The 129,767-nt window shown below is 34.1% G+C and overlaps 11 protein-coding genes and 2 non-coding genes across 17 annotated transcripts; 6 read left to right on the forward strand and 7 right to left on the reverse strand.

Moving 5' to 3' along the window:
* Positions 1-1,168: 1,168 nt before the first annotated feature.
* Positions 1,169-3,304, reverse strand: LOC116107474 (probable WRKY transcription factor 4). 2 transcript variants are annotated; one of them, XM_031393748.1, is made up of 3 exons: positions 2,849-3,304; positions 2,139-2,258; positions 1,169-1,856 (listed from the first exon to the last, which is right to left on the reverse strand). In XM_031393748.1, exons 1-3 carry the CDS (start codon positions 2,881-2,883, stop codon positions 1,619-1,621), a joined length of 393 nt encoding a protein of 130 aa, XP_031249608.1. In that variant the 5' UTR covers positions 2,884-3,304; the 3' UTR covers positions 1,169-1,618. The 2 variants fall into 2 exon arrangements, with proteins under 2 accessions (XP_031249608.1, XP_031249600.1); XM_031393740.1 differs by having other exon boundaries at positions 1,169-1,859.
* Positions 3,305-21,841: 18,537 nt separating this feature from the next.
* On the reverse strand, positions 21,842-24,534 carry LOC116105986 (probable serine/threonine-protein kinase PBL16). Its single transcript, XM_031392359.1, is given in 7 exon segments — positions 21,842-22,032; positions 22,034-22,362; positions 22,449-22,572; positions 22,709-22,845; positions 23,003-23,138; positions 23,221-23,510; positions 24,090-24,534. Coding segments are annotated over 7 exon segments (1,137 nt in total). The 5' UTR covers positions 24,175-24,534; the 3' UTR covers positions 21,842-21,996.
* A 7,426-nt stretch (positions 24,535-31,960) lies between these two features.
* On the forward strand, positions 31,961-34,301 carry LOC116106418 (subtilisin-like protease SBT3.18). The gene is made up of 7 exons (XM_031392789.1): positions 31,961-32,036; positions 32,125-32,289; positions 32,371-33,041; positions 33,402-33,469; positions 33,553-33,798; positions 34,003-34,117; positions 34,275-34,301. Exons 1-7 carry the CDS (start codon positions 31,961-31,963, stop codon positions 34,299-34,301), a joined length of 1,368 nt encoding a protein of 455 aa, XP_031248649.1.
* Positions 34,302-44,181: 9,880 nt separating this feature from the next.
* On the forward strand, positions 44,182-45,257 carry LOC116106426 (subtilisin-like protease SBT3.18). Its single transcript, XM_031392794.1, has 2 exons — positions 44,182-44,410; positions 44,510-45,257. The coding sequence occupies exons 1-2, from the start codon at positions 44,182-44,184 to the stop codon at positions 45,112-45,114; spliced, it is 834 nt and encodes a 277-aa protein (XP_031248654.1). The 3' UTR covers positions 45,115-45,257.
* A 10,212-nt stretch (positions 45,258-55,469) lies between these two features.
* Positions 55,470-59,974, forward strand: LOC116106896 (YTH domain-containing protein ECT2-like). The gene is made up of 9 exons (XM_031393207.1): positions 55,470-55,706; positions 56,294-56,370; positions 56,487-56,640; positions 56,768-56,838; positions 56,946-57,542; positions 57,879-58,463; positions 58,548-58,760; positions 58,878-59,024; positions 59,160-59,974. Exons 1-9 carry the CDS (start codon positions 55,676-55,678, stop codon positions 59,400-59,402), a joined length of 2,118 nt encoding a protein of 705 aa, XP_031249067.1. The 5' UTR covers positions 55,470-55,675; the 3' UTR covers positions 59,403-59,974.
* Positions 59,975-61,546: 1,572 nt separating this feature from the next.
* On the forward strand, positions 61,547-66,193 carry LOC116107125 (2-oxoisovalerate dehydrogenase subunit beta 1, mitochondrial). Its single transcript, XM_031393434.1, has 13 exons — positions 61,547-61,918; positions 63,004-63,115; positions 63,394-63,429; positions 63,565-63,624; positions 63,698-63,755; positions 63,873-63,970; positions 64,417-64,506; positions 64,602-64,670; positions 64,742-64,828; positions 64,940-65,035; positions 65,121-65,198; positions 65,469-65,555; positions 65,643-66,193. The coding sequence occupies exons 1-13, from the start codon at positions 61,722-61,724 to the stop codon at positions 65,676-65,678; spliced, it is 1,104 nt and encodes a 367-aa protein (XP_031249294.1). The 5' UTR covers positions 61,547-61,721; the 3' UTR covers positions 65,679-66,193.
* A 666-nt stretch (positions 66,194-66,859) lies between these two features.
* Positions 66,860-66,956, reverse strand: LOC116107828. The gene has a single exon (XR_004124540.1). It is a non-coding gene; the product is annotated as a small nucleolar RNA SNORD24 (small nucleolar RNA).
* A 55-nt stretch (positions 66,957-67,011) lies between these two features.
* Positions 67,012-67,088, reverse strand: LOC116107843. Its single transcript, XR_004124547.1, has one exon. It is a non-coding gene; the product is annotated as a small nucleolar RNA R12 (small nucleolar RNA).
* Positions 67,089-68,406: 1,318 nt separating this feature from the next.
* Positions 68,407-71,889, reverse strand: LOC116107221. Its single transcript, XM_031393532.1, has 8 exons — positions 71,542-71,889; positions 70,850-70,926; positions 70,559-70,693; positions 70,140-70,194; positions 69,883-69,970; positions 69,311-69,409; positions 69,151-69,229; positions 68,407-68,836 (listed from the first exon to the last, which is right to left on the reverse strand). Exons 1-8 carry the CDS (start codon positions 71,820-71,822, stop codon positions 68,772-68,774), a joined length of 879 nt encoding a protein of 292 aa, XP_031249392.1. The 5' UTR covers positions 71,823-71,889; the 3' UTR covers positions 68,407-68,771.
* Positions 71,890-72,744: 855 nt separating this feature from the next.
* LOC116107198 (glucosidase 2 subunit beta) lies at positions 72,745-79,952 on the forward strand. Its single transcript, XM_031393507.1, has 16 exons — positions 72,745-73,057; positions 73,142-73,261; positions 73,680-73,775; positions 73,906-74,145; positions 75,581-75,813; positions 76,243-76,341; positions 76,445-76,564; positions 77,526-77,865; positions 77,980-78,075; positions 78,165-78,266; positions 78,362-78,419; positions 78,530-78,598; positions 79,094-79,181; positions 79,520-79,581; positions 79,648-79,699; positions 79,796-79,952. The coding sequence occupies exons 1-16, from the start codon at positions 72,934-72,936 to the stop codon at positions 79,856-79,858; spliced, it is 1,962 nt and encodes a 653-aa protein (XP_031249367.1). The 5' UTR covers positions 72,745-72,933; the 3' UTR covers positions 79,859-79,952.
* Positions 79,953-81,732: 1,780 nt separating this feature from the next.
* Positions 81,733-85,448, forward strand: LOC116107206 (pyruvate kinase, cytosolic isozyme). 2 transcript variants are annotated; one of them, XM_031393519.1, is made up of 3 exons: positions 81,733-82,085; positions 83,461-83,922; positions 84,403-85,448. In XM_031393519.1, exons 1-3 carry the CDS (start codon positions 81,849-81,851, stop codon positions 85,213-85,215), a joined length of 1,512 nt encoding a protein of 503 aa, XP_031249379.1. In that variant the 5' UTR covers positions 81,733-81,848; the 3' UTR covers positions 85,216-85,448. The 2 variants fall into 2 exon arrangements, with proteins under 2 accessions (XP_031249379.1, XP_031249385.1); XM_031393525.1 differs by having other exon boundaries at positions 81,860-82,053.
* Positions 85,449-86,455: 1,007 nt separating this feature from the next.
* LOC116107361 (E3 ubiquitin-protein ligase SIRP1) lies at positions 86,456-88,410 on the reverse strand. 2 transcript variants are annotated; one of them, XM_031393649.1, is made up of 2 exons: positions 88,044-88,410; positions 86,456-87,838 (listed from the first exon to the last, which is right to left on the reverse strand). In XM_031393649.1, exon 2 carries the CDS (start codon positions 87,819-87,821, stop codon positions 86,682-86,684), a length of 1,140 nt encoding a protein of 379 aa, XP_031249509.1. In that variant the 5' UTR covers positions 87,822-87,838; positions 88,044-88,410; the 3' UTR covers positions 86,456-86,681. The 2 variants fall into 2 exon arrangements, with proteins under 2 accessions (XP_031249509.1, XP_031249507.1); XM_031393647.1 differs by having other exon boundaries at positions 86,456-87,841; positions 88,044-88,409.
* Positions 88,411-100,144: 11,734 nt separating this feature from the next.
* Positions 100,145-104,807, reverse strand: LOC116107753. 2 transcript variants are annotated; one of them, XM_031394056.1, is made up of 4 exons: positions 104,575-104,807; positions 103,954-104,487; positions 102,778-102,873; positions 100,145-100,816 (listed from the first exon to the last, which is right to left on the reverse strand). In XM_031394056.1, the coding sequence occupies exons 1-4, from the start codon at positions 104,710-104,712 to the stop codon at positions 100,811-100,813; spliced, it is 774 nt and encodes a 257-aa protein (XP_031249916.1). In that variant the 5' UTR covers positions 104,713-104,807; the 3' UTR covers positions 100,145-100,810. The 2 variants fall into 2 exon arrangements, with proteins under 2 accessions (XP_031249916.1, XP_031249908.1); XM_031394048.1 differs by having other exon boundaries at positions 100,752-100,800.
* Positions 104,808-129,767: the final 24,960 nt, after the last annotated feature.

The raw sequence follows: 129,767 nt of genomic DNA on the forward strand, positions 1-129,767 counted from the left end.
AAAATTTAATACAACTTGCACACTTAATGCATTTTAAAAATCATAATTCAAATTTAGTCTCAGCCATTCAAATGTTTTAATCAAATGGTTCAAAAATTGTGTCAGAACTTGTGTAAGATAAATTGGACTCCTGATTCTAACCCTAAAATAAAAAAATTATATATATATATATATATGATTTCTTATAGTAAATGGCATATTGACTTTGTAAACAAAATCCATGGATATTTTCAATGTTACTTTTTATACTTTCATACACACAAAGAGATACACAATTTTAGCCATAATAATGTAGGTTAACTAGAGCTTTTGCTTTGTGATGATATTTATATAAAATTAATCATCATATATATTATGGATAGGCAAAACTTATATGGATAACTCACTAGAAGTACACAACTTATCACAAATGGAATTGCATATCTATAATTAAATATTCACATGCGTATTCCTTGAAAGATTTACATAAAAGATTCTACATTCGAAGGTAGTGACTCTTGTTCTTGCAGAAACCTTATAACATAAGGGAGGGATGGTGAACTTTAAATATTAACTAAGAATGAGATAATTATTGGTAATGTGGTGATACTTAGCAGGGGAATCACACAAAGATATGACATTCATGACCTACCCACAACTTCATTATTGATTAATTATAAACTCACACTTACCCAACTTTTTTTTTTTTTTTTTTAGGTAACTAGGGTGTTCGGGTTAGTTTGCGAGTATCTCAACTAATCTTCGAGGTCCATTGAATATCCTACAATCCCATATGACCAGGTAGCCACAATATTATTGTGGTAAGTGGTTCTAAGGTTTAAACCTGGAAACTCAAAGAATTAAGCAAACCTCCTTGATCGCCAAGTTAACCCTGTGGGGTTTTTCTTTAGCAAGTCTCTTTTCGAACAAAAGAAATGGTAATGGATATAAATAAAGTTCTGGAAAGAAAGAGGCAATATGCCATGCTAATAGTGAATAAATAATTCGAACATGCAATCTTACTTAATACTCATGCCTCCTAAAGCGAATAAACAATTCTCTATTTAGAGATTCACACAACTTTTTGAAACTTCAATAATGCATATTTACATAAAACCATGCATATATGTTATAAAGTTGCACCAAAAGAAAGTCCTTTATATATATGCATGGTTATATATATACTCTCTTGTAAATTAATTTTTAAAACTTCACACCTCACTCTCAAAAGCACAAGTTAACACATAAAACAAAAGTCGATTTAAAAGTAATTAGCTTTTTATGCTTTGGAATATTAAGGTATTAAAAATCCACACCTCACTCTCAAAAGCACAAGTTAACACATAAAACAAAAGTCGATTTGAAAGTAATTAACTTTTTATGCTTTGGAAAGGTGTGCATTGTTAGCTTACATTTTATTGATGCATACATATACATTAGATAACATACAATGCCAAGAAGAGAGATGAAGTGATTTACTAGTCGGTTAGTGGAATGGCTCTTGGAAAAAGGAATTACTAACAGTTGAAAATTATTGGAACTTCAATTGATCATCCCATAAAAGCCTCTTAAAGAAAGAAAGAATAAGAGGTGCGGTGAGATGGGAATTGGAGTTCATTAGAACTACTTAAAATTCTGATCATGATCCTGAGCCTGATGACCTTTGAGAAGTAAAAGATTGATCTCCCAAAACTTGAGTTAACAAGTTATATTGATTGGCATTATTTGAAGATTGTGGAGAGCCAGCAGCCCCGCTTGAGTTATTTGAGCCATGAGAGTGAGGATTCTCATACACAATTCTTACTTTACCTGGCTCAGAGGGGCACCATTCAGCTTTCTTCTTGGCCATACAATTAGCTTTCTGACACTTGAAATAGCTCCTCCATAATAATAATTAATTAAACACACCAAAATGCACAGAGATCAGTCATTTGTCAAACCATTAAATTTGATTGAGAAATATTCAATTTCGTATCACTTCAATGGGTCACTCTTTGTCGCTCATAATATATGAATATATATGACCTAACATATGCAAATTAACTTTATATAATGAGAATGACACATGCAAATTGACACAACACACAAACACTTGTTGAGAATACTTGACATGAAATGCAAATCAAAAGCTTGATTAACTAATACATAGAGAGATGTACCTGAATTTTCCAATGCCTCTAATGAACTTTTGCCCATATTTTTTCCATTCATACCCATCTTCTGGTAAATTCAATCTAATATTGCCTCTTTGCTCCATTTCTTGCTCCTCATTTTGATCACTAACACAAAAAATATTTATTAAAAGTACAAATATATAAATGAATTAGTTGGTAGCTAGCTTCATATTATATTATATGTGTATAAATCAATGCATGAAGTGACTATTCCTTTTTCTTGTTTGCTTTATAGAGAGAGGAAGAGAGAGACCTTTCTTAATTCAAGGTAGTTGTGTTATACAAAATGAAGGAAACCCCAAAAGTTTACACATGAGAATCTCATGGATGTGGTTAGAAATAAGGGAATATATATATATAGAATTAAAGTATTTCTTTTGTTTTCTAATTTTAATTTACTTGATCATCAACCCCCATGTATAAACCCCAAACTCTTCTAACTCTCCTGTGACTAAATTAATTATTAACAAAGTAAAAACAGTAGAGACGAACAGATCCAGATCTATGCACTAAAACTACCAAAATCTTGCATGTATGGATAGTATATGATTGATCAACGAAATCTAAACGATCAAATGTTCAACAAGAGATCAGATCTATTTGATATATACAAAACCTATTGCTAGAGATCATTAAATTATACAGAAGAATGGAAGTATATATATTTATATATAAAGAAAGAAAATAAAGCATACTCTGTGGTGGGGGAGTTAGCTTCACTGTTACTCATGGCTAGAGCTAGCTGGCTGCGGGCTTCTAAAAAACTAAACGATATTATGAGTTTGAACCCCAAAAACAAAAAGGTTAAAATCTATTGAGCCCTCTTTTGTGGAAAAGGTAGACACCTAGAAAGGAAGAAAACGAGAAAGAGAGAAAGTGTTTCCAAAACTAACATGGAAAAATAAGCACAACACAAAAAGAGACCTTGAAAGAATGAGATAGAAGTGAAGGTAGGAAGGTGGTACGTGGCTTAGTTTTTTCCCAGAAGATTGGGGGGGCCAAGGGTTAAAGAGAAGAAGGCAACACGTGGTGGAAGAAGATTGGGGAAGCCATAGAAATGAAATCGAAAACCTAATAAGAGAAATGAAAAGAAGAAGAATATAAAAATGGGTAAATGAGAGAGACAGAAAAGAGAAAAATGGTCCACAGGCACAGGGGGAGAAGGGTACAGGCACAAGGGGAGAAGGGTAAAGGCTTTTGTAAGTTAGCTAGAAGTGAAAGCGATAAAGACTAGATCTTGACTCCACTAGACAGCTGGTACTCTGACGTCCCGTTCATGACATCACACCTCTCTCTCTCTCTCTCTCTCTATCAATTTGCCCCACCTAGGGTTCTCTTTCAGTTTTGCTCTTTCCATTTTCTGTAAATTTTTTTTTTTTTTTTTAAATCTGGGTGTTTAAATCCGATTTGTTTACATTTTAACTAATCATTGGGATTTATCAAACAGCCTACAATGAACAAGGTAAGGCACATTAATATGATAGATAACTTTAAAGTGATTTAAATTCAATAAATTAATGAAGTGAACAAATCTCCTTGACCACTAACCAACTCTTAGGGTTATTTTTTATAAATACATTACACATTTTCTGCATCAATCTTTTAAGCATTTTGTTTACAAATCTTTGGTATCTTATAAGACTACACTCGGATCAGCTTATTCCATTATGTAAAGTTTATTTAAATATAATTTATGAAAATATAGATTTACGAAAAAAAAATGTTAATTATTTAGTTAAGAAAATGTAAAATAGTTTCCTAATTTAATTTACTAAAAGTACTTTAATTTATAAAAATAGATTAAGTCAAATTTATAAAATATAATAAGGATGTTTTTAAAATTTACACTTTTAAATAAGCATAAGTAGTAAAATAGCTTATTCAAAATTTTGAAAAGTATTTGTAACTTTAAATTAGCTCTTTTAACTAGTATATAAATTCAACCAAATAAACTTTAAGAGCCAATTTAATAAAATTGCTTCGAATGAAACTTATTAGAGTAGATCTTTTGATTGGGTAGAAAAAATTAAAACAATTTTCTAATATTAAATTATCAAAAGAGTCTTTAACATATTAGAGTAGATCAAATTTTGAGCTTCTCCTAGTAAAGCTAAACTAGTTTATTTTAAATCCTATAAGTATTTTTGAAATGCAATTAAATAATATTAAAAAAATTCAAAAGTATTTATAGTTTTAAATAAACTCTTTGTATACAGTAGATAAATCAACTAAACAAGTTCTAATCGTACATTCTTTGGTCGAAAATTGTATATATATTTTAACAATGAATTATATTATTCCAAATGTGTATTTTATTTTTAGAATGAAAGTAATATCATCTACATGATAAATTGAATTTATTATAATGTTGTTAGAGAATAAATAAAGGTATAATTAACATGCATTTGAATGGTTTTGCTAATATTGAATATATTCTTAGGTAATAAAAGAAAATGATTGGTGAAATACTAGTACATGGAAAAATAACTAAATATTCATTAAAGTCAACAATATAAGTTAAAAGTATGGCTGCTATATATGGCATTTTTATTGATGTGATATAAATATGGACAAACATCAAAAGGGAAACTCCAATGAGAAAACTTTATTGCCTAAAATCGTAAAATGAAATACAACAAAGTTTCTATTTGTCAAACCCTTACTAAATTATCTTTATTAATACATAAATAACTATTTCTTTCAAATTCTTAGTGAATTTTTATATGGAAAAAATAATCAAAGACAGTTCATTCATTTTAATTTAATATGCTCAATGTATTACATTATTTTTAAATTGTTAGAGTGCTTCTGGGATACCTAAAGAGTTAATCACTTCATTCTAAAGTTATAACAATAAAAGTGTTTAGTGAACTAATTAACTTTCAAGCTGATTATAATATAATCAGATTATTTTTAAATTTTATTTTAGGACATATGTACCCCTTTATTAGGAGTGGACAAATATAGTACAGTAAAAAAATTTTGATCGAATTGAACCAAGTTGTACAAGAAAAATTCGTTAAAAAACCATACAATAACATAAGGTCTTAGTCTAAAAATCGAACCCAAAAAATTTGATTTGGTACTGTTAAGTTTCTTCGGTTTTCTAGTTGGGGATTTTCACTATTTTTAAGTGGCTTTTGATATTTCCAGGTTTTTTTCTTAATTTTCACTTAAAAGAAAAACCATTCGGTTTTTTGGTTTGGTAAAGTTCTACCAACCCTACCCTTTATGATATATTAAAGTACAAAATACTCATTATGAAAAAACTAATATTTTTTGTACTGCCCAAAACAGATCATTGAATTTGGACGGCAGTCCATCCTGGTGGACCAGCAATTCTGAACCGCCTGGAATACAAATTGAAATTAAACAATGAGAAGCTGGAGTATAGCAGGATGGCTTTAATGGACTATGGAAATGTGAGTAACAACACTATTTTTTATGTTATGGATTATATGAGGGAGGAGTTAAAGAATATACAAGTGGAAGTGGAAAAATAGGGACGCTTGTCCATCTAGTGTTCAAATTATTTGGATGGTTGTCCATATAATTTGGACAACCGTTCATATTAAAGGGACATCCGTCCTTAGTATTTGGATAGTCGTCCATTGATTTTTAGTTTATTTTTATATATGTTTTATGGACCGTCGTCCATTCTTGAATGAATGGCCGTCCAGAAAGTATAGACGGCCATCCGAAAATATTGGACGGTCGTCCATTTACGAAAGTCTTCTATCGATTCCTATGTGGCGATGTCCGAGTCAGGTGTCACGTATTTCAGTGTAAATTTTCGATACCAATTTTCGATGTCTATAGCATTGCTGATTACTGATTGGATTATATCAACTGCTTCATTAGTATGACAACTTTTAATTAAGAACAGAGTCAAAATACATACCCCCTGAGGAATTTTAGAATAACAAAAATCCTCAATTGATTTTTGAAATAACAAAAATTTCTCTATTGTTAATAAACCATTAATGACCCATTAAAATCTAAACTATTGTGAGTTGGTAAATATTATCAAATTACTCTTATACCGTTTATTTTAACACTTAAAACTTAGTGACAAATGTATTTTTATTATTTCTAAATCCTCAAAGGATTTTTGTTATTTTATCATACCTTAAAAATTAATGTAACTCTTTAAATTATTTACTTTAGGGGTTTTCTCAACCCACCTAAGATTTAATCAAATTAAAATATTTAAATAATAAAAATTCTCTTGACGTTGTTGACCGTTTAGAATTCATAACACGGTGGATTAATAAATATTTATCATATTGCTCCTCTACCATTTATCTAACACCAAAGACTTAATGATAGGATGATTTTTGTTATTACTATAGCTTAGGGATTTCAGTTATTTAATTATAGCTTAGGGGGATTTCAGTACATACACGTATGCGGATGCATCCTCACAACGAAAAGATATGTATATTTTTGGGGTTTGTTTATTTTATTTTTTAAAATTTGTTTTTATTAAACATAACAATATTATGTACTTATAACCATTAAACTTTGATAAATTAATATTTTTGAAAATGATAAAAATTTATTAATTAATTGATATATTATTTAATCATATAAATTAATAAATTATTTATTTATTGAGACATTTTTTTTTTTAAATAATATTGAACTTAATGTATATATATATTGTTTATAGTTAATATAGTATAACAAATAGCGGTTGAAAATAACATTATCAGTCTAACTTATAGCTAATGAGTTAATGTGTTATAGTGAATAGCTCAAATGCCTCCTAATAGTCATGTATATATATAATTTTGATGTATGAAGAGATTATTAATTTATATACCAAGTGGTACCTATATTTTTTTAATGTATTTTCTTATAAATTTAATGAATTATTAATTTATCACATTGGTCCCAAGTCAGGGCCAGCTAAAAATATTATTTAATTGATATTATTAATTATCAAGTATTAATTTATTAAGGTTTTACCGTATATGGTTCGTATTTGAATTTTGTTTCTATGCAGAGAATAAATAAAAATGAAAACCTAAATTATGTAGCCCACCTTAGTGCATTTTGGCCAGACTTTTTTTGTTTTCCCTCTTTTGGAGTTTATTAGATAATTAATTATGTAGATCAATTCTAGAGACACGCACGCAAAAGAGCAGTTGAAACTTGAAAGTGCTTTGAGAAAAGCGCTTTATAAGCAGGTTTTGGTTGTCATAAATATTTATATTTATTTATAAAATATGACTTTTTCTATCCGTACAAGTGTTTAATTACAAGGAATTAAAATGCAGTTGCTTGGAAAAAAGCTTTTGACAGATTTAGAGTAGATCTTTGTTGGTTCGGGTAGAAAAATTTAAAACAATTTTCTAATGTTAAATTATCAAAAGAGTCTTTTAACATAAAAAAATTAAAATAAAAAATAATAATATAGGGAATTTCTTTTTTATATCTTAACACTTTAAGTAAGCTAAAAAAGAATTTATATATCTCTTTCTCTTGTGGTTGGATGATAAACCATTTAGTCACTGATCTTATGTTTAAGTCACAGCAGATGTACTTACCACATTTGAGTAATTATTTTGGTCAATTGAGTTTGTAAGGTGTTCTATGGTCATGAGGATATGAGTCTGGATACCTCAGATACTTAAAAAAAAAGAGCTTATGAAAAAGAATTCAAATTTTGAGCTTCTTCTAGTAAACCTAAACTAGTTTATTTTAAATCCTATAAGTATTTTTGAAATGCAATTAAACAATATTAAAAAATTTCAAAACTATTATAATTCTAAATAAACTCTTTGTATACAGCAGATAGATTCAACCAAATAGGTTTTAATTGTACATTCTTTGGTCGAAAATTGTAGTTATAAAAAAAATATTTTTAATATTAATGAATTATATTATTCCAAATGTATATTTTATTTTTAGAATGTAGAAAAATGAAAATAATATCCATATGATATATTGAATTATTATAATGTTGTTAGATAACATGCAATTGAATGGTTTTGCTAATATTGAATATATTCTTAGGTAATAATAGATAAAAAAGAAAATGATTGATGAAATATCTACTTTTATTACAAGTACATGGCAAAATAAATAACTAAATATTCATTAAAGTCAACAATATAACATATGTTAAAAGTATGCCGGCAATATATGGCATTTTGCGGTCACTTATTGATGTGATATAAATATGGACAAATATCAAAAGGACCGAATTCTTGGCCCAATGAGAAAACTTTAACGAGAAAGTATTATTACCTAAAATCGTAAAATGAAATAATGTCATGACATGACATGTACAACAAAGTTTCTATTTATCAAACTGTTATTAAATTATTTTTATTAATACATAAAGTAAGGTGATGAAACCATCTTACGTAAGTATTTCTTTCAAATTGATAGTAAAATTTTATATGAAAAAAATAATCGAAGGCAGTTCATTCATTTTAATTTTATATGCTCAATGGCCAATGTTGCCCATTAATTTTAAACTGTTGCCCATGTTAAAGAACTAATCACTTCATTTTAAAGTTATAACAAAATACAAAATACTCTTATGAAAAGCCTAATATTTTTTTTTTTAGTTGGAGTAACTCCTTATAAAAACATAATTAAACAAATACAATAGCTTAATGACTGTCGTCGTCAATGACCACCAGGGTGACATGCAGGGCTGACCCAAGAGGTAGGCAGGTGAGGCCCCCAAAAAATATGGCCCAAATTTTATATATATATTTTTTAATATATTACAAAAATAAAAATATTGTATAATTTCTTATCCAGGTCGGCTCCAGGGGCCCAAAAAGAAAGCCAAAAAGGCTTAAATTTATTATAAACTTTTTACATATATTTCCACCGAAAGGTTGATGAAATAGCAAGTTTGTACCTCTTGTTTCATATATTCCAATTTACACCCCTAAACTAACACATTGAATTTCTTTTAACAATGAAAGGCTAAAATGATCATTTACATGTCTCAAATTACTCACCCCAATTCAATCCCAAAATTCGACATTCACATAAATCATCTCCACCCCTCTTCTGCCGCCGACCATTTGGAGCTGATTCCGGTCAATTTTCTTACCAAAATCGATCGAAATCATCACTTTATCATATCCCAAGTGTTTTCCCAACTTTGATAGCCCTCGATTTGACCCATTTTTGATGAATCTTGCAACCCAGCTCCACCGCGTGCGACAACCATTTCAAGCCTTTTCGGCATGTACCCGACGTCGTTGGCCTTCCTCTACACCACTATTTTCTTCCCCTTAGCCCTCTCACCAAAACCCCTATCATACCTCATATGTTTACTCTACCAATCGTTGGCCACCGATACCTTTTGAGCTATGACTTCACAAGGCTTTTTCAATCAATCCTGGCATTGGAAATCACCCATTTCACGACATGGTTCATATTTGAATTTTGTTTTTATCCAGAGAATAAATAAAAATGAAAACCTAAATTATGTAGCCCACCTTAGTGCATTTTCGCTAGGCTTTTTTTTCCTTTGCTTTTCCTCTTTTGGAGTTTATTAGATAATTAATTATGAAGATCAATTCTAGAGACACACAAAAGAGTAGTTGAAACTTGAAAGTGCTTTGAGAAAAGATTAGTAGGTTTTGGTTGGGGGCATTTTATTAGAAGGCCAAATCAAGTTCAAATTTAATTAAAATGCCATGTAATTTGAAAGTGTTAAGTAAATAGCCTTATTATTAATTAAGGTTAATTAAACATGATTAGTGGTTAATTAAGATTATTGAAGTATTGTGTAATCTTTTAAAAATTACAATATGTCCCTAAAGAGCCGAAATTCTTGCAAACAAACTCAAACACCTTCTTCTTCTTCCACTCGCCATTAACGCATCCCTCCCTTGGTTGTTGTTCCTTCTAAGCTTCGCCTACATCTTCTTCTTCTTCTTCCTCATTCCTGTACATCTTCGTCTTCCTCATTCCTGTACATCTTCTTCTTCTCGCCATTAACACTATCTTCTTTCTCTACCATTAACATCTTCTCCGCCACAAATCCTCCTCCTCCTTCTCTTGACATTTCCCCTAGGTATGTGTATCTCCCCTTTCCATTTTATATTTCGATTTACAAAGATTTAATGATGGATTAGGTTTGGGTTATGATTTTGATTTAGTTGTTTAGGTTGTTGGGTTGTATTTGATGTAATGCAAGTTGAAAGGAGTGAAATTTGTTGAATATTTTCTTGCATTGTGGGTAGTTGGGCGTGGTAGCATCGATTGTAGGTAGAGATAACTGAAAATGTGTTATGGATATGATGGATCGCTTAAGCGATCTGGTATGTTTGATATAATGCAGTAGATTATAGATCGCTTAAGTGATCAGATATATGGCAGAAGATAGCTTAAACGATTTGCTATAAGTCTAGTATATGGTAGCAGATTGCTTCAGCGATCAGGTAAATGGTAGAAAATCGCTTAAGCGATCTACTATAAGTCTGGTGTATGGCAGCATATTGCTTAAGCGATTAGGTAAATGGCAGAAGATTGCTTAAGCGATCCAGTAAGCGATATACCAGATCGCTCAAGCGATACACCAGATCGCTCAAGCGATACACCAGATCTTTCAAGCGACTTTGCAGGTGTTTTTTAAAATCTTTCAACCCTTAATACATCAGTTAATAATATATTTTTTTTCTTACATTATAGGTACTTGGCCATTATTAGACATAGGACAAGTTGTTTTAGATGTTGAATATTTTGGTGAGTGGGTGGAGGAAGAAAGTTGCTGGAAGTGGATTGGGAAAAGCAAAGAAGTTATACCAATTGTTGTGAGCACAAAGGTTAGTTTTGATGAGTTGATTGATGAAATAATTAGAAGAGGCGATTTGAGTTGCTCACGTAGTGATATAGTTGTGAAGTATGTTTTAAATAGAGTTCCTGAACATTATAAGGTACCTCCTGTTATATTAAAGTCGGATGAAGGTATGAAATTATATATGATTAATGTGGGTGATAATGGTTCGAGGCCGATTCTAATGGTTTCTTTTGTAGATAAACCATTGGAAGTTGGTTCAAAGGAAGGGGATAACAAGGAAGTTGGCGAAGAGAATAGTGGTTTTAATTTGAACTATGAGGGCATTGATTTCTTAGTTGAAAAATCAAGAGTAGACAGTAATTTGGGTGGTGAGGAGGACACTGTAGAAGAGGTTGGTCATGTGTGGCAGAATGAAAATGTTGAAGAGGAAGACCCCGCACATGTTCCTGTAGATGTAGAGATTCCTTTAAATACAAATTATGCAGAAGGTGTAGTTTGTGAGGAAGAGAACACTATGGTCATTTATACAGGTTCTGAGGGGGTAATCGCAGGTAGTAATGAATTAGATCATGTTTTTACGGATGGATCGAGGTTGCGCATAGGGTATTTATTTGACAACAAAGAGGAAGTGGTGAGGAAGCTAAAATTTGTTGCCGTGAGAGGTAATTTTGAGTTTATTACCAAAAAGTCTAATTCATCGGTTGTGACAGTGCATGTCGTGACCGAAAGTGCAAGTGGCGGGTTTATTGTGGAAGGTTGGCAGAGTCCGAAAAATTTATTATTAACACATATACCCATCAGCACACATGTGGTTTGAGACATACTTCAGGTTAGCATCGACAAGCCTCCGCTGATATTATTGGACAATTTGTCAAAAATTAGTTCGTTGAAGGAAAATGTTCATCTCCTATAGACATTCAGAGACTTGTGTGTACATAGTTGGGATGTGTTGTTAGTTACTAGAAATGCTGGAAAGGGAGACAACCTGCACAAGATTTTGTGAGGGGTATGCCAAAGCACAGGTACGCAGTATTAGAAGCATATTGTTATATGCTTGAGTTGACAAATCAAGGTAGCAAGATGACTTTGAAGTGGGATAAGAATATGAGGTTTAAATATTTTTTTTTTTTCTTACGGTTCTGCTATAAGGGGTTTTGTAAACATGAGAAAGGTGTTGGCTGTTGATGGTTGCTTTTTGACGGGAAAGTATGGAGATACATTGTTGGTGGCTACTGCACAGGACATCGAGAATCACACACATCTCATTGCATGGTGTGTTGTTGACTCTGAGAACGACAAGTCGTGGACTTGATTTTTTTAGCAATTATGTACAATAGTGCCTGATAATGAGAAGTTGTGCATAATATCCTATAGACACAACTTTACAAAGAAGAGGATTTCCACTATTTACCCTCAAGCACATCACAGATTCTATCTGAGGCACCTTGGTTAGAACATACTACATGGCAACAAAAGCTTATCGAGTTGATGAGTTCGAGGAGCACTTCCGACAAATCCGAATCAAGGATGATAGAATTGCTAAGTATCTTAAGCATGATGTTGGTTTCAAGCGATGGAGTAGAGCTTACTTTCCTAAGAGAAGGTTTGATGTCATGACCACGAACATAGCTAAGTCCATAAATTCAAAGTTGTTAATAGAAAGAGAGTTTCCAATAGTTGCCATTTTTGATGCATTCCAGAGGACATTATCACGGTGGTTCCATGAGTGTCATAGGAGTTAGATAATTTTCCCACAACCTTTGTTCCGTTAGTTGAAAAATTATTGCGAGACCTTATGGAATTGTCAAATGCACTGTTTGCCTATCCTCTTAATGCTCAAGAATTCACCGTGCACAACTATGGTTCGGATGCTCTAGTTAACCTTCTTAGTAAAACTTGCAGCTGTAAAGTGCTTGACATTCAAGGTTTACCTTGTCCTCATACACTAGTAGCACTAAAACACCAACGGAAGCCAGATTTCGGTTCCAGAATTTACATGGAACTTTACTCCCCTCTCTATATGGCAAATCACTACATGTTGACTTATTCAAAAATGATATATCTGGTTCCTTTAGAAGAGCAGTTGGTGGTGCCGCCATAGTTGGTTCACATTATCATCCATCCGCCATTCAAGAAGACAGAAAAGGGGAGAAAAAGAGTTAAGCGTATTCCATCAGCCTTTGAGGTTCCCTGGAGGATGAATAAGTGCTCAATTTGCAAGCAAGCTGGCCACAAAAGAAGTAGTTGCTAGAATCAGTCACATATAGATCCAAAAAATTAGGTTTGAATTGATTAGTAGCAAGAAAGCAAGTAATCTACAGATAAGATAGGATTGCTTAAGCGACATAAGATCACTATCTGCAGATCTAAACAACAAATTGTTTAAGTGATCTGCTGCTCAGATCAGATCTGGTGGCCACTAGATTGCTTCAGCAACGTAAGGTCGCTTAAACGATCTTTTTTTATATGCAGATCGTTTAAGCGATCTGATGAAGTTATTATGTTTCTCTTTTGTGGTGCGTTAAACTGATTTTATGTCCCTGTATTACTAGCTATGTCATCAAGAAGAATGATGAAATCGAGAGAGTTGCCAAGGCCAAACGTTGAAGAGTTGTTGTTTTCAATTTTTTATGTTTTAAATTTTATTGTTACCTTGAATAAATCATCCTTTATAATGTATTAAATCAAATTAATTATTTTTCATTTTCATCAATTTCAAAAAGGTTTAAGTTAGTAAAATTTCGCATATTACCTCTAAACAGTACTGATAGATGCCCAAATAAGTAAGACAAGCAAAATAAATATTATCAACATCATTGTCGTATCAAAACAATTAATCAATCAATCAATTTACTGAATTAGTCACGAGTGTGGAACGTTAGTAGAAACGTACCTCATTTCACAAATATGGATGGTTATGATTGAATATAAAGCTCAGCCACAATACGAAATATAATTTATCATTCAAACATGCACAATTTCAAAAGATCGGCGAGATAAGAAGAAAAATGACCTTGGTCGCTTAAGCGATCAAGGGTAAAGCAAAGAATCGCTTAAGCGAGACCTTAAATCACTTAAGCAATTGTGCATCTGGGCTGATCTTGATTCTGCCCTGGACTTGATCGTTTAAGCGACCAAGGGTAAAAGCGAAGAATCGCTTAAGCGAGACCATAAATCGCTTCAGCGATCGTGCATCTGGCAGATCTGATTATGCCTCGGACTTGATCGCTTAAGCGATCCCAAATCACTTAAACGACCAAGGGTAAAAGCAAACAATCGCTTAAGCGAGAAAGTAAATCGCTTAAGTGATTGTGCATTTGGGCAGGTATTGATTCTATCTTGTACATGATCGCTTAAGCGACCAAGGGTAAAAGTCAAGCATCGCTTAAGTGATCCTGATCCTCGCTTGTACATGATCGCTTAAGCAACTAAGTCTAAACATACTGGATCGCTTAAGAGAGACCTTTTAAGCGATCCACTGTAGTCAGATAACCTTTATTCTGCCTTTGACAAGATTGCGTAAGCAATTTATTATCGCTTAAGCGACCAAGGCTAAATAGATAGGATCTCTTAAACGAAATCATATATCGCTTAAACGACCAAGACTAAATAGACGAGATCACTTAAGTGACACCATGTATCATATTTAATTACAGACGTAAAAGAACTAATTTAATTAAAATATAATGTTGAAAAAAATCGATTAAATGATATAAATAATCAAGTCAATTGACACAAGACAGATCATGGTCCATTGAACTAATCGTACAATCAAAATTGAAGCTTATTTCAATCTAATCATTCTTAAATATATCATCCATATTTATGAAATCAGGTACTTTTCTACTAACGTGTCATGCTAGTTTGCTTTGACATTCATCTATATATCATATGGTTGTAACCTTAATATGTGTTGATGGAATTAGCTTGCAAATAATCCTTCTTAATTGGCTTTAATAAGTGTTACTAACTGATGTCGCTTAACATTAACGTTAATAATCATGTGATGTTGTGAACGTCCGAAGTTCACATTAACGTCACTTAATATGGGACAACCTATTCCAAAAAAAAAAAATAATAATAATAAATAAAAAAAATAAAAGGAATCACTTAAGCAATCCTGTCATTGCTTAAGCTATCCAGTGTTAATAAGCTTTCATCGCTTAAGCGATAGTGTTAATCGCTTAAGTGATCTTGTGAAAGGCAATAAAAATGATCTGAATACACTGGATCGCTTAAGAGATTTCATTTATTGCTTAAGCGATCCAGTGTATTTAGCCATAGTCATCACTTAAGTGATCACGTACAAATAAGAATCAAGATCACTTAAGCGATGCTTCACTTTTACCCCTTGGTTGTTGAGGTGATCATGTACAAGGCAGAATCAATAACTGCCCAGATGCACGATTGCTTAAGCGATTTACTTTCTTGCATAAGCGATCAAATCCGAGGCAGAATCAAGATTTGCCCAGATGCACGATAGCTTAAGCAATTTACGGTCTCGCTTAAGCAATTGTTCGCTTTTAACCTTGGTCGCTTAAGTAATTTTGGGATCGCTTAAGCGATCAAGTCCGAGACAGAATCAAGATCTGCCTAGATGCATGATCGCTTAAGTGATTTATGGTCTCGCTTAAGCGATTCTTCACTTTTACCCTTGGTCGCTTAAGCAATTTGGTATCGCTTAAGCGACCAAGTCCGAGGCAGAATCAAGATTTGCCCAGATGCAAGATCGCTTAAGCAATTTATGGTCTCACTTAAGCGATTCTTTGCTTTTACCCTTGGTCGCTTAAGCGATCAAGTCCATGACAGTATAAACATCTGCCCAGATGCACGATCACTTAAGTGATTTATTGTCTAGCTTAAGCGATCCTTTATAGAAAACCCTTTGTTGCTTAAGCGATATATGTAATCGCTTACATATCGCTTAAGCGATCATGGGCAATACATATTTTTTCTAGCTTTAATTCTGAATTTTGACAAACTAAAATCACTAACACATATTAATTCCATATTTTCTCCTAAATTTGACAACCTAATTGCTTCAACACATCAATGCCATGTAACAAGAATACTAAATAAACTCAAACTCAAAAGAGGGAGAGAAATACTGAATTACGTTTGCGTTAATCTGAAATGTGTCAGTTGCATTAAATTACAACATTATATACAACAAATAAATCTCCTATATACACCCAAAATAAAAGCAGGGCTGACAGCCTCCATCCCCCCTCTTCATCATTCTCTTCAGCCACTTCCCCGTCCTCCAAAATTATCTAATACACCTTTAGCAGCAGCATCACAACCCAAGTGTCAACAGCCTGACACCTAACAACACCAGCTAATCCAATTCAAGACAACCTAAAAAGACAACATCACATAAACTACAAAATTCTAAGTCCAACTTCTATGCTTTTTAATGACAACATCAACAATGACTTTGATTGGGTTCTGGTTAGTCAAAAGGGATCCATATGCCTATGGAAGCACTCAACAGTCTAGCGCTCTACAGTCTAGCACTCCTGACAGTTGCTCATTATTTCATCATTCAAGTTGTCCATCGGGGTGTTGGTCATGTTGAACTCAATAAATTTCAGTGCATATCCCCCGCAATCAGCACTACAATAGGAGAAAAACATTAGCATTAGAGCTGACTTATAGAGTAATTGTATTATGTAAGTTTTATACAAAATTTTACTTGAGTCATTTGTTGGGACAGGAAGGCGCTTAAGTGGCCACTTTCCCGTCAGTAGTTCATCACCCAAGTGGTGAAACATCCAATTGTCGCACAACAGCTGCAAGAACAATACACACAATGGCTGCAACTCCGTCTCCAACTGTCTCTCTCGACAAATATTGAGGTTGCAGTCAAGGATCTGCAGCAAGCCCTCCTCTAGTAGCGCGACAACGATTATCCAATGCATATCCTTGAGGATCATGATGTAGTATACTTTTTTAACATTTGCCTAACTATTGCCATGTTTAGGCCTTTCCCCTCGTACAGATTGCATCACTCTGTCATCAAACTGAAAATCATCAGGGATACCATCGAAGTCATCTGTGGCCAATCTTTTCCGCTTGCCTCCCGTTGTTGCACCTCTACCAATGGCTTTTTTCATTAAAATGTCATATGAAGTTACTAGCATTTGGCCAAAGGCCACATCAGTGATGACACAGTGCAGATATAAAATGTCACCATTACTGCTCTATCGTAGCCTCATAAGTGCCAATACCTCATCAATGTGCTGCATCAAATAAAAACAACATGATAAGTATACAATAACTCATGGAAAACATAAACACAAATAAGGGAAAATAACTCACCGAGTCGTTGAGCCACCTGCCCATCGTCAACATCTTTTCAAACCACTCCCACGGATAATCCCCGGACTTGCACTTCACATGCTCATCACTTCTATAATCATTGTAATAGGCATAGAAGAGTTTTTTCTTTTCCCAATCTATTGGCTTATACAAATCGACATTTCCTCTGTTTTCACTTGCCGCCTTCCTCCGCCTTCCTCCTCCATTTTCACTTCCCCACTTCCTCCGCCTTCCTTTTTACCGTCCTCCTCCATTTTTGCTTCTCCCTTTTCACAGACTTCCTCATTTTTTTCTTCGTTTTCCACTTCTTTCCATACATTACTGCCATGTAAGGAGAAATTGCATGCTTACTCTTTCGACTCTTTCTTTTATGCTCATGTTGCACTTCAACCACTTTCAATACCCCCACCAACTTCCTCTTCCACCCTGCCAACTTTTTCCACCACCCTATCAACTTCCATTTTCATCCGCTCTTCCATCTTTTCAAACCTCTTAGAAACGGCTGTTGTAAAACTCTCAAACATACCGTTTATGAGGTCAACCACCTCATTCTCCCAACCTCGACGCCTCGATAAAGCGGTACTTGTTGTACCGGTTTGCCAATTTGGTGGAGGCGTACAAACCTCTTCATCTTCCTCCTTCTCCTCCCTCCAGCTGATTGGAGCTTCATCATTCTCGACGTCAACAACATTCTCAAGTAGTGGCCCTACAACTACACTCATATGCATAACCCCTTATAAGTCCTGCATTAGGTGGTCTATCCCTTCATCTGCTTCATCCTCCAATGCTTTGAACAATGTAACATACTCCTCTCCTGCTTCACCCCTAGTAGCGGTGAGGAAGGGACGGACGACTCCGTGCAATAAGAAAAAAAATCAATCAAATTTAAGCCACATTTAAAAGCAAGTGCATATTCAAAAGATTAATCCTTTAATCTTACCCGAGCCGCTTGAATTTCGATTTCTATTTTGTCGTAATCCCAATGGATACACTTCTCTATGTGACAGTGGATCATGGAAGAATGTATAAAATTAAACTTTATAAGGATTTAATTATAAGTTTTTAAATATTTAAGTTGATTGATGATGTTGAAGTGCCTAGGCTTCCTTGGATTGTAATATTGGGATACGAGTTGGGAATAGTAGTATGTATTATTGATTGGATTATATCAACTGCTTCATTAGTATGACAACTTTTAATTAAGAACAGAGTCAAAATACAGACCCCCTGAGGAATGTTAGAATAACAAGAGTCCTCAATTGATTTTTGAAATAACAAAAATTTATCTATTGTTAATAAACTGTTAGTGACCCATTAAAATTTAAACTATTGTGAGTTAGTAAATATTATCAAATTACTCTTATACCATTTATTTTAACACTTAAAACTTAGTGACAAATGTATTTTTATTATTTCTAAATCCTCAAAGGATTTTTGTTATTTTATCGTACCTTAAAAATTAATGTAACTCTTTAAAATGTTTACTTTATGGGTTTTCTCAACCCCCCTGAGATTTAATCAAATTAGAATATTTCCTCTAAGATTTACGAAATAATAAAAATTCTCTTGTCGTTTGTTGACCGTTTAGAATTCATCATAACATGGTGGATTAATAACTATTTATCATATTGCTCCTCTACCGTTTATCTAACACCAAAAACTTAATGATAGGAGGATTTTTGTTATTGCTCTAAGGGGGCGTTTGGTTGGGGATTATGTAGGATTACTAGGGTTAAGTCATCTTATATTACTTGATTACCATGTTTGGTTTGTCAAGTAATATAAGATTCCAATAATCTTCAAATACCAATAGTGGCTACTGTTGGTAATATTGGAGGTAATATTGGAGGTAATCTGATTACCTCCGTTTTCTTAGGTATTGTAAGATTACTTAGGTAATTTTTTTTTTTTTTTTTACAATTCTATCCCTTATTAATAAAATTTTAGGACAATAATGCCCTTATTTTTAAATTTATTTACATGAATCTTGCTTTTACCATTTCACCGCATTTAATTAACTTTTTGGACAAAATTACCCTTGAAATCAAAACAAATTTTAGCTTACACAAGCCACCAACCCCACCCACCTGCTGCCTCCTGTCGCTAGCCAAACAACCGCCGGAAGTTGCCGGAAGTCACCTAAAGCCACCGTGAGCAACCCACTGTGACCAGGAGGCCTCGATATGGTCGTTTCTGGCCATATTGATAGCCGAAAAGGCCATATCGAGAGCATATCTGGCCGGAAATAGTCATATCTATTCTGGCCAGATTGATGGGTCTAGCTGTATCTGGCCTGATATGGTCATTTTCGACCATCAATATGGGCAAAAACGGCCATATCAGTGCCTCGTGATCACGGTGAGCTACTCACGGCGACTTTCAGAGACTTCTGGTGGTGGTTTACGGTGCGGCAGGGGTGGGGGTGATTTTGTCATAAATTAAAGTTTTATATAAGCGGTGGTATTTTAGCTAAATCTGAAATATTGGGAAATTATTCAAAAATAATATTATATTAATATTTAAAAAGAGGGCAATTTAGTAATTAAATAACATACCCACCAATTTATTCCCCCTAACCAAACATATTAGTATAACATCTCCATCAACTAACCAAATACATTTTCCTAAAGATTCCTAGTAATCTTCAAGGTAATATAAGATTCCAGTAATCCAACATTCTCTGAACCAAATGCCCCCTAAGGGATTTCAGTTATTTAATTATAGCTTAGGGGGATTTCAGTACATACATGTATGCGTATGCATCCTCACAACGAAAAGATATGTATATTTTTGGGGTTTGATCCTGGTGAGAATTAAGGGTTTGTTTATTTTATTTTTTAAAATTCGTTTTTATTAAACATAACAATATTATCTACTTATAACTAATCAACTATATATGATTAAGCCTCGATAAATTAATATTTTTTAAAATCATGAAAATTTATTAATTAATTGATATATTATTTAATCATATAAATTAATAAATTATTTATTTATCGAGGTATTATTTATTTTCTTTTTCTAAAATATTGAACTTAATGTATATACATATTGTGTATAGTTAATATGGCATAAGAAATAGCGGTTGGAAATAACATCATCAGCCTAACTTATAGCTAAGGAGTTAATGTAGTATAGTGAATAGCTCAAATGCCTCCTAATTGAGTCATATATATATATATAATTTTAATGTATAAGGATATTATTAATTTATATATCAAGGGGTACATATATTTTTTTTTAAATGTATTTTCTTATAAATTTAGCGAATTATTAATTTACCATATTATTCCCAAGTTAGGACTAGCTAAAAGTATTATTTAATTGAGGTTATTAATTATCAAGTATTAATTTATTAAGGTTTAAGTTCGTATTTGAATTTTGTTTCTATCTGGAGAATAAATAAAAATGAAAACCTAAATTATGTAGCCCACCTTAGTGCATTTTGGCCCGGCCTTTTTTTTTTTTTTTTTAATTTGTTTTCCCTCTTTTGGAGTTTATTAGATAATTAATTATGTAGATCAATTCTAGAGACAAGCAAAAGAGCAGTTGAAACTTGAAAGTGCTTTGAGAAAAGCACTTTATTAGCAGGTTTTGGTTGTCATATTTAATATATATTTATAAAATATGACTTTTTCTATGTGTACAAGTGTTTAATTACAAGGAATCCCAACCTTAATTCCTCCAATGGTTTCCATGTAGGATTGACATAAGCTACGACCAAGCTGAATTAATGGATTCTACCAACAACTTTTTATTTTATTTTTTTATTTATACATATATAATTATATATGATAGTAATTTAATTAATTAGTGGTGTGGCCATTAACTTGTTCAAATTAAGATGAGTAATCTTTGCTTATACCAGTACTACTATATTTTATGAATCTTGGATAAGAATAAGCAGCCAGAAATTTACTAATTGAAAGGGGCAAAATAGCTGAAATTGTAAGTCAAAAAGTGATTTAGATATAGAAAAGCTAGTTACTTATTTGACCAAACCAGTTAAATTCTAATCTTTACTTGATGCAGTCCTTAAATAAAGACTTTGTCTTCCATCTTTGAATGTTCTATGAAAATTTCTGCACCTCAGTCAAGTCAATTTTGGGGTGCTAAGTGCTAACTAATCCATAGCCAAAACCAACCAAAAAACTCGTAACGATTTCTTTAAAACTTGCTTTAGATATAAAACTTTGAGTATTTCATTACCAAAAAAATGGTCTATCTGGACCATGTCATCATCAAGCATTTAAAAATAAATAAATAAATAAATAAAATTATATATATATATATATATAAGAAAGTGTTGGCAATGAAAATCATTCTCAAATTGTTGATTGGGGTCGGAGAACTGTTTTCCTAACTGGTTTTCCCTAGCTCAGAAACGACGTCATGACGGCATCAAAAAGTTATATTTTTAATGCTTATTTGTCTTTTTTGATGTCGATTCTATATCCTTGAAGATAAATTATTTCAAAGAGTGCGTCGTTTGTTCTTAAGATATGCTAATATTATTCCGAGCTAAAAATGCTAACAATATAATATACAAAACACATAAAAATACATTGATATTATGTATTTATTATAGTTTAAGCATAATAATCAATTTGATACAAAAATTCTCCATCTAATCTCTAGAGAAGAAGCACATATATATAGTATATATAAACCGAAAAACAAAAGATATGACCCCCCCATATGTTAATTATTAATTACATTGTGAACTAATGATCTTCTTTTCTTTTAAACTGGTTCCTCACTAATCACAGTTAGAATTGTCGATTTTTTGAGCGGGAACTTCATCAGGAATTTGCAGAGGCTCCAAGGAATCTACAATATCCCTCATTAGAGGCCTTGCTTTTGGATTGTGGTTCAAGCAATGATATGCTAGCATTGCTGCCTTGTGAACTCCTTTGATTGGATAATCTCCTTCTAATCTTGGATCTACAATGTTGAGCAATTTTTTCTTTTCTTTCAGCAATGGTAGAGCCCAATCCGCTAGGTTTTGCTCTCTCGCTGGCCTCGACTTGTCTAGAGATTTTCTTCCCGTCAAAAGCTCGAGAAGAACAACTCCAAAACTATATACATCACTTCTCGGTGTCAAATGACCTGCACATAAAGATTACGTATGTCATTTCAAAAGTCGAAATACTCATTCGCTAGTGACTTGAGATGTGACATGTCCAGAATGTAACCTGTCATTATATACTCGGGTGCGGCATATCCATATGTTCCCATTATGCGAGTCGAAACATGAGATTTGTCTCCCTCTGGTCCATCTTTTGCAAGGCCAAAATCAGAAAGCTTGGCATTGTAGTCCTGCATTCCGTATACATTGAATTACAACTTGATTTCAATTGTCTAATAAACAAGATCAACTTTCGGTATAAAGAAACAATGCTTAAGCATTCGATTTTATTGCTGACAAACTGTTGAAGGATTAGAATGTACTAACTGTGTCTAACAGAATGTTAGATGTCTTGAAGTCGCGATAAATGACAGGTTTTGCTGCTCCATGAAGAAAGGCTAGTCCTTTTGCAGCGCCGAAGGCAATCTTCATTCTGATAGACCATGAAAGAGGAAGCAATACTTCTGCAAAAATGAAATGATGCATATACATCACATTGACAAAACAATTATAGGCTCCTAGATTTCTAGCAGTAGCTTTAAAAGTCTTGGCGCGGAAAAAGTTGTGTCGTTTAAGCTTTCATCTCAATATCAAAATCGAGAAATGAAAGTATATACTTACTGGAAAATAGGTTGTTCTCAACACTACCGCGAGCCATGTACTCGTATATTAGTACTCGCTGTTCATCTTCGCAACAGTAACCAATCAATTTAACCAAATTTGGATGAGAAAGTTGCCCCAAAAATATGACTTCTGCCTAGAAACACACAACACACTTCATGAAATCAAAGGAAAATAAATTTCATTTAATGGTAACACAAGACTTGAAGATTAATTACCAGCCATTCTCTATGGCCTTGATAACTGTTATCACCATCATGAACCTTAACAGCAACCGGAATGGACGGCAGCCCTTCCCTCAAGTCCTCAGAAATGAACCCTTTATAAACGCTTCCGAAGCCTCCTCCACCCAGAACGCGATCTTGCCTGAAGTTTCCGGTGATTATTCTCAGCTCATCGTATGTGAAAGCAATCAATGGATTTGCAGCAGAATCGCGGCGCAAGTCTTCTACTTCTTTGGGGTTTGATGGCAACTTACTGTCATCCTTCCTTGGTTTTGGGCTCTCGTCTTTTGAAGATTTTCAATGAAAAAACACAACATAGCATAGCAAATTCATTAATATTCTTCTTGTATGCTAAAATCGACACCTTCTTTGTCTTAGGTAGAATATTTTTAGCTTTAGGAATCAAATGAAGCATTCAGAAATAGCAAAAACTAAACATAACACGGGAATATACTTTTACTTCTCTATTTTGACTGCAATGTGAAAAGGCTTAAGAAGATTCATGTGACACAGCAAAAGATAACAAAAGTAAGAGATAAAGTAACATGGGATCAAAAATTAAATTCCAAACATTAATATATATATATATTAAAAGGATAATCAAACTAAAAATTCAAAGAGTATGCTAAGTTAGGATACTAGAAATCAAAAGGAAAAAGAAAAAAAATTAGACAAATATTAAGTATATAGAAACTCAAAAACAGAGTGAATGCTTACTTTACTTGATTTAAATTTTACCAACAAATTAAACTGAATTCAGCAAGTAAAAGGCATAATAAGACGAACCATATTTCAAAATTTACAAGATAATAAAATTTTAATTAAATATAATTAATAAAATTAGAGAGAAAATGAAAACAAACCTGATTTTGCATTGGATGAAACTATGTACACAGAAGGCTCCCATCTACAACAACAATTTCCCATTATCTTTAAACCAAAAACCATACAAAACCCGGTAACCCACCAAAAAAAAAATCAATTTACTCAACAAAAACTCATCACCAAAACCAAAATTTCCTCAATTTAGCAACAAAGAAAACACTTTTACAAAGCAAAAAAACACTCTGTTTCCAGAAACTGGTTTATGTTAGAAAGAAAGAAAGAATTGTTTTGTGATGGAAATGGTAATGAGAAAGAGAGAGGAAAAGTGAGAGAGAGAATGGTTGAAAAAATAATGGGATGAGTGTTGAGGTGGGGGCTAATGCTTGGCTACGGTGATAATGGGTCCACAAAGAGGCAGAGATTTTGTTTAAATTGTTTTTGATTTTTGATTCCCAAAAAAAAGAAACTGTTGTAGCTTTTGCTTTCATATGTTTTTTAGTGCGCATGTTAATGCTCTCCAATCTTTTTCTTTCACCAGCTTTCCTTTAGCCTGCAGCCTATTCTTTCTCTTTTCTTTGTTCACACACCAATACATTCCATTACTCTTATATTATATTCACTACTACTCAACCCATTTGCAGGAAGCTTGCAACCACCTTACCTAACTTTTCATTTCTTATAGGTTTAGTGCTATTCTTCATCAATTTACATTGTATTTAACATGTACTCTCCCTAATTTCATTCTAGTTAGGCACATTTTGAATCTAACTTTACATAGTATAATGCAGCAGCCTTCCTTTCCGAATAAAAAACGACCCCATTATCCAAAATCGATCTTATCTAGGGTTGTAATTCCTAAATTTGTTTATAAAGAGTAAATCAAATTGTATTAGTGTCTACAACGGAATTATTATGTGTGCCAGTGCTACTTTATTGAGAGTGTTACAATCCCCTAATATATGAGAGGAAAAAGGTTTTCTTTGCACCATATGGATTGTAAAATTAGTTAATAAAAACGTGTCACTTCAATGTGTGTGGCATATATGCACATCCTCATTGGTTCTTTAAATGTACATTAAAGTGCTTTTAATTAACCATTCTAATGCAAAATTGCATTGATGAATTGAATCTTAAACATTCTATTTTAGATTTTTATAAAAGGAGAAAATCTTCTATGCATAAGATACATGTAAAATTAGTCAATGAAAACATGTTACGTCAACGCACGTGACATACATACACATCATTATTGGCTTTTTGAATGTAAAAATGTTTTACAGAAAGTGTTTTTAAGCATTTTAATGAGTTTAATCTTAAACATTATGTTTTAGATTTGTACGAGAGGAGAAAGTTTTTTGTGCAATAGATATACATGAACACACATGGTATACACGCATACTCTAATTGACTGGTTGAATAGAAACCTATTGTAAAAGGTATTTTTCTATATACTAAAAGAGTGAAAAATTGCTTTTTAACTAGTCCAATGCAAAATTGCCTGGATTAATTGAATCCTAAACATTCTCTTTTAGATTTGCTTGTGTAATTGTTATTGGCAACATGTTTTGTAAAGAGTACAAAAAAAAAATGACGCAAAAGTATTGATAAGAAATAAAAATTTGTGTTTGTGGGATACAAAGCATGATGGGCAAATAGCACGTCAAGTTGGGGAAGTGGTGAATGTAGGTGGTGGTGCGACCTACAGGGATCGATAATGATGATGATAGAGCTTATGCAATTTCAATGGCTAAGGGAACGTATTAGTTACTTCTTCATTAGTCAAAATTCAAGAAGATATATGTAGACTCCTTGTCTTCTATAACTTGATGTCTTTGTTAGCTTATCTCCATGATTATCCCTTTGAATATATGTGCACATAGATATGGTCTTTTCCCCTGCCCATGAAGTCATTTTTTTCTTTCTAACTTCTTTCAATTTGTATCTCAATTTTCAAAGGTATTCTAGTGATAGAAGTAAAATTATTAAAAATTATCTCAACACCGTTATTATCGACGGTGTTGGAAACAACATTGAAGTATGGATACCTGCTTGAATATATATATATATTAAAAATTATCTCAACACCGTTATTATTGACTGTGTTGGAAATAACCTTGAAGTATAGATACCTGTTTGAATATATATATAATCTTTTTCTTGTGAGAGTGTTAATATTTCTTCTTTCCTTTTACTTTATATCTCAATTTTCAAAGGTTGAGTTGGTTGAAATAAATTGACTAAAATAGATAAATTTTACGGGTTGTATCAACTCTTTTAAAAATGTAGTTAAAGCTTTGATAACACCATTCTAGTCAAATCGTTATGATATTAATTTTGTCAAAGTTATACTTAACACGATTCTTTTTTTTTTTTGTGTATATGCTGACATTTTTTTTTCAATTCATACCTCAGTTTCAAGAGGCATCCCTCGATAGGAGTGAATGGACCAAAAAGACAAAATATTACTAACTATTATCCTATTACACAGATAACGTTGAAATGTAGATACCCATTTGAATATATATACACAAGTATAATTGTTTTCTTGTGTCGATGTTGGCTTTTTTTCTTTTCTTTTAATTCAAATCTAAATTTTCAAAGGTATTAAATTGATAGGAGTGAATTGACCATGAGAGGAAATATTTTACGAACTATTATCAACTCATTAAGAGACAATTGAAGTGTGGATGCACTCATTTGAGAATATATAAAGAGTTGACACATACATAATATTTAGTATATATAGCTAAGTTGGAAATTAAAGGATAGAGGTGGGAGCACAAAGAGTTTGACTTCATTTGCTAGCCTGATGCACTAAACAATTAAAGGGCAGAAGTGTGAATTAGAACAGAAATTAAAGAAAAGAAAAAACAATACACGTGCATGCACATTATTATTTTAAGAAGAACATTTATATCGTGGGGAAGAAATTAAAGTTTTAGCTAATGTTGTTGACTCAAATGGGAAGTTGAATCCATTATATATTTATATATAAAGCTAACATATTTGCAGATTGCCAATCATCTCTACAGTTGATCATGTAAAAGGATATTTAAGTTTTACCCATTAAATATAAACCTAGCTAAGCTACTTAAACATTGGTTATATATATATATATATATAGATATTCCTCCAGCATGCAATATTAGAGCACATCTCTTTCACTCTCTAAAAGTTTTTATATATAATATATAAGTGAAAATTTTTTACCCCCCTAGTAAAGGTCATGGGGTTAATTAATTACTAGGCGTGTTTGAACAAAACCCTAGCTTGAAAATGAATCAAAACATGTCAAAAGATGATGCAAAAAGTGCGAGTATGGTCAAAGAGAGAGCGATGATATATAGATTGATTAGTCTACACTCAATCCTGAAAAGATAAGAATAATCAACCTATTTATTAATTAAATTCATGCTCTTTAAAAGTCGGCAGGTAATTTAATACATAGTAAAGCATGGTGTGACTAGACTTAATATATAGTAAAAACATTAATTAATCTTAAGATATATTAATCTTAATTAATTAGAGGGCTGGGATCAAAGTTATAGACTTTACAAGACATTTGGAATTGCTGGGAAAGTTCTGATGAATGTCCCACCTTATGACCAAATTAAATTAAGCTTGATTTAGATTAATTTGTGAAAAAGAAAGTTTAATGAGCTTCTCATCATTTTCCTTGGAAGAACTTTAAGCAAAATGAAAGGGATGTTAATTAGTGAAAAGTGGGTCCATTATTTCTCATGTATACTCTTCTTCTTTGTTTCATTTCTCGACTTAGAAAACTAAAACTCAGAGTGCAAAATAGAAAATAATAATACACATATAAACTTTTCTTACAAACTAACTTATATATAAAACTCTAAAAATTTTCATATTCAAACATCATAAACGTTATAAGATACTACAAGAAAATTGGGTTTTTATATATATATATATATAGAGAAAAAACCATAAAACGTCGTAATCCACCTACCATGTTACTACCAGCGGTGTCCTAAACTTGTCATATAACATTTGTCGTTTAAACCCTATTATGGCACTCATTCGAATACAAATTTAGTTAAACTAATGATTAATTGCTATAATTTAGTTAGGATTGAGAGAGAAACTATGATATCATGTCAGAATTAAGAAGGTAGGAAAAAAAATTAAAGAGTGTTAGAGTATGCCTGAGAGATATTATTAAGAGGGCAAGAGAAACAATTAAAAGGGTCAGAGTCTGCTCGAAAGATATATAAGAGTAATTCAATTTAATTGTATCAAAAAAATAGAATAATATCTAAAATGCAATAGGAATATTATTCTCATTCCATATTCACATGACAACAATTTGATTCGTGTATTAAAATTTAGGATTTCCATTCCTAAAAACTCACTGTACATAAATAAAAAGAAAAAAGTGAAAATGTAAAGAATACAATGAATTTATATAATATTGGATGGAAAGTTGGATGTATGGATAGCAAGCTGACTACCACTTTCGATCCTTTCTCTCTCCCACGCACAAATGTAAAGTCAAATTATTTGTGATGTGTACATAATAATGGCTCTTGTATAATGACATTTTATTATTGTGCATTGTAGATGGAGGGTATATTATTAACCATAATCATAATGTATAAAATATCTCCATAACTAAAGTTCTAATTAATCTTAATTTAATCATTTATCAACACTACCAATAGTACAATAAAGCTTATAAACATACATAGATTACCCTTGATTATATATATCGATTAAACACTTTTCACATTGTGTATAATGACAACTTCTATAATATAATTGAAGAGTAATGTAGAAGAATTAATCAACGCTAATCATAATCTAGTATATTCATAACAACTGTTAATTTTCCCTTAATGATAAACCAATACATTTTACCATAATCATATATATAATTAATTAATTATAAGTAGTAATTGATATATATATATATATATATATATATATATGGATCCGTAGCTAATACTAATCTTACACTAGATGATTAACATGCATGCAAACAATATTAATAATACACTAAATATTACACATAATTAATACAAAGATTGATTGCAATTACATTAATTGGCAAATTATAAGATGAATTAATTATGACTTTCATGAGCATACACATATACAAGTATATATGTCTAATCATATATTATATCATAACTTAATTTATGTCTAACAAATCTTAGATGATTAATTTCGACACTCCCTATAATACATATTATAATTGTACTTAAAAATATTACAGATTGCAATTATAAAGCACTTTTTAGGCAAATTAAATACTACTATAGGAGAGTATTGTAGAAGCTCGCTAGTTTTACTACTGATACAATAATTAATTAATAAAATTACAAATCAATAATTAATTAACCAATTAATGGGTACCTTACATTACCTAATCAAATGCTCCAATACGATCCTGGTCCTACTCCCATAATCATCAATAGGAAATAGATGGGGCCTCAGATTTTTGGTATTCTTCATGAGAGTTTATCGATCCATCACCAAAATTTATTAAAAGCCATGCAACTGAGAGAGATAACATTAATTTGAATGCCAATATATTTGTGATAATTAAGACCTCAACAATCAACATATGCTTAGAGTTTTACACCAAACTAGCCAGTGGCTTCAAAGGGCACATTCGGTTGCTTCTATATATATATATATTAATCAACAAAGCAGTCGACTAATTAAAGATCAAAATATATTTGATACGCTGCTTCTATAGAATCTTCACAAATCTACCCTTGTATATGTACATGCATGCACACGCTTAGTGTCTTTTTTTACTTCGATCAAATTAGTAACACAGATTATTACACTTAACCCTAGCTAGCTTTAGCTGGATATGCATGCATTATACATATTTTATCATCTCTGGCTCATATAAGTTCATAGTACCATACCATAAATTAACTAATTCTTTTATACCTTTAAATGCAAAATTCATGAATAAGTAACATTCATATGTATTTGAAACTATACAAAAATCATAAAACCTTACTTGTTTAATTGATGAGTTTCTTTTTTCTTTTTTTTCTTTTTTGTATAAGGTAATAAGGTCAATTTAACCACATACATATATAACTATTACAATACCTCATGAAAGATAAATTTTATGTACTTAAAATTCCTGCTTATCAAAGCAAACAAGATGCTTTACTTCATTCAAATTATGACAAATGCATTAAGATGCAATTATGGATTGGTATGAAAGAGATCATTTGCCTATCAACAAAATAAATTATTCTTATTTTTCATATGGAATAAGTAGGTTCAATGATGTGAAGTATATATATAAATTGGAAGGTAAAACGTGTTTCGTATAATCTAAGTCCTTTGATTATGAACTTGTGGTTACGCGAAGTAATCGATCAATTCAAGCAATGTTTTAGAGAAAATTAAGCTAGTAATGATGATTTGATTGCTAGGGTAAACATATCCATCCTTCAATTTGTATTTTTTTCATTTGTAGAATCAGTATTTGCCTTTTTGAAGTAGATACTTCTACTAGCTGCTACTTTGAGCCTTGTAAAGCTTATGGCTAAGGTGGGTTTTTGATTCATTGATCTCTAAAGTTGTTTTTTGTGAATAACATGGTGTTATACACACATATATATAGTTGAGAATTAGTTTATATAATAGCGTGATCAGCTTAATTATAATTAATGCCACACACATAATGATTCCAATGTGAAAAAATTGAGATATAACTTTTGCAGCTTGGAGTAATTAACAGTATAGCCGGCCTATAAATTCCTAGCTAGACTCCACATGATCACATGAGACTAAGTTAATTACATTGTTAATATACAATTACCAGCTCATTAGTTAAAAATAGGGACCAAAGCTTGCATGCGTTGTTTCAATTGGGAAAAGAAAAAGTAATATAGTGTATATTTATATCATTATGATGTAATAGTTTAATACACATTAATTACTTAGAAACGAGCTTAAACTTAATTACTTTTCAGAAGTTCTTATAACAACTACTGAATTTTTCAAATGAAGTAGAGAAGTTATATGAAGACGTTCTGATTGATCTTCCTTACTTTCTTTCTCAAGTATTTTTAGAAACATCAAATATACGAGTTTAGAAGACAATGAAGTGAGTGAAGATTAAAGAATTCAAAAGAATGATGATGAAGGTCACATGGATTTCTCTTGATTGAATTCATGGTATATGATTAAGCTTTATGAAGGTAGTCTTAGGCTATAATTCTACCTAAATGTACATATGAATACAAACACTATACAAGAGAGAAACAATACCCTAAAGATAAGGAGTGTGTATAGGAGGTATTCCTAATTTTTCACCCTGTCAACTAGCTTGGAAGAGAAATTATCATCATGAAAATGAGAAGATATCTAACTGTTGTTGCAGCCTTAGAGCTAGCCTTCATATACAAGCATTATAACCATCCAGCTAAATCATAAGAATTGCCTTAACCTACAGTATTTAAACTCCCCCCACATCCGTTTGGTTCTTCCAAGGGAGACACACAAATTAATAATTTTATACAATATGCCTTCTCATGTTTATTATTTTTGGGGCCTATTCCTCTCATCACTTCCTCTTCATTTTGTTCACTCTACATTTGCATCCCATGTATGTCTAACTTTACTTCCCAAATGTGCCAATAATAATGAGATATCCTTTGTCATTTCAATTTTGATCTTCTTTTTTATGTATATATTGCATGTGTTTTTGTGCAGGTTTACATTGTCTATTTAGGGCTCACCCAATATAATGATCCCTATCTCACTTCAAACTCTCATATTCAACTCCTCTCTAGTGTCTTTTCAAGGTTTAGTTTATTTTTTACTTAATTTTCCTTCACATATATACGAGAATGCAACACTTATTTATTCTTCTAATCATTATTTTAGTGAACAAGATGCTAAACGCTCCATGCTTTATAGCTACAAGCATGCCTTCTCTGGATTTTCAGCAAGGCTCAGTTCAACTCAAGCTGCCTCCTTAGCCAGTAATGAACCAAACCCTTAAATTTCTTTCTCAATCCAGTAGTTATCATATGTATACATTCATTTAAAGGTTCCCATTGTTGCCTGCAGAGATCGAAGGAGTGATTTCGGTACTCGAGAGTCGGTCACTGGAGTTGCACACAACAAGAAGCTGGGATTTTTTAGGGCTCCCTTTAGAAAACATTAACAAAAATGAAGGGACTCCATTGCAGCTTGCCTATGGCAGTGACACAATCATTGCGGTGTTAGATTCAGGTCTCATAATCAATATCTTTTCTTATTGCGCTCCATTGTCATTGTAGTTTAATTTAACATACTTTGTTTATGGTGAGAAAGGGGTGTGGCCAGAATCTGAAAGCTTCAAGGAAGAGCCATTCATGGGGCCTATTCCTCCATGCTGGAAAGGAAAATGTGTCAAGGGAGAAAACTTTGATCCGGCAAAGGCCTGCAACCGGAAATTGATTGGAGCAAGATACTACGTTAAGGGTTTTGAAGAAGCATATGGCCCATTGAACATGAGTAGCAACAAAGAGTATCGTTCTGCGCGCGACTTCATAGGCCATGGCACACACACAGCTTCAACAGCAGTTGGATCCAGGGTCAGAAATGCAAATTATATTGGTATAGGGCAAGGCACAGCAAGAGGAGGAGCACCTAGGGCTAGATTAGCTGTGTATAAAGTTTGTTGGAGCAAGGATCTTGATGGGAAGTGCAATGAGGCTGATATTCTTGCAGCTTTTGATGATGCTTTGTGCGACGGAGTTCATGTTATCTCAGCCTCGTTCGGTGAATCACCACCTTTGCGTCCATTCTTTGCATCAAATGCTGGTATTGGATCTTTCCATGCAATGCAACTTGGTGTCACTGTGGTGTTTTCAGCTGGCAACGATGGGCCGCAGCCTTCTTTAGTTGGAAATGTTGCTCCATGGAGTATTTCTGTGGCTGCTTCCTCCATTGATAGAGCTTTTCCTACTGAAATAATAGTCAATGGTGACTTCTCTATCATGGTAATTTTAACAACTCTTCGCTTTCTTTATTAATTTATAACGATAAACGAGAGAGAAAAAAATACAAACGTGTCATATAATTTATGTTTGTGTTACTTATGTTTTTCTTTGAATCCTTTCAAGATTGTTGTTATTTTCCTAATTAGCCATAAAGTGAAATGAAGATCTAGATAATTAGCGACTTTTTTTGCTTTGTAAAGATTGTGAAGTGACTAACTCTTAGAGTTGGTTTGATCTTAATTGTGAGCTGTGAATTTTAAGGGCCACCATTATAATCATTTTGTTCAAATGAACTTTTATTTCTTAACATATATGTATGCGAAATTCCTTGAAGCTAATTCTCTAATCCTCTTTCTACAGGGAGAAGGATTAATCAGCACAGAGATTAATGCAAAATTGGCTGATGCAACCAATTACTTTGATGATGGGTCTCTCATTCTTCCTCACTCTTAATTGCATTAGAGAAAGCAAAAGTTTTGTTCAATATTATACATTTTCATTCCATGTGCAGGGTTTGCAGCAGGGAGAATTGGAATAAAATAGTAGCCAAAAGGCCAAGGGTAGTGTTATGCTTCTCCACAGTAGGACCAGTGGATATTGGAGAGGCAGAACAAGCAGTAATGAAGGCCAATGCATCTGGGTTGATCTTTGCTGAGCCTGGGGCAAGCCAAATGGCTGATGTGGATATCATCCCTACTGTTCGTTTAGATATGGTTCAAGCCACTAAACTCAAGGATTACTTTGCTCAGTTCGAAAAGTAAGTTAAAAGGAAAAAAACTTCTTACAATGGATGCACATACAATCAGTAAATGAAAGAGCGTGTGAATGCTAAGTTATCTTTGTTGTATGTGGATCCATTTCATAGAAGACTTTCTTTTAGTTAAATAGCTGGATATTTGATATTTATATTGGTTATGAGGTTAGTTAATTTCTGACATGAATATATAATGTGGCAATGAAGCCTTCCTCCAGTGCAGATAAAACCAAGTCAAACAAGTATAGGAAAAGTGGCAGCACCAACAGTTGCATATTTCTCTTCTAGAGGACCAAGTTCCATTTCACCTGATATACTAAAGGTACTTTGGTTTTACTGTAGGAAACAATATGCAAAAAAAAAAAACCATTGAAAACACTTTGTTTCAAACTTTTCATACATAATAATCTCACTTGTCATCTCATAGCTATAAAACTCAACTTTTTTCTTGTTATTAGTTGCTTTTATAATAACTTTAGGTCACAATCACTTGGACAATGGGGTAATTAACTATTTCCATGGGATCATTACTCATTGACATTTGTAAGAAAACGGAAATATCCAAAAAATTGTCATTTTCCGACGAGCTTTCTCCACGTAGACGTAAGTGTCTAGATAAGCTTCTCCTCCCAACGCAGTCCAAACACCGAAACATTAAAAGTTATTTATATAAGAATTTTCATTAGGGACTCCTTCTAAACCATTCAATTACTCATGTAGTCCTCTACGTTCCTAGCTAATCATGATGATCCTTTTCTCTTTTCATAATAGGTTTAATTCTTGTGCTTTAATAATTGCATATGTTTTTTGTCAATTGCAAAAAAAAAAAAAAAACTCAGAAAAAAAGCTTTCTTGAATGATCACTACAAAACCTCATTTGTCTTTTGTCCCCCATATTGTACAGCCAGACATTACTGCGCTCAATATTGCTTTGTGCTTAAATGATTTGAGATCTATTTTCATCACTAGCTAAAACTTAGAGAAAATGAATAGTAGTTAATTCTAGCTTCTTATGTATAATTTACAGCCAGACATTACTGCTCCTGGAATTGGTATATTAGCAGCATGGCCTCCCAAAACTCCTCCACTCTGTTACCGGAAGACGTCGCTCCGTGAAGTGGAATTTTCAATCAGGAACATCAATGTCATGCCCCCATGTATCTGGAGTAGTTGCCCTAATCAAATCTGCGCACCCCAATTGGTCACCTGCAGTTATTAGATCCGCTCTTATGACCACAGGTTGTAATTAAACAACCAGTTAGCAGATTTATTAACAAATGTCTTAAGGATATGCTTAAGATTATAATATATTTTTTTTTTATCGTGAATTCAGCTTGTACTAGGGACTCGACACTCGAACCAATCCTTGATGGTGGATCAATGCAAGAGTCTAATCCCTTGACGTAGGAGCAGGCCATTTGAACCCCTTAAGAGCGATGGATCCGGGGCTAGTTTACGACTAAAAACAAACGATTACATTTCCTTTCTATGCAACATTGGATACAGCCAAGACAAAATCAAGAAAATAGTTCTTCCCACTCCTGGAATGGACACAAGTGCAGCTCAACCGAACAAAGCCAAACTGCAAACATAAACATCCATCGATCACAGTTTCGAATCTTCGGTCGACAACGACTGTCAAAAGGACGGTGCGAAACGCGGTCGAAACAGGAATGCGATATACTTTGCTGCATTGTGAAGCCTGATGGAGTGGAGGTAATGGTGTGGCCAAGAACATTGATATTCACAGTGAGTGAGAAGAAGTGTCATTTATGTACGGTGAGAGCAGTGAAGAAGTCAGAAGGGAGATATGATTTTGGAGAGATAGTTTGGTCAGATGGTTCCTTATGTTAGGAGTCCACTGGTTGTGCATGTCAACAACACTCTGGATTGCAATGAGCTCAACTCTTATACTGGCATCTAATTAGCAGCTTCAAACATATTATGAGAATAATATGTGTGTTTATGCATTGATTCTAAAATAATGAAAGTTTAATTGTCTTCTTGAAGTTGGTGGTGTTTGTGGGAATCATATAATATACGATCATCATCAGTTTTTTTAGATGTCACCACTTTTTCCCACTCAAATAGTTCTTAATGACACTTTTGTACCCATAAACTTTTAAAATACTCTTTATTATCAAATTTATATTCCATACAAATAAAGAGCAAACTCGGTCCAAGATGTCCTTTTGCTGGTGGATGTTGAATTTTAGTGTTGGCATTGATAGATTTGCTTGGGAGGGGCGGTTACTCAAACAAATGTTAATTGCCCATTGTGTAGGCACAGGAGTAGGGTTTGAAGGTTTTTGTGAGTAATATCAGGGAAGAGAATATGTTGGTGTGCGTCGTAACAATCCGAATCAGAAACAAATATAAATTTAGATATAAATAATATTTTAAAAATCTATAGGTGAAAAAGTTATTAAACTATTTTGGTGGAAAAAAGTCTTTACTCGTTTTCTTAGTATATATTTGTGTTTTTGAAATATCGTGGGGGGCCAGAGATAAAGTCAAACGAATGAATAGGATGTATTATAGAAAATAATTTTTTTAACTTTGGAAGAGCCAAATTGTTACGTTCAATAAAATAACGTGGAAGGTCAAAGAAAATATGAAATTTGAGGGATGAAATTAAAAACTTTGATTTGAAATTTGGAAAGTTTTGTGGGATGTGTTCGAGTTATATTTCCTCCAAAGTTTAGGTCTAATAAGATCCAGAGTTTTAAACACTTGGACTAGACCCGGGAAAATAACAATTTCATCCCTAAGGGTTTAGCTGAATTTTTTAATAACGATTTTGTGTGAAATTTCCATGGTTTGTTTGCTTTGAATCTGAATTGGCTATGGCAGTGGGTGATAGCTTGATTTTTTTTTTTTTTTTTTGCCTAATATGAGGCATAAGTTAATCTGCCATTGGTGTGGAATTTCGTTTGGTGTATATTTATGTAATATGCTGGGTTTATGGACTGATAAAGTCTAGTGTACTACTCTAGTATTCGACGGTTCTTTGAGACTCTTAAGGTATTACTTAAGAGGTCATGAGTTCAAACTATTAATAAAGATAGTACTAGAGTTTACCTGACTGTTAACTTCAGGTCCCAGAAGAATAATCAATGCACAAACTGCTGCTCAAAATACTTCAATAACCAAAAAAAAAAAACACTAGTGCAGGTGTTTCTAACGGATGTGTAGATGGTTATGGTGAAATTTGAAGGTGCAAAATGGCATTTGGCATGGATTTTTTTTTTTTCTTCTTTGATGTGTATCAAGGTTTGAAAACAAACAAATCCTTTTTTGGGCATTTGGCTTTGAGATCGAAATCGTTGATTGATTGTGGGGAATTTGAAAAATTCGTATTATAATTTGGTGCCAGTGCTCAGGAGGAAGAAGATGATTGTTGTGATAAGGGAAGACAAAGAAAAATCTTTTTTTCTTCTATTATCTAGGTAATAATTCAGGGCATTTTGTCTTTTCACAAAAGTAAGAATCAGTGACCTTTTTTTTTTTTTTTTTTTAATGTTAAAATAAAGAGTATTTCCTATTATTTAAAGATAGGATTTAGTGGCGAAAACAAAGAGTTAGACAAAGGATTGATCAAGTATTTTTTCTCATATAAAACGATTTCTGGCCCACAATTAGCTCTGTTTGTTCGCACTATAGATCAAGTAGGTTGGCAATTTCTGGTACATTCCCCATCTTTGTCAAGATATTGCTCTCTCCATCACCTGTCTCAACCTCAGATTTTCTAGAGCTGGTCGGGGCGCGTATTCCCGAGGAATGAAAAACCCGTCCCCTTGTAATCTCCGATTTCTTTTTATATTTTTTAATAAATATTAATTATGTATATGTGAACGTTAAAAATCTATCTGTACGGAAGGGGGGTCTGATCCCGTGAGGTTAAGGCCACTAGCGTCCCTGTACCTGCACACGTAAGAAACACACGCTTGAAGCGAACGGGAAGCACCGGGGTGGTGTTTGCCGTAGCACTCCGACGCTCAAGTCAGCAAGGCTGAGAGACTAATATAGAGGGCTAGGGAGTAAAGTTTACCGGAAGTTTAGTCAGGGACTGTGACTATGGTGGTGATGGGGAGCTCTCAATTCAGAGCTTTCAGTGTGAGGTGTAATGTCCCCTGTCCCTTGTGGAGAGGCTGGCCTCTGTTTATATATGGTCGTCTGGTCTCCCAATCTTGGTAGAAGTAGGGAGTCCTAGTATGACTCTGATGCAAACCCTAGAAGAATTAGGGCTGTGGTAAGCTGTTTACCAGTGTCCGGATAGGAAGGTGATTCTGTTAGGAGAGTAACTCCCGAGTAGGAAAGTGATCAGGATAGGAAGGCACCTTGAATGGAGATTGATCAGATGAGGAAAGTATTCTGAGGGGGTTTGTGGCTCTAGATTTGCCCATTGACCTAGGAAATGGACTGGGATTAGGAGGCTCGTGCCCACGTGGTTTGGGCTGGCTATATCTTGTCCGAATGGGCCTAATCTGGTTGGGTCATATCAGGATTGGCCTGGCTTCTTCTTCAGTATCGAGCCCGTTTTCTCCTATTTGGGCCAAGGACAATTTTTGGCCCTAACATATTTAATGTATTATAATTTTTTAACGAGGACGAGGACGAAACCAGATTTTACAACGCTTCCACCCTCCCCCAAAACTTAATTTTTACTTTTTCAAATATTCCCATCCAATATGTCGGGTTTGGTATCCAACCCCATCAGGTTTTTCTGCCATGATTAACACTAAGCTCACAATAGCGCTACAAATCTTTTTTATTTATTCACATGTTTTGCTACAACTTTGGGTCACTGGATAGCAATTTTGGCGGCACTAATGCAGTGATTAGGAACCCCGCCCAGATTGACCGGTTTAAATGATTGATAGATCAGGGCCTTCTCCAACTCGGTTACCGCTTTTAACTATCCTCACTCCCTAATTTGATTGTCAGGGTTAGAAGATTTTTGTAGAGTGGAGATTGGTGGTTCAAGAGGTGGTGTTTAAGTTATTTTTTACGTCGGAATCAATCGGAATTTGGCTAGAAAATCAACCCAATCGCGACGATAAACAGTGGACTACCATTGTCAAGATTAGAGGGGTTTTATAGAGGGAGGTTGGTGGTTAAATGGTGGTGTCAGGATGAATTTTTTACGTCAGAATTTGGTTGAAAAAATCAATAACCTAACTATCGCAAGGGTGTGTTTGATAGAATTCAAACCTTTAGGATGATGGTATTTATCAGAGGTGTGGTTGTTAGATTTTAAAATCATTTATCACGGGTTAAATCGTCAGTTTAACCGATCAAGCCGAAACCCAACCCCCTTAGCCAGGTGAATCGGGTTGGTGTCCTAATCACTAACTAATCGAAGAAAAAGAATCCAGCGCCCCACCCTGGGTTTACTCGGCTTCTTATTTAATTTACCTTTTTTTTTTTTATTATAATAACAATTTTTCGTTAAACAAATTATTAATTAACTGTTTAAATTAATTAATAGTTTTTATATTATTATATTAAACTATAATTATGTAAAAAAAAAAAAATTACGTATTCAAAATTGTTATTTAAAAGGTTTATTATTATTAATTTAGATTTCTTAAATATTTCACTAATTTAATTTTTATATAATTAGATTTTATTTAAATAATTGCTTACATATTTAGTCCGTTATTGTACCAAGGGACAATATTAAATTTAATCCACTCCAACTCAACACAAAATATTCAGTTTAGTCTAGTGCAACGTACCAAATGCACCCATGGGTAGACCAAGCAAACAGGCACGTCGAGTGGGTACGAGCCGGGTAATGATAGGTACGGGTCAAATGGATACCAAGCTTGCAGGTCAAAAATGTGAACGAGTAAAGGAATACACCACCCATACCTGGTCATGCGGGTATGGATGGACCCACAGATCACCGATTACCTAATATTACATCCAAATCCAAATCCAAACAAACATATATGATTGCCTTATAGAAGACTAAAACAACATACTAACTTTTTCTCTTGAGTTTATAGAGTGTTCAATAAACTTCAAATATTAGTTGAAATATGTGCAAACAAAAAAACATACTACCTTTTTCCCCATTTGAAAAACTCGCAGATTATGCGGTTTTGAGTTTATTGCTGAAGCAAAATGCACGTGATCAAATTCGTACTCTTTATATTTAGACTGATACGCACACATGTTAACAAACAGACAGACAAACCCTGGGCTTCTGTTGAACGGGAATTGAGAAACCAAAGAGGAGAAAGATAAAGCAGCCACCGCCGTCTGGCAGGTAATCTCCTATGCCTTGTTTTAATGAGAAAAGCATATATGTAATTGGATTGGATTTTGGCTACAGTGGCTCTACGGTTTTGGATAAAGGGTTGGGTTTAGATTCATGATGTGTCATGTCTATCGGTGATTATGAATTTTGTTTTTATTATCCAAAATTTTGTTTCTGATTTAAGAGAAGCCAAAATTTCAGTGGCTTGAGTAGCTCTACCGATAGAGGTGGTCATGTGAATGTGTCTAAGAAGACTTCAGCGCTCGAAATTCAGAATCTCGTCACTGTGAAAATCTGGGTTCTCTTAATTATAGCTTAAGTGAACTGGTTGTTGGGAATCAAGGGTTTAGCTGATGATGGTGGATTTTTTTTTCTAAATTATTATTATCATTTTTTTTTTTTTAATTTTGTGCAGGTACCTCACCTGATCCACCCACAAAAATAACGGGTATCACTTGATATTTTCAAATTTTAATCATACCCTTTAAGGGGGTGTTTGTCTGAGCTTATGAAAATTAACTTATAAGCAACAATTGCTTATAAGCTAAAATTAACTTATAAGCATTTGAAATTTTAAGCAATTACGTGTTTGGTTAAAGTACTTATAAGTGACTGATAAGTAATTGACGTGTTTGGTAAAATGTGGTTTATAAGTATATTTTATTATAAAATTACTAAAAAAGGTACTACATTAAACAAGAGCATACTATAGAATTTTAAAATTATACAAGGATAATGTGGTAATATATTTGGTCAAACTAGCTTATAAGCAAAGTGCTTATAAACAAAAAAAAAAAAAGGTACCTCCCCCCCAACTTATTTTTTTTGGCTTATAAGCTTAACTTATAAGCTCAAAAAAATTATAAACAAACTAGTCAGCTTAATTTTAAAGTTTATAAGCAAGTTTGACCAGCTTATAAGCTTAGACAAACACCCTCTAAAACTCTAATGTTAATTGACCTATTAACTCATTCATTATAGGAGATATTTTCTTTTTCACGTTCTTAAATATTTTTACTATTTTATTACATTTTATAACTTTATATTTATAATAACGTACTAAGGTAACATTTTTTTTATCTGAAAGCTGAATCCATTTGTTATATGAATACTTCTGAATATACAAATTTGATTGATATGTTTGTTTTTAAACTTTCAAAGTTTAATTATAAGTATTGATTTATTTTTTTTTTTTTTGTAGTGTAAACATCTTAAAACATATTCATGTCACGTTATCATAGTAACAACTATAATGATTAAGTTTTATGATAAATACAAACGACCAATACTTAATACCATAGATTTTCACATTAATTAGATGTCTTAGAGTCATATTAAGGGTGTGTTTGGCCGAAGGTTATCCTCCATTACTCTAGTATATCATCTTACATTACATTACCATGTTTGATTGTCAAGTAATAAAATATTATGATAATCGAGATGCATACAAACTGGCTCAATACTTCGATACCAATAAAGAAAAAAACACTAGTGCAGGTGGTTCTAACGAAGATGTGTAAGGATTTATGTGAATTTGAAGGTGCAAAATGGCATTGTGCATGGATTTTTTTTTTTTCTTCTTTGATGTGTATCAAAGGTTTGAAAACAAACATAATCCGTTTTTTGGGCATTTGAGCTTTGAGATCGAAATCGTTGATTGATTGTGGGACTGTTGGAAAAATTCGTATTATAATTTGGTGGCAGTGCTCAGGAGAAAAGATGATTGTTGTGATAAAGGGAAGACAAGAAAATCTTTTTTTTTCTTCCTATTATCTGGGCTAATAATTCAGGGCATATTTGTCTTTTCACAAAAGTAAGAATCAGTGACCTTTTTTTTTTTTTTTTTTTTAATGTTAAAATAAAGAGTATTTCCTATTATTTGAAAGATAGGATTTAGTGGACGAAAACAAAGAGTTAGACAAAGGATTGATCTAAGTATTTTTCTCATATAAAACGATTTCGGCCCACAATTAGCTCTGTTTGGTCGCACTATAGATCAGTAGGGTTGGCATTTCTGGTACATTCCCCATCTTTGTCAAGATATTGCTCTCTCCATCACCTGTCTCAACCTCAGATTTTCTAGAGCTGGGATCGGGCGCGTATTCCCGAAGGAATGAAAACCCGTCCCCTTGTAAATCTCCGATTTCTTTTTATATTTTTTAATAAAATATTAATTATGTATATTGTAACGTAAAAATCTATCTGTACGGAAGGGGGGTCTGTCCCGTGAGTTAAGGCCACTAGCGATCCGCTGTACCTGCCACCGTAGAGAACCCACGCGTGAGCGAACGGGAAGCACCGGGGTGGTGTTTGCCGTAGCACTCCGACGTCCAAGTCACAAGGCTGAGAGAGGCTAATATAGTGAGGGCTAGGGAGTAAAGTTACCGGAAGTTTGTCAGGGACTGTGACTATGGTGTTGATGGGGAGCTCTCAGTCAGAGCTTTCAGTGTGAAGGTGTAATGTCCCTGTCCCTTGTGAGAGGGCTGCCCTCTGTTTATATAGTGGTCGTCTGGTCTCCCAATCTTGGTAGAAGTAGGGAGTCCTAGTGACTCTGATGCAAACCCTAAAGAATTAGGGCTGTGGTAAGCTGTCTTACCAGTGTCCGATAGGAAGGTGATTCTGATTAGGAGAGTAACTCCGAGTAGGAAAGTGATCAGGATAGGAACGACCTTGAATGGGAGATTGATCAGGAGTAGGAAGTATTCTGAGGGGGTTGTGGGCTCTAGATTTGCCCATTGACCTAGGAAATGGACTGGGATTAGGAGGCCGGTCCCACGTGGTTTGGGCTGGCTATATCTTGTACCGAATGGGCCTAATCTGGTTGGGTCTATCAGGATTGGGCCTGGCTTCTTCTTCAGTATCGAGCCCGTTTTCCTATTGGGCCAAGGACATTTTTGGCCCTAACATATATTAATGTATTAATTTTTTAACGAGGACGAGGCGAAACCAGATTTTACAACGCTCATCCACCCTCGCCCCAAAACTTATTTTTACTTTTTCAAATTTTCCCATCCAATAATGTCGGGTTTTGGTATCCAACCCCATCAGGTTTTTCTGCCATGATTAACACTAAGCTCACAAACAGTAGCGCTACAATATCTTTTTATTTTATTCACATGTTTTGCTACAATTTGGGCAACTGGATGCAATTTTGGCGGCAATTGCAGTGATTAGGAACCCCGCCCAATGACCGGTTTAATGATTTGATAGACAGGCCTCTCCAACTCGGTTACCGCTTTTAACTACTCCTACAATCCCTAATTTGATTGTCGGGTTAGAGAGTTTTTGAGTGAGATTGGTGTTCAAGAGGTGGTTTTTAATTGTATTTTTTACGTCGAATCAATCGAATTTGGCTAGAAAATCAACCCAATCGCGACGATAACAGGGACTACCAGTGTCAATTAGAGGGGTTTTATAGAGTGGGGTTTGTGTTAAAATGGTGGTGTCGGATGAATTTTTTACGTCAGAATTTGGTTGAAAAAATCAATAACCTAACTATCGCGGGTGTGTTTGAGAATTCAAACCTTAGGGTTGATGGTATTTATCAGAGGGTGGTTGTTAGATTTTAAATATTTATCACGGGTTAATCGTCAGTTTAACCGATCAAGCGAAACCCAGCCCCCTTAGCCAGTGAATCTGGGTTGGGTTCCTAATCACTAACTAATTAAAGAAAGAACCAGCGCCCCACCCTGGGTTTACTGAGCTTCTTATTTAATTACTTTTTTTTTTTTTTAAAAACAATTTTCGTTAAACAAAATTATTAATTAACTGTTTAAAATTAAATAGTTTTTAATTATTATATTAAACTATAATTATACGTTCCTAGCTAATCATGATGTATCCTTTTCTCTTTTCATAATAGGTTTAATTGCCTTTGTGCTTTAATAATTGCATATGTATTTTGTCAATTTGCAAAAAAAAAAAAAAAAACTCAGAAAAAATTGCATTTCTTGAATGATCACTACAAAACCTCAATTTGTCATTTTGTCCCCCATATATTGTTAACAGCCAGACATTACTGCGCTCAATATTTGCTTTGTGCTTTAAATGATTTGAGATCTATTTCATCACTAGCTAAAACTTAAGAGAAAATGAATAGTAGTTAATTCTAGCTTCTTATGTATAATTTACAGCCAGACATTACTGCTCCTGGAATTGGTATATTAGCAGCATGGCCTCCCAAAACTCCTCCAACTCTGTTACCGGAAGATCGTCGCTCCGTGAAGTGGAATTTTCAATCAGGAACATCAATGTCATGCCCCCATGTATCTGGAGTAGTTGCCCTAATCAAATCTGCGCACCCCAATTGGTCACCTGCAGTTATTAGATCCGCTCTTATGACCACAGGTTGTAATTAAACAACCAGTTAGCAGATTATATTAACAAATGTCTTAAGGATATGCGTTAAGATTATAAATATATATTTTTTTTATTCGTGATATTCAGCTTGTACTAGGGACTCGACACTCGACACAATCCTTGATGGTGGATCAATGCAAGAGTCTAATCCCTTTGACGTAGGAGCAGGCCATTTGAACCCCCTAAGAGCGATGGATCCGGGGCTAGTTTACGACATAAAACCAAACGATTACATTTCCTTTCTATGCAACATTGGATACAGCCAAGACAAAATCAAGAAAATAGTTCTTCCCACTCCTGGAATGGACACAAGATGCAGCTCAAAGCGAAACAAAGCCAAGACTGCAAACATAAACTATCCATCGATCACAGTTTCGAATCTTCGGTCGACAACGACTGTCAAAAGGACGGTGCGAAACGTCGGTCGAAACAGGAATGCGATATACTTTGCTAGCATTGTGAAGCCTGATGGAGTGGAGGTAATGGTGTGGCCAAGAACATTGATATTCACAGTGTTGAGGGAAGAAGTGTCATATTATGTGACGGTGAGAGCAGTGAAGAAGTCAGAAGGGAGATATGATTTTGGAGAGATAGTTTGGTCAGATGGGTTCCATTATGTTAGGAGTCCACTGGTTGTGCATGTCAACAACACTCTGGATTGCAATGAGCTCAACTCTTATACTGGCATCTAATTAGCAGCTTCAAAGCATATTATTGAGAATAAACTATGTGTGTTTATGCATTTGATTCTAAAATAATGAAAGTTTAATTTGCTTCTTGAAGTTGGTGGTGTTTGTGGGAATCATATAAATATACGATCATCATCAGTTTTTTTAGAGTCGACCACTTTTTCCCACTCAAATAATGTCTTAATGACACTTTTGTACCCATAAACTTTTAAAATACTACTTTATTATCTAAATTTATATTCCTATAGCAAATAAAGAGCAAACTCGGTCCAAGATGTCCTTTTGCTGGTGGAATGTTGAATTTTAGTTGTTGGCATTGATAGGAATTTGGCTTGGGAGGGGCGGTTACTCAAACCCTAATCGCTCAATTGCCGACGATTGGTAGGGTCGACAGGAGTAGGGTTTGAAGAGTTTTTGTGAGTAATGATCAGGGAAGAGAATAGTGGTGGTGTGACGTCGTAACAATACCAGAATCAGAAACAGAATATAAATTTGAATAATAAATTAGTATTTTAAAAATCTATAGGTGAAAAAGTGTCATTAAACTATTATTTTGGTGGGAAAAAGTCATTTACTCGTTTTCTTAGTATATATTTGTAGTTTTTGAAATATCGTTCAGGGGGGCCAGAGATAAAGTCAAACGAATGAATAGGATCGTATTATAGAAAATAATTTTTTTAACTTTGGAAGAGCCAAATTGTTACGTTCAATAAAATAAACGTGGAAGGTCAAAGAAAATATGAAATTTGAGGGGATGAAATTAAAAACTTTGATTTGAAATTTGGAAAGTTTTGTGGGATGTGTTCGAGTTATTATTTACTCCAAAGGTTTAGGTCTAATAAGATCCAGAAGTTTTAAACACTTGGACTAGACTCCGGGAAAATAACAATTTCATCCCTAAGGGTTTAGCTGAATTTTTTAATAATGATTTTGTGTGAAATTTTGCCATGGTTTGTTTGCTTTGAATCTGAATTGGCTATGGCAGTGGGTGATAGCTGTGATTTTTTTTTTTTTTTTTTGCCCCTAATATGAGGCATAAGTTAATCTGCCATTGGGTGTGAATTTCGATTTGGTGTATATTGTATGTAATATGGCTGGGTTTATGGACTGATAAAAGTACTAGTGTAACTATCTCTAGATAATTCGACGGTTCGCTTGAGACTCTTAAGCGTATTACTTAAGAGGTCATGAGTTCATAACTATTAATAAAGAATAGCTACTAGATGTTTACCTGACTGTTAACTTCAAGGTCTCAGAAGAATAATCGAGATGCATACAAACTGGCTCAAATACTTCTAGATACCAATAAAAGAAAAAAACACTAGTGCAGGTGGTTCTAACGAAGATGTGTAGATGGTTATGGTGAAAATTTGAAGGTGCAAAATGGCATTTGGCATGGATTTTTTTTTTTTTCTTCTTTGATGTGTATCAAAGGTTTGAAAACAAACAAAATCCGTTTTTGGGCATTTGGGCTTTGAGATCGAAATCGTTGATTGATTGTGGACTGTTGGAAAATTCGTATTATAATTTGGTGGCAGTGCTCGGAGGAAGAAGATGATTGTTGTGTAAAGGGAAGACAAGAAAAATCTTTTTTTTTCTTCCTATTATCTAGGCTAATAATTCAGGGCTATTGTCTTTTCAAAAAGTAAGAATCAGTGACCTTTTTTTTTTTTTTTTTTTTTAATGTTAAAATAAAGAGTATTTCCTATTATTTGAAAGAATAGGATTTAGTGGACGAAAACAAAGAGTTAGACAAAGGATTGATCTAAGTATTTTTCTCATATAAAACGATTTCTCCCACAATTAGCTCTGTTTGGTCGCACTATAGATCAAGTAGGGTGGCAATTTCTGGTACATTCCCCATCTTTGTCAAGATATTGCTCTCTCCATCACCTGTCTCAACCTCAGATTTTCTAGAGCTGGGATCGGGGCGCGTATTCCCGAAGGGAATGAAAAACCCGTCCCCTTGTAAATCTCCGGATTTCTTTTTATAATTTTTTAATAAATTTAATTATGTATATTGTAGACGTAAAAATCTATCTGTACGGAAGGGGGGTCTGATCCCGTGAGGTTAGGCCACTAGCGATCCGCTGTACCTGCACACGTAGAGAAACACCCGTGAAGCGAACGGGAAGCACCGGGTGGTGTTTGCCGTAGGCACTCCGACGCTCAGTCAGCAAGGCTGAGAGATACTATATAGTGAGGGCTAGGGAGTAGAAGTTACCGAAGTTTAGCGGGACTGTGACTATGGTGGTGATGGGGAGCTCTCAAGTCAGAGCTTTCAGTGTGAAGGTGTAATGTCCCCTGTCCCTTGTGAGAGGGCTGGCCTCTGTTTATATAGTGGTCGTCTGGTCTCCCAATCTTGGTAGAAGTAGGGAGTCCTAGTATGACTCTGATGCAAACCCTAGAAGAATTAGGGCTGTGGTAAGCTGTCTTACCAGTGTCCGGATAGGAAGGTGATTCTGATTAGAAAGTAACTCCGAGTAGGAAAGTGATCAGGAATAGGAAGGCGACCTTGAATGGAGATTGATCAGTAGGAAGTATTCTGAGGGGGTTGTGGGCCTAGATTTGCCCATTGACCTAGGAAATGGACTGGGATTAGGAGGCTCGTGCCCACGTGGTTTGGGCTGGCTATATCTTGTACCGAATGGGCCATCTGGTTGGGTCTATCAGGATTGGGCCTGGTTTCTTCTTCAGTATCGAGCCCGTTTCCTATTTGGGCCAAGGACAATTTTTGGCCCTAACATATATTAATGTATTATAATTTTTTAACGAGGACGAGGACGAAACCAGATTTTACAACGCTTCCTCCCGCCCCAAAACTTATTTTTTACTTTTTCAAATATTTCCCATCCAATATGTCGGGTTTTGGTACCAACCCCATCAGGTTTTTCTGCCATGATACACTAAGCTCACAAACAGTAGCGCTACAATTCTTTTTATTTATTCACATGTTTTGCTACAACTTTGGCAAACTGATGCAATTTTGGCGGCATAATTGCAGTGATAGAACCCCGCCCAGATGACCGGTTTAAATGATTGTGATAGAACAGGGCCTTCTCCAACTCGGTTACCGCTTTTAACTACTCCTACAATCCCTAATTTGATTGTCAGGTTAGAAGTTTTGTAGAGTGGAGATTGTGGTTCAAGAGGTGTGTTTAATTGTATTTTTTACGTCGAATCAATCGAATTTGGCTAAAAATCAACCCAATCGCGACGATAAACGTGGACTACCAAGTGTCAAGATTAGGGGTTTTATAGAGTCGAGGTGGTGTTAAAATGGTGGTGTCAGATGAATTTTTTACGTCAGAATTTGGTAAAAAATCAATAACCTAACTATCGAAGGGTGTGTTTGATAGAATTCAAACCTTAGGGATTGATGGTATTATCAGAGGTGTGGTTGTTAGATTTTAAAATATTATCACGGTTAAATCGTCAGTTTAACCGATCAACGAACCCACCCCTTAGCCAGGTAATCGGGTTGGGTTCCTAATCACTACTAATGAAGAAAAAGAACCAGCGCCCCACCCTGGGTTTACTGAGCTTCTTATTTATTTACTTTTTTTTTTTATATATAAAAACAATTTTGTTAAACAAAATTATTAATTAACTGTTTAAATTAATTAATAGTTTTTTATTATTATATTAAACTATAATTATGTAAAAAAAAAAAAATTACTATTCAAAATTGTTATTAAAGGTTTATTATTATAATTTAGATTCTTAAATATTTCACTAATTTAATTTTTATATAATTAGATTTTTTTAAATAATTGCTTACATATTTAGTCCGTTTTGTACCAAGGGACAATATTAATTTAATCCACTCCAACTCAACACAAAATATTCAGTTTTCTAGTGCAACGTACCAAATGCACCCATGGGTAGACCAAGCAAAAGGCACCCGAGTGGGTACGGCCGGGTAATGAAAGTACGGGTCAAATGGATACCAAGCTTGAGGTAAAAATGTGAACGAGTAAAAGGATACACCACCCGTACCTGGTCATGCAGGTACGATGGACCCACAATCACCGTTACCAATATTAACTCCAAACCAAATCCAAACAAACATATATGGTTGCCTTATAAAGACTAAAACACATATAACTTTTTCTCTTGATTTATAGAGTGTTCAAATACATTGTTGAAATTTAGCAAAAAAACATACTACCTTTTTCCCCATTTGAAAAACTCGCAGATTATGCTGAGTTTGAGTGAAGCATGCAGCTGTCCTAAATTGTACATTAGACTGATACGCACACATGTAACAAGACAGACAAACCTGGGCTTCGTTGAACGGGAATTGAGAAACCAAAGAGGAGAAAGATAAGCAGCCACCGCCGTCTGGCAGGTATCTCCTATGCCTGTTTTAATGAGAAAAGCATAATGTAATTGGATTGGATTTTGGCTACAGTGGCTCTACGGTTTTGGTAAAGGTTGGGTTTAGATTCATGATGTGTCATGTCTATCGGTGATTATGAATTTTTGTTTTTATATCCAAAATTTGTGAATTTGAGCTTGTTGCGGTGCCTTTCGTGGTTGAGTCTGCTGACGGGGAGCGTGTGTGTCTGTGGGGCCAGGCTTCTCCTCGTCGCTCGTGCGGTGCGGCTAAATTATATTAGACGAGTGGTGGGTTGCGTTGTGGTGAATTTTGTGCAGGTACCTCACCTGATCCACCCCAAAAATAACGGGTATCACGATATTTCAAAACATACCCTAAGGGGTTGGTCTGAGCTATGAAATTAACTTATAAGCAACAATGCTAAAGCAAAATAACTAAAGCATGAAATTTAAGCAATACTTGTTGGTAAAGTACTTATAAGGACTGATAAGTAATTGACGTGTTTGGTAAAATGTGGTTTATAAGTATTTTTATTATAAAATACTAAAAAAGGTACTACAACACAGAGCATACTATAGAATTTTAAAATTAACAAGGATATGTGGTAAATATTTGGTCAAACTAGCTTATAACAAAGTGCTTATAAACAAAAAAAAAAAAGGTACTCCCCCCCCCAACTATTTTTTTTGGCTTATAAGCTTAACTTATAAGCTCAAAAAAATTATAACAACTAGTCAGCTTAATTTTAAAGTTTTAAGCAAGTTTGACCAGCTTATAAGCTTAGACAAACACCCTCTAAAACTCTAATGTTAATTGACCTATAAACTCATTCATTATAGGAGATATTTTCTTTTCACGTTCTTAAATATTTTTACTATTTTATTACATTTTAAACTTTATATTATAATAACGTACTAAGGTAACATTTTTTTTATCTGAAAGCTGAATCCATTTGTTATATGAATACTTCTGAATATACAAATTTGATTGATATGTTTGTTTTTAAACTTTCAAGTTTAATTATAAGTATTGATTTTATTTTTTTTTTTTTGTAGTGTAACATCTTAAACATTTCATGTCACGTTATCATAGTAACAACTATAAGTAAGTTTTATGATAAATACAAACGACCAATACTTAATACCATAGATTTTCACATTAATTAATGTCTTAGAGTCATATTAAGGTGTGTTGGCCGAAGGTTATCCTCCATTACTCTAGTATATCATCTTACATTCATTACCATGTTTGATTGTCAAGTAATAAAATTATGATAATCTTCTAACCCAATACCATAATATCATTATTGATTATATGGTGTAATTTAAATACCATTTTTCTAGGTATTCTAAAATTACTTGGTAATCTTAATTTGTTTAATTTTACACCTAAGCTAGCGTTTGGATCAAGGATTTTTTATTATTGAAAATATAGGACTATCACTGAGACAGATTACTTTGAAGATTATTGAAAAATGTTATTAATATGCTTGGTTAGATTGGTGGTATAAATAATTAAGATGTTTGGTTGAAAGGAATAAAATTTATCGGAGGTTTTTTTACTTAATTGTCCTCTTTTTCAATAAATTTTATTATTTAGAGTATTTTTTAACCCCTTATATTGCAAATTTAGCTAAAACATCCCAATAACAAAAGTTTATATTTAAAACAAATATCTTTAACCACCCAAGACAACTGCTGGCCGCCAACCACCAGCAGCAGCAGTTATCTCATCGTTGGAACGCGCACGATCGGTCGAATCTGGCTATTTTCTGCTAGATCGAAGGCCCAAAAAGGGTCAAATGGTGTGAATCTGGTTGAAAACGGCCGGATTGGCACACAATTGGCCAATCTGACCGACGTGCACAGTTCCGACAATTGGTGTCGTCTTGGGTGGTTAGGAGTTTTGGGTGTGTTTGGCCGAAGGTTCTCTCCATTACTCTAGTATATCATCTACTTACATTACCATTTTATGATTGTCAAGTAATAAAATATTATGATAATCCTCTAACTCCAATACCAATAATAATCATTATTGATTATATGGTAATTTAAATACCATTTTTTTCTTAGGTATTCTAAATTACTTGGTAATCTTATTTTGTTATAATTTACACCTAACTAGCGTTTGGATCAGGGAATTTTTTATTATTGAAAATATAGGACTATCACTGAGACAGATTACTTTAGATTATTGAAAAATGTTATATAATATGCTGGTTAGATGGTGAGTATAAATAATTAAGATGTTTTGGTTGAAAGAATAAATATTATCGGAGGTTTTTTACTTAATTGCTTCTTTTTCAATAATATTATTATTATTTAGAGTATTTTTTAACCCCTTATATTTGCAATTTAGCTAAAACATCCCAATAACAAAAGTTTATAATTTAACAAATATCTTTAACCACCCAAGCAACTGCTGGCCGCCAACCACCAGCAGCAGCAGTTTCATCAGTCGTTGGAACGGAGCACGATCGGTCGAATCTGGCTATTTTCTGCTAGATCGAAGGCCCAAAAAGGGTCAAATGGTCGTGGATCTGGTTGAAAACGGCCGATTGGCACACAATTGGCCAAATCTAACCGACGTGCACAGTTCCGACAATTGGTAGTCGTCTTGGGTGGTTAGGAGTTTTGGGTATTATTTATGTAAATAGTGAGGGTATTTCTATCCAAAAAAATAATAATTTATGAGGTTATAGAAGTCATTTCGCACATTTGGGCTAATTGTTATTTAATAGACATATGAGAACATTTGTGTCCACCAAAATGTTTATTAATTAAGGGTAAAATTGGAATGAACAGTGGATTACCCTAGAAATAAAAAAATAACACTTTTTTATACGGTAATCAAATTGCCACCTATATTATCTACAATAATCACTATTGGTATTGGTCAGTTACTAGAATATTTCATTACTTAACACCCAAACGTGGCAATTATCGGATTAAAAGATAGATTACTGGTGTTATCTTTTATGACCCCAAACCAAACGTATACTAATTAATAAATTTTTTAAACAGTAATGTCCTTGTTTTGAAAACAATTTACATGGACCCTGCCATTTCAATTTTACCCCTAAGTATAAAATTTTTGGACAATAATGTCCTTGTTTTGAAAACAATTTACGTGAACCCTGCCATAACATCCCAACCACCCAAGTGGACTGCTAGCTGCTCGCCACCACCGTCAGCTGTCGTCGAAATGACGTAGGACTAGCCGAATCTTGTAGGTCATGCGTCGATTTGGTCGTTTCTAGCCAGATAGATAGCTGTGGATCTGGCCAGAAACACGACCAGATCCATGGTTGTTGGCCGTTAATGGCCATGGATCTACCTAGAAAGGGCCAAAATAGATCTAGCCGTTAACGGCCATGGATTTGGCTGGAAATGGCCAGATCTATCCAAATCCACAACCATAATGGATTTGGTCGTTTCCGGCCAGATCCGAGGCCATTTGTCAATTTTTGGCCATTAATCTGGCCGGAAACGGCCAAATCGAAGCATGACTGCCCATATCTGGCCAGTCATGCGCCATTCTGGTGGTGGCTGGCGGCCGACAGTACTTTTTGGTGGGTTGGGGTGTTTTGGGTAATTTTTAAACTTCTATTGTGGCTTGAGTGTTTTAGCAAAATCTCAAACGTAGGGGGTTAAAAAAAAAAAAAATCAAATAATAATAATAATATTAAAAAAGAAAAGCAATTCAATAATTTATAATATATAACATACCCACCAGTTTATTCTAATCTAACCAAACACATTTAATATAACATTCCTTGTAATCTTCAAGATAATCTATCTTGTCATTAATATAACATTCCCAGTAATCTTCAAGGGGCGTTTGGTTCAGGGAATGTTGGATTACTGGAAATGTTGGATTACTGAAATCTTATATTACCTTGAAGATTATTGGGAATCTTTAGGAAAATGTGTTTGGTTAGTTGGTGGGTATGTTATATTAATATGTTTGGTTAGAGGAAATAAATTGGTGGGTATATTATTTAAAATACTAAATTGCCCTCTTTTTAAATATTAATATAATATTATTTTTATTATTAATTTTTGAATAGTTTCTTTGAACCCCTAATATTTTAGATTTAGCTAAAACACTCCTGCTTATATAAAACTTTAATTTATGACAAAATCACCCCCACCCCCTACCGCCACCGCAAACCACAGCTGAAAGTCTCCGAAAATCGCCGTGAGTAGCTCACCGTGACCACGAGGCTTCGATATGGCCGTTTCTGGCCATATTGATGGCTGAAAACGGCCATATCAGGCCAGATCTGGGCGAGATCTAGCCATTTTCGCCAGATCTGCTCCTGATATGGCCTTTTCGGCCATCAATATTGCTAGAAACGGCCATATCAAGGCCTCTCGGTCGCGGTGGGCTGCTCACGACGACTCCAGGTGACTTCCGACGACTTCCTATGGCAGCCGGCGATGGTTTGGTTGGCAGTAGGCGGGTGGGGGTGGTGGCTTGGGTAAGTTGAAATTTGTTTTAATTTCAAGAGTAATTTTGTCCAAAAAATTAATTAAATGGGGTGAAATGGTAAAAACAATATTCATGTAAATAAATTTAAAAATAAGGGCATTATTGTCCTAAAATTTTATTAATAAAGGATAGAATTATAAAAAAAAAAGATTACCTAAATAATCTTATAATATTTAAGAAAATTGAGGTAATCAGATTATCTCCAATGTTACCAACAGTAGCCACTATTAGTATTTGAAGATTACTGAAATATTATATTATTTGGCAAACCAAACATGGTAATCAAGTAATATAAAATGACTTAACCATAATAATCCCACATAACCCCCAACCAAACGCCCCCTCAAGATAATCTATCTTCCAATTAATATAACATTCTAGAAATACAACATTTCTTGAACCAAACGCACCCTCAGCTAAGTTATAAAGAGTATTGCCACCCTACAAGTGTAACATTGTCTAGATATCTCAATTCTAGTTAACTTCTAATTATCTTTTAAAAAACAAAAAATTGTTAATTCCAACTTAAATAAAAAGGGATTAACACTCAAAATTGAAAAAAAGAAAAAAAAAAAACAACTTAAAAAATTCTGACCTTTTATCTACTTTTGTTCCATTTTTACCGCTGCTCAACTTTTATGCCTTCGATCTAACAACTCTAGTGCTAGAGTTCACGTGATTCCAACATTAGAGTCACTAGATTTGTTATTTTTATCCAAATTAGTGTTAGTTTTAAATATTAAAATTTCTTTAATCTAACAAATAAATCAAGTAATTATATTTATTTTTAAAAAGGAAGGAATATATTGTTTTTAACAAAATTAAGAAATAAAATACATGTAAAAGAAAGAATAGTAAATGTATCTAAGAGTTATTTTAATTTTCTAAAAATAAGAAATTAAAAGATAAAAAAAAAATTTACTCTAGTGCCAACGTCAAGAGCTAAAATTGACCAAACTCTAACAATTCAAGCACTATATAGGGTTTTTTCTAGTTGCTAAATTGAAGAGGATAAAAGTAAAAAGAAATTGAATGTAGGGTCTTATCTATTAAATCAATAAAAAAAAAAAAGTGAAATTTCATTTCCACCTTAAAAGAGATTTTTTAAATGATTATAAACACAAATAAAATCTAAAATAAAAGATTAAACAAAACTGTGCAAACAAAATCATTCTTCTGAGTCACTCCTAACTCCACCAAGGCCCATGAAGAACACTCAAGGCCCAATAATATACCCAATAGGAACCCTCCACGTGGCTTTCCAATTAGGGTTTCGAACACTTGCACCACAGGATTTGCAAATGAAATTTCCACTACTCAAACTCCATCACCCATGAAGGCACCCAAGTCAACCTCACCTCCTAATAAAACAAAAACAATTGAATAATTAAACCCACTCATCGACCGCCACGTGTCAGATCCAACCAATCATATCACAGTAATGAGATCATAAAATACCTGCGGGTGAGACCCAAAAGAAGGCGTCCGTGGTGCTATTTGAATCACCGCTTTTGGATTGACAAAACCCTCTTTTTCTTTCGCTAAACCCAAACCCTTGGCGGCTGTGTGAGCGAGCTTTGGTGAGAAGAGTAACCCATTTCCAATTACTTATCTTTAGGGTTCTAAACCCCAAATTTTTTTCCCCAATTTTTTTTTAGGGTTTTATAAGATTACAAAACATCAAGATCCGTTCTTTGTTGTTGTTTTAGTTGTGTTGTTGTGTTATTCATGGCTACTACAGTTGCTCCTCCTGTAGATCGTATCCTTTATCAAAATAACCATTTGGGTTACTTTTAATTTTCTTGTTTTGCGTCTGGATCCATCTGGGTTCTTGTTACTTTTCTGTTTTTCAATGTATTTTGATTGTATGCTGTGTAGATCCGGTTTTATTTACGGATTTGCCCGTAATTATTGGGTTTTATGCGGTGATTGCTTTGTGTATGATTGTTAGTTTTTCAAAGTTGGAGTTCTTATTAGGTGTATGATGCTTAGGTTTGTTGAAATATTGTCTGTGCTATTATGTCGGTGTGTTTAGTTATGGTTTGTTTTGATTCAATTGCTGAAATTTTGATGTTCTGTTGTGATTTCTATTGTTTATCTTGTTTCTGGTATGCTGGTAATATTGTTTGTGGTTAAGGATCTGAATTTTATTGTTCAATGATTGAATTCATAGTGAACTGCTTGCGGTTTTGTTACCGTTTGAATACTTTTTTTCTAGGTTATAGGTTATTTGTTTGTTGAATTATAATTCTAGTAACTGGAGCATGTAGTGGATGGTAGTTTGAATATTGGTTTTTGGACGATTCATCGAAAAGAATATGTTTTCCTTTACTATGCTTTCTTTAGAAGCTTCAGATTTGCTGCAGAAGTTGTCGTTAGATTCGCAGCCCAAGACTCTTGAAATTCCTGAACCTACCAAGAAGGTAGGCTATACTTGCTTTAGTAGTTGTTGCTTTTGCCTTCGGGACATATTTAGTGGGAATTTATTTTGTGATGAATGTAGACTAATGGTTCAGTAATATTTGGATTTTCTACACAGCCTCCAGCCAATCAATTTGGGTCTGTTGATTCGGGCAATGCTGCGACGGGTCAGATCCCATCAGAGCGGTCGGGAACCCCATTTCTGAATGATTTTGTGGATCCCAACATGTGCTTTGTCCCTAATGGTTATCCTTCTACTTTCTACTATGGAGGTAAGGGCTAACTTTTGAACTTCGCCTTTAAGATTCATTACTATTGAGTTTTTCTGTTGTATTAGAATTCTGGTTGGCTTATTTGGTGCTAAATAGTCTATATCATCATGATGAATTATTTGTGTAGGGTACGAGGGGAATGTGAACGAGTGGGAGGACTACAGATTTGTAGGTCAAGATGGAGTTGAGATGACATCTGTAAGTTATCGTTCTTCCAAAATGATTTGATGTGTCTGAGATGGTTTTAGCCCAGTGTATTTTCGGTTCTGACGAATTCTTATTTTTTTCTCATGGTATATTATCAGGGAGTGTATGGGGATAATGGGTCTCTTATGTATCACCATGGTTATGGATATGCACCCTATGCGCCATATTCACCAGCAACTTCACCGGTTCCAACCATGGGAACTGATGGTCAGCTATATGGACCTCAGCACTACCAGTATCCGCACTATTTCCAGCCACTTACTCCAACCAGTGGTCCATACTCCCCCAATCCTGTTGCTCCACCTCCATCTGATGTTTCAACCTCTGCGGCTCCGGACCAGAAGACTTTGCCTGTAGAAACAGCTAATGGGAAATCCAATACTGTTGCAAATGGAGGAGTTAAGGGGAGTAATGGTGCTGCTCCTTTTAAACCATCATATCAAACCTCTTCCTTTAACTCAAATAATACATATGGAAGGGGTTCGTTGCCTGGGCGTATTCCTGCATCTGGCTATCAAGATCCAAGATTTAGCTTTGATGGAATGCGGTCTCCTATCCCATGGTTGGATGGCTCAATGACTCCAGATTCGCAGCATAGGCCAGTTAATAGCACAACATACGGTACTTCAATATCAAATGGCAACAACGTTCCTTCTTCAAGAAATCAAAATTACCGTCCAAATTCTCATTACATGGTATGCTTGATTTACTTTTACCTGCTTTTTTTTTTTTTTTTTTTTTGTTTGTGTACCCATGTATCAGAAAAAGAAATTGGTAGGGGCAAAATTAAAACTTAGTGTGAACAAACATTATGGGAAAAATTTGTGGAGGATTACAACTCTGAATTCTTTTGTCATTTAAATTTTATTAGATGAAATTGATAATTATGAGTATGACATTATGCGGTTGATTGTTTGCTTTGTTACTCAAGTATGTGTGTGTATATAATTTTTCAAATTTTTGCAGTATTATCATAAGGAGGTAATTGTTTTTGTTTGCCAAGTGAAAGATTTCTTTTCTTTGACTTACAGGGTTTGCACCAACCTCGACCAATGGGTACTGCACAGGGTTTTATGAATGTGAATAGGATGTATCCAAACAAGTTATATGGTCAGTATGGTAACACATTTAGATCTGGAATGGGCTTTGGTTCCAATGGTTATGATTTACGAACAAATGGGCGTGGTGGATGGTTGGCTGTTGATGGCAAGTATAAAACCAGGGGACGTGGTTACTTTGGTTATGGTAATGAGAACATGGATGGTTTGAATGAGCTTAACAGAGGACCAAGAGCCAAGGGTTCTAAGAACCAGAAGGGCTCAGTGCCTCTTGCATTAGCAGTCAAAGAGCAGAATGTGCAGACAAATGGAACTACTGATGAAGAGAAGGCAACTACCGCGATTCCAGACAGAGAACAATACAATAAAGCAGATTTCCCAGAGGATTATACCAATGCTAAATTCTTTGTGATTAAGTCATACAGTGAGGATGATGTCCACAAGAGCATCAAGTATAATGTCTGGGCTAGCACCCCAAATGGAAACAAGAAGCTTGATGCCGCATACCAGGAGGCTCAGCAAAAGTCTGGTGGCTGCCCTGTGTTTCTTTTCTTCTCGGTGAGAATCTGGTGAAACTAATCTATAAATTATTTGATGTTACAATTTCCTTTGTACTCACTCTAATTTTTGAAATTTTGACAGGTCAATACAAGTGGGCAATTTGTTGGCCTTGCGGAGATGGCAGGACCTGTTGATTTTAACAAGAATGTGGAGTATTGGCAACAAGATAAATGGACTGGCTGTTTCCCAGTGACATGGCATGTTGTGAAGGATGTGCCCAATAGTTTGTTGAAACACATTACTCTTGAGAACAATGAGAACAAGCCGGTCACTAACAGCAGGGACACCCAAGAGGTAGTTATGGATATACATGTAACTTATAGTAGCAAAAAAAATTGAACACTTATTTTTATCTTCGTCTTGTTTCTTTTCTTCTCTTTTCCAATTGCAAGCTTAAATGGGGTTGTGCAGGTCAAGTTAGAACAGGGACTTAAAATGATCAAAATATTCAAGGAACATTCTAGTAAAACTTGTATTTTGGACGACTTTGGGTTTTATGAAGCTCGGCAGAAGACCATTCAAGAAAAGAAGGCTAAACAACAGCAGTTTCAGAAACAGGCATGATATACCCTTTCCCAGAATACCAATTTGATTTTCAGTTTTCCTGATAACCTTCTACTTAGAGTTTTTGGTGACTTTGTTTTCATCGAGGCTGATTTTTTATTGCATTTTCTTGATCTTTGCAATGCACAGGTGTGGGAGGGAAAACCCACAGAGGAAAAGAAAGAAGCTTCAAATGGTGATCTGAAGTCACAGAAATCATTGGAGGGTGCCACAGATTTGAGCAAAGAACCTACTTCCACTGCTCAGGCTAACGGTGATGTGAAGATCACTGAGAATGGATCAGTTGCAAAAACTGGAGATGCCCAAAAGGGTGGTAAACCAGTTGTCACAGAGAAGGTGGTTTTGGCAAATGGAGTTGCAAATGGTTGTTAGCCACGGCTGGTGCTGGAAGGCGGTCTGGTCAACTGGAGCCTTCTTGGGAGGAGTTCCGACAGAAGTTTTGAGGCATAGTACAGAATCCAACTTCTGAACAGTTCTCTGTATAACACAGGGCCGCCATTTCGGATCTATCCTGCTGCTTTGAGAGTCAATATTTCATTGAGGGATGGAAGTTTACTTTGGAGTTTTTAAAGAATTGGTGTGGCAGGCTAGGCTTCTCATAATCCAAGTAGTATGCCCCATCTTTTAATGGTGGGCTTTTTTTTTTTTTTTAATTTTTTTTCTTTTCTAAATAGTGGGTTCTCTTCTAACAAGTTTTTATCCGCTAGGGTTTTGGGTTTAGTGATGCTATTTTAGTGGCTTTTTTATATGTTTCCATTATGTTTTTTGTTTTAATTTTCTGTTTGGTAATTTCCTGTCTTGCAAGTCTAGATCTGGAGCAGCTTCGCCTTTTTTGTGGTTTTTGTGAGAGCTAGAGGCAAGGTGGGAAAAATATTGCAATGTAATAGAGAGCTTTTTCATTAAGCAAAGAAATAGAGTATCTTCTCATCATAGCTGTTTTTGTTTATCATTTCTTTGTAAGTTTCAGTGTTATATTATAATCTTCAATTGCCTACATTTTTGTTTCATCCCGAAAAGCTTAAAATTATAGTATTATTCTGAAGGGACATCCATGGATGGTGCCACATTCCCAATAAGCTCCCAATCTACATACAGTTTTTTATAGATCCTACTATTATTGTAGATAGGATTAGGAGACTCCATTAATTCCCTTTATGGTTGGTGGGGAAAATAGATAATCCAGTATACTTACCTATTCTCATTCCTCCCAATACCCTCCAAAAGGGAATAGAAAGAGAGAATAGTAGAGTAGGTAGTTACCTACTTGTCATGTCTCTTTTCTTTGATGCTCAATCCAAAGTTCCAAACAAGGTGAAAAGCTAATAACCTTTTATTGATTATTAATATTATAGGTGAAATGACAGAAGCCATAAAAATGATTGAGTAAACAACCCACCCAAGGTTTGGCGAATCTTCAAGTTCCCACCCATAATTTCATAAATTACAGATTTCCACTCTTAAATTAATAGAAAATTATTTAGTCTAATAGTTAAAACCCAAAATAGTCCTTTCAAAGATGAAAATTTTAAAATAACCCTTTAATTTTCAAATTGACCCCATTGAAAATTTTAAAAATAACCCTTGACTTCTCAAATTCACCCTTCTAGCGATATCAATCCATTCTGGCCTATTCTTGGCGCAGTCGATCCCTCCCGGCACCACCCTTACAATCCTCTCAACCCCCACATCAAAACCCCTAACCTCCCCTTCTGATTGAACCCCGCAATCGTCGACCGCCACTCCTAGTTTCAATTGGCATTTCATCCAAATTCTGGTAGGTCTCGACATCAAAAACCACCCCCAACACCACCAATAGCATCACTAGCTTCCCCCATCAAAACCTCCAACATCGCTGACCACAATTGCCCGCTGATCATCATCATCTCTCCCTTAGGTTTTCGCGTTTTGTCGCACCTTTCCAGCTAAGTTCTGACACCTCGCCAAGGTGCAATCGGGTGGAAAAGTTAGAGGTTTTGGTTAGAAGGATAAGGGGATGCTGATGGTGGTGTTGGGAGGTCCAATGGTGTTGGAATCAGGTCAGATTTTTGGCTTAGTCGAGATCTGCTCTAGGGTTTATTTGAGAGAAATTTGAGATGGTGAGGTTATTTTGAGAGAAAAGTATCGGTGTTAATTTAAGTGTAGGAATCCGTAATTTATGAAACCATGAGTGGAAACTTAGGTGAGAAAAGGCCGTTTACTCAAAATCATTCAAAAAACTTAAGAAGGAATTCTGGGCAATCCAATGTCTTAATAGAGTGAGACACTCTCCTGTTACATAAATAAGAACTTCCCCAGATAATCTATGCTTATTTTCAACTTCCCTTTATGATTTATCAAAATACATAGTTGTTTTAAATGTCAAAATGCTTGAATAGATCTTGCCATATTAAAGTATCAAACGTTAATCTTATAATAACTTGTATACATTTGCAAGATTTTATTTCATTATCGAAGTAGCCTTACCATCCATGATTAAGGGGTAATGTTACTGGTACGTTAGGTGGCCCAGTAGTACATCCTTTTCCTTTATTGGTCCAAAAAATGTTTTGGGATTAGCATGACACGTGTAACAGAAGACAGCTCCAGCTCAAACTCTGGAACTCTCAAAGAGTCGAAGTACAAAAACATGACACCAAGGGATAGTTGTAAACCATCCAATTTACGGACTAGAAAGTTGGGATTTTGGCAGCAATGGCTACTGCAACTACTTTCATTACTCGTGGAAGAAGAGTGGTTTCTTCTATTTCAAGACGCCGCTTTTCTTCTTCGTGTCAGAACGCAATTCAACAACAACAAGAAGAAAAATCACAACCTGGAGGTGGCAAGTCCCTGAATTTATACTCTGCCATCAATCAGGCTCTTCACATCGCCTTGGAAACCGATTCCCGGTTTGTTTTCAACAATACCCAGTTGGCCTTTTTTCTTTATATGCTTTGTAATTTTGATTCATATGAATATGTGCAGGTTAAAGATGATCCTTGTTTCCAAAAGGGTTGTAAAGAGACTAAAATTTTGATATATAGTTCACATAATAAACGTAAATTTTGATGTTTTTATCATATTTTGAGTGACGCTTTTGATATGATTTGTAGTTTTGAATCCTTTGATGATTACCTTCATTTGGCTCTACATTATCAAATCATTAACATCTTTTGACTGCTTGGCTTAAATGTTTTATCAGCGGTTCCGATTTCGATGAGCTTTCGTTAATTTTGCAGCTTAGTTTCCCTTATAAGTGATGATGTTTATAAGGTTGTTGTCTTTATTGATGTTTCTTTTGTAAACTTTTTGAGTTGCTTAAACATTTGGAAGTGACTGAATTCTACCCAAAAATTATATTTGGAGACTCTGACTATCCTCTTCTAGGATTTACGAATAGCAGGGAAGCTAGATGCTGAAGCAACAATTCTGATGCACTTTTATTTATTTTTCGGTTGCTAGGCTAACCCAAAATTAAGCTTAGTGTTGCCAAATTACCCTGGGGCGTGTTGCCGAATTATCACCAGCTTACTGAACCAAAGAATGAGACCTGAGCTTTAGCTTCTTATTCAAGTTAATGATGTTGTTCCTTACTACATTTTGTCTGTGGAAGCATAGGAATGCAATATATGTTTGACGAGAAAATGAAACAAGAGTCAAGAAATTTAGTTTTTTTGTTTGTTCCAAAAGTTCATTTTGCTGTTATTAGTTTCTAATTTTACAATGTCTTACGCTTTGGCTGTTGTTCTTCTGCTCATACATGGTAGATTCTTTTTGAAGAGTAATTTAATTTAATTTAATTTTATAAGATTTTTGTATGCTAAAGTGTCAATTCTGTTTGTTTAGCTTGCACCATGATTTTCATGGAAACACCCTTTACCTTGAAATATTTTCTGGCTGTGAAATGGTCTCTTTTGCAATTATTGGCATCTCTTTTCACCAACTTAAGTTTAGTCACATATAGTGAGTGTGCTTATGGATAATTTCTTCACAGTGCTTATGTATTTGGAGAAGATGTGAGCTTTGGTGGGGTCTTCCGTTGCACAACAGGATTAGCGGATCGATTCGGTAAAAGTAGGGTTTTCAATACCCCTCTTTGTGAACAGGTATTCCAGTGTCACGGTCTATGCTCTGTAACAGTCACTTCTAGTGTCAAAAACTGCTTTGTTACATTACTATGCCGGCATATTGTCCCAAGCGGTCTCATAATCTTTCTTCACTTTAATATTACAGTGCATGCAGACATGTATCTTGATGTTTTCCATTTAGGCTTTGATTCCATGTCTTTGTTTTTTTACACTCTATATGGGTTACTATTTGTGTCTTTTGAGCTATGTATACCTAGAAGGCTAGAAAGTTTCATATTAAATTTTGTTTTATGCAGGGAATTGTTGGATTTGGCATCGGTCTGGCAGCCATGGTATGCTTAAGAGTTTGTTTATAGATTGTACTAGCTTTGAAATCATCCTCACTAGAGGTTCTTTTCTTTCTTTATAATTATTTTTTAAAATCTCTTATCTGATTCACATAAGTCTTGCTTTCATTTCATGCATAGGGGAATCGAGCCATTGCAGAAATTCAATTTGCAGATTATATTTTTCCTGCTTTTGACCAGGTAAAACTTTTATACCAGATACTAAGTCCTCATGTTGCTTCATAACATTTATTGACATAAATTTTCTTGGTAGATCGTCAATGAAGCTGCAAAATTCAGATATAGAAGTGGGAATCAATTTAATTGTGGAGGTAGTGCTTGTTGATACTATTCATTGAAGTTTTCTTATGATTCTCTTCTTTTTGGTTTTTCTTTACCCCCATCCCCCCATCTTTTTGAGCTTGATGAGATTTCGTGTGATTCTGCAGGATTAACAATAAGAGCACCTTATGGAGCTGTGGGCCATGGTGGACATTATCACTCACAATCCCCTGAAGCTTTCTTTTGTCATGTTCCTGGTATCAAAGTAAGTTTCTTTCTCCGTGAGTTGGTTTGGTTTTTCATCTTTTTACTTTTATTCCTTACATATTTATTTTTTATATCATCCCTTTCTCCCCAAGGGGCTGTGCCCCTCAATTTAAGTGCTGGGGATTTGAGGAGTTGGAAGAAACTATTTGGTTTCACTCATAGTAACCATTTTGCTTCATAGAGTAAGATGGTGGTAGCCACTCTCTTAGTTTTTGATTTTTTCGCAAAAATCTACCCGTTATTATTATTGTTTTTATATAATTCTGTTGATATTTCCCAACACTGGTTAAAGTATCTCGTGTTCAACTCATTTTACTGTTGAACAGGATGTTATTGAATATTTTTTTCCCTTTCTATTGGTTTGTGGAACCCGTTGATATGGATCTTAACTTCTTGTTTAAATTAAGTACCTTGTTTCCTTCATTTTTAAAAATGAATATATAGGTGGTCATCCCTCGAAGCCCACGACAAGCAAAAGGATTGTTATTGTCATGTATTCGTGATCCAAATCCTGTGGTCTTTTTCGAGCCAAAGGTAATACCCTCATTCACCTCAATTTGAATCATATATATTCAATTTATGTATTGACGATATCTGTGATAAAATATATCTGTGTTTTGTACCTTCAGTGGCTTTACCGTTTGTCAGTAGAAGAGGTTCCAGAGGATGATTATATGTTGCCTTTATCTGAGGCAGAGGTATGCCACCGTGTATTTTATCTTCAACAGAGAACTCTAAAACAAAGAAAATAAAAATTGTAAATGTCCAGGTGATCCGAGAAGGCAGCAACATTACACTTGTTGGGTGGGGAGCTCAACTATCTATCATGGAACAAGCCTGCATTGATGCCGAAAAGGTTAAGTGATTCTTGTCACTCCAATTTTTTTTTTTTAAATGCGAGGTTAAATTCTTTTTGAGCTTGAAACATTCCGATATTTGTCAGAGTCTGACTCTTGTGGCTTTGCAGGATGGAATTTCTTGTGAACTGATAGACCTGAAAACTCTTATACCGTGGGATAAGGAGACAGTAGAGGTCTCTGTCAAAAAAACTGGAAGACTTCTTGTAAGGATAGAGCCCTTTGGAAAATGTGCTTACTGATAACTGGTTAATGCAAGAAGAGATGATGATGTTGTTGCCTTGTGTGCAGATAAGTCATGAAGCACCAGTGACTGGAGGTTTTGGTGCCGAAATCGCTGCTTCAATCCTTGATCGTTGCTTCTTAAGAGTAATCACTTCCTGCAGACTTCTTCTGTGCTTGTTCTTATCTATGAAAAAATCTTCCCTAGAACAGATGTTGGTACAACCATCCAATCATGGAGTACCACATCAGCGAGAGTGAGATACACTTGTCCTATGATTGGATGGTGGTATCAACATCCATTGTAGGGAAGATTTTTACCTTGTCTAGATGTTCAGTCACTCAAACGTGTGTTTGATGTTATTGGTGCTTAATTTTTATGACAATTAGTAACTCAAAAGATGAAATGGTTTGCAGTTAGAAGCTCCTGTTGCTAGAGTTTGTGGTCTAGACACCCCATTCCCTCTTGTTTTTGAGCCCTTCTACATGCCTACCAAGAACAAAGTGAGTTCTCTTCTCTTACTCAGCATTGCCGTGATAATAATTTTTTAGGGAGGTAAAAATGATTTTTGCTGCTGTGTTTTGATGCAGATACTGGATGCAATCAAATCAACTGTAAATTACTAAACCAACTCTGCCTCTTTCTGGTATCAATTAACACCATATACATGAGCAGGGAGAGAAGGGCTCATTTTAAACTTAATTGAGATTCCCCTCTCAATAAAACAATTAGCTCAATGTATTAAATATATTTATTTAATAAAGCAAGGGCAGGTGAGTGAGATGAAGCAAAGCACAAGCTATTCATAGCATCAGAATTGAGACATGACAAGCCCGAGCGTACAAAGTAGAAAGAAAGATAGAAGAATACAAAGCATGATGGATGAATGGAGAAGAAAATAATCTTGAAAATGTTTAACACAATAATAAAACAAGAATTGGTTTCTTATCATCAACATAATATATTACAAAAGTTGAAGATTGCAGGGCTTTTATGGTTATGTAAATTCAAACAAATTACTAACACAAGCTTTTAGTGTGCAACTTTTCATTAACGATTGTTGTTTAATAAATGACCAAGTCATTTATATACTTTTAAGTGTGACAAAATGGCTTTATTGAAAATGGATGATCAACCCATTTAGTTAGGGGAATACTCAAGATATGACTTCTTTGAGTCGAGCTTATCTAGGCAGAGTTTTAATATTAATTAAGTTGCTGGAAAAATTGACAGCCAATGTTAGTCTTGGGTAGATACTATCAATGGTTCTTCTATCTCCACATGGGCCCTCAATGCCTAATGACATAATTTCTCAACACAGGCCTAGCACATTGGACTTCTTCTGCAGGGCCACCATGCTTAATGCTCAGTTTCTTTTGGAGTATACAGAGCTCCTCACCTCAGTGAACCGATTTTGTGAGTTTCCTTTCTATTCCGTCTTACTTCAATGTCCCAATTTCACCAAACCGACGCCGACACAGAGCCATCAGGGTTAAAGGGCTTATAATATTCTTTTTAAATGTTCTCCCACTTTCTTATCTGGAGTATTGTATGTCCCTATGTCCTCCATTGGAGACTTGTTATTCTTAAATTATTTATTTAATTTACATCCCTACTCTCAAAGGCTATTCGGCCAGCCTCAAACTACTCATCAAATCAATCCAATGGATCTAATGTTTAAAAAAAAATTGAGGAAACTGAAGAAAAAAAAAACGTTTCTTTGAAACTTGGACGGGTTTTGTTTCCGAATGTTTTCATTAAAAAAAGTATTCTTGCTACAAAGAACAACAAAAGCAGAGGAAAGAGAGGCCTCAGAGATCTTGGTGGAATAAAATCATCAGATGAAGGATGAAGAAATACACCCCCCATCAAGAGTAGCAAATATTTTTCTAACATCACCGGCCAATTTAATATCTAAACCAAAAATTAAAAAAAAAGGAAAGATTTTTAATGAATTGAAGGTGTCAGAAGTAGCTGGTTATCATGATCATGGATAAATCAGTGGGAATCCGTCTGATTTCTTTCATCACCCACCTTTAAAAACAAAACTTTTTATATTAAAACCAGAATCAAAATTGAACCCTTAACCCTAAATCATAACAAAAAAAAAAAATTGAAACTTTATAATAAAAGATGTATATGTATCTACCTTGTCACCGTAAAATCTTAAATAAGAACAACGGAGCTAAAGGTAGAGTCTACATACACGAGTTAGAGTATGTATACAGGACTTCACTATAGCCTAAGGATAGATTCTTTGATGCATTTAACTTGCATCAAACAATTGCAATGTTAGGCCATAATCATATGCCTAACCATTGAGACAAAAAACCAGAAGGAGCAGAAGCAGTCTGGCTGCTCTGCAGTGGAGAAGCTATAAGTTGAAGTCTAAGTCGATGGGGGAAAGTGGGTGGTTTGGTGGTATATATAGAGAATGAATCAGAAACCCTAGAAAAATCTAAGGCCCGGGAACATCTTGCGCTGGCCCAAATGTTAACCAAGTTCCCCATTTGTAATTATTATTTTTAACTAAAAAATATATATTGTGGTTTATTTCATTTATCTTTGTGAAATTGCTTAATAAATCACATCCTTTGAAAAAAAAAAAAAAAAATTAAATACCCCTATCAGGACCCTTTTTTTTACTCTTTTATTAGAGGGTTTTTATTATGTTTTTAATACTTTTTGATAATTATGAAGGTATATAATACTTTTCAATAATAGGTGATGCATTTCGTGTGAACACATGATGCATTTCGTATTGAACACGCTCACAATAGGTAAATGAAATAAACCTAAAATATTTTATATTAAGTTTCATGTTTTAATGTTACAAGTATAAGTTTGAGTTTTCACAATTGTTAATAGGAGTGGTCACTGGAGTTTATATCCAGTCGGTAGTTCTAAGGTCTCAAAAGAATAGTCGAAGTGCGTGCCAACTGCAACTGATCCGAATACCCAAATCATAATATATATATGTTACAAGTATAGTATTGAATAATAATTAAAAAAAAAAAAAAAAAAAAAAGTGTTCATCAAAGCGACTCTTTGCAAAACCAAACCTTGAAAAGTTATGAAATGAAATTTGCAAAAGTAATGAAATGGAGTAATACTCTAAATTTATATATTACCATGTCATTTATGGCACCAACTCATTATTCAAATATCAAATATTAGTTTCACATAAGCTGATGCGCTGTCTAGATAAAAGAATTTGAGGTATTACTATAAACGTAGTATTAGTTAATGAAATTATCTATGAGGGTAGCAAATGCAGTTTTGAAAGGTAAGACTACAATTTCTCCATTTTGTTTAGCAAAATAGTTTCATATAAGAAAACCTAAGCAACATTCATGTTCCTGTCTCAAATATAGCAGTCAAGTAACAAGAAGAATATAGAACAAATATTCATCATTAACATTATACAAAAACATTGGATTTAGAACTACAACATAATCATATACATAGAATCTGCTCTTTTTGGCTCTTCTCAAGCACTGTTATTCACCAGAAACTCATCTGCTGCTAGTAAGACATTGTCAATTTCTCCCACCAAATTTACATATAATCTTAATGCTTTTAGTGGGAACTACTCTACAACCCAGATAGATTAAGCTCTTGTAAGGGTTGCAAAATCATAAAAGTGAGGTTCTTCAGCCCTTTTTGGTTGTGGGATATCCTAACAATCTGAGCAGAGAACGGTCAAAAACAGCATCACTTCATACTTCAACTGGCACTTCCTCCTTAACCTCTGAGGCCTCAGTTGTGCCGGTTCCTTCAAGATCTTTCAGAAAGGTCCTAAGACATCCATTGATTATGCGTGGTGCTGCTCCATCACAGAACCGTTTTGCAAGATCAACAGCCTTCAAGAAGAGACATTATGTCAAAGAGAAGCAAAGATTGGACAACGAAGGAATGGAGAAAACAGGAGCAAGGAAACTTACTTCATTAATCACAATTTGGTGCCGCGTTCCTAGAACTGCTATATCGGACATGGCCAAGTGGAGAATGCTAAGCTCCAAAATTCTTCCGGATGGCTGATCCTGAAGTATATCAATAATGAAGTTGTGAAAATATAATGAGANGTTCCTTCAAGATCTTTCAGAAAGGTCCTAAGACATCCATTGATTATGCGTGGTGCTGCTCCATCACAGAACCGTTTTGCAAGATCAACAGCCTTCAAGAAGAGACATTATGTCAAAGAGAAGCAAAGATTGGACAATGAAGGAATGGAGAAAACAGGAGCAAGGAAACTTACTTCATTAATCACAATTTGGTGCCGCGTTCCTAGAACTGCTATTTCGGACATGGCCAAGTGGAGAATGCTAAGCTCCAAAATTCTTCCGGATGGCTGATCCTGAAGTATATCAATAATGAAGTTGTGAAAATGTAATGAGACATAGGAGACTTAAGATGAAACAAGAGAGTTGATGGCTCCAAACTTAAAAGAAACAATTTACTTTGGGGTCCTCTTTTGAAGACAGAGCATACCATTCATCAGATGTATGCAAAAACAGCAACATAATTATGATATCATAGGTGGGAGATACTAAATATTTGATGGTAATTGATGGCTAAAGATGTCTCTAATAGCCATCTTCCCTTAATAGTTAAAAACTTAAGGTGAAATAGAAGAGTTGAAAGAGAGACCGAACAAGATTAAACTGGCTCAAAGGATGAACAAACAAAATTAAGCTGGTAAAAGTTAAGAAAGCATAAACCTGGATTTGATACATGATTAGCAGTTCAAATTTTTTACAAGATAATAACTACCACCGTCCTAAAATAAAAGCACATGCAAAGGTTGAAATTAGGTAAGGCATTCCAGACCTTCCAATTTGGTGGGGCAACTTTGTCAATAACACGGACATGACTATCCCACTTATCCATAACTGCAACCAAAAGCTTCCTTGTGAAACTGCAATAAAGCAAAAAGAAATTATATACAGCTCAATATCCAGTCTCTTCCTCTCACAAAGGTGGACAGGAAGCTAGAACTTGAGACTCATAGTTCTAGTTCATATACTGAAAAATAGTTCTAGCTCATATACTGAAAATCCAGTAACTTGTATCATTAGATGGTTTACCGCAAAAGGAGTTTGCTGTAGACCAACTTTGGAGGAGCTGAAAGCACTTCTTCTTCTTCGATATAGAAATACAACATGGATTCAGGCTTATAGAAGAGAGTAGTGTAATAAAAACAAATAGAACTTAATTTGTGCATATAAAATTCAATATAAATGATTGGCAATGCAAATAATTAAAAAATAAAATAAACACAACATGCTTTTTTCTATTTTGGTCTATGTGAGTAGTCTAACAATTATAGCTAGAGCAGCTCGCAGAGCATTAACATTAAGCCACTAAACTTGTCTTACAAATTATGATTTCAAGAAGATTTTTTTTTTTCAAATTTGTTGCACCTTCTAACAAACACCAGCATACCTATTTGCCATAACAAAAAGCATTAGCATGTTTCAGAATTTTTTTTCAAATGCTTTATTACCAATTGCAGACTCCCTCTCATCATTGTGCAGAAGCTCATCTGCTTCTTCAACTGTATCTGTTGTCACAGGGGGGCCTCCAAAGCTCATGTGATTATATTCTAACAATGAAGCCTTGTCGAATTCATAACCAGGTTCTGAAGTTTAAATTTCAAATAAGCTGATTAGATATCCAACTACATCAAAAGAGCAAGTAATTTACAATCACCCAAAATTTGTTTCAAGCCATTAAACTCATTTGTGCTACAAATTCCTAATATAAAGCTGGCCAAGAACATAAGAGTAAGCATTACCTCTTCTAAAATTTACTCTCTTCTCAAAAAGCCGAATGGGATCTGAACCTTCTAAACATGCTCCGTAAACTATTAATCTGCCAATAAACCAAAAACCATTCACTCTCAAAATATGAGTTTTGATAAACCAAAAAAAAAGGCTATTACTACTAAGTGATGGAGGAGAAAAGGAAAAGCAAACAAGAAATCCCACAGATTGTTTAGTTAAATTATATACAAAAAGAAACCATGAAAGAGAAAAGAATGGTTTCAATCTCTCCTCAAGCTTATGATAGTCTAAATCTTATCCTCCATTTGCTTGCAAAAATAACTTAATGAACTTTGGTTTTTATGTTATACAACAGAATCTTCAATTCTCAAACTTCATGCTAAATTCTCATAATTAAACTTTGAAAAAAGAAAAATTAACCTAAGAAGTTTCTCTACAGTTTTCAGTTCCTTTACAGAGAGTAAATCTTATCCTCCACTCCAAAATGAACTTGGGTTATGTCACTCAAACTCACTTTGGCTTCGGAGTCACAGAACATAATCTTCGATTTTCAAACTTCATATTACAATGACATAACCAACACTCGAATGTAATAAGAAAATTCTAAACTAAAGAAGTTCCCATAGGCTTTTCAGCTCCTTTCACAGTGACTAAACACAAAAGAACATAACATAATTCATAAAGCAATGAAAAAAAGACATACAGAGCGAGCTCACGGGCGGCTCTGGGGCTGCAAAACCGGCCACTTTTATCAATCTTTGGCATTATGTTATGCTTAGAAGAAGTTGTGGTGACGGAGTCTCTTGACTTTTCCAAAGTTTCTTGTACTGCAAATGCTGAGCAAGTAACAAGAGAGCTTGAAACATGGCGGTTTTGGGCACCAAAGTTCACAAATTGGGAGTACTTTCTGAGAGAAGATGAAGTTTTGAGATGGAATATGAAATGGGTTTTTGATGAAGAGCTTAGAAGTGAAGTTGCCTCCATTGAAATGGCTCTTTGCTCTGCCAAGTTGGTTCTTTGAAGCTCTGAAACTTGTGGATAATGATATGTGTTATATGTCCAACCTTGTTGAGAAAAATGTAAAATATCTTCCTTTTGATATACGACATCGTTTGAATACTCTTACAAATAATTGTCCATTCACCAACCCTATTAAAATACAAACAACAAAAAGTCAAAAACCCTTCAAGATTTAAAAGAGAGAGTAACTAATAATAATACCTTTGAGTTTGGTGTTGCTTAAGTAGTTGAGAAAATATGTTAATGAGATAAATTGATTTGTGAGAGTGAGAGTGATATGAATAATATAATTGTATTTTATAATTGCTTTTCTTCATATTATTTAAAAAAAAAAAAAGAAATGAAGATCTCTAGAAAATGTTTATCTTAGAATTTGTCTATATAAAATATTAATAATATCTTTAAATCAAGTAATGTTAGGTTTGTAATCCAATCTCACTTCTTCTCTTATAACTCTGATGTAATAGTTTATTATTGATCAACTCGTAAAATTGGTTTGATTTGCTTGTATGAGCTTTGTCTAATCATTTGCAAGCTAACCGATGACGAATTATCACATCAAAACTTATAAGAGAAGATTGTGATTTTGGATTATAAACTTAGTATTAATGCCTTTAAATTAGATCGTGGGTGTGGTATTATTGAAATTAGCGATGTCCACAAACATTTTTCCTCTCCGGTGAAATAATAATAATCAAATTTTGATAATTTCAATAGACTTCCACAAGATTTGCTTTAATTATAGAGAATCCAAATCACTCATCTAAAACTAACGTATAGATTATCAAAAATTAAATTAATATTAATATTTACATGCATTATTCATAAGAAAATGTTATCAACATAATCTCGCACTTTAACATCTTAAAGTCAAAATATTTTTACATTTCAAGAAAATAAATTCAATATTTTCACTCAAAAACAGATTAAAAAAATTCTTAAGTTTTCAACTCTTTATACGTTTTTCATTTATTGGGCAGTAACTAAAATCCAACACTTTTTGAGTGATCGAGTCTCTCCATCTCTCTGTCTCTTTGTGCGTATTGGGCAGTAAGAAAAATTTGATTTGAAGAAGATGAGTGTAGTTGATAGTTTATTCATCAGTGGAGTAATTTTGGGTTTATTATGTTCAATTTTGGGCGGATCAACTGCTTCCTCTTCTTTTCTCAAACACCCTTATTATGGAATTTCTCCTCAGGGTCGGTACTTTTTTTTATGTTTTTATTTTCTTTGATTTTGAGATGTGGGGTTTTGATTTTTTTGGCTTTTTTTGTGATACTCAGATGAGAAATATTACAAGACTTCCTCTGATACTATCAAATGCAAAGATGGATCCAACAAATTCACTAAAACTCAGCTCAATGATGACTTTTGTGACTGTCTTGATGGCACTGATGAGCCAGGTTGTTGCTTCTGTTTTCCTCTCATTTATTGCTTATCAGCTGATTGTTAATCAGATTTGCATATTTGTTTGCAATGGCATTGGATTATCTGTTGTTTTATCTTATAAAAAATTGTTCTTTCTTATTAGATGTAAAGGAGGGTTTGCAAAGTTCCCACCTTTTTACAATTACTAACACTATTGCATATAACTTAAATGTTTTACTTAATAAGAGAAAAAAAAAAAAAAAGAAATCACTGGAGATGGTGATAGGTTTGTGGCTAGGTTTTCATTTGTTTTCTTAAACCAGTTACTATTTTAGATTGTTTACCAGTCAATTCTATTTGTATAGAGTTTATCCATTGTTGTGTTAATGGTCGTTTCTATGTATTTTAAATAATCTCTTTGTTTATGTTAACATTATATTTTGTGAGTTACAGGAACATCAGCGTGTCCAAATGGAAAATTCTATTGTCAGAACACAGGACATGCTCCTCGTAAAATATTTTCTTCCAGAGTTAATGATGGTATTTGTGGTAAGTTTGTTGTGGCTTGAAATACCCACATGTGGATCTCCTCTGAATATTCTGAAAAATTGATGTTGAAATTGGTCATTCATTAGGGGTTTGAGAAATAGTTCTTAGGAGTTTGTTTAACATTGTGCAGATTGCTGTGATGGGAGTGATGAGTATGATGGTAAGGTGAAGTGCCCAAACACTTGCTGGGAGGCTGGCAAAGTGGCTAGAGATAAGTTGAAGAAAAAGATAGCTACATATCAGGAAGGGGTTACTTTACGAAACCAGGAAATAGAAAAAGCAAAGTTGAGCCTGGTCAAAGATGAGGAAGAGTTATCAAAGTTGAAAACTGAAGAAAAAACACTGAAAGGGCTCGTTCAACAGCTCAAAGGTATGGCTTTGTGTGTTGTACTTGGTCTTGGTAAATCTCTCCATTCTTCAACTATATTCAATCATGATTATTCCAAGGTTGTAGCCCTACTAATAAGAGTTGTATGCTTATTTGATTTCAATACAACACTCTTATTGCAACTCAATATATGTACATATAAATCTGTAGTTGAAGTTAAGGAAGAATGTCAATATTTGATCTTGTACAAAAATCACTCTAGGAGAAATCAGGGGTCAAAGTTAAAATGGGTTAGGTTGCATCCTTAATTTGTAATAAGCTTCTTACTTGCAGATGAACTGGTTAGACATATATTATCTGGACTACATGAGTGGACTACAAACATCTAGTGGGAAGAAGATGATATGTGTATAATCGTTATCTGTGATTCAAAAAATCTTTTAGGCCTTTAAGTTTGATACTACAAAGTCAAAGGTGACCTTATTATTAGGTTAGGAGGATACTTTAAACTTATAAGTTTTCCTAATTGTCCTCTAATAGGTGCCTCTCAATTTATTCGACTTAACAAAGCTCTAATTGGGGTGGGTATCATGAATGCTTTTATTATGTACTTCATTGATCTTTTACTATTATATTTTTCTCACCTTTCCCCTTTTTGTAACTCTTTTTCTCCTTTTTATCTTGTATTTAATCACTCTTACCTCATTGCTGCGTTACTTTTGGCATTTGATGCACATAACCAAATCAAGTGTGAAAATTTTCCCTAATCTTATCTTGACCTGTTACCACCTTGTCCTGCATGCTGTTCATAAATTTTCAATCAAGGTGTTTATATAACCGTCCTTCATATATGCTGAAATGTTTTTCTTTTTCTGCACATGATGTTCCTTTATTGCCTATAATTACACATTACATAGAAAGTATTGCTGCTCCTGTTAGCATCATTTTGGAAATCTTTAAGAGCTATTTTATGTTTGTATGATACTTGTGAACCACTTCTAGGTTGCACCCTTTTACTGTAATTCTATAAGCAATGTCTGTTTCTAATGTGGAAAAATATGTATGTAAATGCTTGAGCCGACCATTTTATAAATGAAGTGGGGCAACCCCAGTTTATTATTTTTGCCCTTCTTTTTCCTATCCTGCTTAAAGTTTTTAATTTTGAAAAGTTGGGAACTACCATTGATTTTACAAACATATCAATTTAATAACTCTTTGCTCTTCATTTTATATTATTGACTCCGCGTGCCCCTTTCCCTTGTGGACTGAGAGGAGCTTCTTCCTGCAAAATTTGGTCAGTATGCATGTGGTCTAAATTACCTTTTGTTGCATACAGCTTGTGGTGGTGTTTGATCATTTCTCTTCTGGTAGATTATATTCTTATACTTTTTAAGTCGTTGTTAATGAAATAGTTTCTTTTTCATTGGGAGAATAGAGTTCACTGTTGTATAAGTCTTTTGCTTCAACTCCCATGCAGAGCGTAAAGAACAAATAGAAAAGGCTGAGGAGAAAGAGCGTCTACAAAGAGAAAAGGAAGAGAGGGAGAAGAAAGAAGCCGAGGAAAAGGCTCATAGGGAGAAAAGTGAATCTGTTGAGGAAGATAAGCAGGAAAATAATGACGTCCAGGAGCATGCTAGCTTTGAAAAGAAGCCTGATGATAGTACACCTGATGATAAAGTTAGTGTATTAGAGCATTCTCCTGAAGATCAGGTTAGATTTCACTTTACTTTTTGATGCTTAACTTTCATCAATCTATAAATATAACTGTGATTGCATGTAATTTTGTCGCTGTCTCATTTGAATTGTGAGTTTTGTAATAGCTTACCAATGCTCTGGTGATTGCAACTTACCTATTTTCTGTGTGTAACGGCTGAGAAGACGTAACTTATTCACCCTCATTGTTTCATCGGAATGGATATGGTCATATGTTTATGATGGCGTTGTTAATGCTTCTACATAATGTGTTAATGTCTATTTATTGATTCCTATTTATGGGCACACTTTGGACCACATGTATATGTATAAGCTAATATAAGGATGTTTATCTGCTGGTAACCAATCTAATATCTTGGTTACTGTGCCCTGGCATTGCAAATAAATTCTTTTCTTTAAGTTCTTACATGCCTAGCTTTTTTGTAGGACATGGCCAAGGGCAATGCTGAAGATGATAAAGCAGCTGAAGCTGAACATGTTGTCACTTCTGATAATGTGGAAGAACCATGGAATGAAGTGGAGCTGGTAAATTGCTAACATTTAATTTTATATATTTTTCTACAAATAGAGTTCCACTTCAGTCATGCCATCTTAGCAAACTGTCAAATGTTTTTCCATCTCAATATAGAGTGCAGCAGAAAAGATTGAACAATCTGTCTCACCAAAAAGTGAAGACAATTCTGCAGTTGTACCTGATACTGGTCATGATGCTGGAAGTGAGCTGTCTCATGAGGAAGCCAAGAAAGTGGTAATTTTTCTCCATAAAACTGTGACGTCTTCTGGGAGAGAAATAATCACCATATTAAATTTTAAAATCGCATTTAAAATTTGCAGTTCAGGATAGTTATGCTTTCATATAGAGACAAAACCATAAGTAAAAGTATCTAATGACATGCATAGATGATATATTTGTAGCTCTCACTCTTATTATATTCTATGGTCATTAATAAGCCAAGAAACTACTGCAGTCAGCTCTCAAAAGTCATATGGCTACCTATATGCATTAGATATATTTTTTTTGGATAGAAACTAAATAGTTTCTCAACCCCTTTTATTGAGTACTTGAAATATCTTTCGTTAAGCATTAAATAAAGGTCTATGCCTGTGAAGTTGGTTCTTTTGTAAGCTCTAATTGGAATACTTGAAATTTGTAGTTGTTCTGTACTAAATAGTATATTGCTGATGTTGGTTCAGTTCTTTATAAATGTCTGTTTGAATAATATGTGTTCTATGATATGAAGAGAAGAAGACTGAGAGCGAAGAGTGAAAGAGTAACTTTGTGGCGTTCTTTACAATCATTTTGATATCTCTTAATGCTTAGAATCTTAATATAAAGAATTTATTATGTCACTTTTAACTTATTTTCTAATCAACAATACAGTGATCCCAAATTTTCATAAATGTTTAAAAAAATTTTAATGAAAGGTTTATAAAATATTTTCTTTCTTTTCCTAAGAGAAGGTGGTATGACATGTAATGCAAAAAAATATGTTGGTAGCATATTATAGATCTGAATCTTTTATTTCTTATTACGTGTAACTTTTGGTGTCTGCTAGAAATATATATTCAGAATTCGCAACATTTCTAGGATTTTTTTTTTTTTTTTTTTTTTTTTTTAAACAGTTGGAACTTGTGGCATGCCTATATCCTGGCAAAACTTTGTCATTTCTGGTTGTCTTAGGTGATTGCAAAGCATATAATTTGTGCAGGGGAATGATGCATCGGAAAGTACTGAGGAGTTGTCAAGAGAAGAGTTGGGTCGCCTTGTTGCTTCTCGTTGGACAGGAGAAAACAATAAGAAGGAATCTCAGGAAGATGGTGTAAAAGATAAAGCTCATGAAGTCCATGAAGAAGTGCCAGACAGTACACATGATGGGGAAGATGATGGCTATGCTACTGATACTGATGATGACACTGAAAGATACGATGAAGCTGGAAAATATGATGACCATATAGATAATGATTTGGATGAAAGTTACGAAGATGAGGATCATGATGATACTAGTAGTTCATACAAATCTGACACAGATGATGATTTGGACTTATCAGGTTTGAAGTTTCTGTCTCCATTAATTTTATTTTTGTCAATCGTTTTAGTACTTCTGCTGTTTTTAAGTTGGGCTGATAGTCCATGGTTTCTGATTTATCTAACCATGTTATTAGAGACGACAAGCCCATCTTGGTTGGAAAAGATACAACAAACTGTACGGAATCTTCTTCAGGCTGTTAATTTGTTTCAAGCTCCAGTAGACAAATCTGGTACTAATCTAACCTTTATGTTATTTTATAATTAAAAGTGAAAATTTGTGCTTGGAAATGTTATCATCTGTGGTGTTTTGCTTCTTTAGATGCTGATCGTGTCCGCAAGGATTATGAAGAATCCAGTGCCAAGTTGTCTAAATTACAATCGAGGATATCAAGTTTGACAAAAAAGCTAAAACATGATTTTGGTTAGTATAAGAAGAATTTGTATTATATTTATGCTTTGGCTGTTATTTTTGTTAATCTGGCTTCCCTAAACTGAACTTGAACTATAATACTGCAGGGCCTGAGAAGGAGTTCTATTCATTCTATGGTCGTTGTTTTGAGAGCAAGCAGAACAAGTTACTATCTTTATCTTCTCATGCTTGTCTTGTCAGGCAGTTTTTACTTTAGATCTTCCAGGGAACTGCCATAAATTTCAGTTATCTTACCTTTGGTGAATGTTCTTCAGGTATCTTTACAAAGTCTGCCCATACAAACAAGCTACCCAGGAAGAAGGTCACTCTTCAACTCGCTTGGGGTGTGTGTCTATTACCACATTTTCCCTTGCATATCTGATTCCCTGATTTTTTTTATACATCAAGGAGAATCGAGCTGTCATTTAGGAACTGATAGCAAGTCATGCTGGCGCTACCTGTTTGCTCCTTCTGTCTATATAATTTTTCTTCTTCCACTCAAGAGATCCATGCCATAAAGAAACCTTGTGATTTTGGTTGTTTAAATTTTTGTTTTACCATATTGCTGTTCTTGCATTCATCTAAATGCAACATCACATAGCTAAGCTTAAAGATAAGATAATGATATGGACAAAATTATGCCCTCAGCCAAATAGATAATCTAGTGCAGACTTCAACATCATTGATCCTATTTTGGTTGCATCATTTATGCCTTTTTTTATAGTCAACTGTTAATATTGTTATTGTGAACCTTGTGATGCTCAAATCCTTTCTCTCTCACTTTGGTGGTTTGGCTTATGTGGTATTTTCTTCTCCTGTCCAACATTTTTGCTTAATAGGAGCTGGGACAAATTTGAGGACTCTTACCGCGTCATGTTATTTGCGAATGGTGATAAGTGTTGGAATGGGCCTGATAGAAGTTTGAAGGTAACTAGTATCATGTTATTGTTTTTTATCGTGTTTTGGATTGCTGTAATGGAGGAACTCCTTTTCTTCTATGTTTTTTACTTTTTGGTGAAATGGTTGGATAATTAATGGAAAAAAAAAAATTATTCTTGTCCAATGGATAGTATATATGTAAGTCATATTCTGGATTTGACATTTCATGTGTGTAAATTACAAATGTTAGTGTATAAAAGGGAAGAGGTCCAGTGTTTGGTCTTCATTTAGGCCCTAAAAAGAAAAAAAAAAGTTAAGACAGTTGAAATGGAGTTTGATGAAGAAATAGATTTTATATCATCAATTCTATGTATAACGTTTTACAGGTTAAGCTGAGATGTGGACTGTCAAATGAGGTTACTGATGTTGATGAACCAAGCCGCTGCGAGTAAGAATTTTGCCTCTCTCTCTCTCTCTGCTGGTTGTTTTGCTCTCTAACTTTTAGTTCTTGCAGATATGTTGCATTGTTGTCTACTCCGGCTCTTTGCCTGGAAGAAAAGCTTCAGGTAATCTATTAATTATTTCTCCAAAGTTGCAGTGTTAAGCTCTTCTTCTAGCATTGATTTTTATATTAAGTTTGGGTATATGGTGAAATACAATAGGAACTACAACATAAACTAGGCTTGATGAACAAAGAACAACCTCAGCAGCACGATGAACTATAAATTATCCCGATGAATTTACCCAACATGCTTTAGAGGATGCCGAACAATTATATGTTCAATATTCAAAGATGAAGAGATGATGTACTGCAGCCTCTATGGGCACAAGTAGTTTACAGAAATTTCGAGCAATATTCGAAGCGGGCTCCTGAAACTTTTACAACCTTGAGTGCACTTCATATTGGAATTGTAGTTCTTTGTAATGGGTGGATTTGAGGCACATTTATCACAAATTCGGCTTAGTTAAAACTGATTTTGATATCATTCTTCATGTTACACTTTTGAATTGAGCTTAGACCTTAAAATAGTAATTTCATATTATTACCAATTTTAGAACATTGATTGCAAACAGAACTTTTATATTACCTAGTAATCTTTTTTTCTTTTTCTTTTTTATTTTATTTCCTCAGTCCCACCAAAAGAAGAGGTGGAGGGAAGGAACAAAAAACAGTTTCTTTGAGTTTGAATAGAATATTGACTCCTATTCTCGGTCATCTTGTGTAATCAAAATATGCAGTCTTCTGAGGCAAACGCTATACTTAATTCCAAGTCAATCCCATCTACCATATACCAGCTGTGATTATTAATTTCTTTCTCTCTTAAAATTTAGCGATAGAACGCTGTGGTGACGACTCTTTTGAATAAAATATAAAAGGTTTCTTTTTTATCACGGGCTGAGTCAGTTTATATATGTATTTCAACCATAAAATCTCTTACTATGATGTTTTTATAGTCTTGTAAGAAGGTTTTTTATAATTATATTTTCTAAAGGAAGTGGAAAAAATGAAATAAACCCAAATATGAATGTGTATGCAAATTTAAGAGAAAGATGAAGGAGAGGTGTGATTGTGAAATATAAGTAAATATGATGTTTCCTCTCATTTCAAAGATTTTGTCCAAAAGTAAAGACTTTTAACGATTCCAAGAAGTTCATGACCTGAATCACAGCAGGGAAGATTTCAGACTCTGGGCTGCTGTCAAATACTTTTGTACAGCCAATTGTAAGTAAGTAAAGATCATTTCCCACAACAAATAGAAATCTAGGTGCTTGCATTTTCCTTGTGCTTTGAGCTACTGCTCTGGTTAAAGAAATCCATGGGATTTGTTTGTTTGCTCATTTGACTTTTTCTCCAAAACCATGTGGAAGGGCAAGAAAGAGGTGGTGGTTCAGCCTTTTCAAGCCGTCCTATAAAATTTATACATCTACTTAATACTATCTCATCTACCACCAAATCACACCCTTTTATAATCTCCAAAATGTGAATTTCTTTTCTGATATAAATGTAAGGTCTCATTCTCACCAGGGACCTCTAAGTTCAATGTCAACTGATATTTAGGAGAAGTATACATTTTGAAAATGATATAAATATGTCAAATTGAATATAACTACGACAAATTATATATAATTTCAAACTTGTTATATTAAAGAAGAAGAGGAAATATTATCCTCTATGGCTCCATCACATCATTTAAGAGGTAAACCCTAAAAAATCAACGTGAGATTTTTTATATTATATAATACATCTTTGGTTAGAACGCTTTGATCGTAGTTATATTAGAATTATGTTTAAATATCGTTAGATTTTTTTCGTTGGATTGAAATAATATTTTATTAATAAGATCAACAATATATAAAAATGATCCTACCAAAACTAATATCACAACGTTCTTCTAATGAAATGATCTTAATAGAACTAATGGCAGTAGAGAATACCGGATTTGATAATAAAAGTATAATTAGTAATAGGGATTATACTTTTGTACAAGAGATAACCAATTTCCTTCTAGAATTATGAGGGAGAATATTATATATGGAATCAAAAGAAGACACCGGGCTCCGTAAATCAAGAAAGCAACCACATTTTTATATATTACTATAAGCCTTGTTGTCCAAGCAACAAACCTTTTTCATTTCATTAGCCACCCAAGCTTGCTTTTACTTTCTCTCTCTTTCTTCTTATTCATCTCAAACCTCTTCTTTCTTCTCTAACCAATGGACAACGGCAGAGTTAACCCGCTTGACAAGAAGCCCAAGACGAAGATCGTTTGCACTTTGGGACCGGCTTCAAGATCGGTTCCCATGGTTGAGAAGCTCTTGAGAGCTGGCATGAACGTTGCTCGTTTCAATTTCTCTCATGGATCTCATGAGTACCATCAAGAAACCCTTGATAATCTCAGAACCGCCATGGTTAACACTGGTACTATGTGTGCTGTCATGCTTGACACCAAGGTATATATATATTATTTTTTCAAGTGCTTTTCTTCTGGTTTTTTTTTTTTTCTTTTTTTAATGATTTTTGCATCTGGGTTTGTCATGTTTTTGATTGATTTGGTCTCTACTGATGTTATCCGAATGTTTGAGGCTGTTCTATCTGGACCATTTTGTTCGTGTATTTTTCATTTTCTGATGAGGTTTTTGCGTTTTTTTTTTTCGTTAATAGTGGATGTTTTGTTCTGTTTCCTAAGTTTTTACTTGTTGTTTTTGGAAACAAAGCCCTCTATGATAAGGTGTTAACATTTTTATTGTTTGCTATTTGTTGATGGTTTTTTATTTATTTTCTCTTTTTATTTGATTGGTTTGTTTAAGTAAATACCTTGATGACTACTTAATGCTAATGTATTCATAAAATTTAATGGAAAAAATTTTTTTTGTGTTTCTTTGACCATATGTTGCTTAAACAATGCAGCTGGTACAAAAATATGTTGCTTTGATAATATCTGTTCCTCCTGTGGAATTATTCATAATGGAAACTTAAAAATCTTTCTTTGACTCGTTTTGACAGCCAATTTCATGAATAGATATTCTAAGCTTAAATTCTTTAGGGAAATCAAAACAAGAAACGTCTTGTTCTTTTTCAAAAATTTGTGAGTAATATCCTTAGTCTAGCTGAAAGTCTTCCTTGGACTATAATCTTAGCCATAAAATTCTATGACAGTCGTCCAAAATTCATTTCTCATGAACAAAGTGATTTAAACACACAGCAACTAGAGTTTTTTGCTAACTGTTCATACCATTTTCTGCTCTGCTCCATTGTTTCTTTGTTGTTTCTAAGATGAAGCATTGTAACATGTGACTTATAATTTTAGACTTGAATATCAACTTTTTAGTAGATATCTGATTGCTGCGTTTACACATTATTAATAGCCGAAAGCTTTACCGAAACTGTGGCCATTCCAATATTGATTTATTGACTGAAGCCTTTTCTTATTTTTTTGTTTCAAGCTTCTCACGTGTTTTGGATTCCATGTGGTATCAATATTCTTTGGCAGTTTTACAGTAGTAGCATGTTCTAATTTCATCTCGAAATCCCTCAGCACACCAATATGGCTGTTTGGTGCTCTTTTGTCCCCTCCTCTTGGGCATTATGTTTATGTTTAGTTTTCAGTTTTTCTTTGTGGGTTGGGAGGGGGTTGGTTGGTTTTTTTTCTTTTCGTTTTGTTTTTTTTTGTTTTTTGTTTGTTTTTGATACTCCCTTTCCTTTTCTCCCTGAAGAGCAAATGATGATTGGCTTACCTGCAAAATAGCTGAGTATCAATATTTTGTTGTGGTTAGATAGTAGATTTTAGGATTTTACTGATTCTTCATTTCACACACAATCTTACAGGGTCCGGAGATTCGGACTGGATTCTTGAAAGATGGCAAACCTATCCAATTGAAACAAGGTCAAGAGATTACTATATCCACTGACTACAGCATTAAGGGTGATGATAAAATGATTTGCATGAGCTACAAAAAGTTGGCTCAGGATGTCAAACCAGGGATGGTTATACTTTGTGCCGATGGCACAATCTCATTTACTGTTTTATCTTGCGACGTGAAAGCAGGGTTGGTTCAATGTCATTGTGAGAACTCTGCTATGCTTGGCGAGAGGAAGAATGTTAATCTCCCAGGGGTTATAGTGGATCTACCAACCTTGACAGAGAAAGACAAGGAAGATATCTTGAAGTGGGGAGTCCCCAATCAAATTGACATGATTGCTCTGTCTTTTGTTCGTAAAGGGTCAGATCTTGTGGAGGTCCGGAAGCTACTTGGAGAGCATGCTAAGAATATCATGCTCATGTCAAAGGTATGTTAATGTTATTAGATGTAATATAAGAAGTAGGATAATTAAATGTAATATAAGAAGGGTCAGATCTTGTGGAGGTCCCCAATCAAATTGACGTGAGTGCTTTGTCCTTTGTTTGTAAAGGGTCAGATCTTGTCTTAAATGATTTTGTTTGTTTTGAGAGATCAAAACTTAATGCTAGGCACAGTTAATGAGTCATGGCAACAAACTCATTAATGGGGTGATCTGAAAGGAAAGATTTATGATGACTGATTGACATTTTAAGACAATCATTTTTGGATACTCACATTTATGTTAAAAAGAAGAAATTGATATCGGATGCATTTATTAGAAAGAGTTTTCATATGCACTGACAACATCGAAGCTATATGCAAACATGTAATATATCTAGCATCTGTATGTACAGTCATTATCTTTATTATTAATCAAAACCATAGCTCATGTATGATTTCTGATTCTCCCTTTGAATTTATTTGATAGGTTGAAAATCAGGAAGGGGTGGCAAATTTTGATGATATCCTTGCAAATTCAGATGCATTTATGGTTGCTCGAGGTGACCTCGGAATGGAGATTCCTATTGAAAAGATATTTCTAGCACAGAAAGTAATGATTTACAAGTGCAACATCCAAGGGAAACCTGTTGTCACAGCAACCCAAATGTTGGAGTCCATGATCAAGTCTCCCCGGCCAACTAGAGCTGAGGCCACTGATGTTGCCAATGCAGTTCTTGATGGCTCGGACTGTGTGATGCTTAGTGGTGAGACAGCTGCTGGAGCTTATCCAGATCTTGCAGTGCGTACCATGGCTGAAATATGCATTGAAGCAGAAAGCACCCTTGATTATGGAGATGTTTTCAAAAGGGTTATGGAACACTCACCAGTGCCCATGAGCCCATTGGAGAGTTTGGCTTCTTCTGCTGTTAGAACAGCCAATTCTGCAAGAGCAACTCTTATATTGGTCCTAACCAGGGGAGGGAGTACAGCAAAGCTGGTGGCTAAGTATAGGCCTGGCATGCCTATTTTGTCTGTGGTGGTCCCCGAGATTAAGACTGATTCCTTTGATTGGTCATGTAGCAATGAAGCTCCAGCAAGGCACAGCTTAATCTTCCGCGGCTTAGTTCCAGTTTTATATGCAGGATCTGCAAGGGCCTCTCATGCAGAAACAACAGAGGAAGCACTTGAATTTGCTATTGATCATGCTAAGGCAAAGGGATTCTGCAAGAAAGGAGATTCAGTCGTGGCGCTTCACCGTATTGGAACTGCATCTATAATCAAGATTTTGACTGTGAACTGATGATTCTCATAGGTTTTGTTTTTCATTTTTTGTCTGTTCATCTGTTTTTACGCCCTTTTTTCTTTTTGGTGGGAGATAATCTCATTATATGGGTAAATGCTGTGTCATGATACAGCAGCAACTTGTTTCAATTTGTACTTTTTGTCTGAGAGAAACTCAGTTATGATAAAAATGTTTCAAGAAACATGATTTTTGAAAGTGCAGTTTTGACCAAAGAGAGTTATTTTTCTTTAGTCTTTTTGCCTGGTATGATATGGTGGATGCTTAAATGATTCTGTTTATTGGGTGCTGTTTGCATTTCATATTTTAATGGTCATATTCAAGCTTCCTGAAGAACTGAACCCATAAGGCTATCAAGAAAATGACTACTATCGGCTGCAATGCATAGTGAGGTTTTCATTGATTTTGTTACGGTATTTCACTATAACACTGTAATATTAATAATACATCAACTTGAAAATTGTGAACTTAAAAAATAAAACTTATTATAGTTTGAAACTGGTTTTGTGTATCTTATGTGCAAACCCATCAATCAAAGACATGTCACATCAATTGGCAAGAAATTTGTATGAGAACTAGGTATCAAAGTTCAAACACTTGCTCTTCACCATAGCTAAATTTGACCGTCACAAATTAGGGTTTCAAGTGTTAATTTTGCAACTGAAGAGATTAATCGTTAATCTGAACATGAAGTGAAAGCATATGTTCCACAGTTCCAGTTCCACTATCAAAGGTCAAATCAAATAGATGAACCCACTTGACTAAAATTCAAAGGAAGAGACTTCCCATGGTTTTGGCATAAATAACTGAGTAGTGGTATCAGCAAAGATACTCTTTCTGGGCCATTCAATCAAATTCAAATCCCCCTTTATTTAATTGCTCAATTAGGTATGTAATGCTGGAAAGATATTATATATTAGACGATTTCGATATCCCACCGCAACTACAAGAAAATGAAACAATCCATTCTTTATTTCGTTAACTTCAACAGGTTCCATTATTTATATGCCCAGGTTCAACATCTTGCTGTTCGCAAATTTTCATTGGAAGGGTCAGATGCCACATCCAAAATTGGCCATTTCCCAACTCTTTATATTAAAATAAGTTTAGTCCATGTGAAATGCCTCCGCACACAATTATTTACATCATTTCAAATAAGAACAAAATGCATCCACCATTAGGCCACACAATATTGTTGAATCTTTCAAAGCAATTAGAAAAAAAAAATATACAAGCAAAAGAGAATTAACTTACATATTTGCAAGGAAATGGAAATAAAATAGTAGCAGCATGATTTCTTCTCTAAGGCAACAAAAATCTACAAAAGCATAGGCAGATGACAACACTATATGTTCTTCCAAATTTCGAATTCGGCAAGTAAAATACCATATGTACACATAGACAAAGGCATAACATTCAAGCAACATACACAACAAAAAGCTTATACAACAACATATATAATATACTCAATTCTCATTTGATTGCGAAGCATTTCCAGATTGAGAACCTGAGCTTGAGGTTGAATTGTTACCCCCGGAGTGAGAACTCGAGGAAGAGAACAAACCATTAAAAGGCCATCGGATTGAAAACCTTCTGCCACTCTCATTTCTCCCTTCCCCATCTACCTCTTCACTGGTACCATGATCACTACTACTGTTATGCTCGGTTTCCCTTGGGTTACTGCTGTTCCTAGACCTTTCAGACTCAAGCTTGGATTCATCAGCAGGCATTTGATACCTACAAACTGGACAAGAACTATGAAGCTCCAACCATGGCAATATACACCCACTATGAAACTTATGCTTACAAGGCATTTCCTTGGCTTCACTACCAATCTCAAAATCATCCAAACATACTGAACACTGCAATGTCTCCATAACCTTCACACTAGGCATTGCTTCAACAGCCCCCTTTTGTGCCGGTGGTGTCCCATATCTATTCGGATCATTTTCAGCCAAATGCTGCAACAACAAATCCAAGCCAGGACCAATGAAGTAATCACCTAGTGATCCAATGGTAGCATGATTATGATTCTGGTTGTGACCATCATAAGAACCCTGAACAATGATAGTCTGATTAAAAGGATTGATCAAAATCAAGCGCTCTCGTTCCCTTTCCCTATCCCTATCCCTATCCCTATCCCTATCTCTATCCCTAACTCTATCCCTATCATATTCATTACTCTCAGAATCCAATCCGGCTCGAATTCCTGGAAACAACTGCAAAAAAGTAGTTGGAGTTCTTCTCATTCTTCTCCTAGTCATAATGGAATCAGGCTCGCCATCCAACTCATCATGGTCATTATCATTATTACCACCATCATTATCATCATCTTCAAATTCCGGTCTCCTGAATCTCCGATGGTGTGGACGTGAATGACCCATCATACCCAGCAAGATAGGTGCCCAAAGCGAGAGGGCACGGTCAGATCCAAAATCAGAATCCGGGATGTTGTGGTCTTGATTGTTGTTACTAGTAGGAGTGCCCATTTCTTCAACAAACCCACTTTGACAAAATGGGCATTTGATCTCTACTTCAATGATGGGATTCACCATTTGTGAACACATATGACACCAATACCTCGATTCTCCAATTCCCTCATCCATTTTCTCTTTCTCCTCTACTTCTGTCACAGATTTAAACACAACACAATCAACATCATCACAAAAAAATAAAAAAATAAAAAAAATTCAACTTTAGCAGAATATAACAGATCTAGCCTTATAAAAAGAAAAAAGAAAAAAAACCCATTAAAAGATTCCAAACCAGAAACAAAACCCAGATAAAAAAAATAATAAGAAAAAAGACACAAAATCTAGAAATCTTACCAGAAACCTAGAAAGAAAAGCAGTAGCTTTGAGCTTGAGAAATGATCTTCTTCTTCGACTATCCAAAGAGCAAAACCACAAATCCGATAAAAAACGCCTTTGATTATATATCTGGTCACTCTAGAGGAGAGTTTTTTTTAAAAAAATAATTTGGAGGAGAAAAGAAGAGTAGGTGAGTGATTTAAATCAAGTCAAAATTAGATATTAAGACAACAGAAGGATCTGGAAAAACCCCTAAAAATAAAAATTGACACGCATTCTCATATAAAAATAAAGTATCAAATGAAGTCGAGAGCCAGCCCGCTTCTCTAGAATTTCATGAATCACAGCAATCAAATATTCTCGAGAAAAGAAAAGAAAACAAAACCCAAACGCGTTTACGCTTTAATTTTTATTTTTTTTTTAATTTACTTTTGTGGAATAAAAATTAGGCGGTGGGAGATGAGGTGGCAGTGTACCATTGGTTTTCTGTCACGTCAAGAAATAAATTATTCTATGGCCGAAATAATAATAATAAATAATAACAATAATGGTGGTACTGGACCAAATGGTGTAGTAAGATGACACGTAAGCAAGATACTGACGGCCAGATATAAAGAAAGAAAGAAATTTAAATTGTGCCTTGCCTTTCACATTTAAATATATTTCACTTGGGTTCACCCTATTTACTTAAAAAAAATGCTACGGTCACCGGGATTTTTACACCGAAATGTTATACTGGCCTATATGTCTCTCGATCCATACCAGTAAACCAGATACATTTTACATTATTTTTATTTTTTTCTAGTGAATAGCCATTCATCAAATATGAACGATCGTGTACTTATATAGACTCCCGTCCATATTATATGGACGGGGTCTATTTACTATGAACAAGCGTCTCTATTTAAAGCACACCCATCCATGAATAAATTTTTTTATAAAAATTAGGGACGACCATTTATAGGTTATGGACGGCTGTTCCTAAATATTGGACGGACGTTCATATTTTAATGGACGCCCGTCCATTAACAATTCTTTTTAAAACATTAAAAAAATATAGGGACGGTCGTTCATCAATTATGGACGGCCGTCCCTTCATTTTGGACGAGCGCCCGCAAATAAGGGACGCCCGTCCATTATGTTTGGATGGGTGTCCGTAAGGAATGGACGCCTGTCCCTTATTCTGGTTTAAAAAACAAAATGAAAAATTTGGACGCCTGTCCATAAATTGTGGACGGGCGTCCCTAAGGAATGGACGCCCGTCCCTTGTTGTGTGTTTTAAAAAACAAAGTAAAAAATTTGGACAGTCGTCCATTAAGTGTGGACTGGCATCCGTAAGTAATGGACGCCGGTCCATTATTGTGGTTTTAAAAAAAACAAAATAAAAACTTGGACGGCCGTCCCTTAAGTGTGGACGGGCATCCGTAAGTAATGGACGCCCATCCATTATGTATGGTGTTACGAACGGTCGTCCATAATATAATGAATTTTTTTTTAATAAAATTTGTTTTTTTTTTTATTTGCGAATAACATTAGCTTCTCCAATACGCTTCTCCAAAAACCAGCGCCAAAATTCTTCGAGCGAAAGAAAACTTCATTTTATACCTATCGCCGCCTTTTGGTTCATCGTTGCCGTCTGTTGTTCGCGTCTACATTCCTCAGCCATTTCTTCCTCAACAGCCGTATTTTCCTCATTTTTCAACTATCGTGACAAGAACGAAAGCTATAAACTTTTCATTAAACAATTTTTTATAGTGGAAAGGGAGATAAGAAGATCAAAATTTGTCTAGATTAGAAGGATTTGTTAATGTTGTTAACCGATTTTTATTTAACTTATGCATTTATTTAGTTTTGTATTATATTTTGGATTGAATATATGTTACAATAGAAAAAAACTGATAGAGAAAATTTGTTGGTGATTGTTATGAATCAGATTCGTGAACGTGAACACTAGTATTGGTTTTGCATTAAATTACAAAATATGGAAGAGTCCAGTTTGCCTCATTTCAATGATGTTGAGGTAAATTGTGCTCGAAACCTTAACTTTTTTGTTAACATGATTTTAAATTTATTGTATCATATTGTTTCTTTTGATATGTTGTATTAGGACATTCTAATTTTGTCTATTATAAAACTATTAAATGATCAGGAAAATGAACGTGATGAATTAGAAGATATGGAATGTGCAGAGGAAGAAGTAGAGCCTCATATTGGAATGGTGTTTGATTCAATTGATAGTTTGGTGAAGTATTACAAACGGTATGGTAACAAAATGGGATTTGAAGCAATGATATGTATGTCAAAGAAAGGCGAAGATGGAGAGATGAGATATGTGACAGTGGCATGTTCTTGTTATGGAAATGAGAGATGTAAGTCCAAAAATACCTTGAAAAAACAACCTGTTGCCAAAAAAGATTGTAAGAGTCGGATTAGTGCAACTTTGAATGGTGAATGCAAATGAGAAATTAAATCAGTTGTACTTGAACATAACCATGATCTTACAAGTCCGACAAAAAGAAGATATTTCAAGGTTAACCGAACGATACAACCTTATGTGAAAAGGCGACTTGAAGTTAATGATGTGGTTGGGATTAGACCATGTAAAAATTTTCAGTCATGTTCAGTTGAGGCAGGAGGTGTAGAGAATTTGACGTTTCTACAAAAAGATTGTAGGAATTACATTGAAAAAGTGAGAAAGCTACGACTTGGAGTTAGAGATGCTTCGGCAGTACTTGAGTATTTTAGGAAAATGCAAAAGGAGAATTCAATTTTCTGGTACATGATTGATGTAGATGAAGAGAGTCGATTACAGAATGTGTTATGGGTTGATGCTAGATTTAGGGCTGCATATAAAGAATTCGGTGATGTTATCACCTTCGACACAACGTATCTGACGAACAAGTATGATATGCCATTTGCTGCTTTTGTGGAGGTTGATCATCATGGATATTCGACGTTGTTAGGTTGTGGATTAATTTCTCATGAGTACACTGAGACATTTGTATGACTATTTCGTTCTTAGCTTGAATGCATGGATGTTGCTCCTAATGGAATTATCACTGATCAAGATAAGGCCATGCAAAATGCAATTGAGATGGTTTTCCCTGGTACAAGACATAGGTGGTGTTTATGACAAATAATGAAGAAACTGTCTAAAAAGTTAAGAGGGTATAAGGAATATGAAACTATAAAGTTTAAGTTGCAAAATGTTCTGTATGATTCCTTTACACGTGAAAAGAGTTCGAAGAGCGGTGGAACCAATTTGTTGATGTGCACAACCTTCACGAGAATGCATGGCTATGTGGATTATACAAAGAAAGAGTACGATGGGTGCCTGCATTTCTTAAAAATACTTTCTGAGCAGGTATGTCTATTACCCAACGTAGTGAAAGTATGTATGCATTTTTTGATGGGTATGTAAATTCCAAAACTACTTTGAAACAATTTGTGGAACAATATGATAATGCATTGCGAGCTAAAATGGAAAAAGAAAGGGAGGCTGATTTTAGATCTTTCAAATCTTGGATACCATGCATAACTAATTAACCAATTGAGAAAAAATTTCAAAATGCATACACAACTGCAAAGTTTAAAGAGTTTCAAGAAGAGATTGCGGGGAAGATTTATTGTGAGTTATCTTTTCTGAAAAAATGTGATTCATACGAGGAGTATCAAGTTTTGGAAGATGTTTGGTTTGGAGATAGTCATCGTGTTCTATATGCGATATACTTTAAAGAAAGTTCGTGTGATATTCATTGTACTTGTCATTTGTTTGAGTTCAGGGGGATTTTATGCAGACATACCATTATGGTGTTGATTCATAAAAGGGTTTCCCACGTTTCGGAAAAGTACATTTTATGGCGTTGGAGGAAAAATGTGAACATATGTCATATGAAAATTAAGGTTAGTTATAATAGGTGGAGCATCGACATTGAAGGACAACGTTTTGATAAGTTGTCTAATTTAATGCTGACAGTAGCGGATACGACATCAAACAATGAGGAAGATTATAATATGATGACTGAGTTTATGATTGAGATGAGGAAAAAGTTGGAGCAAAAAGAAAGTGAGGGAGGGCTTGGTACAAAAGTGAGCATCTCTTCCACAACCGGTTTGACTAGTCAAGATGGGGACAGTCCTCCAAAAGAGGGGACTAGTCTAATTATTAGTCCATAGGCAACTCGTAGCAAAGGTCATCCTCCATGTAGAAGAAAGCAATCGAAGGTTGAAGAAATTGTACGTAGGGTTAAAAAGAAAAAAATTACAAAAACAAAGAATTGGTATGAGTTATACATTATTTGAGTATTTTTTTTGAAACATTATTTACTTATTTGAAGTTTAGAATAATATCGACTTGATTATTATTGTGTTTTGATACTCTTTAGGAAAAGGATCATCGGTACAACGACAAATGGAACAGTTTCTTTCATGTACTTCCGTGGCCGATGCGAAACTCAAGTGTTGTCGAACGATGTTGTTACTACCCAGGTATGTGTTATGTATCTTGTATAATTGTAATTGCCTTAAGTTTTCTATAACGTGTGCTAAATTGTGGTTGTTAAACAATGACAGATGTCCACTGGTCCCGTTCCAAATCTCGTAAGACAAAGTAATTTCTATACTGGACAGGAGTTTGTAAATGATAAACATGTCTCGTTGGGAGATGTTTGATATTGTTGCCAGGTTGAAACATATAGAATTGTATTTGGTAGAAATTTTCATGCTTTGGTTAATTTCTGCTAAATGCAGTTGAGTTGTATGCTTATTCAGTTGTTTTATTTTTAGTGTTTTCATCATTGGTTGTGTAGGGTAGTGAATTCAATATAATGACGTTAACGTAACTTATTATGAATGTTTTCAGTATATATTATCGTCACATTGCAGACTCCGGTTGTACATGAAATTTTGGATATGCATTTCATTTGAGATTTGAATTTTGATGTCTTTCGGTATGTCTAGTATTACATATACAAATGCATTCAAAAGAGTTGTTCACATATGTATAAACAAAAGACAAAAGACAAATCTATTTATAAACAAAAGACAAGTCTATTTATAAACAAAAGAAAATCTTTATTAAGAACATCCGCTGAAATCAATCTATTAATAAACAAAAGGCAAAAATAATCTTCGTCCATAAAGCTAAGTATTTGAAGTACACATAATCATAATTAACATTCAGAGTGTGTTCCCCAAGAATGTTGACAAGGAGGTTGTTGAAAAAGTCTTCATCATGGTGCAGGGGGTGGAGGTTGACTGGAGGAGGAGGAGGCTGTTGAGAAGTTCTTCATTATGTTGAAAATCTCTGTCATGTGTTCCCCAATGATGTCAACTGTTTCTTCTATTCTTGATGCAAATGTGTTGAAATCACTTTGCAATTGATCATGTTGTTCTTGCATTTGCCTCTCAATACGTGAAAAACGCTCCTCTTGAAACTTTTCCATCCGCTCAAATCTGCTTTCTATTTCCTCTAAAGTATAAGAAGGCATATCTTTTACATTCTTAGATGATCCAGGCTCAGTACTCGTTCTTCTTTTTTTGTGCACATAGACTTGTCCTTCATTAACCCCTTCTGGAACACTGACACCTTCTTGAACTGTTGCATCTCCCTCCATTTCATCCCTAATCACAAACCATTGTCCTGCCATATTCTTTTTAATCAAACCTATTTTATTCAATGTCACATCCCCCAACACATTATTTGTAGAAAACTTAATCTTATTTGTTGCATCATCAAGGGTGATCTCAATATTCAACTTCTCACATATTAACGTAACAAGCATCCCCCAATATATTTCTCATTTTTCTGCTTGAATCTCTCTCAACTTCTTAATTAATAACTTCGATGAATTAACTTGTCTCCCTACTACTACTGCTTCCATGAACATTAAATCCTTAACCATCACATTTTCATTTGTTTCTTTCCTACTATTAAATGTGAAAGTCAGGTATCTATGAAATACTCTCATAGCAAGATTCTTTAACTTTATAGATTTACACCTATGTGGATGGTAAGTCCCTATCCCGGAAACATCAATCCAAGCTTGTTTGGAATCCCAGGTTTTAGATACGTTTTCCAAACCTTCAAAATCAAATCCTATCCAGGTTGTTAAATCTTGTGGTCTCACTACAAAGTTCTAATTCTTTAACCTAAAAAACATTGTATACACCGAAAACTCATCACTATCTGTCTCCACAACTTCCAAACTACCAAAAAACTCATATATTAAATGCTTATATCCATCATATCTCATATTGACCAAACGATCCCATTTCAAATTATTAATCCAACCATTGATTTCATCACCTAAACCTAAACTTGTTAGAAGTCCTAAATCCAAACTTCTTCCAAGGCAAATATCTCTTTTCGACACGTCTTCGTATTGTTTTTTATGTTGCAGGTCTCAAAATTGAATTGCAGATGATGATGTGCCTTCTTGAGGAATAGTTGTATTTTTTGCTCTCACAATTTTTTGCTTTCTTCTAAAACCTGTTTACATAAAAAAGTCGTTATCATAATCTGCCAAAGACAAAGAGCACAAGACAAAGAGCACCCCTTTTATTCAGTGATGTTTCTATGGCAGCATATGTTTTTTGTAAGTTCACAGAGCCAATCACTCTTAACATATACATTTTGAGATAAGAACTCAATTTATACAGCATAGAAAAGACTGTGTGAGGTCTGTGCATATTTGACACTAGAAGTAGTTTTGACAGTCAAAATGACCTACATTTTTCAGTGAACAAACTGTTTTGAGCTTAACTCTTGCCTCATAGTAATCATTAGAGTCAAGGCATCAATAGTTACAAAGGATGTCACAACAATGAAGATGGATCTGTCAATGTAGTAAACTGTGGACATATGAAATTATTATAGTTGTAATGTTGGCAAACTGTACCAGTTGATCCTATGACATTTTGAAAATGAAAACATGAAATACTCGTGCATTGTAGACAAGCCTAAATATCGTTTCCAAGCAAAAAACCAAAAAAAAAAAAAAAAAAAAAAAAAAATGCGACAACTAAATAAAACTGTGAATGGTTTCCAGGATTTACTGCCCTTAAACACTGAGTCCAAAACCATAAGCTTATGTCATCATATCCCTTTGTGAAACAGATGCCACACGATTTATTGCAAAAACAAATTGATTCTAGCTGTTCACCGAAACAACTTCCCTATGCTGGTCTTATATCGTCCTTAATAGCGTTTCAAAATCATGTAATCATGTGTGACATGGGTACCGAATTCTATAATACTTTCTTTTGGTGTTTATGTGTTTCTATTCTGTGCTTGTGTCTATTTACTCATTTCTTCAGGTGTTTTAAGTTGGACAGAGGATGTTGAAGCTAAGTAAAGAATCTGGAGTCCTTTCAAATTTCCAGTTTCAAACTTTGGGATTCTTGGATCACCTTATTGGCTCTCCTTCCCTTTGGAAAGGGTTTACTCTGTGTGAGTGTTTTCATTTTTAAAAATTGAGATCATGTGCTCAACCAGATAAATCAAATGAATACTTCTATTTATCAATCACACAAACCAGCCAAGTGATTCTAAATGTCTGCTCAACCAGATAAATCAAATGAATAAATGAAATCTATATAAACTACATTAAGTGATATTGTCTAAAATAATAAAATGGCCACAGTAAATAAATCTCAGTCTCTACTCTGACAGTATGTAAAAAGTAATAAATCTCTCCAAATAGATAATTAATCATTTAAACCTGATACTGAATACATAAGAGTTAATGCAAATTGAGCTTGTCCAAAGTAATACGATTTTATATATCATATTCACATACTAAATGTCATTGGAAAAGTATTATAACTGTTTTGTGCATATCTATTGCATTATAATTTTTTTTTTTTTCATTGCAAGGAAAGGTCCATATATTGCCTTGAACATTGGACGACCAATTCAAATGATGCCAAGACAATACAAGCACACTCTCTTGTCCCAAATCTATTACTTCCAATGGAGGTTTCAAAACAACTCCTGATGATTGCAGTGAGTGAACAGAAAATACAATGTGAAATCTAATAAACTGTTGATTCAATGTGTACTGAATTAATCTAAACTCTAAAGGCGACAACTGCAATAGTAACACTAACGAGCCAAACCAGATAAAAAAACTTATTAACCTAAACACTAAAACTAATTACTTCATTTTGACTGATACTGTCTATAGCACAATAAACTTAAAACTATTTTTTCTTTCCCTCTTTGTCTCTATAACAATGTGCATTTAAAATAAACTAGATTTGAAGTATTAACAATAGCAGAACACTTCTATTTATTAATCACATAAACTAGTCCCATCAAATTGACTGGATTTCTCTTTATCATTTCAACTCCAATCCAACACATTCATCCAACAAAAACTTACACCCAACCAAAAAAAAAAAAAAAAAAAAAATTGAAAAACGAAAGTGTCTAATTACCAATGGTAGATGAGGAAGACGAAGAACAAGCGCAGAAGAGGAAGACGAAGAACAAGAGCGCGAAGACGAAGAACAAGCAATAACGCAGATGGAAGACGAAGAAGATGCTAATGGCTGTGTGTTTTAATTTTAGAAACTTCCCCAAAATGTACCTAATACACGTGAACTCTTTTTTTAAATTTTAATTAAAGTATGGGCGGGCGTCCGTAAGTAATGGACGGCCGTCCTTTACATAAGGGACGGCCATCCAATCCTTATGGACGGCCGTCCATACATAATGGACAGACGTCTATTCCTTACGGAAGTCTGCCCACACTTAAAGGACAACCATCCAAAGTTTTTCTTTAGTTTTGTAAAACCAAAATAATGGACGGGCATCCATTCCTTACGGACGCCCGTCCAAAAGTAAGCGACGGCGGTCCACAATTTGTGGCGGGTGTCCCCAAAGTTTTTTTTTTTTTAATTTTCATATTTTGGTTAAGGACTGGCGTCCCTTATTTGTGGGAGCCTGTCCAAAATTAATGGATGGCCGTCCACAACGAATGAATGACCGTCCCTAAATGTTTTTTAATTTTTTAAAAAGAATTGTTAATGGACGGGCATCAATTAAAATATGAACGCCCGTCCAATATTTAGGGACAGCCGTCCATAACCTATGTACGGCTGTCCTTAATTTTTATAAAAAAAAATTATTCCATTTTACTTATGGACGGACGTACTTTAAATGGGGACGCCCGTCCGTAGTAAATGAACCCGCGTCCATATAATATGGATGGGAGTCCATGTAAGTGAACGACAGTCCATATTTAATGGACGACCGTTCACTAGAAAAATATTTAATAATGCGTCTAGATTGCTGGTGTGAGTCAGGGGACACGTAGGCTGATACACGTTTTCGGTGCAAAAATGCCGGTGTCTGTAGCGTTGTTGTTTACTTTTAGGGTGCATTTAGTAAGAAGTAATGTTAAATTATCTTATATTTCTTGATTATTACGTTTAATTGTTAAGTAATATAAAATTTTGTTAATCTTATAAAACCAATAGTACTTACTATTGGTAATATTAAAGGTGATCAGATTATCTCTATTTTCTTAGGTATTTTAATATTACTTAATAATATGATTTTTGTTACAATTTTACCCCTTAGGGGCTGTTTGGATGGGGTTAATATTAGATAACTGGTGCAATATTTTTTAAATTGAGCAAATGACAATGCTTGGTTAGTTTGTAAAAAATTATTCCTAGAATATTTTATGAAAGCAGTAGCATTTGGTCTAAATTAACCTTATATTTGTTAACATTTACAAAACACCCAATTCACTCATACAGACACTTTTGTCCTCACTTTTTAAATTATTTGGACGACATTGCCCTTATTATTGTCATTATTTACAGAAATGCCATTATACCCAGAACTAGCCACCATTACTGGAGGTTGCCAAAAGTCACTATTCCGCCAATGAGGCTTTTTTCTACTATGATCATAGATCCATGGTCAGAAAAAGCCAGATCTAGCTCTATCATGGGCAGATCTATGGTTGTGAAACGGCTGACGTTTTACGGCTAAAGACTTGGCCATTTCATGGGTAGATCTATGGTTGTGAAATGGCTAGATCTGTGGCATAGTTAGTGTCACGGCCAAATCTGTGGCAATGCTAGTGGCTGCTAGCAGTGGTGGCTGGCTGCCGTCAGTGGCTTGAGGTGGGTAGGGGTGTTTTTGTTCAGTTTAAAATATTTTTGGTTTCTAGGGTGTTTTGCTAAATCTGGAAAGTAGGGGGTTAAAAAAATTATTCAAAAAATAATAATAAAAAATACTATTATATTAATATTTAAAAAGGAGGGCAATTTAGTAATCTATATAACATATTATTCACCAATTTATTTGAATCAACCAAACACATTTTCTAAACATTTCCAGTAATCTTCAAAGTGATTTTTTATTCCGTTAATATAATATCGCCCTATTATATGATCCAAACGCCCACTTATTACTAAAATTTTAGGACAATAATGCCATTGTTTTTAAATTAATTTACATGAATCTAGCTATTACATTTTTACTCCAATTAATTAACTTTTTGGACAAAATTACCCTTGAATTCAAAACAAATTGCAGCCTATCCAAGCCACCACCCTCACCTAGTTGCTGCGGTCGGCCACCGTCGCCATTGCTAGAATAGAGCACGGTCAGTCAAAAATGGCCACTGTGCGCCAATATGGCTGAAAAACCACCAAATCTAATCTAGTGATTTCCGGCTAGATCTGTCATGATCTGGCCATTTCTAACAATAGATCTTGTCGGAAATGGCCATATCGGCACATGGAGACCATTTTCGACCAACCGTGTGCTATTGGGTTGTCGATTGCTAGAGACCGGTAGTGGTTGGGTTGGTGGGGGTGCATTTGTTGATTTTCTAAACTTTTATTATGGGGTTGTTTTTGCTAAGTTTTTAAATGTAGGGGGTTATATAATAATCTAAATAATAATATTTAATTAGAGGGCAATTCAGTTATCTAAATAACATACCAACCAATCTATTCATCTCAACCAAATATATTAATATAAGATATCCACCAATTTATTCCAACCAATCAAATACATTTCCCTAAACATTCCCAGTAATCTTCAAGGTAATCTATCTTTTCATTAATATCACATTCTCAATAATATAATATTCTCTGAACCAAACGCACCCTTACTCTAATGTTAATAATAACATTACTCTATTGGATTCTTAAGACAATTATAATTTGTTCTTGGTTTTCATCTTAATTAAATTCGTTATACTTTATAACTTTTTTTGATTAAAACTACAGTAAAGTGTTTTCTAGACATTCAAAAACGTCCAGAAGGTTTTCTTAATATTTTGTTACAATACAATCCACTAAAGAAAATGTGAAAATGTTTAACTTGTATGTGAAATATTATTATTTATTATTTTTTTTTTAATGATGGGGAATATCCAAACTAGTTTACACGTACCTCAATTAATCTCTCGACATTCTAAAATTATTGACCGGGTAAGAACTCCAATGGCCACCCTATACCCCAATTAATCTCTCAAGACCTTAAAACTATTGACTGATAAAAAATTAAATGACTATCTCTACTAGCAACCAAGGTAAATTAAACTCAAAGGTCAAAACCTATTAAATAATACATCCAAAAATCCTAGTGGACTAATTGGTTATATATTAACAAGAAGAAATGTTTGTAGAAGTTATCATGGCTTCTTAAAATAAAAGAAAAAAGCAGGGACACTGTCAGCCCTTCGGAGACTCCCCCGACTTTTTTAAAAATACTTTATAGCCCTTCAACTTTATCATTTACCCCTCTGAAGCCGAAAATATAATATCTCCCTAATAGGAGATCTATAATGAATAATACTTTGAGTACTAATGGATGGGTACTAATTTGTGTACTAACTAAAGCATAGTACCCGTACTATGCGCATAGTACGGGTACTATGCTTTAGTTAGTACACAAATTAGTACCCATCCATTAGTACCCATAGCATCACTCATCTATAATACTTTTTAAAAATCATGGGTGCACTTGATATTTGGCTCTCTATCAGGAAGTTGGATAGAGTTAACCCGAAAAAAGAAAGCAAGAAAAATGAATGTTAATCACAAATCTAGAAGAAATTTCTGGAAAAGGTCAGAAGCTACAGTTTATGACTTTGTATTTGAATCAACAAAACAAAATTAAATTGTCATTCTTCAGACGTCACAAACGTAACCCATAACAAAATGAGAACATATATTTTCATTCTGATACCAAGTAAAACCAAAAAAATAATGATAATAATCCAAGTACCAATGGAAAGAATCAGGATATCGACTCGAGAAAGAAAGCTCTAATTAATCCGCTTTTGGAACATCGCAACGAGGGAGGGCTCTTAAATGAAGATGGCATAGCCCACTGCATTGCATGCCAAAATCCAATCTCTATCTACATCCATCACGCCAATGCATTTGCAATTCTGTCCGACCACTGCACCTAACCTACATACAAGGCATAGACCTTGCCAAGGTGGCATCTTGCCTTAATATCAAATAATGGTCCAGTTCTCGGACAGCAAAATCTTTTGACTTCACTACTCACAATAGAAACAAAAAAATGTGGTTCGTCTAAACTTTTTGTTTCAATGCTATCATCTAATATGAAAAAAATTGCCAAAGGTGGGTGACTGTACAAATACTACCCCTATGCAGAACTTGGCCAAGTCAATGAAATAGACCTCCAAACAATATATGGAGAGTGTAAACCAAGCTAATCTTTTGGTAGATGATCTAGTCAAATTCTCAGCTGCTTGTCTAATGCATTCTCCTCCTGCAAGCACTCAAATCTGGTCATACGCAACAAACTCAATGATGAAGCAGATAAGGAAATTAAAATGAGTGAAACAATCAGAGCTCAAATATGAAAGCAATATCAGACACACAATAGTATATACATCTGCTTGTCTCCCCTTTTTTTATACATCTTCACCGTTCCCGAAAGCTATTTGATGAAAATGAATCCCATGAGTGATCTATAACCACACATCATAACTTTTACATGTAAGAGTGGTAAAATACGAAGTGGAGAGAAAAAAAACAGCAACAGTGTGTGAACTCATAGTAGCAACAAGGAGAAAATGTGCACATTGTGGCTGCAAAAACTAGTATATAGAACTCAGCTATTTTCACGCAAAAACATATTAGTATGTGATAAAAGCTTGCAATTTATAACAATATACTGTGCATTGGCTTCTCTTTTCTCTCTTGTTTTCTATCTTTTCACTGCAGTAGATATAACCGAAGTACGTAAAAGTATGACAGTCATACGATTTAGAAATGATTTCCACTAATCAAGCCATAATGCAAAGGATGTCTCCGCAATATATAATAATCCCCACTAGAAGATTGCATGTTAATTTCGAATCAACAAGCTCATGGTACCTGTTTAAAAGTCCATTGTGCCGAGCTTGATGCAAAAGAAAATCTTTCTTTTTCCTTATTATATTAGCAGTTCACAGTCATGCGATTTACAATGATTTTCACAAATCAAGCCATAATGCACGGGATGTCTCCACAGTAAATATATATATGATCCCCACTAGAAGATTGCATGTTAATTTATAATCAGCAAGATCATGCTACCTAATTAAAAATTCATTGGGAAGAGTTTGATGCAAAAAGAAAATCTTTCTTTTTCCTTATTACATTAGGAGTTCATGACTCTAATATAAGTAGGCATTTCGCATACAATTCTGGCTGAAAGTTAAACAATAAAGGTTCTAAGGTTTCATACCCTTCTCACTCTCTTTCCTCCTCTTTTTCATGTTTGCACACTGGCTTTAATTACAGCAGATTCTGTACTGATATTCTGATACAACAAACTCAATAAAAACCACCCCCATCCACCAATATTATTTCCACTAATATATTGATAGCCATATGTACAGTTCCCAGTACCATCCAGGGGCACTATTCATTGACCAAACCAGTCTACTTTTTCATCTCAATACTCTGGTCCACCAACTATACTTAAATGATAACCTTTATATTGTTAACCCACTATCAATATTAGATCCAAATTCTTGATTTGTATTATTACCTCTAATGAAACTGTCAACTTAAATATGATGGAAGAAGTTTCAACTATGAAAAGGCCATACTATGAGATAGGAGAAGATAAAAAGATTTGATGAGATTATTATAGAAAACTATTAAGGGAAATGACTAATGGACGAGAAATGCAAAAGTTATCATAGTGGCAATCTATTGGCCACAACAAACTATGTGAGGCACATCATAATGCCAACAATATGACAAAGAAACTGTGCCTTAAAGTTGATTGCTTTCTTAAAAATAAAATTAAAAAGCCTCATTCATTGGCTTGTGGTGAACAAGGATCAATTAAGTTCGTATCAAATAGCAAAAACTATATAATTTTGATTTCTTAAGATAAAACTAAACTTTGTGGAGGAAATACTTTATAGAACTGGCCAACTTCTTATACTGACATGATCACATGAAGTGAAATGAAGCAAATACAGAAAGAAGAATCAATTTCTTTTTTTAAAAACAGTCCACCTTCAAGATGAAGAGATTCACAATTCCAATCTTCTAAAGAGTCAATACCTCACTAGCTGGATAACCCTAATAATCAAATTCAAGGTTGTCCTACGCCATAGCTTTTGACACAACATTTGGATGGGTGCAGAAAATTAAATTCCACATGTAGATAAAAACACACTCTACAAAGTGATGTCGCTAATGAATCCATAATAAGAGAGAAACAACATATTACATGTGTACTTACATCTATAGACTGAAAAGATCTTCCCGTGGATCCCTTAGTTTGAGAGGCTTCAGTACCAGAACTAGATTCATGATCACCAATACCATCATTGTTACCCTACAAACAAGTAAGAAGAGTGGAAAAAATTGATACATCATTGATTTTATATAACATACGAAGAAATATGAACAATTGAACATACAGAACAAGCTTTAGGAATGAGTAAAGGTTGGATAACATGTCTATAAGAGAACATACTCTCACAAAGAAGTGAAAAATGTTAACTCTAAACATCCGATTGATGGCAACACATTTTATAAGCCATTGACAAACAAGCCCAAACACAAACACAATCCATGCCTTAAAGATAGATGCTCATAAATTTATTTTCTAACTTTTGTTCCAAAACCAAAGTTTATACTTTGAAAATGGAAATGACTCAGTGGATCTGCCAAACTCGAAAAATCTGCAGCCTACTGATTTCAGAAAATTCTTTTGCTCATCAATGTAAAAAAATTGTATCCATCTCCATCCCGAAGCAATCAAACAACTTCAAGCCTAGAATTTCAGGGGAAATGGAGAATACTAAGGCCATAAGAAGCAGTTACAAGACTTTATAAAAATCAACCTAAATTAGTATAATCAACTTAATCCACAAAGAAATGGCCAGCAAGCAATCAAACAACTTTAATCCGTTATTTCAATGGTAATGGACAACAATAATGCCCTAGATAGCAGTATATAATATTGTACAGCAGTATACTCCAAATACTCCTGAATCACAGCATTGTTTGACTGATTTATTTAGAGCTTCCAATTAACTTGTGTACAATTAGCAACATGAGTTATAGGATCAACATCAATTCCTCTAGCAGTAAGTTTATCATTGTTAGAAATTAATGACAAGCTTGTAAGGACAAGACTGCATTCTCAATTCAGTTAATCAGATGCAATTAAAATTCACTAAGACCTTTTCATCATCGTCAAGCTTTTACAATCATTCTACTCCTGTTTTCACGTTCATGCCTATCTTCCTTCAAAAGTATACTAAATCATATAACAATCACCCACATAGCGGATTGCCAAGCAACTTGATAATCCTAAATTCAAATACCAATCAGTTTCCTATCTAGTTAACTAAAACATTTGTTTCATAAAAACAATAACAATATATTGATGAAGGGCTAGATAACATACCACAAATGAATATTTGTTCTGCTGAGAATCTTCAAAGAGAGAAGAAAAATAAGCAGGGTCATAAATGGATCCTCCCAAAACATCATCACTCACAGAACGCTCTCTATTCCCAGCAGCAACAGCAGCAGGCGTAACCGGACTCAAAAAACTACTCCTCAAATCAAAATCAGGCTCTCTCGCACCACCACCACCCCCTTCCACATACGAAACCCCCAACCTGTACATCTGAATCCACAACAATGACGACGATAACCTCACCGAAAAACCAACAATTTGCATCGCCAAAGCCAGTTTAACCGAAAATATGAAATAAACTCCATAACTATCGGATGAAATATTCCAAATATCGTGCGAAAAAAGAATGAACCAAAAAGTATCAAGCAAAATGGCACAGAACAAAAGCACGGCGTAAGTCCTCCCAAGACTCTGACTGCTACTCTCAATTGCCACAAGCGCGAACAACGCTATCGCTAAATTTATTAACAAAACTCCGTTGTATAATGCGCTTAGCGATCCGATCAGCGCGCAACCTATCTAATTAATTAATAAATAAAAAACAAAAATCAAACAAGAAATTAAAAGAGTAAACCATGTAAAAATGAAAAAAGAAAGAGAGAGTACTTGAATGTAGATGAGAATGACGGCGATGTATTGGAGGCGATCGTAGTCGCGGAGGAAGCAGCTGAGTTCATCGCGGAGGCGGAGAGTGAGTGAGGAGCAGGAACAGGAACAGCAGCAACTACAGCAATTGCACATCATCTGTGGATCATTTGATTGGATTTAAATCGAATATGTTCATTTGTCTGTTTAAGTTGTTTTTGAATCCTGAGATTTTAATTTGAAGAGGAAGAAGAGATGAGACGAAACGGAAAGTTTTAATTAGTTTATGTTTATCAAAGAAAACCGTCTGCTTTCGCACGTGCATGGAGTATGATTGATTGCGTGGTGTGGTGACTATTAGGTGTGAAAGTGAATTGTCATTCTTTGGAGTTGGATCAAACCAAAGAATATACTACTGTTTAAATTCAATGTGAAATTAATTAATTAATTAATTAACTTATTTATTATATTGTAATTAAATAAAAATAACAATAAAGTACATTATGAAATAGGAAATTGTATTTTTTTTTTTTTTAATAAGGATTACTAGAAGTAATTCCTTTTATGTATAATTAAGAACACAAATCCCCAAATATCGTTAATATTTTGGTGTTAACATAAAGATACATGGGCAATTATGTAAATATTCATTGGCCTATCATATTATAAATTTTAATGGTAACTATTAGAAGCAGAACTTTTATTATTTTTGGAATCTTAAACAGACATTTATTATTTGATTAAACGTCATGAAGGTAGAGATCAAAACCCTTTTATATAATTTAAAATATTTCTATTTATTATAAATATAACACGTGTTAAGATAATTTGGTGATAAAGAATAATTATTCTTTGCTTAAATTAAGTCAAAAGAATAATTGTGAGATGGGTTTATGTTGTATGTATTTTTATTATATAGATAAATACTTTTTTTTTTTTTTTTGTTAATAAATTAGTTTTAACTCCTTTAGAAAATAAATAACGTTGTAAATGGTGGACATCCACAAAAATTGCCACGTCTCATAGGTTGTTATTCTACTCAAATGACACATGCATGCATTTAAGTATGTCAATGTTTTATTTGTTCAAGTAGAAGGCTGACTACTGTGAATAACCCCCACTTTCCTGGTAAACATGAACAACTCAATTGAGTCAATGTTTTACTTGTTCAAGCAGGCCGGCTGACTACTATAATTTAAAAAAAAAAAAAAAAAAACTCCACTTTTCTTTAAATGTATACAACTTAATTGAGAGAAAGAGTTAGGGTTTGGTTAAGCTTATGAAAATTAGCTTATAAGCTAATTTGAGCTTATAAACATTTAAAATTTAAGTAGTTACGTGTTCGGTTAAAATACTTATAAGTGACTGATAAGTAATTAACTGTTTGGTAAAATGTTGTTTATAAGTATATTTTATTATTAAAATGACTAAAAAGATTACTACATTATTTTATCAAATAATAAATTATATTAACTCAATTTTTTATCATAATATTATTAAAATATATTTCGATCATATTATAATATAATTTAATTTTAGAATTAAATAAATAAATACTTTATATACAAAAATTTTATTAAAAATTTATACGAATAGTTTTTACATTTTTTATACAAAATAAACTAATGAACAAATATAATGAATTATAATCATATTCAAAAAAATAAAATTTCAATCAAAATATTCAATTCATGTCTCAATTGAATCATATTAATCCATTCAATTTGCATATGAGAATAACTATATGGTACAAATTTCAATTGCAATCAAATCGCGCATAGCCATCTAATAAGCAGTATTTTCACCATATGCATTGCAATAATTATCATTGGCAAAAGCATTATCTCCATCTGATGAGATTGCTCCATCTCCATCTAGTGAAGGCGTATATGTTTTATTCTTAGCTACTTGAAAAGTCATATCTAGTGTGTTCTTTTTTTTAATGTAGTTATGGATTGTCATAGTGGCAAGCACAATATCTTCTTGTGTGTCAATATGGAAGTTAGGCATATCTCTCAAAATAGAGCAACATGCTTTCCACACACCAAAAGTTCGTTCAACAATATTTCTGCATGACGAATGCATATAATTGAATTTTTCTTTCTTTCTTTCCTGTTGGTACATGTAATCACCTTGTTCGAGCACGTCAAAAATCTTCTAAGTGATATCTTATATTTTCTCCTTTGTATGGACTCTATATCCCTACATATGGCGATATCCAACATCTACCAAATAATATTTGTTGCCCATTGGATGACAAAATCCTAACTCTTCTCTACGGAGTGCCTCAAGAAATATGCAACTATCATGTGCAGCACATTCCCATCCAGCCCATGCAAATGTAAAACACATATTAAAATCTGCAACTGCAAGAATATTTTGAGTAGGATACCCTTTACGTCTAATGTAAGGTATTTCTTCCCCCCAGACAATTTAGCTTTCACATGTGTGCCATCTAATGCTCCAATACAATCCTATTAACATGACAAAATATAAAAATTACTACTTCATACAATTATAATCATGAATCAAATTAATAATAATAGTTTGAAAAAATATATATTGTGTAATAATCGTTACTTACATCAAAAGGTTTGTATTTTGGATTTTTTGGTTTGTGAAATCTCTTTCCTCGATTGTATTGTGGATGTGGTCTAATAATATCTTTAGCTAAAAGAAGTAAAGCAATCAACACCCTATGGAAATGGTTATGAATGGTTTCACCATAATGATTAAATATTTCTTGCGTCAATCTATTCCCACAATTGTGAGCACAATTCATCAAGAATATGCCTACTTCCTCATATACCGACATCCCTCATGTAGGCTTCATACCATATTTATTGGTTAAATCATGACATGAATCCAGGAAGACAACTTTTGTCAAGCAGAAATCTTGATAACAACGATTTTAATTCCCTCCAATATTTCTTGGATCAACATGTGACCAGTTCTTATAGAAGTACAGCATGGGATTTTATCAATGTAATTCATATAGTATAAAATAATGCACTTAACTATTATCTCACAAATAGTCATCCAACTACGATTTTGTTCTTCCCATTGACTCACCAAAGCTTGTAATGCATCCTCTTTATCGCCACGCTCATCAACAACAAAATTGTAATCAGTAGAAACCAAATTTGAAATATCCCATAAACTGAAAAATGAAAAAAATAATAGTCAAATATATGTCTTCAATAACGAAAAAAAATAACAAATATCTTGATCGCAATGGCCACTCATCATAATTATCCAAACAAATTTATCTTTCAACAAACAAGTTACTTACACAATAACATTAATAAAAATAAAATGAAATGACCAAAGAATCCTAAGGATAAGACATAAAAGAAATGACTATGGACTCTTTCCCTCTAACTTCATGTAGTTATACTTCAGCCAATTCAAACGAAATTCCTTATCATCATGACAAAAAAATAGTTCTCTCATATCTTTCTTGGTAAAGAGGTTAGAGGCATAAAAATAAATAGGACTCGATATTTCAATTCCAGGCATCTTCTTTAGCATATCCATACATTCTTTTATAGTTAGTTCATGTTACAACAAACTAGAAGATCCGACAGTACTCTTATCACTAAGCATAGCAATAAGAGAATCTATATTCTCTTTCAATGATGATGCAACCGAGCTTTTGCCTTTCTTCATATTGTTATTAGTTCCTCCAATTTTTCTTTTGTTAAGAGATGAAGATGGGAATTTGATGGGGACATGTTCAAGTTCTTCTATTTTTCTTCCTACCATATCATTATTATCATCTTTTTCAAAATCAACATCGATTCCTTCATCTCTATTTTCACTCATCCCTAATAATTTACCTGCAAATTCATTTTCAATGTTGAGGGCATCAATTTGGCTAGGTACCCATGCTCGATCACTAGTGGCAGTAATATCAAAAAACAGAGCATCATAACGGTACCATATTAATGACAAATCCTTGTTTTTAAATTCCTTATATTCTTTATTCACCTGAAATTTTTTTAATTTAGAAAATTAGTGACATTTCAAACAATTAATATCAATTAAAAGAAAACATACATTAAAAAAAAGATGTAACTACCTTTATTTTATCATTCCACCGTTTGTCATTGGCAATGATTGTTTTCCTCACATCATCCCAACCTAAACCTGTCTCCCCTCACATCAATTGCTTGAAAAGAGTCCAATCTTTTTTCATGGCATCCCAATGATTTCTCATCTGCTTTCTATTATAATTAACACCAGTCCTCTCATTGAATGCCTTGACCAAATTGTTCCATCCAACTGAAGATAAATGAAAATTTGGTCGATTTCCTTTTCTAATTTCTTCTTCGCATAGTTCAATAAAATTAAGGTGGAGCATATCATCCCATTTTGTTGATACTTGAGATTGTGTTACTTTTTTCATACTTTTATCCATCTAGAATTTTAGATTGAAAGATGGGAAAACCATACAAAGTAATTCACAAGAAATGGATCATAACTGCAAAACAAATTATCTAGTGAAGTGCAAACCAATCTACTGTTACTGAATCAAATATTAATATGGGAAAACCAATCTACTGAAATGCAAACATGATAATATTGAATCAAATATCTCATACAAAGTCATTTACAAGAAATGGATCAGAACTGCAAAACAAATTATCTCAGCTTCACAATTCTCCCAAAGAATAAGCAAAAAAGTTGCAAAAGTTTTTACAACACTAAAAACTTTCTACTTCATTTTCCTCTACGATCACAAAATTTTAGATATATATCAATAGAAGAAAAATGGCCCTAGTTGGACTATTTCTAATGGACATGCCCACACTTGATCATAAAACTATATATATCCATGTTCAACAACTTAACAGAAAATGATAAATCAAATTCTTCTCAAATTCAAAACTTTGAAGAACAAATAACAACAAAACCACCAATTTCAACGCTAAAAAAACATAATTTCAACTCAATTAAACTTTAAAACCTTGACTTCAATGTATAAGTCAAAATCAAGCAGATGGGTCATATCAAATTCACAAAAAAAATCACACAAGGGAACTTAGAAACACCAATATATCAAAATTAAACAAATGGGTCATCTCAAATTCCACCATTAAACTACAAAATTACAAGAAAAAAAATCTCAAATTAAAAAAAAAAAAAAAGAACCATTAACAAGCTCAATTAAGGTAACTCATCAGATTTAAACAGACCCAAATGAAAAAAATTGAACCGAAAAACAAAGCTTAAAATGGGGATATTTAAACGTAATCTAAAGTGGGTTTTACAGAGATAATTGTGAAAGAGCATTACTGAAGAGAGTCCGATGGGTATTTACTGTTGGAGCAGGTGCCCTAGAGCCAATAAATTATTGTGGAATTGACTCTTTGTAATAATGTTTATTAATCAATAAACGACATTATCCACTATATCACGTAAATCATATTATATATATTGATATATGTCCTTAAGATGGTAGAATCGTGATGAGTAGCGGTGTTCGGTTCCGCGTACCCTGTACTTTTTGAAGGAACCAAAATCGAAACCGGAACCGGAACCGGAACCGGAACCGACGGTTTCGGCTCCGGTTCCTAGGTACCCAGAACCAAAACCTGTAACAACGGTTCCGGTTCCTGTTCTGAGTATCCTGTAAAATTATATAACCCCCCAAAAGTTCTAAAATGGCAAAAAAACCCTTAAAAACTTACAAATACCCCCCCCCCCACGTGGCACTTGTTAACAAAAATAAAATTACAATTTATAAATTCAAAATTACAAACTCCATTACTTTGTAAAGGTAGATTCTCAAAAGTCAAACCAACTTACTTTAAATATTATGAAATATAAATATAAATGTATTCACATTACTTTTTCTACAAAAGTTTTTATTAACCCCCCCAATCTTTAATTTTATTTTATATTAGTCTTGATTCCTGGTTCCAAACCCTGGGTATCCGTCGGTTCTGATTCCAACCGGTTCTTTTGAACACCCCTAGTGATGAGGGTATCAAGTGTTTCAAATCTTGATAGTGAGAACCCTATGATCACATATGGTACCCATTCTAGAAATGTTTGTAGCCCCAGTATTATTCTGACCAAGGACATATATAATACGGTAAGACTATCATAGTGTTGAATGACCTTGTCGAAAGGCAGTGACTGATCTCACTTGTCAAGATTGTTTGCTGACAACCTGGTGCGACACATGGGTGCTTGTTGTAGGCAAGTTCACTGGACAGACCCACCAGAGGATTCCATGTGGATGGTAACCCCAGTGTCTATGGAATAAATCCTCTAACGGATGGTGGTGCATGTGATCCTTAGACTTGAGATCATCGGAGTGCCTTATACACCAATTGGTGTAGTTTGACACTAGCCCAACGTAGTTCTATTCAGAGTTATCAATACGGTAGTGATTGGCTACATTGAGAAGTATATTGAGACTATGATGGATCGACAAAGGATTCATCACTCCCGGGTACAAGACAAGAGCGCAATTCAGTGAATGACAATGACATTAAAGCTGTGGCCACAGTGGGATTGAGTTCTTGCTCAATCCAATTTAATATTCCTGTCATTGTTCCAATAACTAAATACAAATATATCGAGGATATTTGAGGTTGACACTATTTCTATACCTCAGCCTTGATGAGATAACGGATGATGAAGGGACTTGATTGCACGGTAACCATACCATTATCCGGCCGTAGTTTCGCTGAATCTGAATCTGTCGGGTGGCCATGATGCCTTGCTATAGGTCAATCTTGGTCTGTATGTAGTAAGACGATTAATTGGTGTTAATCGCGATACTACACACTATTGATATGATGAGGAGCCTACAGGTCATACACTTAGAAGATAATTTAAGAATCAATTTGTGAGAAGGGTATTTTCTTCTTTAAGGATAAAATGATATTTTGGTAATCTCACAGTGCAATTAAATTTTCTAAGGTTGTTGCTGTATTTAATTTTATTATTAAAATTAAATTTGTGAGATTAAATTTAAATATATCTATGTATATATAATTAAATGTTAATATATTATTATATATTAATTGATTTTAATTATAATAATAATAATTAATTAATTAAAATACCATAAAGGGTGTGTTTGGTTGCAAGGGTGAACTAGGGTTAGAGCTCATGGCTATTCCTAAGTGGAATAGGGTTTTAATTGTTGCACTATATAAGTACAACTTAAAATTAAAACAAGGTGATATATTCATTCAATCAAAAACCCTAGCCACCCTATCTCTCTCTCTCTCTCTCTCACGTTTTCTTCTTCAAGTGAAGAAGAAAATTTTTCAATTTTGATTGTTCTTGATTCTTTGATGCCGACAATTGTTTTAGCAAAACAATTGTCGGTTCTTCAGATTATCTTCGTGTGGACTTCCGTGAGTGAGATCCTACATTGGATCGATTAGCGAAAAATCACGTGAACAGTAGACGGTGAATAGTAACCAGTGAACAGTGTTCATGTCTGAAATAAGAGATATTCGAAGGAGCCTCCAAACGTACGTAAGTATTCTAATCCTTGAATGGATTTATTTTATACAGATTTTGTTTATAAACATGTAAACAGTATAATCTATACTCGGATCTTGGCAAAAAGGTAATTAATTTACCAATTGAATTTTTTGTTTTTCTGCTGCATTTGCTAGATCAATTACTTACAGTAGTATCAAAGCCTCGGGTATTAGATTACATTGTTTAATTGATGTTTGATAACATGTTATTGCATGATTTGATGTGTTTTTAAATCTGGAAAAATTCAGTATGTTGAATGTTTTAATTAATCAATTGATTAAATAATGTGTTGATTGAATGTGCATTGGTTGGTTGGTGTCTTGGTCGAATGTTTAAGCATTCAATTTGATTTCGATCCGTGTCATTATGTGAAAAATTGCAAAAGACGTTATTGTGTATGATTCATTATTTTGCGACGTTAGCCGCGGCGAAATAACACTTCGCCGCGGCGAGATGCAAAAAGTGAATCTGGCCTTCACCGCAGAGAAATGCCAGAAAAGGAGATGCAGTCACAGCGAAATAAAACTTCACCGCGGCATGAATCTCTCTGGAATGTTTTGTGTTTTTTGGAAGTTCACGGTAGCCGCGGCGAAATAAAACTTCGCCGCAGCGACAATGTGTATGAACTTTGTTGGGGCGAATCATTTATTCGCCATGGCAAGAAACCTACTGTTTCGCTTTTGCTTTTCGTTTTTCGCATAGGGGCTAAATTACAGTTTTTGAACCTTTAAAGCTAATATTCATTCTACACGTTTAAGAGGGGTAATTTAATAATTCCACTCACCCAAATTCAAAATGTTAATTTTGGATGTATGCAATGTTCTTGTTTGAAATTGCATGGTGCTCAGTATATGAGCCTTAGACCTTTGGTATGTTTTTGTAATTTTGGGTTTGTTTGTAATTTTATAAAGAAATAGGACCTGTGTGTCCTGCCTCTCTCTCTCTTATATCTCCATGTATTTCTTCTTCTCATCTTACTCCCCTCGTATGTAACGCGAGGTTTCTATTTTATTGATGTAAATTAGAATAGGGTTTTTATTATAAAATACTTTGTAATGATCGTGAAGAAGAAATGAAGGAGCTATGAAGAGGAATAACTTGAAGACCCAAGATTTACTTTTAAACCCCTAGGTTGACCTATCGATTCCTCTAGGCTCGAGGAAATCGGTTTCAGTGGGCCATGTACCGGCACATTTTATTTTGTTTAGAATGCATGCTAAGGTTGAATGTTCACTAATATGTCAAACAATGACATTCTAACAAAGATAATAATCTGGTGAGGCATTAAATAAAAACCCTTAACTTAAGTATATTAAGTCACATATGCCTTCCATCACCATGGTTTTAATCAAACCACTGTTCGTCGGAACCTTGTTCGCCAAAGCGAAAGGTGCACTTCTACCAGTGGGAATTTAAAATTCATTGGAGTTTTCCTTAATAGTGATGGGTTGACTTAAAATGACAGTTTTGCTTGTTCGCCAAAGTGAAGGTTGATAAACACATCATAGGCATAGTAGGAAGTACACTCGTTGTGTGTACGTGGCGACATGTAGTGTCTACTCTACTGATACTGAGAATCACACTTGAGGACAATGGCTTCAATCATCGTATTGTGTGATTGGCTTGTTGGCTTACTCCACATTTGAGGTTGGCAATGGGAGCTATCAACTGGTGTGGATTAAGTTTGTTGGCCTACCTAATCAACCCAATTTGGCTTGTTCGCCAAAGCGAAGGTTTGAAATGGGCTAGATGGGATCTCAGTCCACTAGGAAAGCCAACGGGCTTTCCCGAGTTAATAGTGAGAGCTATTGGCTTGAGAAAAATAGTGAGAGCGATTTTTTAATAGAAGACCTTATTAAATAAAAATAAACATGATCATAATTTTGCTTTATTTTGCACTTCTAGTTTCACTTAATTGAGCAAAATGATCCCAACATCACTACGACAAATTATCGAACTGGGAGAGAAATGGAATGGTGAGAATTTCATTTACTGGTATAGAAGTATAAATGATATACTTCAGTCAAGCGATAGATTATACACTATTGAGCAGGCTTTGTCACCAGATTTTGCTGCTAGTTCTATCCATGAGACTGGGTATGTATATACGAAGCATACACATGATGCGAAAGAAAAAATGGCTATATACATTGTGCTTGCATCAATGACACCATTATTGTGGCAACAGTGCCAGATAATGGACTTGGCTTCTATTTTTCATTTTCTTCAAAGAAACGAGAAACATATGGTGTCTCAGTCATTATTCAGATGTAGGATGGAAAAGGGTACCAAAATTGGTGATCATATATTCTTTAGTTAACCGAGTATATGAACAAGCTTGAGATTTTGGGATACAGACTTAATGAAGGTTTAGCAATAGACCTAATATTACAGTCTTTGCCAGATTCTTACTCTTAATTTGTCTATGACTTCATTGAGGATGATGAAAAGAATACCCTTTCCAAGCTTCTGGATATGTTGAATGCTACTGAGTTAGGCATGAGAATGTCAGAAACATTGACGTTAGTTGAAGCTAACTCAGGTGAGAAGGTAAGGGCTCAGAAGTCGTTGGAAGGAACTACTGTAAAACCCCTCCCCAGTCAGGTACCCTCTGAATATCCCTTAATGAGAATCCAAAGAATTCATGTATGGGCAACGAGTTGTATTTAGAAAACCTATGCAAGAATAATAATAATAATGTCCGAAACATTATTATAAGATGTACCGTAGGATCAAAATTTGTACCTTCAAAAATAAAAATAAAAACTTAAACTCATTTAGGCATCAATCAATCAAACATATTAATGCTATTTTCATTCATATGGTGGAAGCTTAAAAAAGGTGTTTCAAAAACATTTGTCATTTACATTATTTACATCAAGATAGAACGTCAAGATGACAATAAATTATCTCCCCTCATGCATAGCCTTGCTGTCTCCAGCATCCCTCACTTCTGAATTACCTGTAAAACATTCAATCATAAAGGGTTAGTGCTAATCACTCAGTAAAGAATGATCCATTTAATACCAAGTATGTTATTTGACATTCATTTAAACATATTGATTCACATACCCCCCCCCCCCCCCCCCCTTTTGCATCTAAGTATGGTTCTTTGTCTTTACTAACTCATATACTTTTCGTCATCTTCCCCATGGTCATATAAGACATCAAGTGTACACATACAAATAAGTATGTAAACATAGTGCACACACATCACATGTCATGACATAACATCTAAATATCATCTAACATGAGTACAAATCATCTCATGATGTAAATAACATCATAACTCATGTAATGCAACTAAATGCATATGAATCACTTAACATCTATCCGATCAGACTTTTCTTAGCATCTTAAGCACTTCATATCATCTAGCCTTAAATTCATCTAAAGCTCATATCATCGGGAGACATGCTTATGCATTATTTAGCATCTAAAGCATATATTCATCTTTCCTCTCATCTAGCCTCAAATTCATCTAGAGCTCATATTGTCGGGAGGCATGCTTACACGTTATTTAGTATCTAAAGCATATGTTTATCTTTCCTCAACTGGAATACGAGGATATGCTTAAGCATTAATTAGCATCTAAAACATATATTCATCTTTCCTCAACTAGTATACGAAGATATGCTTACACGTTTTCCATCCTATCTATATGCATCTCTAACATTTTATGGCATGTAAATACATGTTTTAATGAGCTTAATACTTTTGATTCATCTATGGATTATCAATCCATTTACATTACCTCTTGCCCACATTCATCATCTTGAAACCTATATTACATTGCATCTTCATGCCATTTCATAAAATTAATCATAAATTAGCATACATGACAATGTATATCTTTCAAAGATCATCTAACTGATGGGTAAACATTAGTACATGGCTTAATTACAACAATACATTAATAATCAATTCATAATCATAAGAATTGATCATGTTAAATCTTAAACTTTAATAACCAGAATTTTATTCTTCAGGCCATATTCCATCCATTTCTCAAACGAATTGGCTCTTGGCATAAAATATAAAATTATAGGGCTATGTCTTAACTTTCTAATGCTTCAAGAATCATCTCATTTAGATTTTTATCAGTCAAGTTATGGTCGAAATACTGAAGCATGTTTAACATAACCCCTAAAATTGCCAAATCCGAATTTTTCATATTAAACCATGCCATATCAACTGCTATTGACAATTAACAAATGCGTCAACTTATGGATCAATTAAACCTCCCCATAATAGTCTTTAACATCTTAAAAGAAGTGTAAAAACTCATTCCCATGATCATCCATCATTGCTATAACACTGTAAGTTAATGCAAACAACACATCAACACTTCTAGTAGCAATCAACATCAATACTTCATTTTCTTCAATTAAACATAACAACTCATAAAGCATAAATGCAATAACTTCATGTATAATGAATTCAAGGTAATAAATAACATGAATGAGTTCAACTACACTTGGCATCAACTAATTCTATGCCTTAAAGCCGTAATTTAAGTTTTCATTAAAATCTACAAACCCTAGCATAATTCTTAAAATCATGGGAGGTTCTTCCTTACCCTTTTAAAGAATTCACCCACCAAATCTTTAGCCTTTATCTTCTTTTACACCTTATTCCTATATATATAACATTATACCTTAACATCTACCTCAAATCTGCAAATCACATCAAAACTAGGATTTTTATTCCTTACCTTAAACCCTTAAATTTGAGGATCCAAGACTCTTATCTTGTTCTCCTTGAAAAAATATGCAAAACTCCTTTAAAACTTAGGAGAGAAAGCTTGTTTCGTGGAAGGTTTGAGAGAAAATGAAAGAAAAGTTGAAGAAATGATATCTCTCTTGGCTTGAACGAATTTCCTCTCATTTATAGGAAAATATTTGATTAATTTTCCAAAATTATGCTATTGGCCCAATTATTTTAATTGTATAACTCATAAGTCCTTAATTCTTCATATAAGGGTATTTTGGTCATTTGACACTAAACATAATTATTACTTAATTAATGTCATTCAATGCAATTAAGTCTACTCATCCTTGACTTTTGCAATGCTTATCCATAAGCAAAACGACTATTTTGCCCCTAATACCCTTTTATGGATAATTGATTCATACCGTTCCAAATGAATTGACTATTTTGCCCTTTGTTAGATTTTATGCTTTTTAACATAAAATTAACATCTAAAGGACTATTTTGAGTTGGGAATATACCTTTGATATCTTGGGTATTACAACTGCTACAGATATAAAGGGCGTTTGTCCTTACTGTGGGAATCCTAGCCATTGGAGGAAACATTGCAAGACCTTTCTAGCAAAAAGGAAGAAGAATGTTACTTCTTTGTTAGGAATGTTCTTGATTGAGATTAACTTCTTTCATCAACATCTTGGGTCATTGACACATGATGTGGTACTCACATTTGTTCTAATGTGTAGGGACTATGGCAAAGTAGATTGTTCGCCGATGGAGAGGTAGCCCTACTAGTTGGAGATAGAACACATGATGCTGCATTAGCTATAGGATCTTATTGTCTGATTTTGCCTATGGGCTTGTTACTTGGAACTTGTGGATTGTTATGATATTCATTCAGTTTCTAGAAATAATTTTTCAGTGTCCACTTTGGACAAGTAAGAATATTGCTTTACTAATGGATTGTTGTCTTTTAGTATAAATAATATTTTATGGAACTGTTTCATAATAATATGTTTTCAAAAATAGATAATAAGAATATTCTCAAAGTCACATCTACGCTGGATGTGGCAAGTTGAGTTAAACATACATGAAGGAATGTGGGAGTTAGGTCCATGATGAGGTTTTTGTGATCTACCCACATAATTCTGGGGTTATGCCCTAGGGAATGCGACTCACGCACTAGACTGTGTATCGCCAAGGTCTGTAGATAAGACTCCATATGAATAATGGAGTGGGTGAAAGCCCAACTTATCTTATCTAAGGATTTGGGGTTGAGAAGCTTATGTTAAGAAATTGACTTCAAACAAGCTGGGCTCGAAATCCTGCAAAAGTGTATTTGTGGGGTATCCTGAAGAAACCAAAGGATACTATTTCTACCGTCCAGAAGAGCACAAAACCTTTTGTTGCTCATACTGGTGTCTTCCTAGAAAATGAATTTTTTTCCTAAGAAGTACTAGTGGGAGAAAAGTAGAACTCGATAAAGTTCTAGTACCACAAGATATATTAGACGCAGGACAAGATGATGTCCCACATGAAGTGGTTGAACATCAGGAGGAGGTTACTCCACAACTTGTGGATCAAAGTGATCCACTTCAGGTAGCATAAGAGCTACGTAGATCTGGGAGAGTATGTCGTGAGCCCTAGAGATATGGTTTTTTCGTGACTCAACATGGTGATGTACTGGTCTATCAAGACAATGAACCCAGAACCTACAATGAATCTGTATTGGATCCAGATTCCGTTAAATAGCTTAAAGCCATACAATTTGAGATGGACTTCATGCACCAGAACCAATCATGGTTTTCGGTGAATTCACCTGAAGGGGTGAAACCCATAGGGTGTAAATGAGTCTTTAAGAGGAAGACTAACATGGATGGCAAGGTGCATACTTATAAGGCACGACTGGTTGCAAAAGGTTTCAAATAAATTTATGGTATTGACTATGAAGAAACCTTTTGCCGGTTGTCATGATTAAATCCATGCGGATTATGCTTGCGATTGTTGCATATCATGATTATGAGATTTGGCAAATGGATGTCAATGATTCTTTCCTGAATGGAAACCTTGAAGAGAATGTGTATATGGCACATCCCGATGGTTTCATTCTTAATGGACAAGTTAAAAGGATATGCAAGTTGCAGAGGTCCATTTATGGACTCAAGCAAGTTTCAAGGAGTTAGAACATTCATTTCGCTGAAGTCATAAAACACTTTGGTTTCATCAAGAACGAAGATGAGACCTGTGTTTACAAAAGGGTGAGTGGGAGCGTAGTGGCATTCCTAGTGTTATATGTCGATGACATACTTCTGATCGGGAATGATATACCAAACTTGCAGTCGGTAAACACTTGGTTATCCAAGTGATTCTCCATAAAGGACTTAGGAGAAGCAGCTTACATTCTCGGAATGAAGATCTATTGTAATAGATCAAGAAGTTTGCTTAGCCCAAGTCAGAGTACATAGACAAGGTACTGAAGAGATTCAGTGTGGAAGAATCAAAGAAGGAATTTCTTCCAGTGGCACATAGTGTCTATCTCTCTGAGGATATGTGTCCTAAACCACACATTGAGGGAGATAGAATGAAGAGGATCCCACATGCTTCAGCAAGTGGATTCATCTTGTATGCTCAGATTAATGTCTCATGTGCATCAAGCACTTGTAGGAGATATTAATCAGATCCAAGAGAGCGATGTTGTGATTGCATGCTTGGACTGATATCTTATGTGCATTAAGCACTTGCAGAAGATATCAATAGGATCTTAGTGAGCAATGTGTTATGTACTTAGATTGATGTCTTATATGCATTTAGCACTTGTAGAAGATATCAATCAGATCCAAGTAAGTGACACTAGATAAGTGTCAATGGACATCCTGAAATACCCAAAAAGGGGCTAAGGATATGATCTTGGATTATGGAGGGGAAGATGAGCTCACTGTAAGAAGATACAGTGATGCTAATCTCCAAATAGATAAATATGATTTTCGCTTACAATCCGGGTTTATATTTTGTCTCAATAGAGCTACAATGAGCTATAAGAGCTTGAAGTTAAGTACTGTTGTAGATTCTACGATTGATGCTAAGTATAACACATTGTTTAATGCAGCCGTATAGGCGGTTTGGATCAAGAAGTTCATTACTGAACTTGATGTGGTTCCAAGCATTGTTGATCCAGTAAAGTTCTACTACGATAACAATGGAGCCACTGTTGTGGCTGAGGAATCACAGTCTCACTAGTAATTCAAACACTTACTTAGTTGATTCAATCTGATCTGAGTAGTCAATCAGAAAGAGAATGTGCAGATTTGCAGAATACCTTCTAACCCACTGTTGAAATTTCTGTTGGAGCAGAAGCATGAGGGCACTTGGGTTATTCGATGTTAAACACATGAATGATTGGCTATAGTGCAAGTGAAAGATTGTTGGAGTAGGTGCCCTAGAGCCAATCAATTATTGTGGAATTGACTCTTTGTAGTAATGTTTATTAATCAATAAAAGGCATTATCCATTATATCACGTAAATCATATTATATGTATTGATATATGTCCTTAGGATGGTAAAGCCATGATGAGAGTATCAAGTGTTTCAAATCTTGATAGTGAGAACCTTATGATCACATATGGTGGCCATTTTAGAAATGCTCGTAGCCTTAGTATTATTTTGACCAAGGACACAGATAATACGATAAGGCTATCATAGTGTTGAACGACCCTGTCGAAAGGCAGTGACTGATCTCATTTGTCAAGGTTGTTTGCCGACAACCTGGTGCGACACATGAGTGCTTATTGTAGGCAAGTTCACTGGACAGACCCACTAGAGGATTCCATATGGATGGTAACCCCAGTTTCTATGGAATAAATCCTCCAACGGATGGTGGTGCATGTGATCCTTAGACTTGAGATCACCGGAGCGCCTTGTGCACTAATTGGTGTAGTTTGACACTAGCCCAACGTAATTCTATTCAGAGCTATCAATACGGTAATGATTGGCTACATTGACAAGTGTATTGAGACTATGGTAGATCGACAAAGGATTCATCACTCCCGGGTACGGGACAAGAGCGCAATTCAGTGAATGACAATGACATTAAAGTTGTGGCCACAGTGGGATTGAGTTCTTGCTCAATCCAATTTAATATTCCTGTCAGTGTTCCAATAACTGAATACAAACATATCGAGGATATTTGAGGTTAACACTATTTCTATACCTCAGCCTCGATGAGATAACAGATGATGAAGGGATTTGATTGCATGGTAACCATACCGTTGACAGGCAGCGATTTCTCTGAATCTGAATCTATCGGGTGGCCATAATGCCTTGTTAGGGGCCAATCTTGGTTTGTATGTAGTGAGACGATTAATTAGTGTTAATTGCGATACTACACACTGTTGATATGATGAGGACCCTACGGGTCACACACTTAGAAGATAATTTAAAAATCAATTTGTGAGAAGGGTATTATTGTCTTTCAGGACAAAAGGGTATTTAAGTAATCTCATAGTGCAATTAAATTTGCTAAGGTTGTTGCTATATTTGATTTTAATATTAAAATTAAATTAGTGAGATTATATTTAAATATATCTATGTATATATAATTAAATGTTAATATATTATTATATATTAATTGATTTTAATTATAATAGTAATTAATTAATTAAAATACCATAAAGGGTGTGTTTGGTTGCAAGGGTGAACTAGGGTTAGAGCCCATGGCTATTCCTAAGTGGAATAGGGTTTTAATTGTTGCACTATATAAGTGCAACTTAAAATTAAAACAAGGTAATATATTCATTCAATCAAAAACCCTAGCCACTGTATCTCTCTCTCTCTCTCTCTCACGTTTTCTTCTTCAAGTGAAGAAGAAAATTTTTCAATTTTGATTGTTCTTGATTCTTGATGCCGGTAATTGTTCTAGCAAAACAATTGTCGGTTCTTCAGATTATCTTCATGTGGACTTCCGTGAGTGCGATCCTACGTTGGATCGATTAGCGAAAAATCACGTGAACAGTAATTGGTGAATAGTAATCGGTGAACAGTGTTCGTGTCCGAAATAAGAGTTGAAGGAGCCTCCAAACGTACGTAAGTATTCTAATCCTTGAATGGATTTATTTTATATAGATTTTGTTTATAAACATGTAAACGGTATAATCTATACTCGGATCTTGGCAAAAAGATAATTGATTTACCGATTGAATTTTTTGTTTTTTCGTTGCGTTTGGTAGATCAATTACTTACATTTACCTTGTTGATGAAAAAAGAGCAATGAACCCTAAACCTTTTGTATGAAGAGGGAAAAAGATTTTTGCTTTTTGTAGTGAAAAGGTCGTCTTTTACCTTCACAAATCGATACACAAAGACAAACATATCTATAGTAACATGACTTGTTTGAAATATAAAAATAAGGGTATATGATGGAATTTTAAAATTAAATAGGCATAATGTGTAATATAATTGGTCAAACTATCTTATAAGAAGAGTACTTATAAGAAGAACAAAAAAAGTATCTTCCCACCAACTTATTTTTTTGGCTTATAAGCCCAAAAAAGTTATAAACAAGTAGGTCAGCTTAATTTTAGAGCTTATAAGGTAGTTTTCCCAACTTATAAGCTTACACAAACACCCATTTAATAAAAGCTTCTTATTTTAGCCTTCTTTATTTTGTATTTTGTATTTTTTTTTACTTTGTATTCCCTATTAGTTTATTTTTTTTCAATTAAGACACTAAGATTATAACACGTTATAAGCACAAGAAGCTCAGTTAGTGCAATGGTTTTATTCTTTCATTTTATTATACATTATATGATAAAACTACCATTATGAGTATGGTCTATGCTTGCCATAAAATAGATCTTCCATATAAGAATATATGGTTAGTTCTTAACAATAATATATTTGTTATAATTGTTTCTTGAACTAACCAATTGACTTTATTTCTTTATATGTATTGCTAATACTATTACATTTTGCTATTAATGACTTAATATCATTACGTATTTATTTTTATGAGTTGTATTATATTATTGGAGACACTAGAAATTATGCTAACCTAAAGTTTGTAAATAGAAATGATATTTAAAATATTTTGTAAGTTCGAGAGAGAAAATATTTCTCATATTTGACATTAATTAAAGCTAAAGTAAATATCATATCAGAGTCTGTAAACAAAATTAAGGGCTCTAGAAGAGCGCACTTTTGTTAACAAGCTAACTAAGTTGAGTATCCATGAGGTTTTATATTCTAGCAAATCTAGAAGAACTTTGCTTAGTTTCAAAAATATATGACTCAATGGATACCCCATTGAAACTTTAAATGAAACTGATAGAGAATTTATATGCATCACTTCTAATGTTTCATGCCAAAAACATATACTAAAGGAGCTTCATGCTTTCTCATTTGGATTATATTACATATTTATAAAGAATATTGACACCTATGCAGTTGTAAACCAGAAGTTCATAAATCCTAAGCACTTCATGGTTTGGCATGATCACCTTGGTCATCCACGACCTACTATGATACATAGGATCATTAAAAACTCATATGAGCACCCGTTATAGAACCAAAAGATCCCATCGTCTAATGAGATACTTGTAATGCTTGCTCATTAGGTAAATTGGTAGTTATACCTTCCCTCACTAAAGCTGGTCTAGAATCCCCATTATTCTTACAAAGAATTCAATGGGACATATGTGGACTATTCATCCACCAAGTGGACAATTTTGCTACTTATGTTATTAATTGATGCATCGACATGATGGTTACATGTTTGTTTATTGTCAACATGTAATGTTACCTTTGCTCGATTGCTAGTACAAATTATCAGATTACGAGCACACTTTTCAAATTATTAGATTAAAACAATTTGTTTAAACAATGCTAGTGAGTTTACCTCAAAGACATTTGACGACTATTGAACATCAATGAGAATTGATGTTGAGCACTTAGTACCACATATACATACCCAGAATGGTTTGATAGAAGAATTTATAAAGCATATCTAGTTAATTGCAAGAACTTTGCTATTACGTACGCAATTATCAACTTCTGCCTAGGCTCATATTATTTTATATGTTGCGACATTAATTCGCCTAAGACACACTGCATATCATCAGTACTCACTTATACAACTTGTATTTGAACATTAACCTAATATATCATATTTAAAAACTTTTGGCTCTGTTGAGCGTGCAAGTTCTAATTGCACCATTTCAACGCTCCAAAATGGGACCCTAACATCGTTTGGGAATATATGTCAACTATAATTGACCTTCCATCATCAGATAACTCGAGCCCCTAACGGGTAATTTGTTTACCACACGTTTTCTGGATTGCCATTTTGATGAGATAATATTTCCATCTTTAGGGGAAAAGATAAAACCTCCTAAAGTAGAACTTGAACTTTCTTTGAAAGTGAATTCTATGTCCCATTTAGATCCTTACACATCCTAACCTAAAATTGAAGTGCAAAGAATAACGCATTGCAAAATATTGCCAAGGTGAAATCCTGTGAAAACTAGTGTAAAGGCGAAATCATATTCTAGTGAAACTTCAGGGAGGTTGTCTTGAAGAAGTGGATGTAGGAGACTTGTGGATATAACTCTGAACCACTATAAATCTTTGACCATTTCTCTTCCCTGTCTCTCATATTTATTGCTTAATTGAATGCTTATACTTGTCTCATGCATATAAGACATATTTATTGATCATAGTATATTTCCTCATTAAGAGACTTCATTTATTGTTCATCTATTGTTGACTCTTGTGTTGTTTAAGTGTTCATAACATTTGGGTAGTTGGAGATTTATCTATTCCGTATTAAATTTTTTAATCTTCTATTGATCGATACCCCCCTCTAGGAGTATTTGCCATATTAGGGTTTTACACATATTAATTATCATGGTCTACTGTCTATTCTCTATTAGGCTTAATAGAAATGATAGATTTATAGGGAGACATATTAATTATCATGGGTAGATTTCACAATGTCGGAGTTTTAACTCCGAGCTGATGAAAAAATTAACAAGACATTATTAATTTATTAATTAAATTATCCATTAGGCTTAATAAGACAATCAATATATAGTGACTTAATCGAGTCCACAATCTATTATCCATTAGGCTTAATAGAGACGATTAATATACAATGTGAGCCGATCAAGATATATATGTTTTGTAACCAAGGTGTTCAGGCCAACTTACGTGCACCTCGACCAATTCTCGAGGGAGACTGTCGAGCTGGTCGTCACAGCTACAAAATTAATCCTAAGTACTGTAGTTAGCGATAAGAATGGTCGAATACATAGAAAGCAAGACTCTCAACCTAATGTATGTTCGAGTCTAACAAAAGGGAAATTGAGCAATTTGATTAATTAAAAACTAAGTAAACTAATTAATTACAAGAAATTTAGAGCAGAAAAATAAATTGCTAACAAGAACACTAATACTAAAGATGTTGTCCTTCAGTTTCGACTCGACTCAACGTTAACACTCACAATTCCTCTTTTGCACTCTTGGATTTCCTAATTCTACAAGGCTAGGAAAATCACATAAAATGGTTTTCCAACAATCTAGCTATAATATATCTTGTCTTGCTATTGATTCGATCAGTGTTCGATGGGTTAAAGACTATCATCAATTGACTGAAAAACACTAACAATTTAAATACCACTAGTTGGTACAATGCTAACGATCAACCAACCAATCAATTACACAATAAATGAATTCAAAGCAGAAATACTATTAAATGTAAATATACTTTATTACAATCCAAAGTGAAGCAATTGAAAGCATGAATAAACATTTAACATTCTCAAACCAACATTCATTGTGCAATTAGTTCAATTTCAAGACATGTTCTCGATGCACACCAACAATTTAAATGATCATATATCATAATCATGTTAAAGTATTGTAATCAAGCTGAAACAAAAACAAACAGAATCTGAACACAACACACAACACAAATAACATGTCCAACAATTGATTTCAATCCAACTAGTCAAGAAATATCGTGAAGAGAAGCCATGTTGCCTTCGTCGTAATAGGCAACCAAGAGCTCAACCGCTCATGGTGACATTAGCGAAGGTTGGAGATGATGAACAGTTACTGGCCATGTTGAACACGAACTATTGGTGGTAGATGGAATGTCTCGACTGGATAAGATGACTGATCGACACCATAGAAAGATGGATCGACGTCGAGGAAGATGAAATGTCAAATGGACTCGCGGTGGTGGAAGGTGAAAAGACTCTCAAAAATGTTAAAGGATGACAAGGGAGAGATGGTTGGCAGTTGGGGAAGATATATTGACACTAGAGAAGACGAAACGCTATCAGAATATGAAGAGTCATGATGATGGAAGATGAAACGATGCACGACCGATGATGCAAATTGATGAGGAGATGATGGAGATGAAAGAGACGATGGCTGATCGGAGTTTTAGGAGGTGAAGGGTTGCCAAAGTCGCCACAAAATGGGAGATGAAGCTTAGGGTTTTGGTTGAGTGGCAACTGCTCAAAATGTGAACTTTCACTTTATTTATGTCATTTGGATTCAATGTCCTCTTAGTGAGGATTTCTTCTCATTATATAGGCACAAATGTGCAATATACAAGGCTAAAATCAAGCCTGAATTACAGCAGAAAATCTGCCTAAATTACAGCCATTAAATCTGTTTATACCAAAACTATACAAATTCTAACTAAATAAGGAAGTGTATATATTTACAACTGGTGAAAACTAATTAAGGAAAGCGTATCATGGTGACAATTTATACAGCCAAGTTGGCAAATATTACTTTAGTCCCTACAAGAAAAAAAAAAAACAAACTAAATGCCAAATATAAATGACAATTTGGCCCTTGAACAACATTAAATAGACAAAATCAACCCTAATTAATAAATGACACCCTAATATCAGCTTATACAACCTCAAAGTTCATTCCAAGCATGCAACATTTGCAAGAAAAATTTAGAATGTGATTTTTCATGAATAAATTATTTAATTGTCTCAATATAATTTCAATTTAATCACAAATGAAGCATTTTTTATCACCTAAATAGAGTCATTTTCATGACTCTAATAGACTAGTGCAACAACCCATTGCCATAACCCCTCAATTAAGTCGCGGATACTTAGATGGGGAATCAAACATGAGATTGTGCACCTATTCACACTATCCCCAATTTGTCCTAACCATTTGGGCTACCCACAAGATATATAGACAATGCTTAATAGGGTCCACATCTATTATATCAATCCATAGATACTTATAGATGTTAGGGTAGGTGCCCTAAAGCCAAAAAAATTATAGTATTGACTACTTGTAAAAACATGTTGATATCAATAAAAGACAATTTGACTATATTATGTCTAACTATATTGTATTTATGATATGTTGTAATATATGTCCTTAGAATGATAGAATTATAACAAGGGTCTCAAATGCTTTAAATCTTGATTGTAAGAACCATATGATCACATTAAATGGTCATGCTAGAAATCACTCGTAGCCCCAATATTATCTTGAAGTAAGGGTATAAACAATACGGTAAGGCTTTCATAGCGTTGAACGACCCTATCAAAAGATAGTAACATATCTTGCATGTGAAAGTTGTTTGGTGACAACTTGGTGCGATGCATGGGTGTTTGTAGTTGACAAGTTCACTGGACATGATCAATTAGAGGATTTCATATGGAATATATCCTCTAACAAATGGTGTGCATGTGATCCTTAAACTTAAGATCACTAGAGCTCCGTTTGTAAATATCAATGTAGTTTGACACTGGCTTAACGTAGTCTTATTTAGGGTTATCACTACGAAAGTGATTGACTGCATTAGAAGTACACTATGACTATGGTGGATTGACACATGATTCATCACTCTTGATTATGGGAGAATTTATCTCACTGAATAATTTGATAAATGACAACAACCGCAAAATTATGGTCACAGTGGAATTGAGTCGTTAGTTTGAATTATTGAATAAAAACATATCAAGGTAATATATTTGAAGTTGACATTTTTTCTGTACTTTAAACCTTGATGAGATAATGGATGATGAAAAGATTTAATTACACAGTAACCATATCGTTGACATGTAGCTGATACATTGAATCCGAATCTATCGGGTGGCCCTGATGCTTGGCTAGAGGCCAATATGGGTCCGTGTGTAATGAGACAATTGATTGAGTGTCAATTGCGATATTACCCATTGTCGATACGATAAGGAGCCTATGGGTTACACACTGAAAAGACAGATCAAAGAAGATTTGGAGTAAGGGCATTTTCGTCATTTCATGGTGAAGGGTATTTTGGTGATTCTTACGATGCAATTAAATTTACTAAAGGTTGTCGCCTGGAAGGTTGTTGCCAATGTTCGATTTTAATAATCATTATTTAAATTAATAATCATTATATATATAAAGAATAAATAATCATTATTTAAATTAATTTATTAGTGTACACACATTTTAAATAGTGAATTATTATCGTATGATTAAAGAATAATAATAAAATATTAAAACGACATTTTCTAAGTAAATTCTAATTATTTATTTACAAACAATGAATATTGGTGGATATTAATGGGAATATTCTTTGACATATATGCCAAAGGAATATTAGTGTTAGAGTTTGCCTATAAAATGGGCCTTAACCTTATTTCTCAACTAACTCATTATTCCCTCCCAAGCTAAAAGTTGTAGAGAGAAAATTTCTTAGAAAATTTTCTCCCCTTTTTCTTCTTTGAATCTTCACTCTCAAACTAGCAAATTGATTGTGTGAGTTTTGTTGTTTTTGTGTGGATCACTGTTAGTTCACTTCTCTTGAAGTGCAAGCATTTTTCCTTCAATCAAAATCGGTGGAGCCTCCAATCAAAGGTTTGATTATAACGATTCTTTAATATTTTTTGTATATTTGTTTTGAATGAGTTAGTAACATCAATCTATGATTTGGGATCAGATGGGTTTCGAATAAATTTTTTGTTTATTATTCCGCACTTTATTTGATTAAAACCCTACAATAGAAAATAAATAGGCACTCAAAACAAATATATGCTCAAGCATCATTGATTGGGACGTAGCTAGGATTTTTAGTGAGTGGGGTCAAAACATTTTAATTTGATAAATTTACAATAAAATATATGCTGAAGCAATAAGCATAAAAAATATAATTTTAAAAGTTATACATACCAAATTATCAACTCTATAATCGTCATCAACGATTTTTCATATTCTAGAAATATTGTATAATTGTTTCATTAATGATTTCATTAAATATCTCTCTCTTAATATATGTAATAAGACAATTATTTAACAATTGATCTCTCATTCGATTCGGTAGTCGATTTTTCACAATCTTCATCAAAGCCCCAAATCTTATAACTTAGATTTTTCCAACAATTTCTACTAACCTAATAAAATTCAACTTATAAACCCATGAAAACTCAACAAATCTAACTCTAAATATCAAATAATTAACCAATATATCAAAATTAAACCAAATCTCTTCAATTTAGGGTTTTATTAATTCTTTAAATCCATTCATAATTAACTCAATAACTAACCAAAATTTATCAAACCTAAACTTAAAACAACTCATTAACCATACCTCAACATAAACAAAATTTAATCAAAACCTAGGAATTTAATCTTCCAATTTCAAATTAATCAATTCATTAAACTCAACAAAAATGCATAGCTCATAATCTTTCATCAATTAAGAAAGTTAAAAGGAAAGATTGATAAGCAAAAAAAAAAAAAAAAAAAAGTATCATCTAACCTTGTAACCTCCAAAAGAGTAGCTTTTTTTTTAGTAATCCAACCAAAGGAAGAACCGAAAAAGTATGAGAGAAGAGGAGAGAAAATTAAGAATAAAGAAAATGTAAAAAATTGTAAATTAATACAAATTTTGTGGGGTCAAAATTGTTAATATTATAAAATATAAAGTTATTTATTTTTTTTTAAATAAAAAAGTTTGAGTGAGTTCAATTGA

Source organism: Pistacia vera, unplaced genomic scaffold (genome assembly GCF_008641045.1).
Source record: "Pistacia vera cultivar Batoury unplaced genomic scaffold, PisVer_v2 Contig117, whole genome shotgun sequence".
Lineage (NCBI taxonomy): Eukaryota > Viridiplantae > Streptophyta > Magnoliopsida > Sapindales > Anacardiaceae > Pistacia > Pistacia vera.

What these genes read in the sequence shown, in the direction of transcription:
- LOC116106896 (XM_031393207.1), top strand. Translation starts at nt 55,676, where the DNA reads ATGGCTACTACAGTTGCTCCTCCTGTAGATC. An exon ending in TTCTACTTTCTACTATGGAG is followed by an intron (nt 56,641 to 56,767) that starts GTAAGGGCTAAC and finishes TTATTTGTGTAG; the next exon opens with GGTACGAGGGGAATGTGAAC. An exon ending in AACAGCAGTTTCAGAAACAG is followed by an intron (nt 59,025 to 59,159) that starts GCATGATATACC and finishes TGCAATGCACAG; the next exon opens with GTGTGGGAGGGAAAACCCAC.
- LOC116107753 (XM_031394048.1), bottom strand. Translation starts at nt 104,712, where the DNA reads ATGATGTGCAATTGCTGTAGTTGCTGCTGTTCCTGTTCCTGCTCCTCA. An exon ending in AGAACAAATATTCATTTGTG is followed by an intron (nt 102,874 to 103,953) that starts GTATGTTATCTA and finishes ACTTGTTTGTAG; the next exon opens with GGTAACAATGATGGTATTGG. An exon ending in GATCTTTTCAGTCTATAGAT is followed by an intron (nt 100,801 to 102,777) that starts GTAAGTACACAT and finishes GAGTGCTTGCAG; the next exon opens with GAGGAGAATGCATTAGACAA.
- LOC116107198 (XM_031393507.1), top strand. Translation starts at nt 72,934, where the DNA reads ATGAGTGTAGTTGATAGTTTATTCATCAGTGGAGTAATTTTGGGTTTA. An exon ending in ATGAGGAAGCCAAGAAAGTG is followed by an intron (nt 76,565 to 77,525) that starts GTAATTTTTCTC and finishes TAATTTGTGCAG; the next exon opens with GGGAATGATGCATCGGAAAG. An exon ending in GGCCTGATAGAAGTTTGAAG is followed by an intron (nt 79,182 to 79,519) that starts GTAACTAGTATC and finishes AACGTTTTACAG; the next exon opens with GTTAAGCTGAGATGTGGACT.
- LOC116107221 (XM_031393532.1), bottom strand. Translation starts at nt 71,822, where the DNA reads ATGGAGGCAACTTCACTTCTAAGCTCTTCATCAAAAACCCATTTCATA. An exon ending in GCCGCCCGTGAGCTCGCTCT is followed by an intron (nt 70,927 to 71,541) that starts GTATGTCTTTTT and finishes GTTTATTGGCAG; the next exon opens with ATTAATAGTTTACGGAGCAT. An exon ending in ACCAAATTGTGATTAATGAA is followed by an intron (nt 69,230 to 69,310) that starts GTAAGTTTCCTT and finishes CTCTTCTTGAAG; the next exon opens with GCTGTTGATCTTGCAAAACG.
- LOC116106426 (XM_031392794.1), top strand. Translation starts at nt 44,182, where the DNA reads ATGTATAATTTACAGCCAGACATTACTGCTCCTGGAATTGGTATATTA. An exon ending in ATCCGCTCTTATGACCACAG is followed by an intron (nt 44,411 to 44,509) that starts GTTGTAATTAAA and finishes CGTGATATTCAG; the next exon opens with CTTGTACTAGGGACTCGACA.
- LOC116107125 (XM_031393434.1), top strand. Translation starts at nt 61,722, where the DNA reads ATGGCTACTGCAACTACTTTCATTACTCGTGGAAGAAGAGTGGTTTCT. An exon ending in TTTTTCCTGCTTTTGACCAG is followed by an intron (nt 63,625 to 63,697) that starts GTAAAACTTTTA and finishes TTTTCTTGGTAG; the next exon opens with ATCGTCAATGAAGCTGCAAA. An exon ending in AAAAAACTGGAAGACTTCTT is followed by an intron (nt 65,036 to 65,120) that starts GTAAGGATAGAG and finishes CCTTGTGTGCAG; the next exon opens with ATAAGTCATGAAGCACCAGT.
- LOC116107206 (XM_031393519.1), top strand. Translation starts at nt 81,849, where the DNA reads ATGGACAACGGCAGAGTTAACCCGCTTGACAAGAAGCCCAAGACGAAG. An exon ending in CTGTCATGCTTGACACCAAG is followed by an intron (nt 82,086 to 83,460) that starts GTATATATATAT and finishes ACAATCTTACAG; the next exon opens with GGTCCGGAGATTCGGACTGG. An exon ending in ATATCATGCTCATGTCAAAG is followed by an intron (nt 83,923 to 84,402) that starts GTATGTTAATGT and finishes TTTATTTGATAG; the next exon opens with GTTGAAAATCAGGAAGGGGT.
- LOC116106418 (XM_031392789.1), top strand. Translation starts at nt 31,961, where the DNA reads ATGCTTTATAGCTACAAGCATGCCTTCTCTGGATTTTCAGCAAGGCTC. An exon ending in TCAAGCTGCCTCCTTAGCCA is followed by an intron (nt 32,037 to 32,124) that starts GTAATGAACCAA and finishes TGTTGCCTGCAG; the next exon opens with AGATCGAAGGAGTGATTTCG. An exon ending in ATGGTGACTTCTCTATCATG is followed by an intron (nt 33,042 to 33,401) that starts GTAATTTTAACA and finishes CTCTTTCTACAG; the next exon opens with GGAGAAGGATTAATCAGCAC.
- LOC116107474 (XM_031393740.1), bottom strand. Translation starts at nt 2,883, where the DNA reads ATGAGTAACAGTGAAGCTAACTCCCCCACCACAGA. An exon ending in GCTAACTCCCCCACCACAGA is followed by an intron (nt 2,259 to 2,848) that starts GTATGCTTTATT and finishes TTTTTGTGTTAG; the next exon opens with TGATCAAAATGAGGAGCAAG. An exon ending in AGAGGCATTGGAAAATTCAG is followed by an intron (nt 1,860 to 2,138) that starts GTACATCTCTCT and finishes ATTATTATGGAG; the next exon opens with GAGCTATTTCAAGTGTCAGA.
- LOC116107361 (XM_031393649.1), bottom strand. Translation starts at nt 87,821, where the DNA reads ATGGATGAGGGAATTGGAGAATCGAGGTATTGGTGTCATATGTGTTCA.